This window comes from Larimichthys crocea, chromosome XV (genome assembly GCF_000972845.2).
Source record: "Larimichthys crocea isolate SSNF chromosome XV, L_crocea_2.0, whole genome shotgun sequence".
Lineage (NCBI taxonomy): Eukaryota > Metazoa > Chordata > Actinopteri > Sciaenidae > Larimichthys > Larimichthys crocea.
In genome coordinates this window covers 16,413,684-16,549,370 of record NC_040025.1, presented here as the reverse complement: position 1 = coordinate 16,549,370, position 135,687 = coordinate 16,413,684, and the positions used below count along the sequence as shown (strand labels likewise).

Sequence of the window (135,687 nt, the reverse complement as noted above, 5' to 3'; positions counted from 1 at the left end):
TATATCTTTCAGTAAAACACAGTTCTTATGTCAGATCCTGTCTCCCTGCTGGAATTCCAATGTAAGCTCTGGCTTCTTGACCCAATCAATACCTCTATTTCCTGGTAATCCTGCTTTCATATCTCTCTGTATAGTAAGATACTCATATCTTTAATAAGCCATAGAAATCAATGGTTCACCGATTCAGCTGGAACCACTTGAGCTTGTGGTCACAGAGATCAATTGAGACCATGGTTATTTCTCTAATGAGCTATGATATCAGTGTGAACAACAGAACCTATCCTCTGTGTAACCCCAATCATTTATATGACCCTTGATTCAAACATTTAAAACATCTGCAATGCTGCCTACAACTTATTTACTGTATATATAATTCAGAGGTTTGGGGGTTTCAAGGCTGCACAGGATGTGAAGAGATTCACTTTAGGTCTATAAGATATTTGTGGTGGAACTGAAACACTGCTGGGCTGTTCGCAGTGAGTATGAATGATGGGAGAATACATAGGAGGCTACTCATGTGAAACACAAACACAGTAAGAGACTTTGGGCAGAATATATTTACAGTTTATATAAAAAAAACAGGCTTTGAATCAGTGTGAATCTTGAAAGAAAAAAATCAATATTGGCATAATTAAAGATTTGGTCTTTCAGTTGTTTACTGCAAAAGAAAAATAGTCTGTTCGTGCCAAGTTTACATGAAACATTTTGCTGTTACCTCTGTGCATCTGTAAATTAGATGCATTTTGTTAGTTTAAAACAAACAGACAACGCCTGAAGAACAAGTGACACACCCAAAATAAAATGTTTACTGTTCTTTAAGGGGTTTAAATCTAGTAAGAAAATCACATTTTTAGTTACAATCTGAATTTTACTTTTCTCTTTTGTATGCACTCCTCTTGCAAGTAATTCTTGTTTTCATAAGATTAAGGAAAAAAAGATGGTGATTATTTAATTGCTTGTAGATTTTTGAACAAAGAAATATGAATTTGCATTCAGATTATTTAGTGAAAATAGGGATAGGAATAATATGTTGTATAGGTTGTTTTTTATGTTGTCAGGCTGTATGCTGTCAGTTTTTCTGTGTATGGTATACTGTGATTATGTGTGAGTTATTTATTTTCTTTCTTTTGATTGTGAGTGCTGAATGCTGAAAGTATGTTTGGATGTGAGTGTGTTCCTTCTGGAATATAACTTTGGTGGTATGACATTCATTCAATCATGCATGCATTTATTCATCTGTGTATTAATCATGTATTTTCGCAGATATAATACATGTTGTATCATAAACTCTCTCATGTTTGTGACTTATACTCTCTACTTGTATTTCGTCCTCTCAGTCCTGTCATCGTAAGCCACTTAGTTTTCTGTCTTCTCTGATGCATGGCTGCCCTTTACACCCTTAGGCCAATTACAGCATAAATGACACTGGCCAGAGCTCAGCGCCAGGTCTCATTATCGGTTCAGAGCTCTCATGAAGAAGAAAAAGGTGATTCAGTTCCTTTTCAGGTAGACGTAACAAAAATTATTCATTTGAGAAAGAAAAGAAATCGAGTTACCTTATGTAAAATAGTTTATTAGCTATAAACAAAACTGTAATTGATGCAGACAGATACAAATGTTTTGACAGAGTCTGTGGGAAGTGGACGGCGCACACACTCTGACTATAAAATAGCACAGGAAAATGATCCATAACAGAAACACTGCAGAGAAATCCACCTTATAAACAAGCTCAGAAGATGTGAAATTCTCTAGTTGTCGAGGTACCTGGACGAACTGACCGAATCACATTATTCAAAGCATTAATTTTCATGGGAATGAAAACAGCGGGCAGTTTGCCCACTAGGAGATGCTATAAGGCCCAAGGCAAAGCAAAGTGAATCCGGACCAGCAGATTTAAGTCAGGGCAGAATTTTGAGTGGTCAGCAGGGATGCAGAAAAGATGTAGGAGGACATGTAATGCTAAACAAGATTGAATATGTTGTGAAATCCACAGGTGAAGCTACACAGAGAGCACAGAACAACAACCTTGATGTTATTGTTAGTTATTTGCTAAATTACATTCATGGCAGGTCTGTAGCATTACAGAAAAAGACTGAACGTGTGAATGTTCGTGCATATAAACTAAATCTAAAATCTTATGTGGTCTATAGCATCCAAATGAAGTCATACATGTCCTACTGACAGAAGATAGCTGTGTCTGTCCTTATTCTCCCACTTTCAATACACACCTCAACCTTTCAGCATTGTTCTTTTTGACCTTTATCACATCATCTGCGGTGTATTTTTTGCTTTCCACTATGCTTGTGTATCATGCTTTTGTAGAGAACACTGTTTGAATAGCAAGACCATCTCTGGAAAGTGTTAACTCTCCTCTCGGCTGAGGTGATGCATTGTGGGCAGCAGGACTATTCTAATAGACACACGTGGTAATTACAGTAGTGGGAGGCAGCAGACAGTGGTGGTCCAGGGACAGCACAAAACTATAAATCACAACTCCTGGTTCCGCCCTCCTGAGCGTAGCCGATCACGCTCAACCAAAAAGCAATTCTGCCAACATGTGTTTACACATTTGTCTTCATCAGCCACTGGCTTGTTTTGGGCCCCTGCAACTGAATTTTCCTTCCCGTGGTAATCAAGTGTTTGAGTCAAAGTCTGCTATATTAGACTCAACAATTAGCCACACTTGAGATGTAGTGAACATAATTATTCTACGTTAGCAAAAAGCAGCAAGATAAAAGGGTGAGGAGGGTATTTTGTGTTTAGTTTGAACATTATGAGCTGCTGAAGTAAAAAAAGAGAAAAAAATGAAACAACAAAATATATAAAGTATAACTTGTCAAACAAGCAATATCAGACCTCAAACCTGATGTCACTTTAGGTACAGATAGAAGTGTCTAAATCAAAGAGGTGGCAATAACAAAGGAGGCAGTGACGGTGACTGCCTACTACAGTGTGTGTGTCCCTCTCTCTGCTTTATCCGTACAGACAGCTGCCTGTCAGCCAGCTGAGCCCGTGCAGGGAAGAGGTGTCTGTTGAGGAGCTGGTGTCAGCAAGGTGAGAGCAGAGCCCAGCTACGCTGAGCTGAGCTGAAATGGATGCAGAGGAGAGAGTGTCTCCTGCCTCTGAGGGACACAGATTTTCAGCGAGGAAACAGAGACTGCTGGAGCAGGAGACTCAGCCAGACAGAACATGAAAGCCAAGAGCGGCCATGACACATGATGGACACAAACGCAGAAAGAGAAGCTGCCTCCTCCTCCTCCTCCTCCTCCTCTTCCCCCCTGCTTTCTATCCTTCCCCTTCAGAAGTGCAGTGCAGAAACAAGAGCCCTGAAGAAAAGGGAGAAAGGGAAAAGAAGGGATGATGCTTGGATTGCAGTGTCTCCAAGTTGAACTCTGGCCCCCTGTAATGTGTGATCTTTGATGTTGCCCGAGATGTTTAGAGGGATGCAGGGAGGCTTCAAAGAGACCTTCATAGGCCAATCATACAATTGTGGCATGTTGGTAGAGAAAAAAAAACAGCAAGCTGCCAGAAATCCACATGCTTATTTCAAGAGAGACCAAGGGTCAGGCAAGAAGACAGCTGAAAACAATAGCGAGAAATGAAAGGTGACATCAATTGAAAGGTAGATAAATAGCTGCAGGGGAGGCAGGAAGTTTGTTGTTGGTATAAAAGGATGCAATGTAGGCTTTGGTTTCGGGAAAGCTGCCAGTGGGTTTAACAAAGACTGGCAGGCCAGTCAATAGACTGTCAGCCATTAATGTCTAAATTTCAGTGACACTGGCGCCCGTTGTAAGACTGATTTATACATCCAGTGACACATAGAATCCTTAATGATAAATATGCTACACACCTGGCTGTGAACAAAAGGAAACTGAGGCACCAACACGGACCCATGTAGACGTCATAATGTATGTGACATGTGTATCTTTCTGTGTCAGCTGCCTGAAAGAATAAGGGGAAACAAGCAAAGCAGTCAAAGGTCACACAGAGTCCGGGATTTGTCTGAGAAAACGATGACAGATCTGAAAACATTGTCAAGTCTAATTCTTCTGAGAGGGACCTCTGCCATAGTTTGTCTTGTCTGTAGTGGTGGGTGGAGGTCTTTATGTGGTCGAGGGGCTTTCTCTTAATGGGATGGTGTTGAGCCTCAGTCAATGCCACCCCCTTACTCTCATCTCCACCAATTCCCTTGTTTTGGCAGTTTGTGATCCACCTGCACCTGCTGCGGGCCACATCTGCAGGCATGATGGATTTTATCTGCAGGGACCTCCTACTCCAATTGCCACTGTGGCTCACTGTCCTCTGTTTCGGCATTTACTACAATCTGACCTGGCAGCTCAGTGGTGTGCCACAGTGGGCTAGCCTCAGGCACTTTCACAAACACAACCTAAATAACAGTATACTTAAGACATAGATGATATAGAATAAAAATGCCTGTACATGCAGAATGGGAATATTGGTGTTTTTTCCCCCACTCTTATTCCCTATTGTCTCTCTTTCTCTGAGACTACAAGCAGCTTGCAGTGTATCAGATGTAAACAGGAAGATCTGAGACCAAACTTGTCATCTCACAGCTACAGAAATCAATAGAGCCCCACGTTCTCCCTCTAATCTTGGCACATGTGTGGAGAGAGCTTGAACTGACTAGAGCAGGGAAGCAGAAAGAAGAGTTAAAGGAGGCAGGCAGAGAAGAAAGAGAGGGAGAGAGCTGAGAACGGAGGAAGAGAATATCTGTCTGGGAGAAAATGAGGGCTGATCAATTCAGCTTGGGTAACGAGGGGCTGAAGTTAACGGGCTGTTAAAATGTTTTCTCACTTTCCTCCATTTGTCCAGGATTTCATATCTATTCCTGATATTACTGATTTCTGCAGTGGAAGTGAAATACATGTTGTTTTTGGTGCTTACAGCAGTGAAAAATTATATTAATAAAACTCATCAGTGATGTGTCTTTCCAAAACACTTTCTTTGGAATAAATTAATTTGCACTGAAGAAATAGTACTTTTGAAAGCTGTTGACAGTCAGGTGGCTAATCCAGAGTAACATGTACACTGTGTCTGGTCAAGAAATATTGCTATAATTTTTCACTGCTGAGAGCACTACAAACAACATTACACTCACCTGCATTGTCTTGGGGTAGCAGCAGAAATCATATGAAATATGAAACCAAAGTATCTGAATGGCAAGATACCACCAAGGAATAAATAAGATTTGTTTTTTTTTCATACACCTCAGATATAATGTAATATTCATGATGGACAGGTACAAATAATCACAATTGTTGCAGTAGAACTAGAGTTGTGCTCTTTTTTTAAATTTCACTGCATTACCCACAATGCAACATGACTTTACCACCAATAGTTTGGTTGGCAGTTTGGCCATGTTATGCTTAGTAGCAGCTAGACTCAAGTTGCGAGTCTAAAGCAAAGCTGAGGTAGAGGTCTTCAGCCTCAACCGACAGTGACTTAAGTGATGTCTTTTGAAGCTATTAGATTTCACGCAGCTCCCTCTGGAGCCACAAAAGGCTTTATACAACATGCAGTAGTACTTCCCAAGACATGTAAACAGACTTTGAAAATGTAAATTCATATGTAGCCTGTTCACTACAAGGCTACACAGGGACACACCTGGAATGCATTACAGTGCAATATATTTGTCTATTTAAAATGATACGTTTGCAAAGGCAGACCTTACTTTGCACAATTGGCCAGTCACTCTCACTTTCCCTCATTTACCGACACACAATCAGTGTTTCAGTGTATTTTTTTCTCAACGTTATTGGAAGATTGTTTAAAAATCAAATGAATTTCCACAATCTCTCCCACTGCGTACTTGCTTGTTACTTGCCGCTTACTTGCAAATAAAACAATAAACAATAAACTGCTTTGGACCTAGATAGAGCAAAGCTACCCTCCCTACCATTGAACACTCTGTATCATATCGCTCTCTGTATCTGGATTTGAGTGACTTTTTCAATAGGCTCTCCTTTAAAGGAGGCTGTTTAACAGACCTGAGGAAAGCAGAAAACAGAGATTGTGAAAAGACAAGGAAAGCAGAGCAAAAGAGAGGTGGAGGTTTAGAGACAGAGAAACCGAGAAAGAAAAGGAAAAAGACAGAGAACCAGGAGGAGGGAGACGCTCCACTGCCTGGCTGACAAACAGAGGGTCCCTCCAGAGCCAGGCAGATGAGAAGGAGAGGAGGAGAAAGGGAGAGGGGTGAGAGAAAAGGAGGGGAGTTTGATGTGGGCAGTCAACCCCACCACCCTCCAACAGCCTTACCTCTCTTCCCCCCCCCCAGCAGAAAATCTATGCCTGCTCTCTTAGTATTCCTCCCATCTCTTGTGAAGGCTCTGCGGAGGGGAGAGCAGACAAGTGGACTGCTAGTGAGGCCCTGGCCAGCCGTGTGTGATGCTAGCTGGGAGTTTTTTTCCCTTCTTCCTTTTTAGGATGGGGTGTTTGCTCAGGGCTGACAGGACAGACAGAGCGCCAAGCCACTTGAAAATCTCCACCAGGGACCTGAACTGGACACATCATCCCAGTACACCTCCTTTTCCTTTGCCCTCCCTTTTTTAAAAAAAAAAAAAAAGAGAGAAAAAAAACCCAAAATAGATCAATGGGTCTACAGTGTGGACCGCCTATTTTCAGACCGGACCTGAGAGTACTGATGAACACTGAGGATGCTGTCATGAAACAACCAGTGCAATTAAGACGTCCTCATGGTGCTGAAGCATTATTTTTTGTATTTATACTCAATAGTCATGTAAACGTAAATGTGACCTAGACCTGCTGATGCGAATCCTCCTTGACTCACAAACTGGCTGAATACACCATGTGCGTGTGTTTCAGCCCATCAGCTACAAAATGCATTGACATGTCGTACAATGTACGTCAATGCAGACCATTTTCTAAAGTGTACCATACAGTGATTTTCTACCTAACAGGTTACCATTGGATTTTCATTCATTTCAGTACAGTAAGGACTTTGTGTAAAGGACAATGTAAATGTTTACAAAAACAAACAAACCTTCAAAATGTCCTTCAGCTTCAACTGTACTTTGTGTTTAGTGCTAAACAGCAACACTCTAAACTCAGCTGAGGAACTTGATAAACTCTACCCCTGCTTTGCAAGTCATTAGATATAGATATTATGACACTGTCATTGTGAGCCTGCTCACATGCTGAAGTTCAAAGCACAGTATAGTCTCAAAGCAGTCTTCTTGCATGCAAATATATTTCTACACAACAATACCCCCGATAGAAAGAAAAGTGACAAATGGTCCACTGTAATAGATTTCCTATCCCATGTAAATCTCAGGCTTTGCCACGTTGATATTTTCATGTACATAATAATGATATTTATAGAAAACAATTGCTGCCTGAAAGGTAGGAGATCAATTCAAAATATCTAATGGTGAGCAATATTGTAAACTAGGCTATATACAATTGTCAGGTTTTGACAAACACCGCTGGTACAGTGTTTAGAAAAGGTTTTCAGAAATGTTTTCAGAAATGTCGGATTTCTGCAATATTTCTGATTTGAACCCCCAGATGTTATTGAAAAAAGAAAATGACTTAAATGAATGACAAACCTGTTCAGTGTACCTTTTACTAAGGCACACACTTTCAAAGCAGCTCATTGGCATAAATATTTTGTGTGAATAGCAAAACATGTGTGCATCTGGATAAATAAAGTAAATTATATTAATGCTATCCCACACAGTCAACCTCTCTGAGTGAGCATATTATCTTTGGCAGCATTTACACACCATTGTTCTCTGACAAAAAAATACAGTGTTATTGATCACCTGTGTACCTATAATCTCCATTACCACTGCTGCACCATGACTGCTAAATGACAGACACACAAAGCTTTATTGTCCTTAACATCTTCTCCCAAAGTACCCTGCTTTTCTGTCACCTTGAGCCTGGTTCGTCATGCTTGTGTGATCACTCTAAAGGTCACAGCTTGTAGCTACTGTCATTAGCTGTCACTCTCCCACACTTCCACCCGCTCCCTTCCTCTCTCTTCCTTCAAGTCGCTCTCTGTCACACTTTTCTTTCTTCGGCTCTGGAATCAGATCTAAGTGCCATTCTTAGTTGGACTTTGAAGGTTAAGAGAAGTGAGAAGTGAGCCCAGTGAAGAATGAGCCTGCTATGTGTCTGTGTGCATGCATGTTATATGATGTGCAAATGGGCAGTGAGTGAAGACAAGTTGCTCAAGGTAACTCTGCCGGGAGCACAGTATCTTTAAGTATTACAGCGTATCAGACAGTATGCCGTTTGCAATTACAGTTGTGCTTGAGACAGACTCAATTTGAGGATCCACTGCCTGAGGTGAAAGGAGAAGTTGTTTTCAGCACTTCAACTGTAGCCAATCAAGGTCTAATATTTGGAATAGCAGTTAGAGTATAAATGAACTGTGTTTTTCATCAGGGAAATGACAAACCGTGGCACAATGATGTTTTCTGAATACAAATGCACATGAAAGAGAGTAAATTCAGCTTGTTGCTAGAAATCCAACTGACGAAGTAAAACAGAAACAATGCTGAAGTGTCTTACATTCCTCCACACACTGTGTGACAGCATGCGGTTAATTGAAACATGTTTGAATGAAGAAGGAAGAAGAGAAAGGGGAGAATAAGTAAAGGGACAGCAAACAGAGGTGTGGCGCTTTATCTGTTGGGGAGGTGAGGGGTAATCACGGCAAATTTTAATCAGTTCAGATCAATTATTCATGGTCAGGGGCCTAGCAAGCTGATTTCTAAAATGCCCCTTCTCTCTCTCGCTCTCTGACAGCCCTATATGAATTATTCAGACTGCATTTACACAAAGAACTCCATCTCTGATACCTGATCAGTCAGTTAGAAACATTATGCAACAGGGAATGTCAATTAGAAATGGGGAAAGGGGTCTCCTGATATGCGCACGAGAAAAATGAAAACAAAACCACACACGAGAAGCGAGAGAATAACACACTATGAAAAGTCTTGAAGTCTTGAAGAGCCATAAACTTCATGGTCATGGGAGTTTATTATTCATTGAGAGAGGAGTTCTAAGCTTTAATGGGCTCAACCAAAGTCAAGATTGTCCCTGCGCTGTGTCCACTCATCATCCATCAGTTTATCTATTCGCTAAGTGAACTCCACCTACAATGTGCACTGCATCGGAGTGAGGCCTCAACTCAGCTCTATGTTCGAACTTTAATAATTTCCCTTGCAACTCCCTCCTCCTACTCCCTCCAAAACACTTCTTCCAGACCCTGCTGCTCATTAAGAATGATGCTGCTGCCTTATTTTCATCCTCATCAAATTACCCATGTCCACTTCCTCTTACAGCAGTCTCATTGTGGCTTCAGGCTGTTTGTAGTTTGATTAAAAACTTGGTGCTGGCCTGAGAGCCCGTGCTCCCAGCCATACCTCAAGGCCAGGGCTATTTAGCACTGCTTTCCTTGGTCATCTTTCCACATGGTCACCACTTTTGTTCCTGCTGGATCCCTGAAGGTGGAATGACCTTCCCTCTCTGGTCTGAAAAGCAGAGTCATCCCCCCACAGTCATCCATCATTTACTGAAAACCCATGTTTTCAAGCATTTCTTTATTTCTACTGAATCATTTTTTTTCTTCTGATTGCTCAAAAAAAAAAAAAAAAGAAGCTCTTATCTCATGAATTAGTTCTCAACAGTCTCTTGTATGCTATCTTCTATGGTATCACCTTCAAGTTAGACAGTATTGTCAGGGTACATTGGTCCTGATTCTTCCTTTCCTTGTAATGATAGTGATGAGGGAATTTTTTGAGAGTGTCGGCCAATTGAATAAAATGAAAAGAACACTAAGAATATGTGAAGGAATAGGCTGTAAGCTAAATGCTAATGTCATTGTGGCAGATGCCCAAAAAGACAATGCAAAGGTGCTAGAGGGTCATCATTAATCATGACAAAAATTATGACAAATCATCCCAAGGAGGACATAAAACTCTGAGCCAAATTTATAAGCAAGCAATAGTTGTTAAATCATTTCACTCAAAATCACAATTGTCAATTTGATGGATGTAGTTGAGAAAAGGTGAAGGGATCACCATTGGATGCATCTCTGGAAACCATGAAATTTTGTGCCAATCCACCAAGTAGATGTCAAGCTATTTCAGAAGATAAATGGACACTTTAATCTGTTGGTGCTAGAAAAGTCATAGGATTAATAAGGTCATTGTGATTAAAAGTTTAAGTATATATCAGAATATATATTTGTACCAAATTCCATGGTAATCATTTCATTGTTGTCAAGAAATTTCACTAAAAATTTCACTAAAAACAAAAACAGGGGTGCTTGATCACCACAATCATTAGGATTTCTTCTCTGGAGACTGTGCATTTGTACTAAATTTCCTGGCAACCCATCCAAAAGTTGTTGAGATTTCAGTCAGGCCCAAAGTGTTGAACTCACCAACCATCAGATCAACATTGCCATGGTTCTAGCATGGCTAAAAAAGCATGACAAAATGACAAAACCTGAAGTGAACACCACGGTTTATCACACATGCTGCTTAATTACAGGACGTTTGAGGACAGGCCGCCCCAAAAGTTACTCTGAGAACTTACTACTACAAGGACATAGAAGGTAGAGGGATACGTGTACGTGGAGAAGGGGTGGTCAGGTGGAGAAAGGCAGATAAATAGACAGCAGAGAAATGAGAAAGTGTAATTCTTGCTTGGCACAATTTGTCATGCCGTACCTGACAGCCACCAACCATAAGTCACCAAATAATCACTCTCAATAATTCAGAGGGATCTCTTGTGTCCTCCCTTCCCCTCTGCCTGCCCTTGTAACGCATTCCTGTGACATGAGGTCAAACCACAAGCACACTGACACTCCTCATAAATGCAGTTTGACCAGATCAGGTTTGACTTAGCTAACTGTATTGCTGCTGTGCATGACAAGAGGTTAGAGGGATGGGTTGAGAGAAAAGCAGGATGTGTCATTCATTCCTCCAAGTGTTTCTTAGTGATCCTGCATCTCACTGGCTGGACTAATAGACTATCAGAATTGACATCTCCATGGGAACGTCCCACTGAATCGCTAATACACAATCCACTGCTGTTTCCTTGCATTCCAATAATATCCTCGTGTACTATGCAGATGCTCAGAGACAGCCAATGCCGTTTCATATCTGTGTTTTGGATTTCCACCTGTAAGATTTAATAAAGACTACAGAATTAATAGCTACTGTAGATCTAAAGTCTCTAGGATAAAAAGATGCCACAAAACGAGGGTTGACATTAGAAATGTTTGATTGCTTGATGTCTGACAAAAAAAAAACGCATGTGTGAAGGAAGTGAAGGATAATTGAGCACAGGAACTGAGGGAGTTGATCATGACTGAAAGAAATTATGAGGCAGATAAATGTATCATTTCTCCAGCAGCATGGATCTTAGTTGGGATAGCTGGCCAGTCCATTCATCCCCGTCATGTTGCTGTCAAAGCCACACTGCAGACGAGTGATGACCACCCTTGTCAGACCAAGCGCTGTCTGTCTCCCTCTGAATGATAGAAATGTAGAGTGTGTCTGTACGCAAGGACGGATCAATTTCTTTCACTCTGTCCTCTATGTCTCTATGCTTTTCCTTGTCATACCTCACAGTAATCTCTTCTCCTCTCAAATAGAAGATTTGGATGTTTTCTCATCACTATCTGAATCTTAATCAACACCTTTCATACATCGGTAGGGTTTTCGCTCTGACATCAGTCCCTGCTGTGTGTCACTTCTCGACCTTTCTTCTGTGTGTGTGTGTCCATCATCTCTTTTGTCTGTGACTGCTGGCTTGGGTGATCATGTGTGTGCTGTGTGTTTATTTCACAGCATGGGACAGGAGGGGATCGCCACCGACTTGGGGATGCTGTGAAAATGTCATTGTTTGGCTGTGCTCTGCTTTATGACACAGCTTATACAGCAGCGATGATTTTTCTTCCCCAGTGTGGCCTTCTGCTTTGTCTGCCTGGAATCAGGAACGGTAAATAAGTGGTAATGGGAGTGAATGGGAGGGGAAGTCAGCCAACGTCTTTCTGTCATCACTTTAGAAGGTTGCGACCCTAAAGCACGGTGGCACAGAGCTGCTAAATTATTCAGGCTGTGTCTCAAGCCCCTATCTCTGGAGAAGACAGGCCTGTGATTGCTGGGAGCGGACTGACTGACATTTGCACATGAAAATCGCCTCTGTTTTCCCCAAACACCCGTTCTGCTCAAAGAAAACAGCAGAGGGACCCTAGTTCTATGTGGTGGGGGCTGTGGGTTGTGGTGGGAAGCGCTGGGTTGTGGGAGGGTTGGTAGCAGAGGAAACATTAGTTTTTAGATGTGCCGTTGAGCAATGAACAATCAGACACACTCAGTTTGTAACTTCTGGAGATCTAAACTATCAGAAAGGTTCTGCTGTGAGGTGAAACTGCAGTTCAGGGTAAATGAATATCCTAAAAGTGTCAATATAATAAGCATAAACGCAGCTTGAAAATTGGAGTGGCAGAGCAGGACCTAGGGGACTGGCTGACTCATAAATCATCTTTCTGAGTAGGGTTAAGGGCCATTTAACTGAGACATGAGCAGAAATGTGATTTTAGTTATGGGAATATTTTCTCACCGATAATGCAATAATACAGTGTGCATATCCCAGCATACATATTGATTAAATGACAGCATTTTGTCTACATAGAAATTCCAGATAGCTTGGATTAATGGAAAAAAGAAAAAAAAAAGAATCAATGAGATCCAAAAGGCCACTTCATACTATCCCACTGAATTGTTGAATATCTCGTGTGTATGTATGTATGCATATGTGTTAGAGCATAACTATTCTGTAATTGCAAATTTAGGTTTGTTTTGTTTCTTGTAATTTATTATAATAAAACTTCAGTGGATTGTTACCAAAACAGTCCACACAATCCAAGTTGTTAACTGTTATTTGGCCAATTAAAGCTGAAGAGGTTCTGATTAATCAGACTCCTTCCAGAGTGCAGTTAAAGTGTGTGGAGTGTGTGTGTGTGTGTGTGTGTGTGTGTGTATGTGTGTGTGTGTGTGTGTGTGTGTGTGAAGGAGGGAGGAGAGCGAGAACATCCCTCTGTATGCTGGACCATGTCTCTGAGCTGAAGGCGAACGGAGCTGGGGTGAGGGATGGGGAAGAGGTGGGGGTGCGGAGGTGCAGAGGATAACTGGCCCTGCTGGGAGGGAGGAAGGTGGAGAACACAGCTAAAAAGAGGGAGGGTGAGGGAAAGAGAGAAGGAGAGGGTGGAGCATCGGACAGATGACAAATTGTGATTAATAAACGTGGTTCAGGACAGGAGTGTGGAGGGTTGTTATTAATAGAGAGAATTAGACTGGCTGTGCAACTCAATCTGCACACTGTCACTCTGCATCAGGCCCCATAATCAGAGCCTAATGAAACAGCACAGCACCAGGATGTAGACACATCCACACCCGTGCACTCTGCTTACAAATCTACACTGTACAGTAAACACACATGCTCAGGTAAGTCAGGGAGAAAATAATACAATTCATGTCAGAGTGCAAGAATAATGTGATGCACAGACTAGTGAGCCTGAATAAACAAACTTCATATTCATCTTTGAATTATATTGCCAGAAATGTGACATGTTTTCTGCAATGCAAGACCTCCATTTCTTTTCTTTTACTCCATGAGATATCCCACAGCAGTCTTATTTTCAAGGGTCAAACCAAACACAAGCATCTCATGCTTCAGTGATTTACATTTACATGTCACTTTTCATGCACAGTACATGACTGTATGTTTTTTTGCAGCATCTTTTTCCTCAGCTGTATAGTTCTCTACAGTCAATTCTCTGGTTTTAGACTTTCCCCAAATCCCCTTTTTACAACCCTAATGACCTCTAAATTGATTTACGCAGGACTAATCTACATGGTAAAAGATGGGAGCTTGATAGCTGAATTCTTGTCAGTGTTAACTGCGGAAGACACAAGCAGTGTTCCCTGGGGATTGACGGCCCTCTGGCATCTATACGTGCCTCTTGGGGACGATATGTCATCATCCCTTAGAGCTGATGCTCAGTATGTGTTGGTCACACTCCCTGCGCTGGTGTGGATTGTGTGACAATACCATTATCTCTAAACAAAACGCAATATGTCACATATCCCTGTCTGGTGCACAGTATTTTTGTGACAGTGACAGTGATAACTGAGATTGTTTTATCAATTACTACTCTGCTTGTAAGAAACAATTGGTTTTGTTTGTGCTATGCATTTAATAAAGCAAAAATAAATAAGTATAGAGTTATTTAAATGTTGCTGTGAATGGCTGAATTAAAGAATTAGTATGTCTTTAAGAAACTGTGCAGACAAAGCAGCCATAGCAGAAGAGAAATATAACTTGAGTAATGTAGCCATAAATAAGTTCCTGCTCCTTTCTTACTTGTTTACACAGAACAGACGAGAGAAAATCTAGAGCTCGAATTATGCAGGCGTGTGCAGAAAAGACAGAAATTTATTCTCGGTGTATCATAATATATGAAATCAATTATTAAACAAACTAATAACTCAAACAGCTCAGTACTGATTCTTCTATAGCCCTTCTTCTAATGGTGACAGTGGAGACTGTGTGAGTCACAGTGAAGTCAGAGCAAGTGATGTGATGAAGCAATGCACCGAACAACAATAATAATAAAAAAAGGACACTTTCCATCAACATAATGCATAATGTTGAAATTTTAGGTGAGTGTGAATACTAAGGGGAACAAATCAAGAAGAGAATAGGGAGAGAGGGAGACAGACAGCTGAAAGACATGCGCATATTTCAATATTAATCACCTCAGTAATATTTTAACAGGCTTTAAAAATCCAATCCTGAGCATATTGCCTCTGACTGTTGGCAATGATTATCTGCCCCATGCTGTCCAGGACCTCTGAGCACTGTTCTAGCAGGCCAGACTAACTGACCTGCAAACTGGGACTGACACAGCATTTAACTCGTCCCTGCCGCTGCTCAGCTATACCAACACTCCCAAATGGAAATATCACAGGCCATTGCTCCCCAGAACCCTCCACACCCTCAATTTCCCACTAAATCCAACCTATCCTTGGAAAACCACCTTTAAACTCTGTGATTATACGTCTCCCCATGTCTGGTGGGATCAGGTCAGATGATCCGTACATTGCCAGACAGTGGTCATCATATCTGAGGAGAGAAAGGTCGAAGGGGTGGTGGTTGATGAAAAGAGAGTCATCAATACTGTATGCAGACCTCTTCCCCTTGCTCCCACTGCTTCGACCATTAAACTTTAAACACGCCGATCTGCGATTGTGCCTGTCAGACAGGTGACACAGGACTCTAAGGAAATTATGATATGAGCTGAAGATGTTTCTGAAATGGGAGGTGTTAACCAGTGAATGTGACTTGGTGGTAACAAAAAATGTAAAACTGTAGAATAATTGGGGCACAATTTAGCCCCCATGGCTTCACATTTTTCCCTACTGTCATTGCAACAGTGTGAAAATGTTTATATAAGAATGAAGAACGTGGCTTCCCATTACTAATGGTGCAAAAACTCTTTGTGTATGTACACCTGCATATGTCTATGTGTGTGCACATGTGTTTGTGTGTGAAGGAAAAAGAGCAGCACAATGTGTGGGGCAGGGTGTCTCACTAATGAGGCTTTATAGCTGTGGGATGCGAGTCACACACACAGACAATGGTCAGGGGAACATTTAGTGTCTCCTCTCCATTCCTCACACATCATGCTGAGGCAGCTTTTACTTAGTCACCCTCCTCTGTCCTCCCTTTGCCAACACAGAAGATGAAAACATCTGCCTTCGTTCTGCAACGCTTTATCAAACATTTTGCTTGCACAGAGTTTGCCTCTAACAACAGGTGAATGTCAGACTAACAAGACACAGATGGGAGGCATCAGTGCAGTCTAGCCCTCATTTGTATCAGCTGTATTTGAAAGGTATTTATTATGCCATCTCATTTAAAAAAATAAAATATAAAAGAGAAATGAATGTTGGCACTCAATACATGTTCCCAATAATTAAATATCAATACATTTGGCTTTAAATTAGACTACAAATAAAAATACTGGTATGATTTAAAATGGTGAGAGAGAAAAAAGGGAGGGAGAGATAGATAGAGATAGATAGATAGAGAGAGAGAGGGGAGAGAGAGAGAGAGAGAGAGAGAGAGAGAGAGAGAGCTCTAACAGGTGTCGACTAGGACTACCCATGGACGAAACACTGCGATAAGCGATACAGTGGACAGCCACTCTGGATGGAAGCATCGGATTGCCGTGCGTCCCTCATTTGGAATTGCGTCAAAAAGTGTCCACGCAGGTATTTTCTGGGCATCGTTTCCTCTCAAGTTAGCGGCATTTAATCTCCATTTTCTACCTGGAAAAGAAAAGAGGGGATTAAGCGCTGATTAAGAAACTCTCATCACTTTCCTGGCATCTCCTGCGCACCCGTCGGCTTTTCGGCTCTCCATTTGGCACTCCAGCAGTCCAAAGTCCTTCAGTCATTGTAGTGGGACGCGGACTGAGCTGATGCACTGAGAATTTTACCCTCCGAATAAATAATTTCGGATTATAAAGAGCAGACGGTGAGTTTTTCTTTGTCTTTTTCTTTGAACAGTTTTAAATTTAACCAGAAACATGACGCATAGTGGGTAATCATGTTTTATGTAATTTATCAATCACCTATGAAAAAAAATGCTGTGTTAAATTCTTATCATTATTATTGTTGTTAATTATTGTATTTAGAATTTTATAAAATCTTATTGTGATATTTGTCTTTATAATTTCATTTTGAACTAAAAATAATGCAATTATATTACACTTAAATATAATGTAGAATTATAATATTTATAATATATAACAGTGGTAAATAATCTCTTTTTTCTTTTTTGCTAATATTTCTAGATCCAGATATAAAGAGGAGGACTCTTTCAAAAGCACACCCAGGCACACCCAGACAAAAGTGTTATTGGTTTTCTGTAAACCACACCTTTTTATTGTGGACAGTGGAAACAAGATAAAAGTGTGGGGGTCATAAGATGATTGTGTCAGGAAAAGATCTCTGATGAACTTTTGTCACTTACAGTCATGGAATTAAGTGAGACATCTACATGAAGTGAACTCCTTTGCTCTGTAAGGGGGGGCTTGAAAGAAGATTTTTCTTTAAAAAAACAAACAAAAGAAAAACTGTAAATCACACTTTACCCAAGAAAACAAACAACACCTCCACTCCTTCCTCAATGAGCTGAATTTGGCATCAGCCCTCATTTCAGTATACTTTTAATAACCATGGATTCTGTTTGATGCTGAAAATTTCAGCTGGAGGACAACGGCCAAAGTCAAAAAAGGTGAACCAGACTTCATCAGATAAATTATGTTTTTTGTAATGTGTCACCATAAATCTGAGACATCCAGATTTTTGTGTTTATATTCTTAAACACTGTGGTGTGTAAAGGTCTTTTCAACCATAGGCTTCCAAATATCTTCTTCCTGGTCCATCGGACATCTTTATTGTTTCTGTAGGATTCTTGCATCTGGTTGTTTTTTCCCCCTGGCTGTCTGCCATTTTGCGTTCTCTCCCATACTTAGCCCAGTGGTGCACTTTTTCCTCCAGTCCTTTACACATCCTTCTTCACCTTTTCATACCATACTGGTTCTCTGAGAGGCTTCATCCTGGCCGGCACCATTCCAGCCAAGGGGGAAGAGGACTTCCTGACGCTGGCCGCCTCGCGGCTCAGCCGCAGGAAACGTGTTATTGGGGCTGCTGTAGGTGTTGCCATGGTTCTAATACTGTTGGTGGCCATTCCCCTGTTGGTCCACACAACCAAAGGGAGGAACACCGGAAATGCAGGGAGCCATTATGAAATGCTTGGAAGCTGCAGGATGGTATGTGACCCCTACGCTACGTCTCAGCCTGGTCAGGAGCTGACAGCTGTATCTCCACCGCCCCAGGATTACTCTGGGAAGAAGATAAAGTCTGGGCTTCGTGGGCCCCCAGGTGTTGCTGGCCCACCAGGAGCACGTGGACCCCCTGGAGAGCCAGGCAAACCAGGACCACAGGGCCCCCCAGGTCCTGGTCCTGGTGGCTATTCTCCCTCACTCTACACTCCCAAAATCGCTTTTTACGCAGGGCTACGCAAGCAGCATGAGGGGAATGAAATACTGAAATTTGATGATGTGGTGACCAATGTCGGTAACTACTACGAGCCCAGCACCGGCAAGTTTACCTGTCCTCTGCCTGGCATCTACTTCTTCACCTACCATGTTCTAATGAGAGGTGGTGATGGGACCAGCATGTGGGCAGACCTGAAGAAGAACGGACTGGTTAGTAAAAGTGTGTGTGTGTGTGTTTGCGTGTGTGTGCGTGTGTGTGTGTGCGTGTGCGTGTGCATGTGTGTGTGTGTGTGTGTGTGTGTGTATGACAGAGGGTCTGTATGTATGTGTTTGTATGTATGCACACACACGACCATGCGACAGATTTTTCTTTTTTTCACTGTTGACCATCCTGTGTTACCATTGACTCACATTCACCTCTGTAACATTGAGCTCTTCAGATTCAGAGCACATTCCACTTAGCAGGTGGCAACATGACAGCCAAAGAATGAAATAGAAATCTTTCTCCTCATTAAGGGGAATTCATGCTATACACTCTAAAATCACAGCTACAGATATTTGCATTCCCACATGTACTGTAGCTAAATGACAAGTGGCAGAATGCAGACACCGCCACCAAAAGGAACAGTCTAATTAGTAAGTATCATACACAGAGCTTGATTATTGCCTAAACAGAAGTGCAAAAGAGCACCAGAGAAATGTCTGTCAGTACGTGGACTAGTCAGTTTACACCTCGGCTAAATAAATAATGAATATAAAATTGACAGTCCACTCATCCACTCCCTCATTCCCCAGACGCTAATTAAAGACAGAGGGGCTGATGGGGGGGGGGGGGGGGGGGGGGGGGGGTTGGGAGAGGAGAGGAGAGGTGGGATAAATCACAGGGATTTCATCAGAGGACTCCAAATTCAGGAAACATTCTTCAAGTTGCTTTTTACATTCATTCATTCATCAGGAACTGCAAATGCAAATGCTCGCTTCTCAGACCTCACTCTTCAGACATGTAGTGTGCCAAGGACTGTTTAAATAAGTGCACACAGGCGCATGTATGCTCATACATACTGTGTGGTCCATCACAGCTTGTAAATAAGGTTTATTTAGACTTCATATGGTGAGATGTAAAACTAAATGTTTAAAATCATTCTTCATTACCATTGCATTATTCTTTGATGATATAGGCTGGAGACCACAAAAGTGAATATGTGTTTAAGGCTGCCTACCAAATGTCCTATATTGTCATTCAAGTCATCTTAGCCTGCTTAATAATTTACACACCTTAGATTAGATCTCTGAATACCCAGTATACTTTCCTCTCCTAACCCCACCCTAGCTTGTTCATTGATTTCCCATTAATTATCTTTTCACTCAGCTCAATCATTTAACTTTCGCCCAGGTCCATCTGACGCCCGTCAGGTGGCCTCCTTAAAAAGTTCTGTTATAGAGAGCACTCACCTAACAGGGATCTACCCAAACAGAGCTGCTGCTAGATGAAAGTGGAGTGTAAATGAAGTGCTACAGAATGCCTGATCATGTTTGGAGTTATTGAAGCCCTGAGGCAGGTGGGTATTCTGTCTGTCAGTCAGTGGCTAGGGTTTACTAAATGGGCGCTATGTCTGACAAGTTGTAATCCTGTCTATAGAATCAAACGGCCTGTTTTACCATTGCCGTAGGTGCTGAGGCTTTATTGGATATTTTGTCTACCCATTGGGTTTTTTAACCCAAAAAAGCCATAGCCACAAATGTGTACCCCTGAGTTGTAACTTTTACACCTTACAACAGATAAGGCAATTTGTAACCTTGGCTTTGTTAGGCAGCTAGTCCAAAAAGATTCAGGACTCAGACAGTTTCAGTGAGAATGAATGAAACACAAGAGACTCGACATGACAGGGGCATACTGAGACGTCCACTTGGAGAGAGTGAAATGGGAGGAGAAAAACAAGACAAGTGAGTTGATGGGAAGATCAGGGGTGGAGCAGAGGAAGATAGATGACTTAATGGACGTGTGGAGACAGTGGACTGGTAGACGAGGCATCAGGGAGGCTGGTGGTGAAGGCCAGGATGAGATCAGGCACGATGACCAATGGACACCCACTCAACGCGTCTCGGCTTGACAAGTGATCAAGGACAGCCAGAAAGAGGGACAAAACAGGTTTACAAATGGCTTCAATTCCAGACAGAGACGTTTTGAAAGCAGTAGATGAATTAATTTGGCGGACCAGTATATTTCCTCTGGGATTTTCTTTTTGATGTATAACTCATGTATCTTTGCTAATGATCTTTAAATAGGCACATGGTATTGGCTGTTGGACTGTGACTTGTGTCATGTGACATGAGTGTGGAGTAATGCGATGCCAGGATCTCAGGAGGATGTGCTGACTGTGGCAGGGTTTCCATGGGATTCCTATAGATCCAATACCTATTACCTTCACTAAATCCCCGCTCTGTAAAGCCTACCTGCTCACACCTCAATCTAACTTTCACAAATCATTGCAGCATGACAGGGCTTCAGAGTCAGGGGATTTGTGATTGAAAGTGGGGTCACACTTCAGTTGCTTCCATGTTTGGAATGCGACTGTAATTGACCTACAGTACAATTACAATTTACAGTGCTCAACACTGTTACACCTTATTTTTGATCAGCTGATTGTTCCCAGTTGTAATATTCACACAGTTAGGAAATAAACAGCACACATTCCCAAATTTGATAACTCAGTTTAGGAAGATGATCCATATTATATTTTTATGATACTTAATAATTGAATATTGTTTTTTTCCCCCCAGACAAATAGTTATGAACACACTTTTCATCAGTGTCACTGCTATTATAATTTAATCACTCTACCTGTAATTCCTTGTCAATGCTACATGAGATGTGTGCCACTTAATATTCCAGCTTGGTAGCAAATATTATTAACACAGTCTTTGCTAATATTTCCATGCTTTATGCTGTGATCTATATTATTCTATTACATTGCACACATGGTGCACCAGTGTATATGTTTATTAAATATTAAATATAATGTGCAGTGTAGATGAATAGATACTGTCTCAGCTCCCAGTTAATCTCACCCTTGTTTTTTCACCTGTCATAGACTCTTTTAATAGCTCAGTTAAAGGTCAAGTTATTTCACACTATAGTGTTAAAATGTCATCACTCACTGTAATGACTGGTACCTGTATTAACTTCCAGAGTACAGAGACATAGATAGGCTACAGGTGAAATATAATTACCCTCAGAGCGAGAGGCAAAAAAGAGTTAGATACATAGCAGGATTTATTCAAGTCAAATGTTGTCTTTTTAGTCTGTAAGATAACTAAATACAATATCATACTTTGCCTCTGATGAAACACAGAAATTAAAACAAGTTGTTCCCTTTCATACTGTGTGCAGGTTTGACCATTATAATGCAGCAGTCTACAGACTGTAATACTGACTGGCAGGTAATAGCAATCTAAGGTATGGTTCAGTGCTACAGTCGCTTGTCACCATGTAATCCCTGGGCTCCCAGAGGAGAGGGAAAACCTATTCAATAAATATTCTATTTCCACAACACCCCCTCTCACCCGTCCCAAACCCTCCTGCCATGTGTTGGAGTCCCTTAGGTAAGTTTAACAGCTACTTTTCTATTGTCTCCGCTCTAAGAGGTCAGTATATCACAGTGAATGAATCCTGTCAGTTTTATTACCAGTGGAGCACAGCACCACAGATAAAAACAAGACTTCATATACCACCACCACATCTCCCTGGTCTCACAAAACAGCCTCGCTTGATCAGTCTGTTACTCTAGGCACCCCCCCTCCCCTTTCCTCCACCCTCTGGCCCTTGTTTTTGTTTTTTCCTCCCTCTCCCTTCTTTTTGTCTATCCATGTCTGTCTTCTGCGCTGTGGCTCCACTTGTACAGAAAATGACAATGCAGTTGCTCCCCCACCGCCACCACCACCACCCCTCCCTTCTCCTTGCCTGTGGCCCCCTCTGCTCCCAGGCGTGTTTATTGGAGGCCCTATAATGAAAGGGCTAGGCGGAGACAGAGACAGCCACAGGCAAGCCCTGGGGGCCCCTGCCTCACGGCTCACAACCCTTCCAGCTCCAGGATCAGCGCAGAGTGCTGCCTGGTTCACACGGATCAGTCTGTGTCCTCCAGCCGTATCCATCTCCTCTGTCGGCTTCCTGTCCTAATCCCACCATGGCTCCCTTATGCCTCTCTGTCTGGTATCTGCATTAATCTTGCATTATTTCTTCACACACAGAAACATCAACTGAAGCACCAATGCATGTATCACACATATTGGAAAAATGATCTCCACACTGAGTGATGAATATTATTCTGTCGTACAAAATTCAACTGCACTTCAATGCATTAAGTCATGAGTATCCAAAAAAGGCCTGTGTGCAGGGGGGGGGTTACACTGTTTGGCCAAAATAATGAGCAAGATGACATATGCCGGGTGTCGATAGGAAGTCACAACAGCATCTCTGTCAGCTGCAGCCAAAGATGCAAATGTGATATTGGCTGTCACTACACATGTCAAGCAGAACAACAATATAACCTTTACAGATGACAATGGATTGGTATCGTGTTTTGACAGATGGTCTTATGAGGGCCTAAAAAGGGTAGATTATAGTTTAATTACACTAATTGGGTAGCAAGGGTACTGATCTTTTTTTTTTTTTTTTAATATGCGTCTCACAAAGGGAGATTAGATCTTTCTAAATGCTAATTAGACATTTTATACACAAATGAAATTTCTTACATATGTATCGGTAGATATCTATATAAGTGCCTAATACATAGCATAACAGATACAACTATAAAGAATGTCAGATTAGAATATTTTAAGATTTTAATAATAATTAGTTTAATCATTTTAAATGATTTTAAAATAATAGTTTATTCAGTTAGTTATTAGTTTATTTGTCAACCAGTCGTTTTTGCCACTCAGTATTCCGATTTTTTTTCTAAAACAACTAATGATGTTTTGGTTTTAATCAAACAAATTAGCAGTATAGAAACATCACTTTTAGGGGACAGTAATGCAATGAGCACACCTATATACACACCATATATGAGTCACATACTGTACTAGTTTTACTCAGTACATGATGTTTCCATGAAACACAAATTAAACTGACTTAATAGGACTTTATTGATGCCTTGGGAAGAAATGCACCTTACCACTATACAGACAGGCAAAGAGGTTATGAAAACAGATAAAGAACAGAAAGAAATTAAAGAGGTGACATAAAAAACCTATATGCAATATATGTTTTACAATACCTTGTAGTTTTATAATAACCAGGTCTCTGGTTGTTTGTGCAGGCATGTCTTTCACTTCTTCATGTCCCTGACAGTCTTTGTCATGTCTAGACAGACTGAAACATACTTTCACTTCAGCCCTTGCTGAACCAGTGTTTTTTTTTCTTTTGTATTTTTTGTTTAACTTTCCCTGCATAATGTGACTTACAGTGCACACTTATCCTATGTTTAAGAGAAAAGCTGTGCTGTGAGAAATTTAGCCATTTTAAAAACACCCCTGCGGGCGACAGAATTTAATATCTAATGAAACAAGACATGTCATAGTAGTGTAGCAATAGCTGTGGTCGGATTTACTGTGTGGTTGTTGAGCTGTGAGGCCTCTGGAGAACTACTTCTCTGCTCGCTTAATCAATCTAGTTTAGACTGGACAGGGACATGTATTTCACTGGCTACCAACATGCTGCATGTTAGATGGGGCATCCATGAGCTGCATCTCATTCAAGAAGAACTACAGACAGTGTCCAGAAAATTGACCACAACTTCAGGGTTGATAGATGGTGGACAGTGTGCTCAGACGAGGACAAAATGGATTGGTGCAGGGGGAGAAGAGCTTTTTTTTTAGTTACAGTAATTCAGGCTCTGCTGCTCAGCGATTGACTGTTTTCAAATTGATGCATACTCGTTGGGGAGATAGGGGCCCCAGTGATGGGAATGACATGATGGTAGTTGGGTTGCAGATCATATTCTGTGGCTGTCATGGAGATGTGCGTGGCTTGTCTGGCTGCTGACACAGATTGAGTGCTCCAACCATAGATGGACACTGAGCCAGACACAAGGCCACTGATGGCTGACATATGCCTGATGATTGGAACGGCTACTCCAGAATTATTGATACATCCTACTTAGGAGGTTTTTAGACATCCAATCATCCATCTATCTATCAATCTATCAATCTCATCTATGATAGGGCTTGTGAGCCAGATGTGGCTCTTTTGATGACTACATCTGGTTAGCAGACAGGGGTGAAAGTAAGCTGGTGCGGTCTGGTACTGAGTAAAACAAACAGTAGAGGTACGCAGTACCAGGAAGATGAGAGAGCGGCTGCCTGCTATAAAGCTCTCATCAGAACAAGTCACAGCCGCACTCTGGGTCAGAAAATAGATCCAACATCTAGCAATATGCAGTCTTGAAAACTACTTTGTCCGTTTTAAAAATTCCTTTTATGTGTTTCAGTCCATGCTGGACGGAGCCTTGGCCGGGCATCTCCCTCTCCCCCTCCCATGGGAGAGAGCCCGGTGGTCTCCTCTGCACCCAGCCTTCGACACGTATACCACACGTTTAATGTCTTTACGTTTGTTGCTAAATGTCCCAATTAAAATCAGTAGAAGAGTAAGCAGTTGTGTTTCGTAACAGCTCGGAAAAGAAACTGCTGATGAGCTAACGAAGCTTCACTCAGCTACACAGCGGTTGCTTTGGGGATCGGTGCATGATCGGGACCATGCAACCATTATTATTGGTTAGCTTCAGTATAACAACGTTATTAAAATGAATAAATTCAGAGACCTATTATACTCTGTATACTTATTAACCTATATATGGTTGGTCTTAATGAAAAATGCACGCATTCATTTGTATTCAGTGTTAAAAAATATTATAAGGCTCTCACGGAAATACATTTTAAATATGTGGCTTTCATGGCTCTCTCAGCCAAGAAGGTTCCCAACCCCTGATCTATTAGATATTTTAATAAAATTTATACTGGAATTTGAAATGGCTGTGCAGCAAAATTACATAGCATTACAGAATTACATTTGATTACATGGTGGGCACTAACTTAAACAACATATACTTGGTATGTTGCTCATAGAATTAAAAGTACAAATCCTGTTTTCCCTACAACTGTAAGTCAATCTAGGTATGTGTATTTAAATGTCTACAATGAGTAAACCCAATTAAATGTGTTAACAAATAAGTAAAGATCCACTGCTGCTGGATCAATAAGACCAAACTCACACAGCATGCAAATGTGAAACTGTCTGACTTCGGCATAGCCACTCAATATCATGCATATTGAACTGGCCTGGGATCATAAGCAACAGGTCAATAGCTGGTGTGGATAGTGATGCTGTTTCTCAGCTGAGCTTCCCTATAGACTACCTGTTGTCCCCAGTGAGTCCGCTTATCTCCACAACCCAATCAGATCTCCATCCATGGTCCTTTGGCTTGAGCTCCAGCCACAGCTGATCAATAAGAAGCAGAGTGGCTGTGTTCTCAGTCCACCTCTTGGGTCACAGGTCACATCCCCATCCATCTGTTTATGCAGCATGAATGTAGAGGTGATGTCATGCTCATGAGTATCTCATTTGAAGGCTGTTAATAATTGATCATGACCGAACATGCAGAAAGAGCAGAATGAGACATTAGTTTTAGTTTAAAAGTGTGGTAGAGTTTCTGGAGCTGATGACTAAGTGGCAGTGACATTTGCTTGTTCACTTTCGCCTATGTTCTAATTGTCAATGCATATGTCCTCTGTGGGTGACAGGTAAGAGCCAGCGCCATCGCTCAGGATGCTGATCAGAATTACGACTACGCCTCCAACAGTGTGATCCTGCATTTGGACGTGGGCGATGAGGTGTGCGTGCAGCTGGACGGAGGGAAGGTCCACGGAGGGAACACAAACAAGTACAGCACCTTCTCCGGCTTCCTCATCTACCCAGACTGAACCTGAACCTCTGATCCAACACACACATAGACATATTCACACTCACACAGACATGTATGTATGCAAATTAATGCAAACACACACACACACACACACACACACACACACACACACACGCACACACACACACACACACACACACACACACACATACAGACATGCACATGAATAATGACTGCATGTGCACAAAAAATATACACACACAAATTCAAGCAAACACACACACACACATACATACATACACTCACACACACACAGACACAAACAACGGACTACAGAGGTGTGGATGGAGTGAAAATCTGAGATAAGTGGAATTAAGTGGAGTCGTGTGATTTTGAGCCAATCATCATGAGCAACTGCATTTATTGGCGCCCTTTGTGTGCAAATATGAATTTCAGAAGATGTACAGTATAGGTGCACATAATAATTGCACGTTGTGACTCTGAAATATCTAAAATACATAAATGTGTTCCATATTAACTGACATTGTGAGAACTAGAATATAACAAAAATCAGTCTAATTGTTTTTTACTGCAATAATGGTGTTGAGGGTGCCATTAACTAACATGACTAAGCTGAGGCAAATGCACCTACTGTATTCCAGTCCATACCTTATATCTCTCTGCTCTCCATTCCAGTGACCTCTGACTGAATTGCCTGCCTATATTTTGCAGCTCATCATTGTACAAATATTTTATTTCCCTCAAGTGAATTATGCCAGCTGAAATGAATTAAATCCCTGTTGTGATTCACCCTGCACTGGGGCAGTACTGATTAAAATGTGGACATCTGCATAGACACAGATGTTTGACCTTTGTTTCCTGTTTCCATTATGATGCAGGATATCACACAGTGAGACAAAACAAAACATATTCATATTACAAGGCAATGCATTTTATGGATGGCACTTGTGTATGATGAAGTTTTAATTGCCAAGTGCATTACCGAACAAAATCTGTGCGCGTGTGTTGTGGGTATGTTACTATGTATGAATGGATGTATAGATGCTGTAAGATAACGAGGCAGTGAAAGTAACAGCTGCAGTGTTTTATTTACATTAAATGTTGTATAATATATTACAGACACGTTGCTGTAATTACACTGCCATACCTACTTAGTACTTTATTTTTGAGCAACCCTGTCAAAGTATCATCATATATATATAAACACAGTAATCCTGGGTTGGGCTATCTGGTATGTTGAATAGGTTGAGTAGATAATTGCTATTAAAATATATATCCCTACCTTGTCTGTGTACTTGCACGTTGTTTTTGGCGTGGTGGAGGTCGGGGCTGAATAAAGGCATGTATGTTCAACAGTCATAAACACACACAGACCCTTGTTCACTTTTAATTTGGAGATGTACTGACTGTGAGGAATTGGATGTATGACATGGCAGCGTGGACTCAGAGCTGAGATCGAAGCAACAGTGGCTGACCACAGCCACTGCCTGCTACAACATGGATTTCCAATATGTCTTAAGACTCTGTCTAAGACACAAACATTAATACCGCTATATTGATCTCAGCTTATAATACACAGAGGATCTACAAAATCCAGCCATTTTAAATGTAACAATATACTGGTCAATTGTACAAACAAACCAAATTGGTTCAGTGTTCAATATGGTTTGACATTGTTTTATCAGGGTTTTGAACCAAGATAATTTGTTGGTGATCCCACCAATAACAAGAAACACAACCAGGGAAGTGGAGAAATTTTCCTCAAATAATATTTGTAAATTTCTCTCAATTGATTGATAATCCTACTGTGATATTTATTTTATAAATCCTGCATTTATGAGTGAATTTATATTTCAGAATACATCTAGTATATTTGCTCTACGGGAAATAGAATACCCAACTTACTTAGCTCTTAAATTGAATCTTAAATTTGATTATGATCAAACTAAGTTAGCCACTAACAACTATTTTCTTGATTAATCAACTGTTTATTTGGGTCTATTATGTGTCATTTAAAACTAGAATCAGTATATGTATATTTCCAGCTCCTAAACTAGGGTGAGAGAGACATCACCATGTTAAAGAGCATGAATGTTAGATTATTGGCAAAAAAGTAAAGTGTCTAATTAGAGCAGAGAACGGATGGCATTCTAGACTTAAAGGATTTGGTGAATCTGTTGCTCCTGAACGGAGAAAGAGGGATGTGGCCGTGCTATGCCTCGGCCCAGCCCCCGGCTCTCTCTCCTGGCAGATTCCAGTTGAAAGTTAATTGGACGGGGAGAGGTCTGAGACAGGCTGCGCTGAGGCCCATTAGTGATTCCCCTGTCGAATGCAGAGCCACGAGGATCACAGACTCACAAATAGGAGGATTAAAATAATCAATAGCCTTGACTTCCATCGACCACACACATACATACATACACACACACACACCGAGTAATTAGTGGACAACCTATTCAGCAGTGGACTATGACACCCTCCTGAACCTAACCCCACACACATAAGCTCCACACTCCACTAGCTGTGGCGCCTAATGAGGGGAAATAGTTGTGGCTGCTTGTGAAGAAAATGAAGAAAAGGTCAGGAAGCCACTAAATAGCCGTCTACCACTCATATCCTGGTTCTTTGTCACCAAATCATTTCTTGGATAATTTACAGCATGGCTATGAAATATCAAAAATCAATTTTATTTAGGCTGAAATATGAGTTTGCAATGTCCCTAAACAATTGCAACCAACAAGAGAAACCCTAAATTGTCTCAGACAGCCAATTATGGTTTATATTGACTTGAGCACCAAAGCCTACACTCATGATCAAACTCTTCATTTGCCTCAAAAAGAAAATAGCAGATCAGATATTTCTCTTGTATTAGACAGTTTATTTTGACAGTAAATTGGTAATTTCAACATATCGGATTTCAGAAGCAACACTGCCCTCTTGTGTCAATGGAAAAGCATAGATGCACCTAACAAGACAGCAAGAAATCCACTCAAAACAACCAAGATAAGTTTTCAGGAAAAAACATTTATTTAAACGCAGCAACAGAATTTGGGTGAATTAAAAACATGGGAACCCATATGAAATGTCTCTTTCTACCTCATGATACTATGGCTTTGAAGATACCGGTTTAACTGCAGAATCGGAGGAACATGATCCTCAGACAAAGCAAGTCTCAGCCAAAAATACAGTAGGTCGCTGACAGTTATTACGTATATATATATAGATATATATTAATGTCCCATCCAACACTGACACACTAGTATCAATAGTTACAGTATATCATTATCAATTTATGTTGTCTTTAAATGCTGCATCTTGGAATGTTATTGCAAACAATGCAAGCACAAAGACTCCTGAATGCATACAAAGTTGGTCAGATATGTGAATGGACCTGGCAGCAATACGCCAGGGTCATTTGTGGTCTTCTGTAGGGAATGTAAAGGCACTTCTTAAATTAAATGTGGAAAACTAATCCATGGAAAAGACTCGGGTAGAAGCTAACTGCAAAAAGGGGGTACATGTGACAGGGTAAAAAAAAAAAAAAAACACAAGTGTGATGCTCTTCATCTTCACCCGTTCATGACCATCCTGACCAGTTCTGTAAAGAAAGATGAGAAGAACAAATGTGAGACTTATGATCTAGATCTTGACAGAGACCCCCTCCAAAAACAGCATGTGGCGCTAAGGCCCCTTTCCTCATCCAGCTTTGGTCAGCCTGGGTGGGAGGTGCTGCATTTGGAGACAGGTCTCCCATATTCTGCTCACCCAGAGAAAAAGGAAGGGTTGAAAGGGGTACTGAGAGAAAGAGGTGAGGTTATCATCTCTATCTCCTATTCAGCCAAAGCATTTGGCCATGTCTATGATCCAAGAAGAGATGGTTAGACAAGCCATCCTCGCTGTTTGCTTTCCTCTAGTTGAGAAGCAGAAGAAGGGGAAAAGATCGAGGGAACTACAGTCCAGTCAGAGAGCGGCCAGCTAAAATTCAGCTTCCATCAGTACAGAGGAGAAAACAATCAGCACAGGAGCAACTCTTTGCAATTTTTTGGTTAGTAGAAAAAGGGACTGGTCCACTCTCCCAAAGCTGGTGGCTGTACTGGAATGTAACACCTGTCTACAGTAATTACCTAACTATTGTATCTGTCTATGGAAAGACCAGCACCTCGAACACCCACAGAGGAAAAAAGTATTATTTATCTAATAGCACCAATGACATGCAAATGATATGAGAAGGGCTGGTCTTTGACCTCCACACCCATCAGCTCAAATAAGTCGACAGTGGCCACCAGACTTTCCCTGAATGAGACCAGTCACTTCCCTATGTGTCCACTTTATATCCCCTTATAAACTGAGGGGCTTCCCAGACACATGCAGAGGGGCATGCTGCAGCCAGGGGCCAAGGCAGAGGGCTGCAGGAGAGAGAGACAGAACAGCAGGAGGCTACATATGGGTCAAAGCCTCAGGACTAAAGATGAGAGGGACCACCAGGCTTTCCCACAGGTACCTACGAGTCAAATCTACTGATCCTGTATGCTGATAGAAAAGAACTACAGCTGATTAGTCTTAGGATTCCTAATTGGAATGGATCATTATCATCATCATTAACTAAGGCAGGAAAGCTTGGAGGTGCCGTCTCATGGTATACCCAATGACCGTACCGGCCCTCAGCCTGACATGATGTGGCGGACAAATGCTGTGGAGGAAGAACAGTTACCACAATGTCAGCAGTTGACATTTATACATGGCCTCTTAAAGCAGTCACAATTAAACACAAGTGTACAGAACACGTAACATGAACAGACACCTACCTCATCACAAGACTAACATTAGCAGGCATTTACAGAAACCTCAAACTACATTTTCTCTGCAAATTACTTTTCTTGGTAATTAAACATTATTTCGCATAAACACCACACACAATTCATAATTCATTCAGTGTAAGTCATGGCCAAGGTCTCATTATCACATTGCCAAGACTGGGTATGATGGTTACATTGAAGTTTTTGGCAACTGCATTGTCAAATGCCATCAGCCTAATTATAGCAAGTATCCCATCTTGTTCATTTCTTTCACTCTCACCTTCATAATTGATGCAGCCATTTGCATCCTCGTGTCCCGCCAAGAGCGTCTCCACTTCCTCTTCTGACATTTTCTCACCTGAAATGAGTCATTTTCATATTAAGTGATATTTCCACGACTTTCTTAACATGATAACATCAGATTGTGTATATCAACATATTCCAATACGGAGATTTCAGTATTATGTAGCAATGAAATGAAGCATGTAATACAAAATCAAAAACAGTCCAGATCCATCCAGATATCCATTCAAGGCAGAGACAAAACTGTAACTTGCCTAACGTGGTGAGGACGTGACGAAGCTCTGCCCCCATTACTGTGCCGTTGCCCTCCTTGTCAAAGACACGCAGTCCCTCCACAAAATCCTCCATGGAGCCCTGATCTTTATTCTTAGCGATGGCCTGGAACATGGGCAGGAACTGCTCGAAGTCTAGCATCTTAGAGTTCATCTCTGCACAAAGACAAGAAAAAGAGGATATACAAGGAAAGTCAGAACACTCACTACACACTGTTACTTCATGAGAATTTTTTTTCCAGCATAGTGAGAATCTATTTAAATCCCAAAAGTTTATTTTTTTCCTCTCACCCTCAGCCTTGGGGTTGCCCAGGACCTTGAGCACCTCAGCGTTGACAGGATTCTGTCCCAGGGCACGCATGACATCCCCACACTGGCTGTAACTGATCTTCCCATCCCCTGTCTTGTCGAACAGCAGGAATGCCTCCTTGAACTCTGCAGGATACACAGACACATAGCAAATTAGAGAAGGAATGTAAATTATTGTAGAAATGAGATAAGCAGACATGTATGAAGGAATTATGGAGATAGGACGTAAACTGGGAAGAGATGAAAACAGAAAAGCCAGACAGATTGTGAGGAAAACAGGCAGACTAGAGAAAGCACAGATCATGAGAAGTGATTAAGCTGGTATTTAGTTTTCTGCTGGTAGACCTAAAGCTAAAACCACCACACTGACAAACCTGCATAGGTTTGAAATGCCACTCTGGGAGAGGTAACTAGTCGGTCTATCCGGGATAATAGATCTGTTGTACACCTTTGAGGGCAATCCCAAACTCATACTGTGTGGACAAGCTTTGTCCAAATGCTCAAAACTTCAAAGTTGAAACTATTTCTATTTTTATGCCATTACCATCTGCAGTCAGATTGAGGTGTAACCACGAACAAACAGCTTACTCTCTTTGTTCAGCTGGAAACAGCCCTCCAACTTCACCCAATTCAACAAATACATTACATTTGTATTAGTCATTATCAGTCATCTTGTCAAGTCTTAGACTCTTTACATCGCAGACCAACAAAAACAAGATTGACTTCACCAATGCAACACTACATGCACAGTCATCTTTGTTTTAGTGTGAACATGCAAACACTTGTGGGATACGTTTCCAAAGCTTATCAAAAGATATCTGAATTACTGGGAAATAACAACAACTGGGAAAGTAGCAGTAAATATGTTCTAGCTTAATTAAAGCACCACTACAAATCAGATATGGATAGGTTAGAAAAAATGTTTATATGACTCTGAAGATAAGGGTAAAAGTAAACTATTTAAAAGCAAACTGTTGCTCTGGCCCAAATGTTTATAGAGGTTTATTATCTCAAAGAAAATGAGACATAGCAAAGACCACCCTAAATGCTGCACAACTAAACTGAACACATTACAGATGAAAGCTTCAAACTGTCCTCAAAAGTACAAACAGTGGATAGATACATCTACTACACTCAACACTTTTATTTTACATTTTTAAGATTACATCCAGGGGTGTATATATCCTTAAAGTTAAAATAAAACAAAAAGTTATTGTTAAAAAAAACACAAGTCAAAATGTTTTGTAGTTTCACTTAAACAACACAGATGCAATGAAACAACTACTTGTTTTAGCTATGTTAGGCTTTAAAGAGTGCATCATTTAACAAATTCTGTCAATAACCTGCAAAACAACCAAACTGTTCAGGTTCATGCCAACCCTGAATTTTCTTTCAAAAAACTGTCATCTGACACCTGTACTCTTTGTCAACTTTACTTTGACATCAATATTTTAGAAGTGTTGTGTGATGACGATAATGATGTACTGTTTAAAAATCAATGAGGCTGTAAGCTAATAAGTCTTCTAAAGCCTCTACATTACCATGTATTGAGTATTTTGGTTGGTGTTTAAGTGGAATTATCTGTGGCTTTATTAACTGTCAGCAGTGACGCAATCTTGTCATTGATCACAGGTTTGATTAATGTAGCTTTGATCTAACATTACAACACTCTTTAACTAGGCTCCACAGCCAAACAAAAAGAGAACTCCGATCTAGCAATCAACAAGTCATAGGGGTTGGATTACACAACATCCGGGCAGCAGTCCGTTCCTAATGTTATGGGACGGGACAGGCCATTCCCCAAAAAAAGCTCGGGCAGTGTTGTGGAGTTTTTCCTGTTCTGAGGAATGCGCCTCTTCCCTTCTGGTGTGTGAGTACTTTTCCCAACACCATATTTGGTATTAGAGGAGTGGAGGAAAGTAGGAGGAGAGTGAGAACAGCTATAGCCTATTATGTCAACGGTGATTAAACAAACCAGCCCTAGGACACAAAAAAAAAAAAAAACATCCACCGCTGTATCTAGCACCAAAAAAGGGCACGCTCATGGAGATGAGCCTCTTGGAAGATAACAGGCAAAGTTTATGAGCAAACTGACACAACCAGGAATGAACTACTGTCTGACAGAACAAGACGGATATGAGCTTTGTCTATGTTTGACTTTATAAAATACTAATGCATGATTGATCACATGCAAAAAAACAACACACTGCAACACATAAAGCTGGTAAGTATTATAACGTTATATGCAAAAGTTGACGGACCAAACAAGGGCGCAAAGCGACTCTCATTCACATTTAAAAAAAACAGATCGGCTTTATCCATAAAACCAACATGCAGCTCACACCCTAATCACCCCGAAGGTAGCCATCAGTTTTTAAAGTCCCCTCTTTCACTGACTTACCATGAATCTGATCCAGGTTAAATTCAATCTGGAAAAGGACAAGCAAGTTGCAAGTGGAAAGTGGTGAAACGGTACGGAAATAAGAGAGGAAGGGAGGAAAACGTAGTCTTACTCTATTATGACAGGCGGGCAGAGAGCAGGGTGATAGTGGAGATACAGGGCAAAGTGTCACCTGAAGAAAGCAAGAATGAAAGCATGCAAAAAACAAAAAAACAAGCCAGGTCTGGAAAGCAGCACGACACAAAACGCAAAACTCACCAAGGACTTGATCTTCCGACATGTCAGACTGTTCAAAGAGAAATTACACTACATGAAAATGGTTCCGTTTGCAGCGCAAAGCTAGCTCGGCTTGACTTCAAATGCTTTTTTGAACATATTTATCGGTTAGTTAGATTCACCCAAACAAGACGCTTCGTCGCTATAGCACACTCGGTAATGATCGGTGTACTCACAGGCACTTTAGCGACATTAACCAGCCTGCCGTGTGAGTGTTAACTTTAATCTACCGCGTAGGCTAACGTTAGCTTATCAAAAAAGTTGCACTTCCGCTAGCGCCCCAGCGGAGCCACATCTGACATTCAAATGTGAACATCGTTAAACATGGTTACAAAGCCAAAGAAACATTCCCTTCAAACAAGAAGATAATTTCCAAATATTCATGGCAATGCTAGTTAAGTGGAGTGGAACAAAAAAACCCACCATGGTTGTGTTGGCTGAGGTGTGTCCGAGGCGTCGACAAGCCGAAGAATGTGAGGCGGCTCTTACAGGAGAAAACCCTAGTGCTGCGTCATGACGTCAGCACGCACGATATCCTGGCAGGCAGCTACGCTCCATATATAGGTATACAGATGTAGGGTATGTGTGTTTACACTACATGAACTGTATGCTCTAAAAAACCCTAAAACTATTCAGTTTATGATCGGGGGGTGACAGGTACATAGAATAAATAACCTAAAGCTGCATCTAAGAGCTTGTTCTCATCACCCTGACCTTACATTAATGATTAATGAGTTTAAATACTTAAAGCTGCCCTTCAGATGCCTCTCTTCTCGTGGTCACCATACAAGGATGGTTTTGTAGTATCACAGCTAGTGTCGATGGGACATTTAAAGGCTCCAATGCACATAGAGAATGGACTCAGTGACGTGTAAGGCATCTTGTGTCAAAGTAGCTACACTTTGGAAATTACAATGTTTGCATTTACAATTTAACACAGTGATTGAATCCTTTTTTTTTCCCTGACAAATTATTATTCCAAACATGCACTGTATTTTGTCTTAAAACATATTTGGAGGTGGATCTTAATGTATTAAACATAAGGATTCTATTGTATCCTTCCAAAAGGGTTAAATTTGGGGCACATGGTCTCGGTTGTAGATCCTATTCCGTGAAAATGTTTCACCTCTCATCCAAGATGCTTCTTTAGTTATGGACCAAGGTAAAATGATAAAAGATAGAATCTTTGTTGATCTACAACCAAGTCCAGTTGCCCCAAATTTAACCCTTGTTGGAGTAAAATGAACTGGATGACTGAGAATCTTCACAGACTGTCCTGACTTGATTTTTAAGATGTTTTAAAGACTATTTGTGTTTTCCTTTGGTGATCTTGGCCCCACTTGGGTAAATTAATGCATGATAGCAATGAGGTTTTGCATTAAGGATGGACGTGTCTGGCCATGCAGGAATGATGGATTATTTTAGGCTTGTGAAATCATGGGCTGATGCCACATCTCAGCCTGGCAAAAGTGCTGTCTTTGCTCAGCAGGAGCTCTGGCCTTCAGTCACTGTGGTTCCACTGTGAGCAGAGACACGAGTCTTAACATGGCCCACATATCTTCACAGGATAAATAGGACAGTCTCGCTCTATAAAATCATGCAGGGCAAACAGTTGACACTTAAAGCACATGAGGATGGCAGCAAAGCTAAAGCACATTAGTACAAAGTCTAATGTGGGCACAGTCTGAGATATTGAGTTTCTTCAATATTAAGAACACTGTAATGGTTTAGACTTATGTAATGTTAACATGTTTTCATTGGTCAAGGTACCTATTCCTATATTTACTGATATTTTATATTTACTAATTGAATACAGTGATTAAAGTTACTTATTTTCCAGTCATTCAGCGGGTTGAAGAAATAGGACTATTAGAAATCCAGTAGCACTGTTTGTTCTTTTTAATCCTGCAGTATACATATTAAGAAAAGATCCCTCCAAATCTATTACCTGAGAGCTGTGTCAAACATATGTAGTGGAGGCAGGGTATTTTACTGCTGAAAAACTGATTCTGCACCACTATCTACTCAGCTGTGATATGCTACTCTCCATAAATAGTTGATGCAGAGTGTTGTTAATAATGAAGTACAGGATTTTCAGCTGGACAAACTGTGTCATAATGCTCCTTACATGTTGAGATTTGTATAAGATTTGCCACTGCCAAGATATGAGATATAAGACGTACCTCAGGTTGGTCATGTTCTAACTGTGACTTATCTCACAAGTTGTGCAGTCAGATTTTGGTTTTGAAAAATGGGTCAAGTAAAAGCTCCATAATTTTTTAATTTATAGTGGAAAATAGCAATTTCCTTAAGTTTTGAATTCGATTTTGTTATTTTGCTTCTTAATCACATGGTCTGTGAGTAGGTCAGAAGGAGATGACTATTAATATGTGGGACCTTCCTGATGAAATAAATAGCACATACTGTGGCAGGAAACAGCCTCTTTCTCCCTAAGGGGGCCACTAACTAAGCTTCACTTTTCAGTGCCCCATTTCTTTGCTTAGATTAGATTCTGTAGCAATACCGGTTGATGCTGACAGCGTTTTAGCATCAAAATCACAGAGAGCTACTTGGCAAATATTTAGTATGTCATGTTTTTAAAGAATTAACTGAGATCTGACAGCTAATTGCTTAAGATTGCTAAAAGTATACGTGAAATAATATTTATTAATAGAGAATTCATTTCCTTATAAATGCCCCACATTAGCTTTGTCATAAAAAGGAGTTACTCGACTCACCTCTAAAGTACTGGGGTCAAATGGTGAATCAGATGGCCGCAGCATCCTAGGTTTCTGCTCTGGTGCCGGTTTTGGAGCTGCAGGAGCCGCAGGGAGGCAGGGGTAAGGGGGACCAAGTCTGGGCTGGGTCACTGGTGAAGGAGATTTCTTAATGGAGGGTTCTCTTTTAGGAGCCATTCCTAATGTCCTGGACAATCAAAATTTAGTGTTAGGTCTCAGCACCAGATGCCGCTATGGCTGCTGAGAGAAGATATCAAGCTATGAGGTAAAGTGTGTCACTTGTGCGTATCCTGTGGAGGGGTGGGGGTGAGGAGAGAAGCAGGCTGGTGATGCTGATGATGCTCAGGGACTGGCAGGTGGATAAGGCAGAGGTGGATGTATGGAAAAGCATGTGAGTGAATCTGTGAAGCAAAGCGTAGGAGGAGATAAAAGCTTGTAGAATAAAGAGGGAGACAGAAATGGAAAAAAACAGGCTCCTCTGTATGACTCCAAGCACATTTTATTTGGGTCAAAAATGTGTGTGTGTGTGTGTGTGTGTGTGGGAGTGAAACAGCACTGTGGAGGGTTTTTCTGTATCAAGCTCAGTACACAGATTTCAGCCTATAACTTATGTTTGTGAATAGGTATTATAAGGGGTATCATAAATACTGTGTCTCATTAAAAATCTGCGCACACACCTTGCAGCTAATAATAGGCTGTTCTAAAATACAGACGCCTTCTCTTTGTGTCTGCTCCACAGATATACTCTCTCTTTCCTGTTTCCTGCAGAGGTGCTGACACTGAGGCTACATCCTCAGAAACAAAGGATTTTAGGACATTAGGTGTGAAACAGTTCATTGCAATAAGAGCCAGCTTTAAACACTAAAATATGGTATGTTGTTTGAAGTTTAAAGATAAGTGATTCGTACAGAATATATTGACTGAGGAGTGACTGCACAAGTGCAAGTAGCCTGTCATATTAAATGTGCATACCTAGGTACATCTGTGCAGTTTTTATTTCTGACATATGTTTTCCCACACAGCATTATCTGTTTGGACCAAAACAATCTTCCTCCTCTTCTTTTCCTCTATTTAAACATGTGCATATTGTTTATGAATCAAACCATATGTACCCATATGTAGTTTATCTACACAAATGGAACATAATTTACTTATTTGTATCTGTTTGTATATCTCTTATACTAGTCTTATACTACTTCACTGCATTTTAGAGGTAGATTACACTTTTTCCTTCACTGTATTTAGTCAGCTGTTGTTGTTTTTTTGTATTATTTTGTATTAATTACTCTGTAGATTAAAACTTAAAACACAAAAGCTATGATCATCTAAAGCACAAGTTATAGTTAAACGAAACACAATGGAGAAGTATTATTAATCCAAAACATCACTTATAATTATAAAACACTGACAAGAGATATTTTTATGCATAATGAGTACTTTAACTTTTGATACTATGAGTAATTTTTGATGATAATACTCACAGATTTTATTTAAGTAAGATTTTGAAGGAAGGACTTTGTACTTTTTTTGTAGTGGAGTTTTTCACGGTGTGATATTGCTACTTTTATTCAAGTAAAGGATCTGAACACTCCTCTCACCACTGTTTATAGAAACATCGTACAGTGCGTGGTCAAGCCACTAGATGTCACCATTACACAACATGAAGACACACGACCACATAGCACTCTGGGCTTCAACTCAATAAACTTAAACTGTTGTTAGAATCTATGAGATATTTTAATACAATTTATACTAGAATTTGAAATGGCTATGCAGCAAAACATCCATCTATCTATCTATCTATCTATCTATCTATCTATCTATCTATCTATGAGATGTTTTAAATTTATTTTTACTAGAATTTAAAATGCTTGTCTATCTAAAGATTGTTGGTTGAATTTAACGTCACTGTCAGGATCGAAAACAGATTTACAACTTCTGGCGTCACTCTAGCCGCTCCTCCAATAATCAATGCTCTCCACTAGTCAGCGGATTCTGGGCCACAATCCATCGCGCGCTCAATGGGCCTTGAAATCACCGTTTATGTGGCTCGAGCCTCAAAACAATAGCGACATAAGACCCTTGCTGCGAGACCAACGGCACTTCTGGCGCTTTAATAGCGGATCGAACATGCAAAATGAGGAAAAAAAGACCCCCCAACAAAGTCGGTCCGACAATCCTGAAATTAAACACAACAAAGGTTTGATATATAGAAAAGCTTTTTATGATTAGATGTTTGAAATGTTAATAGATTCTGTCAGCCTATTCACTTGGCAGCTGATTGCTGATGAGTCTGCCGAGCAGACAGCTCAGTTTAAGAAGATTAGCGTTGCCTCACGTTTTTCTCATCATTTGCAACAATAATCCACCACAAGAGGCTAATAACAACAGTAATATCCCCTATATGTCTGCTTTCAAATAGATTAGCCTATCTATAATATATGTCGTAATTAGGAAATTGAAATAATATCTTATGATTTATTATGGTTTCCAGGTGTCTGCATAGCTCTTAACATGCCTGAAATTAATTTTCAAAATTATTAGACATTTAATTGGTAAAATTACGGTGATCATTTTCCCTTTCTTTCATTCTGTGCACAGTGTTGTGAAAGCAAATTCAATTACTCCAACTTGAAGGAAATGTTTCAACAGATCCTCATGAGGTGCCCCAACTGACTAATGAAATTATGGCAGTTCTCCCACCTAATGCCATTCAAAGTCCCCCCTGCTACAGCAAATCTCCAAACCACCTGATTTATTTTTAATGATATTACACCCCTCAGTTGGCTGTGTCATGGTAATAATCGGGGCTGCTCCAGCTGCCTCTAGATCACATTAGCCAGGCTTAATATTGACAGTGCCGGGCCCACTAAACAATGAGGCTGTGGGGATAGGGAGCTTAGAGGCTGCCTAGCCAATGGGCATACTGCAGGAGGTAGAGGAGATGCAGGCCAGGATGCTCCAGTTCCCTATGCCCCGGAGGACTGGCACCATCATTAGGCAGCTTCTTCTATAGTCCTGTGGAGCTTTAAACCCACCACTACCAGATCCAGACCCCACCCAGGACCCAGACATCAAAACCATACTGACAAGTGACCATGAAACTAGTGGCAACTTGATTCCCTGCTATTCTTTCACCGGATGGAGAGACCTGCCAGGACAACAGCTCAGCAGCTGCACCTTGTGAGGGTTCCTGCTGTGACAAAGTCTTTGTAAGGCTCAGGGAAAACTCTGCAGGGCTCACCTTGTGACAGCATGTTAAAATTTATCTTCAAGACTAAAGACAAATGAAAGCAATTTCTGATATCTGTCTACAGAAATAAAAGTGAACAATATTTTTGTTATTTTGGGTCGCATACAACAAAATACAAGAAAAAACCTTTTGCAATCTGATTTGATTAGAGAAGTGCTTTTATCCGTTAGACTAATTTATGTTGCAGGCTTGTCTAGTTGCTGTATTTGCATAATGGTCACACTGGGAATCAGACTAGGCCACTTGTGGGACACTTGCACCTGATCACAGAGAGACCATGGCTCTTTGCCAATCACACCTCCACAGTTGATTCTCCCAATTAAAAATCACCTGTATTTGTCCTTGGATTTGTCAGGTTGTTCAACATCAGTTATACGTCCCTGTACACCAAGGTTTTATCTTCTGTCCCAAATTGTTGTTTGGATCGGAGTGGATTTTGTATGGGGGCCCGCAGATTACCGTCGTTGATTAGTGGTTGGGTGTAATCCTTTCAGCCCCTCTCTCTCCAAAAAACCCCTGGGATATGCCCGTCTCCCAGAGGACCGGCAGCATGGCAGATGGATCCTCCTCCCCCTCTTCCTCCCCTTCTAACAGCACACCCAAAAACACTGTTGATGTCCTGGGACGGAGGTTGTAAAGTATCCTGAATATGAAACCACGGGCACCTTTGTTTAATGGCTCTCTCCCCACTTAGTGAGAATTGCCCTCAGGCCTGATTCCCATTCTGTAGCTACATTTCTGCCCGATCGGAATGTCTTCCAAATCCATTAGCCTAAAGGAAAAGGAATAAGCTGCAAACAATCTGCTCATATTGCCAGAATGAAATGCTGCTAGATCTTATCAAAACTCACTTTGTGAACAAGAAGACTCTAAGTTGTTGACATCATAGTTTTATGGATATGGCAAACCATCAGCCAAAAAAAATATGTGCAGGTGTAAAGTCAAACATAAGATTAAATTTCTACATAAGGAGATAAAGGTACTTCTCCACAGACAGTGGAGCATTAATTCACACACTTTGAATTTTGAATCTACAGCTCTCGTGTGTTGTGTGTTCATGTGCAAAGATTTAATGTATGTTGGCTGCAAGTGGCACAGTGAAAACTCTGCAGTTGTATATGCATCATTAATACAGTTTGATTTACTCCTATAAAGAAAATAGTTTCAAATTTAAAATGAATCAAAATTTAGATTTATCTAAAAATATCTTCGTTCAATATGTTTCATAATGAACGATAAACCAACAGCTAAAGGATTTGTTATCACTAAGAGATTTAACTGAAGTTAAAAATCCATGATTCATGACTGTGTGTGTTTGATGTTCCCCTGTGTGCAGCAGAGTCAGTAGGCCTGTCAGTCTCTCCCTCAGGAAGTCTGCTATGTAGCCATATTCAGCCTCAGTGATCATGAAATGGAGAGCTCTGAGCCTTGGGACCTTTTAACACAGGTCTACAAAATATAGTAATAAAGTGGAAATTACTTGAAAACAGTCAGGATACTCTCACTCAAGAAACTTTCTGAACTCTTAAAAGTGCTACAAATAAAACTTGCTTAAATTCAAATGGTTGACTTCTACAATACAATTTCTGTGCCACATCACCCCCACCCACTTATCACGCCAGCCCCTCTCGCAAATCCACGCTCCTTCCATCTTTTATGATAACTACAAGGGGCTCAGCTTTCAGGAGCAGTCCAGGGAGCATGTGTGTAGAGCTTTAATTCCTATTGTATTCGTGCAGTCTTGGTGTGTGTGAGTGTGTCTGTGTTTTAGCGAAGGAGGGGAGAGGGAGATAGAGATGAAGAAAAAGACAGGAACAAGGACCCATCTGTCAGCACAGCGCATGAATCCCTCCCATTCCACTCTGAGTCCCAGGGGACAAGAGCGAGAGACAACTCACTTGTGGCAGTGTTTTTTTGTAGGAAGGGGGTTACCCCCAATGATAATAACAACAGCACTTAAATAGCTAATGCAGGACTGGTACTCTTTTGGTCAAAAAATGTTTTGGAGAACTAATGCCTAAATGGATTTTAGCCAATTTTAGCCACAAAAACTAAATAAAACAAAATACCCACAACATTTTCTTCAATTTTTTTTTCTATAAACACTTTGGAACATACTTAACTCATTAATGGACCGCATAGCTCAAAATAAAATAGTAATAGAGTACCAAGGTTTAAATCATGCAAACTCATCAAAAGTTGTCACATCTGAAGTCAGATCAGATGTGTCCACCGTGACCTCTTCCAGAAGGCTGGCTATCTATGTTACTGCTTAAATGGGAGCAGGATACAATTCCCTCTCCGTTAGTCAGTCAGTCATTTGGGAAACCGATGGGGATTGTGGGAAACTGCCAGGATCCAATTCCCCATTGCTGGCTGCAGGTGTGGTGGAGGCCATGCTTACACTCATGGGACAGAAAAGTAGTGTGTTTGGGGGGTAGGGGTGCAAGTACCTGGGGAGCCCGGGGCACTTCACATTAGTCTAGAGTTTTTGCTGTACACACACATGCAATGTGTGGTTCACATGGAGCAACACACACACACACACGCACGCACACACACACACAAAGGACATGACTTGTGTTTCTCTCTGTCCACATGCCTTTATGGCCAGTGCACTGACCAGGAGTGATTAGGGCCGTTAGCGAGGCGGATAAATGCTGTTTCAGCACGAGACATCATCTTGGCCAAGCGGTGACGCGTGAGCACCCAAGCAACAGATGCCCCCACCCCCTCAACGCTTCCTATATCCAGCCATCTGTTAGGGTCTGTTCAATAAATCGTTGGATAAGTGCCTGTTTTTACGCGATGTTGCCGATTAGCCACGTGACCATATCTTATTTCCAAGACTGGGAAACATACTGCACACTCAGAAACACGGAGAGCCCACGGTGTAGTTGGCAAAGTTCAGTCTCTTTCCCTCAGTCTCGAGCACAGCTGTGCGCAATCGCGCGCACAATGGGATCAATGCGGGGGCACGTGCGGCTCGCGAGACCCCGGCTGTCAATGGCCAGTGATGACAATAGACCCCCACTGCGCTGCGGCTCGCCACGCACGAGGACTGGCGGGCGTTTATTATGCCGAGGCATTTGTTGTCAAAACTGGGGCAAATGCTCAATATTGAGATACGATTAGTGTAACAACAATAAAGGCCATATAGTCGTTTAAGACATTTAGGGGATGCGATGAGAAGTCAAGTCTTCACTGTGTTGATGAAACTACATCATACAAAAACAAACATAAAAATTATAATTAAAATAAAAATTTAAAATAGCACACAGTCTGTCTTAATATTTAATATATCACTGATTGGCTAATAGCTTTATAAATTGTGCCTCTCTTGGCTTGTCTTTAAGCGCACCAGCAAGTACCTGTTTGCTCGTCATTGCACAAATCGATTCGATAATCAGATAGCCCGTGGGGACAGAATATGACGCTAAAAATAAAAGAAAACAATTGAATAACTGGGTGAACAACGCACACACCTGCTCTCTGCACACGAAGCTGTCAAAATCACTTAAATACGCACACATGGAAGAGCGTCTCTTTACGCAGCGAAGACCAAAGCCTACACTGTGTTTAATTAAGTGGAAAATTCCTAATCCAACCGACTAATGAAGAGAGTCGATTAATAAAGTTAACACACGGTATTAAAACACAACTGTCTCTGAGACTTTTTGTGGTTAGTCCCACATTTCAAAGTAAAGAAGAGGATGGTGTATAATGTTCGCTTTTAGGATATTATGCAGGACTTAATTTCGGTCGGATGTGGCCGCAACATGATCCTACATTGGGCGTTAAAACGAAATCTGTGACCGTTAGATTCTGACATATATAAAAGGTCACAGGTGAAGAGGACAAAAATACGAACACTGTCTGCTGTTATCTCAAATAAATATTCAGTTGTTAAGCCTAAATATTGGCAGATTATCAGAATGAGATGTAGTTTAAAAAAAAAGTTAGCCTTTGTGTGGTGTAGGGAAAATTGGATGTGCGTCTGTGCCTAAAGGTCAAATGTAACATCAGATATTCTCCTTCAAGAGTCCTCATTTATGCTTCCATATTTAGGATCATAGTCATCTTAGTGTGTCTAATGTGCGCACTTTTTTTTCACCCTCTTAGTTTTTCAGGAACTGTGCACGTGTTAGTGCTCCTCATTAATTTGTAAATGAGCACTCCTTACACGTGCACAGGGGCGCGCGCACTCTCTGGCCCTCACTCATTCACTGGGTGAAACTTTTGGCCACGAGCCCGCCACGCGCGTTTGGTTGAGTTGATGGTGGGTGGGGCACACGTGGGAGGGGCTTACCCGGCTAAAGGCAAAAAAAGCAGCCCGGTCGTGCCATTTGGGGATGAAAGTTCCATGAGCACTGATGGCTATCTGAGGGAGCACAAGAGTTTGGGACATTGGTGGATGCACGAAGAGAGAAAAGCAGCGACTCTGGACTAATTTCTTAGTTGCTGAAATTTTTTTTCTTAAATTAGCCAGATTTTTTTCTGTGAGGCTATTTTGCGCAGAGCAAGCGGTGAATCCAAACAGGTGAGGTTACACATTTGTTTATTTTCAGTCCAGAATAATCCAAAGATTATCTTATTCGTAAACCAAATTTTCTCTTCAATTCAGCACATATCGGTGCACTTGTATTCTTTTTCTTTATTTCATAGTCGTTTTTTTGATAAACTGAAAAGAAATTATATTTGCAGTTGCTAATTATGTTCATTTATAGGCTATAAAGCCCAGACACAGTTGCGTGCAAGTTCTGAATTCATAAATTACAATAATCTGTTCCACTTTTACGCATTAGTGCACAATAATTAACTGTGACAGTTTTTTCCCAAAACAATGGGAGATTCTCTTCCAGGTCTGTTTCACAAAAAGTGGTTCTTATAACGTTTGTGCTATATGGCTGCATTTTTTCTGCAACAAAATGTACTATTGTAGTTTAAAACATTTTTATAAACTTTTAAAAAAACTGAGAAGTACGTTATAAACAGTATGTGGGTGGCTCGCCCACTTGTGTGTTGCCTATTTAATCTTTGAGCTTTATATGCTGAGTAAATCCCGTCGTGTCCCAGATTGACTGCGTCTCTGTAGAGACATCACCACATTTAGCCAGCTTATCCCCAAATTGTGATATTCTGAATTTTTTCATATGAAAATATAAAACATTTTAAATAGTTACAGGGTTTCTTCCAAATAGCTTTAGTATGTTAGAGCCAAGTGAGCTGTCCACACTGCAGTGCTGAAATGAGAGGACTGACTCTCCATAGGACAAGACTTCTAGTTCCTGTCCCCAATCAACCATACTATAAAATACCTATTAGGAGTATAGGAGCATATTAGCATCATGAATTAAATTTACAAATATTAAACAACTAAGGCTGTATCTGTTGACTCACTCATTTTTTTCTGTCATATCTTCAGATCAAAATGATGACCAAACCATTTGGAAAGAGTGGGGATGTCAGTGAGCTGGTGAGTTCCCTCAGCTGGCTGGAGGATGAAGATGGCAGCTCTCAGGATGGAGAGGAAAGCCCAGAGATGAGGGGGCACCATGGCCTGACTGTAGGGAGCCGAATCCACTCCTGCACAGAAATGGGCAGTGAGGATATGGAGGAAGAAGAGGAGGATGAGGAGGAGGAGATTGGACCAAATGGAGAAAACGCTCCCAAAAGGAGAGGCCCTAAGAAGAAGAAGATGACCAAAGCTAGACAAGAGCGGTTTCGCGCCCGGCGAGTTAAAGCCAATGCCAGAGAACGCTCACGTATGCACGGGCTGAACGATGCCCTGGATAGTCTGCGCAGAGTGATGCCCTGCTACTCCAAAACACAGAAGCTGTCAAAGATTGAGACTCTACGGTTGGCCCGCAACTACATCTGGGCTCTGTCAGAAGTGCTTGAGAGTGGCCAGTCCACAGAGAGCCATGGCTTTGTGGAGATGCTGTGTAAAGGTCTGTCTCAGCCCACCAGTAACCTTGTGGCTGGCTGCTTGCAGCTGGAACAAAGTCCGATGATTCTCAACAAGCTGGAAGACAAGTGTGGAGGCCCAGGGGTCGGTGGTGTGGGGGGTCAGGCTGGCCATACCCTCAGCTACCCATCTCCAGGCCTTCCCAGCCCCCCCTATGGCTCCCTGGAGGCTTCCCACCTTCTCCACATGAAGGGATTCAAGGGGCCTGTATATGACAACCCCTCCCCTAACGAATGCAGCAGTGGCACCCCACCATACGATGGGCCTCTCACTCCCCCTCTGAGCATCAGTGGCAACTTTGCCTTGAAGCAAGAGACTTCTCCCCATGAGTCAGAGAGAAACTACACACCCCACCCAGGACATCATGCCCACTACCTCTCATCCCACCATTACCCCACTTCCACATCTGCTGGCCTGCCAGTGGGGCCACAGGGCCACCCACTTTTTCAGGCTTCACGCTATGAGCTGCCCCTAGATGTGGCCTTTGACTCCTTCACTCCATCTCACCTGATCACCTCTCAGATGGGCACTATCTGAAGTGTGACCATGAACAGTTGAGAGGACCAGTGATTGAGTCTGCTATGGAACTGGCTGCCCTTGAATAAACTGTTGTAAAAATGATGGCCATTGTACTAACTGTATAGAGAAAATGGTTTGAATTAAGTTGTCTAGTACTCTGGGAGAGCACTGAATGCTCAGAGACTCAACACCTCAACTCAATCTACCTGATACAAACACGCACCCATAACTTTTAATGTTTTATTTATTATTTTTTGTCATGATTATATGTTGGTATTTGGATTGTATTTTTTCTGAAAAAGTTGCCCCCTCAGTTGTTACAAATGACTAAAGATGATTTTACCAAATCAGATATCCATGCCTAAGCATTACAAAGATGTTTCTGTGCAAGTGTAAGGATTGAACAAAAACATATCTGCATATCAAAAGAAACTGATAAAAAAAAGTAACCTAAACCTAAATTGTGTGCTGAGGCCTACAACCAATGTTCCCCTCACCATAAGAAAAAGCAATGCATTTATTTATATCTGTATTTAATATTTATTTTGTTAACGTCTTGTTTTTTATATTTTTCTCAGCAGTTTTTGTTTTACTGTTTCTCGGTCTGTTGTCAGTCACTGGCAGCTGTACTGTATTTAAATTATTTATTTGAGGTCTTTCAGGTACTTGTTCATTTGGTGTCACCATATTTTGTCACTGTACTGTTATTACTGTAAATATTTTACTGTTTCGCACTTAATTGAATAAATATTCTTATATTATATGCTATTTCCATAGTAACAATATTTGTTTGTGGCTTTTTTCTGCCATGCTGCCATCCTGTACTTAACTTTTAGTTTAACAAAACATTCATGTCACTCAATGCAGAGCCAATATTTTACAACAGCTGAATATTGATTATGTAGTGAGGTTTCCATTAAAATACTTCTTTTTGAATTGTACTACTAACTAACTTAACAACTGTGGTGAAAACCTGGTTCGGCACCACAAACAAGATTATTTTCTGTAATTTCACAACAAAAGCCAAATTAGGTAAATTAATGATTGTAGTTATTTTGAACATAGGAATCAATGGCCAGCTCACACATCACACTCACTATGAAAGTTCCCTTTGCACACATTAAGCCTCAGATGTTTTAATGAATTGGTATGATCACTATCATACCAATTCATTAAAACGCTTGCGTGTGCAGATCTAAAACAAGTAAAACAACCATCACAACCATCAATCATCACAATTTTGATATGAAGGCATATACAAACAACAATAGGAAACTAAAAATGTATATTAAAGAAAATGTATCCAAGTTTTTTAATAACTAACATGAACACACAAATTAAAACGAATAAAAATGTTCAAGACTAACTTGCTGGAATAAAGCAGTACTTTGTAGCCAGGCAACAGAGGTCTGTTGCTAGATGTGTGTGTGTGTGTGTGTGTGTGTGTGTGTGTGTGCGTGTGCGTGTGTGTGCGTGTGTGCGTGTGTGTGTGTGTGTGTGTGTGTGTGTGTGTGTGTGTGTGTGTGTGTGCGCGCGCGCGCACATATGTGTATGATGTCAGAGGCTTGCTCTGGAGTGTCTGTCAGGTCAGGCAGGAGGCTGTTGTAGGCCATGGGAAAACAGCTCTAGGGAACAGGTGAATGTGTCACAGAAGCCTTTCTGAGTCTCTGCCGTTCACTCTCACTCTCCCACATGTCCCATTTTCCCATGTAGCTCATGCCAAAACACTGTGGGGCAAGAGTTCTTTTTTTATTCTTTCAATTCATTCACATTCACATTAACTCAAAGAGAGAAAAGCACCAGGTTTCTGTTCAGAGACACGGCATATGGATGTTATAAATTAACTGATCTGACACTTTTTTTTTATATATATAATTTTGACTAACCTCAACACACAGTATGTGTAAGTTGACAGTTCAGCATAGAGTGAATAAAAGATACACTATTCTGATCCCTAATTCCTGACCAACTCAAACTGGCATGGTTCCTAACATTTATATCACTGGGAAAAAGTCAATCTTGACTTTAATAATTATGTTGAAGAGCATGATGGCTCTTGAAATAGACAAAGAAAGGGGTGGCAGGGTGTAAAGAGGGAGAGGTGAGAGCAAGTGCTGGTGTGTTCAAGTGTGTTTATCACTGTGGTCCTTAAGGCAATTGTAAAAAAGGGAAGGTGCCTCAGAGGCTGTTGTCCAAAGAGGACTTCCCCCTCTTCAGCTCTCTCTCCAAAGGTTTGTCTTTTCCAGTCCTGGCAACACAGTGGAAAAATGGTGGAAGAGAAAAAGGGAATTATTGTTTTACTGGGCGCCACTGGTCCATTGTAAACGCAGCCTGTTCTTTCTCTTGACCTGTGACCTGTATTGTTGTAGGGCTTCTCGTTCGGGGAGGGCAGACAGCTGGGGGAACTGCGGGAGGGCTGATGGACAGCTGGGCCAATTTGGGCATATAGAGACAGAGGGAGAGAAGAGAGTGAGGGCATGAGAGAGGGATGAGAGAGGGAAAGGGTGTGTTGGGGGAAAGATGAGAAGAGGAAAAAGAAGGAGAGGGCAGGAGAGGTGACTGGGGTCCTTGCTCCTCATTCACAAGTTTGTCCTCTCTGCTCCCCTGTGTCAGCCCTGGTATAGGAATGACACATTGCTTTACACACAGGCAGACATTTGGCCTATGAGAAAGTACTGGCAGAGTTCGCTGGCGCACACCCTCTTTGTGTCTTTGCCGTTTTGTTATGGCAAAAATGGTGGTGATGTGGGGGGGCAGGGTATGTGGATTATCCTCCTGAGTCCAAAAACATGAGTGGATGGATATGGAAATAATCCACGTAAATTAACTTTGGATACAAGATTACAAAAAAGAGAGATGCAGGACAGTCTCGGGAGATTGGGGCATGATGGTGGAGAAGTAATTTTATAGATACATGGAACAATTTATCAAGATATAGAAAAGATATATGCATGTTATTAGATTAAAACATGTTTTGGCTTTAGTATTGTTTTAAACTTGTATTCTTTTCTACAAAATACTGCAAAAAAATCCTGACTTTACAGCAAATGCAGACTGAGAGTATTAAGTGGCTCTTATTTATGATAAGGGAAAGAGGGTCTCTTAACAGGAAGGGAGCTCATGCTCTGCAATGCCTTCTTGGCCGAGACGGCAGATTGCAGAGTGCGACCTGTAGCTAAATCCCCTGGGAGAGTGAGGTCATGTCAGATATCAACCCACAGAGAATTAATAGTTGTTAACAGTAGTTGATACTACACTATACATCTTGCTCTTGATTCCTAAACTTTTGTAGTCTTTGTAGTTTTTGCCAATAAACATGAGGGTATCTAATCAATTTAAAATGATTCAACATAAAATTAATTTTGGCAGAAAAAACTGGCACCATTGACAAAAAACAAAACAAAACCAACAAACAAAAAAACATCTGAGCTAAGAGTTAGCTTGCTTGCTTTCCTTCTCGCTCTCTTGTACATACAAGTTTCTGTGTGCAGCACACTTAATCCACTGGCCAAACAAGAGTGGCTCCCACTAAAATGAAAAGGTCCTGATCCATAGGAGCTAGATAGAGAGATAAAGCATTGTGATTAAGATTGTATTAATGGGGCCATAGGAGGCTGGAAGGCTTTAATCAGTGTCTGTGTGCCGGTAATCCCTCTGCCTTTAAGCTGGGGCGAACACAGTGATTCCCCCCCCTCCTCCTCTTGGGCCACAGTGCACAAGCATAACACATGCACACACACGCTTCTGTGGGGAGCATGGGGATATGAGTGCCCAGGTTGAGAGGTGGAGCACCCCGAAAGAGAGACTCCCTAGACTTAGAAGAGCAGCTGGTAGAAGAAAGACTGAGGAGATGGATGGAGAAAGAGATGTGGGAAAGACAGAGGAAAACAATGAAAGATGGCAAGGGTGGCGTTATGAGAAAATGTAGGGAATGGAGGGGGGTGGGTTAAAATGATGACGGGGTTGGTCATGGTCAGCATGGTGGAAGCAATTAAATATAAATGAACAAAACTTTAACTTTTCCTGACCCTGCTTACAGCATAACACCAGACTAGACCATCATTTATGAATTGAACAGTGAGACATTAATAAAATGAAATCCAACAATATCCAAGGATGGTTCTCTACCACCATCTAATAACAGCACTGTTCCCTTTTGTAAAATATGTATAATAATAAATACGGATATTTCAAATAAATAGTTATTCAAATAACTATGTTGATATGTTCAGAAAGAATAATGCTAAAGAAAATTTGAGTTGAGCTTATTCTACTGATGCAAGAGAAAAAAGGAGATGGGAGGGGAGGAAAGAGGGCAGCTCGTGGACTCATTACCTATTGGAGTGGATGTAAAAGGTGACATTGTGTGCATGAGAATAAGGGGTGGGCCTTCTCCTCCCAGAGTTCTCTGAGAGTATTAGGGTGTAGGAGTTAAAGAGCTTCTAATGGGATCTGGATGCTGTCGTGTTTACCCTGCCTCCCCCCCTTGCACGCCCATTGCATTGTGAAAGTTGCTGGGCTTTGGGACACCACAATGGGCTGAGTGTAGGGACAGATGGAGGTCCCTTTCGGAGAGGGCACAAAAAAACAGCCAAGGTAGGAGGGCCACGGTGTCTGAGAGCGCAAGCAGCCAGCATGCCCTACTGCCAGAGACGTGAGAGAACATTAGAGGTGGAGGAGGGAGAGAAAAAAACTGAAAAGGGCTTTAAGATTCTTCCTAATTATAATGCAAGGAAGAGTGTATCTTGGAGAGTCCCTATGCTGTGGTAATCTGTCTCTAAATTCAGCGTGATCTAGACACATTCACATGGCTTTGGTTCAGAATCACTGTGCAGTGTAGGCCTCTCTGTCAGCTGGTCCGTATACATGCCATATAATCATTTATCGTGCTTTGTGTATTCTCAAGTACGTCTCAGAGTGAAACAAACCAGCAAAGCTTTAAAAAAAAAAGAAAAAGAAAGAAAACTTACAGTGAGAAATATGTAAGATGTTTAAATCCCTAGTGCTCAGTTATGATATATCGTTCATTTAGTATTAGGGTTGTTTATTATGGGTTAAAGCAGGTCATGCAAGAGGGTAAATGCTGTTGTCATTCATTTAGGGTGGTGCAGTGTTTGGAGCATCAGGGGAGAGGGGTTTGGTGATAGATGCTGATGAGGAGAGAAGCGAAGCATTGGAGGAGGGTAGAGGGGAGGTACCGGGCGCAGGAGCAACAGATGGGGCTTGATGGAAAGCTCAGGTTGTAAACTTTCTGTTAGTAACATCTGTCCGTTTATCCATCTGCTACACTCACTGTTTACAGTTTGTTTAGCAGAAACTCATTAATTAGAAAACTGCAGTGGAGGCCACTGGTGCATCCTTTGTCACAGTATTAATTATATCAGAGAAGTGCTGTAGTGCAATGCAGACTTCTATTAACGTAATGACTCAATTTAAATAGTCTATTTCTAAATAAAATTATAATTGCTATAAAACTGAGGCGGGGGAAAACATATACAGCCAAACCCCCCACACCTTAGTTATTATCCAATCAAATCAGTTTTGCACCATTCCCACAGATAAGCCCATCTATCACATCTGTGCCCCTCAGGGACAGAAGTCACGCCATGCCTTTTTCTTTGTTCATTTTTCTGGAGCACACATAAATAAGTGGATTTACACGAGATGGGGATATAAACCCTGATTAGAGTTACATTAGCAATTACTGTAAAGTCTTTTTATAATCAGTGTACTTATGCAAATACCATACCACTTACCTAACTAAATTTCAATACCAATGTCTCATTAGTAAACTGTATTTTATTGGGTACAGTGGAGGTTTGTCTAAGGCAGCTACATCTAGTGAATACAAAATTAATACTTTTATCCATGACAGCAAAGCATGAATGACTGAGGAAAAAAACTCCAAACAGCATCAATTTTAGAGCATTAAAAATAACCTGAATTTGAAGCATAACAGTTATATTCGAAAGGTTACATCACCTATGGGTATTTTACTTTTTGGGCTAAAAATATTCCCTCTTCAATTTGCTCTACAGCAGCGGATAAAGGAGAATTAAAGGAGCTGATCTGAGCTCAGTGGCCAGAGTGTTAGACATTAATCCAGAACAGTGGAAGGGATAGCATCTTTTAATCCTGCTCTCCATCCGTACAGCCCTCCCAACAGACACAGGGTAAGACTCACACAAACTGAGACCAACATCCCTTGTTTCTGCTACATTAAAAACTCTAAAGACTTTACACCAAATAATGTTATTGTTTGTTCCTGAAATGCTAGTGAAGAGCAGTGAAGTATTACGATGTGACAGTGTTTGCTGCATGAGCATGTTTTCCACAATTTCCATTGTTAGCTGCAGCATCTTTCCCAAATCTCAGTCCTCCTTACAAGGTTACGCAAGTGTCCTGGTGAGCCCTCTCAGTGCACACTGTCCCTCTATATGTAACAGATGTTACTGGGGCAACAGTTGGTATGGAATGGGAGGGGCTTCAGGCCATCTGTCCAGGGTCAAGGTTTGAAAAGAGGTGGTAGGGATGGTGGCACGTTCAGGAAAATGGTAAGTATTTGGTTGAAAAGAGGGAATATAGCCCACATTGTTATCCTGCTCAATGTGAGCTTTCATTTCAGATCGCCTTTGTGAAGATTTTGAGCTTGGGATTGGAAACTCCAGAAAGTGTGCCTGAGACATGGGGAGACTGTAGCTTTAGTGCAAAAGCACCATCTTGTGGTTAAAGATAACACTACAAATAAAGTGTAATATTCCTCAAAACTTTATTGATATTTTAAACTGTCATTACAACAAACTAGTAAATCAAGACTTCAGGCTCTTCATACACCCACAGTGTGGCAATAAAATCTGGAATTTTGATTTCACTATATGGAGTCCAACTGAGATTTAAGGCTCTCAAGCGTATGGTCAATGTCATCCCGCAAATATGCCATCTTCTTATGATAAACCTTTCTCTAGAGGAAAGAAAACCTCTGCATGAGTATTTAAGCAAAAATCTCTCTTCACTGCACACAATGTACACAGACAGTAGGGACCACTTACATGGTAGACTTTTAGCCTCTCCTTTTCCATATGATAGAATTCAGCCACAGTTAGTTCGGTGAAGTCTTTCTTCATGGTTAAGAATCCACAGTTAGGTGAGCGTTTTGTGTGCTCAGACCTGGGCAGAGAAAATGTTATGAAGGACACAATATCTTAATGCAGCAGAGAGGGGAGACACTGCAGGTGAATAAAGTAAACATTTAAAGTAACAGATAACCATAAAACGTTTTTTTTTTAATTGTATGTTTAAATATGCAAATGAGATAATATCTAATTAAAATGTGCTGGATACATTTCTTGAGCAGAAATCTGAACATTGAATCAAGTCCTCTACAAGAAAAATTAATACATTTTTCCATGTTTTTATGAAAAAAAAAGTTAAATAAATCAGCCTATAATAGAGGAAACAAACCCCTATGTAAGAAACTACTGAAGTAGAGATGTATGGCCCATGGTATGAGGAAAAAAAAAAGAAACATATTGTAAAATACTTTGCAAGACACTACAGTGAACAGGCTAAAAAAACCTGCTAACTTTTGGTGGATTTAGAAGAAATACTCAGATACAAATAGCAAAGTTTAGTATAATAAACTAAATATTTTGGGCATTTTTTTTTTGGTCCTTCTCTTTGTAAGAAACATGTTATAGAAGCAAAACAGCCCAAAATCATAAAACGATCCAGTGCATTCAAAAGTGCCTTGAGTAAATTCAGTTCAATCAATATTCCGTGAAAGCAAAAACACAATATAACAAAAAGATCCTATTTTGTTTTGCAGCTATACTATTTGCATCTGAGTGGGGATTGGTAATAGGATCAACTTTACGTGGCAGCCATGTTTTCTTTTTATTCTTGATTGGTGCACTGCAGGCTATATCAAATAGAATCGTGTTATGGATATGGGCTGTGACCATATATTTATACATGTGTACATATTGCACACATTGCACAGGACACATTTCTATGTATTATTATTATTATTATTATTATATTCTTATTATTATTATTATTATTACTATACTTACTACATAGTAGTATAATCAGAGGTGTCAAGTAACGAAAAACAAATACTGCGTTACCTTACTTGAGTAGAATTTTTTGGTATCTATACGTCACTGGAGTAATTATTTTTCAGCCGACTTTTTACTTCCACTCCACTTACATTTACTCGATTTCCGCCATTCAGAGTTCACAGAGGCGACTAATGAGATCTATGTAGATCGGAGGAGAACAAAAAAGTGCTGGCTGATTTTTATTGGCAGATTGTCACACACGACAGCCAATGGTATCGTTTACAGCGCGCGCCTGACCAGTAACAGTGTAGAGACCCACACAGGGCGGGATCTGAACACGGAGCATCAGCGCTAAAGTTTAACTGCTTAGCTCATTTTGAGACTCAAAAGTTTTGTCAACACGTGAGAACTGACAGAGTCTCCTGCAGTATATCTGTGTGAACGGCTTCAGCGGCTCTCCTCTGGCACCGTGAGTCACCATAGTTAGGGGAACGCCATGAAACTTTATAATCAATAAGAAGTTGTTTTTTTTTGGTTACTTTAAGATTAATATTTTTGTGACCCTTTTCAAGCTTTATTTTGATAAAACAGCTGAAGTGAAGAGTGAAATGTGGGGAGAGAGATGGGGAACGACATGAACCCTGGGCTTCCGCAGCAGGGACTGAGCCTTCGCACATGGGCCGGCTGCTCCACCTGAGCTAAACACCGCCCATTTTATGATTAGTTTGACGGTACAAAGTCATGAATGTAACCTGATTGTAGCTCAATGCTGAAATCTTGTATTACAACATATGTAACAGATGTAAAGCCTCAGAGCTTCTTTTATTATTAACAGTATGTAGTGATGGCAGAAAGGAGAGAGCTCACCATCACACTGAAACTGTCACAAGCTGCAAAAGTTGCTCTTATTGTTATTTAATCCTGGTGCTGTTTGTTTGATGTATTTTTCTGTTAAATGGTCAGAGGCTCACTTGAAACAATATTAATGATAATAATAATAGAAAAATAACGTAGTGATAAGTTCTGTAGCTGGTTGATTATTTAAAGAGTAAAACTTGAGACAAGTTTGGGGGGAAAAGTATCAGTTTGATTTCATATATTAAAAATTACACTGAAATGACAAAAGAGAAGTGTGAACAGAACAGCTCTTTAAAGCAGCAACCTGTAAAACTGTGTCGGTCAAGTATTTAAACTTGATGTCTGCAGTTTCTAGCCTCTAAAGTTTATTAACACATATAACGTGCAGCGAATGATAGCATTATTATAATGATGCAGTTTAAATTACGTTAATTGCATTAATTATCTGATCCGTTTGTTTTTTTGTGGAGCTGCCAACATATCCACATTTCTCTCTGACAGTGCGACACCTGCTGGTCGTATTCTGTAACTACTGTTGTCGTGTTTGCTGTGGATTGTGTCACTGCTCCACAGTGTTGAACACTGAGGCCCCTGTGTGGACCTGTATGACCAGAAGACCTGCGTCATGTCATTAAATGTCTGAAGTTCATCCTCACAATGTGTGAAGCCAAAGAAAAGAATGTCTTCAATGTAGCGCCTAAAAACAACAAGTTATCTGTTGTTGAATATATGTCTGTCTGTCTCCATTGAACTTATTTCAGTTTGAGATTCATTCACTCAACTCATCAAGACCAGGCAGGAGGAGTATATACTAATGCATGTAAGACTTTAGCCTACATACTTTCTGTCTTGCAGTGGAATGAATGACCCATTTATTATGCTGTCATTTCTTGCTGCCCATATTGAATTAAATATTGATTTTAACGATCAAACATATTTCAGTAACTGAAGAGTTTACTGTTTAGTTTCTGATTTTTTTTTTCCCCCATTTTGTTTTGCACTGCAGCAACACATTTTTTTTTATTATATTTTATTCTTTAAAATCAGAATAAATTGTGTAAAATGTCCATCACAAGTCCCCAGAGTCCAGGGCAACATATGTTTGTTTGTGTGGAGTGAGTGGCAAAACCCAAATATATTCAATTTATGTTGAAAAAACATAAATTAGAACATTTTCAAATACAGATTGTTCTTTTAATCAGCCGAACTTCAGCCTGAGTTACACAGCTAAATCTATGCTACAAATACTGAGAAAAAGATTTGAAAAACAGATTTTTTTTTTTTAAATGATTTATAACCGAACCCTGACCCGTGCATACCTATGGGTAGAACTGCTGCATCATCTGCTGGTTGAACACTCAGGCTGGTAGTACAGTGTGCTCAACTAATTTTTTTTTTTGAATGAATAATTCAAAAGTGGAGAAACCGAAGGAGGAAACCACAGCAACACCATGAACACTGTAAACTCCTCACAGCAAGCTGGAAAGGCACAGTGAACCCAAAGAGCCTGCAGATCTATGGGGCCCAGAGTCCTGAGTCAAGTCCAGGTTGGTTATTTTGATGATTTTTTTTAAAAATTAATAATTAAAAAGTGGAGAAACCAAAGCACTCGGAGGAAACTACAGCAACAATGTGAACACCTCATCGCTGGGAACATGTTACTTTGAAGTGGAGAAACCGAAGCACTTGAAGAAAACACAGTGACCTTACAGTTGCAAGAGCCAACGTGTTGAACACGAAGGCGGACTTGCAACTGTTTTTTAGTCACATATGCTGCATGGGCAGCATTGGAATGGCTCAATGTGTGGAAAAGTGAGATGAAGAACCTCTCGATGTCGGTCTTTTTGGGCTTTACCAATTGTCTTTTCAGAGTCTCAGTTACACATTCATAATATATTATGAGTTCTCTGACTGCAGGCTAAGCTCCACCACACTTTTGCCGCCTATGATTGCACACAGATCCTTGTGCACGGCCCTGGCTGTCTTCTTTATCTGGTGTCCTGCTGGCTGGATAGATTTAAAGTCTACACCGCCTGTGCACAGCATGTCTTTCAGAGTTGAAATTATCTTCTTCCTTTCATCATTAGACACTGAAATCTCGGTCTTCTTCAGGCACTGGTGTACCACTGCCATCGGTACATATTTGCAGTTGGTTGGGTGCTGACACAGAGTTGGCTGATCAGTGACTTTGGGTGTTATGGACTCAAACTTGGGTGAGTAGTCATCATCGCCTTCATCAGCGATGGATGGCAATCACACACAGGTGTGACAGTTACCTTTATCGCCGACACCTGGCTCATTGGTAATGGATGGTGGTCTTGGCTCAGTTACAGGTGTGGTAGAGACGCCTTCGTCACCATTGACACCTGACTCAGCAGTGGTGAAAGGTGCTGATTCCACAGGTGTCACGGTGTCCTCTGGGAGCTCCGGCAGATCCAGCGCTCCCTGAATCCTCTTCAGACTATTGTCCACATCATCTTCATGAACTTCTCCATCTCCATTTGGATCATGACCAGATTTACCTTCCTGGCTCGGAGGACACGTTGAAGATTCTCAAATATGATGTGCCCCAGCTGCTGAGAATGCACTTCATGTTGGCCGTTGTTGATGCAAATGGTCATGGTTTTGTAGGTACACTTATCAGGGTTTTCTGGGATTGTGTCCTGCACCACTTTGTCTGCTGCTGGAATCAGGACATCCAGTGGTTCCTTCTTGCAGTTCAGTTTTGTCCTCAGCTTCACTATGAAGCTGGCGATGGCCTCCTTGGCAAATTTGTTTTCCACGACATTCTAGTAGTTCAACCTGCTGGACTGGGCCTCTGGTCTTGGTGTGCCATCATTATTTAGTCCAAACTCTTCTCTGTTGTTCCAAATATAGTGAGCAATTTTGCACGCTGCTTCATCTGTGTCTTCATTAATGCTGTTGACAATCTGCAGATGTTCTTCTGAAATGTCAGCATTAAATTTCACTTCAGGGTCACTCACATGTTCCAATAGGACCTCTTTTACAGCTTCAGTGGTTGTATCAATAAAGCTTCCTACTGAACAACGGTCTTCCAGTCCTATCAGAGAGACTGGAGTCTGCTCCTGAAGACTCTCCCGCTCTTCCGGACTTGTGAGCTCAGTTGCTGTATCTGGACTCTGAATCAACAGTACGTGACCTGGACACACACGACATTTTGACTTTGCAGTTTTTAAGCATGCTGATCACGTGTTTGACAATGATCTGCAGTCTGCGGGTGATTTTGAACTCGCTGCCACTTACCTTTGCCGGTGAGTTGAGTTGATTTTATTTATATATAAATACAAATGTTTTGAGAGATACTGATCACTGAGTGAAGAAGGGCTTCCCCTCCTTACAAAAGCCAATTTAACCACTGGTAACACACAGTTCAGAGTAAGAGAAACCAGAACAATTTCATATCTGAAGTTACTGTACTCCCAAGCTGAGGAAGTTGACATGTTTTTCTTACCACGGATCGTCATCTGGTTCCCAGCCCTCGAGCTCAATCAGACAGAAGAAACAGCAGGCAACATCAGGCTCATTCAGACTGGGACAGTGAACAAACCCAGCCTTGGCCATCTGCAAATACAAAACAAAACAACATATTCTTTAATTTATGTAGCAGGGGTCTTTCTGATGACTGTAAAAAAACAAAATAAAAACATTAAGCTCTAACTTTTATTAGTTGACAACTCAGTGACTAAGTGCAAATCAAGAACAAAAGACCCTCACTCAGGGGGATTAATGTGACTGAAACCAGAGGATGATCTAATTTTGGCTCTTGGGGCAGAGGGCTGGGGGTTAAGAGTTGCCAACATGGCATAGAGTGTTGCTCATCAAGTGAGTTGTCAGCAGCCCATCTATCATGACAAGACTAAGGGGGGCTGATGCAATGCAACTGAATCTGGCACCTGCTTAACAGCGTCACAAGCTGTCACGGCCTGTGATGTTACAGGATAAAAGGCGGTGGTATAAAATTGCTGTGTAAACAAGGTTGGGCTACACCAATAATTATTTTCATCAGCCGCAGGCACGTAATGTGTATATAAATTAGACTGTCTTTCAAAGAGCATAAAAGCTGTTTGACACATCCCACACATGTGCACAGTATGAGTACCTGCCGGCCCAAATAAATCACCTGTAAAGTAGTTAGTACCTTTGCTGCAGACAAATTCCCTTCTTTAATTATCTATCAGTCAGTCAGTCTGTCAGTCAGTGTCCTGAAGGACAGCAGCTTGCTTACCTTTTCAGGTGTGCAGTTGCATTCCTCTCTAAACGGCCAGTCTACAAAGCTTTGTTCACGTAAATCCTGACTGTACATTTTGTCATAGGAGTAAAACCTTGTTTTCAGTACATCTATGCTGGCCATATCTTCAGTAAAAAAACAGCCTCAATCCACTTCTTGGTGTGGTTGATGTGGACATGCACACTTCCACAGGTGTTTTCAGTTTTGGCTGATTAAAGTCAGACTTGAGGTGGGTGGGGCTGTCATGGGTCTCTATGCTGCATGTTTTTCATGTATCACATCTCTACATGCAGTACAAACTGAACCTTTCTTGCTCAAGGCCCTCATCTATTTAGATGATCTCCAGTGTTCTCTCTTCACCATTTTTACAACTGACTTTAAAATGCTGACACAAAAATTCAAAGCACACTATACTTTTTGATTATATCAGTTTCCTTGAAGCTTTTTTGTTTGTCTGTTTGTTTTTGTTCTAATGCAGATTGAGAGGAACGATGGAAAAAAAAATTCATTACACAACCCATCCACTCACCAGGCTCATATACTCTATGTTTCCTGTATATTTATTTATATTTATTTTCCTAATTATTCATCATTAACCTCAAGAATGCCATCCACCCTGAATTTCATGGCTCATAGTATGATAATAAAACCAATGTTTGTTAATAAAACTTGAAAACCTGAAGTTCAGCTGAAGATAATTTAAGGTCATGAGACAGTATATTATAAAGCTACAGTCTTTAGTAAGTAAGAAATTCCCTCTTTTAGCTGCTGATTGCAACCCTAACTACAGTTTCTGTAAAATGCATGAAACTACTTATGCTTATGTACATTAAATTCCATTTCTTCCATATTCTGCATATTCTATTTAGAGCCCACTAAGTCTTACAGACTGGACCTTTAAAGCACCGTAACCCATCCATAGCCATTTATTAATCACCTTATTTGATTGCCTGAAGCACTGAGATAACTTTACTTAATATAAGGTACTTTAACTGATGTATGACACATTGGAAAATTAATGTACATAACTCCCTCTGGTGGCAATTAAGGGAAATGGTATGGCTGGTATGGCTCCCATCAAAAGCCCAAAAAGTTCATGCCCTCACAACACAATTTTTTATCAATCATTAATATTGATAGGCCATATCTCCTGGTCATCCACTGCTCCCAGTGGCTGTGCAGTGACACCTTGCCCAATGTGAAAGGGCCCCGCTCCCTGGTCGCTGTAGTAATGAATAGTTCTACATGACTCATTATGCGATGAACTATCCAGGAGAGGCTGAGTTTAAGTCTGTGGTGGCTTTTTCATTTCTTCTACTCTGTTTTTGGTACTAATGTCAGACTTAAATTTAAATACTGCGCATCGCGCGTGTTTTCCTTCCAGTCACAGATGTGTTTTTAAGAACTTTAAAAGTAAACACAGACATAATACCCAGAAAGTGAACTGTCCAATTTAATGGTTTGTGGTGTAAACTTTACTAGCTTGTTTATTACTGTAAGAGACAGGCACAGTCCTGGTGTGCAGTGCGTCCCTGTAACACTACCCCTCAGGCCCCTGGGTGCTGAAATGTGCTTACAACTGTGAACTGCTGTCCTTTTTGCCTTCTAACCTTATCTTCCAGCAGAGTGCCTGGGGGGGGCGCTGAGACGCAGTGTGCTTGCTTATGAGGCTTAGAGTCTATGATTTTTATATTGTGAGTGTATCACACTTGAATAGCTGGCAGCCCTTTAAAAGGTGATGCTGTGTAAGGGCTTATTGAGCAGTGGGCCCGGAGTAAACTGGACATCTACTGTATATTTGATGTCATGTTACTGTAGCTCCGATTCGTGGGTGGCTGCCTGCTGCAAGCAGTGCAGAATAACATCTACCTCTGAATTTACGCATGTGTGTGTCATTCAACATTTTTCCATACGTTCAGATCTTTCGCTATTTTTCTCAACTTTCGCTGTTTTTCTCAACATGGCTGTAGCATAGGTGTAAGATTTATTAGTTTGACCTCCTTCATTCCCAAGTTTTGTGCTGAAAGTGGTTGTTGGCAGTAGACAAAAATGTTTGTGTAGCAATAAAGGCCTATACTGGTTACTGTCAGAGGTTTAAAAATGTATTTGTCACTTCGCTCTTCTAAAGGGAGGTTGTTAATGAGAGACAATTTAGAGTTTGTGCCATGTGTTGTACCACAAATTAATTTTCCCTCTGCGTGCTGTATTTCACTTTTACTCCTCATGCCTTCATTGACATTTGATTCTTTCACACCTCGTAGCCTCCCTCCCTCCAACCTTCTGCTCACTCCTTCTTCTTATACAACTGCCTTCACTTATTAAGGCCTGCCACGATTAGCTGCTGGAATCTCCTGCTCTTGCTTTGTTTTCACACGGAGCTGAGAAAGAGAGACAGAGAGAGAGAGCGAGAGAGAGAGAGCGAGAGAGAGAGAGAGAGGGACAGCGAGAGAGAGGGAGGAGATAGGATGTAGGGAGGTGGAAGGGAGGTGATAGAGTCAATGTGTTTGTTGTCTTTATTTCCATATGTCCTTCACATTGCCATCGTGGGTGTAAGGCTGCGTTGTTTTCAAAGCTTTTGGAATTTTCAAATTACAGTTGAGGATCGTTCCAGTTATTTTTCTTCCACCTGAAGAGCTCTGATGTTGGGAAGGATTTCACAGAGCAAATAGTTGTTTCTCAGTGTGCCTGCATAGGTTTGGATTCACTCAGTAAGAGCAGCAGGAGGACCAGAGGTGCAATCAATGTGGAGTACAGGTAAGAAAGGAGCCTATTGCCCATCTATTGCTACTGTAGCCGTCCAATTCCTTTTAAAATGATGCGGTGCCGGGTCTGTGGGGAGCATGAAATACACCTTTTCCTGCTCCTGCGTATCAGGTCAGCTTTTTATTGTGTGAGATTTTGGTGGTATAAATATCTATTGAACATCATAAAAATCTTCAGACCAGACTGAGTCTTGATTCTTAGCTCAAATATACACATGTCCCCACGGAGCTGACACATGTCCTGACAGCTCCACCTGTCCTCTGCTGCCCTCACACCCAGAAAGAACATTGCACATTTGGGTGAAGCTGAGCTCATCTAGTGTGTGTGTGTGTGTGTGTGTGTGTGTGTGTGTGTGTGTGTGTGTGTGTGTGTGGTCTTGCGTACAGTGTTTGTATTCAGGATTAAGGATTTTTTTTTTTTACATGAGATGTGTTCATGTTATTGTGTGCACCATTTGTAGTTTGCTGTCAAAACAAAATAAGAAATAAGAAAAGAAAAGAAAAACAAGATGTGTGTCTGATGAGTGTGGAGTCTAAATTCTGTAGCTGGGATGTGGTTGACCCTTGACTCCCAGTTTCTTCATCTGCCACATCACTCTCAACTGAGGAATGTCTGAGTTTTAGAAATAGACTACGATCTGTGGAGAAGATAATTACTTTAAATTGCTGTCTTCCAAAATACACACCACATTGCGTAAGAACGTCTTGAAACGTGTCAGCCTGAAGTACTTTGTCTATTAAGGGCAGCATAACAAAAATGACTGTAGTGAAGTTTGAACAAGTATGAACTGCAAGACATTCTAGGGTGAATGTGTGATCTGAATGTGGTTGGAAAGAAAGATGTACTGTCCTCTGGCGTTGGTGTAAAAATGTCATGAGTGTGTGAGAGTGACAGTCAACATCAACATTCTCCATCTCTGTAGGCAGGTGCAGTGTCACAGGACAGGCACACCCACCTGTGTACACATATTCATGAATCTTCAAAAAGCCACAGTCTTTTCATGACTTTTCTTCTCCCTGAAGCTCTATTAGCAAAGCAATTTGATCCAAAAGCATGTTACCAAAACCTACACATGAACATAAAGTAAATAAGAATTTCTTGTTTGTCCAACCAACAATCTTAAATCCAAACCTCAACAAACTCGTGAGACCAACAAAAGCAGGATATTCCTTTGGCATTTTTTACTTAAAAAACACTTAAAGGAATTATGATGATTATAAAAATGAATATGTATTCTATCAATTAATGGAGTAATCATTGTAGCTCTAATACAATTAATATTCAAAAGAATTGTCAAACACAATAAAAGAAATTAAACAATTAGTATCTGACAACACTTTTAAAGAAACGAAAGAGGGAAATTTCTTTGTTTTAACATGATGAAAGTAAAAAGGTCTTACATGAAGGCATGTAATATGTTCCTCTGTATATATGAGGAATGTATTTTTTTATGAACTACTCACTAAACTGTGTAAATAGCCAGTTAATCATTATCAGTAAAGTATTTAGTTAAGTTGAAAGTCTTTTTGAAGTACCGGATAGCTTTTAATTCTCTCTCTGTCACTCAAAAACGTCAGTGAGGCTTTAGTACCTAAAGGCTTAAAATGTCATCAGTTATTATATGAGGCAACAAAAAATTGCAATTCATTTGTAACAATCAAAACATGTGTTTCTTGATTTATTAAAGTCTAACCCAAATGGGAAATGAATACACAGGAAAAACATGCTGTACAGCTGGCCACATTTCCTGCACATATCCACACCTGATCAATAGTCTAAATTTAGTGAGATGATTATCCCTCACAGTTGAAAACTGATATGCGTAGCTGTCAGACTTGCAGGCTCAGGCCAGTTCAAGGGGAATGCAGAGGTCTTTTCATTCATACTGAACTGGCTTGCTTTTAATGTGCTACATGTGCTTAATGAAGCCATTAAAGTGTGGGCCATGACAGCTCAATTTTTGGAGAGAGAGAAAACATTTTACAAACTAATAATCTGTGATTTATTGTCTGGTAGCTTTAGCAGATGTTTTGCCATATTAAGAGGGGAAGTGCAAGTATGTTGTTGCCTGGTGATTGCCTGGCCCCCCTCACCTTTGACCTTCATAGGGAGTCTCTAAATTCACCACCACAGTGCCAGAAGACACCCGAAGCATGATATATGACCTAGGTGTGGACTCTGTATCAACAAAAATCTTTTTCATTAAACCATGCAAGCAAACACTGGAAGAAAAAAAGGAGCAAACTAACATTTCTGGAAAGTCACACAGCCCCTGCAGGCCTGTGCTCATGAAATATGACTACAATTTATGATCAACAGCAGTTGCTGCGTTTGAGCTGTTGAAATGTAAGGAAGTGAGTTACAGTCTCTCAGCGAGGATTTACTGTTTTTTTTTCCCACAGGAAAAAATAAGGAAGACACATAATAGTATTGTATGATTGGAGTATTTGAAGTTCTCTCCATCAGGTTTTATATACTGTGACTATCACAGGCTGCTGCTGCACATCAACTAGCTAAGTTCTTAAGTATTAGAAGTTGTTCCTCTCACATTTGACCTCCGTGCACTTTGCCTAATTCACCATTCTACCGATAAAAACTTTTCCAGTAAGGACACTGACCTCAGCAGCTTTATCAAGACTGTTGAATAGATAGTTTTCTGCTAAGTAAGGTATTTCTGATACAGTCTGACAGGCCATCAATACGATACCAACTGTGCCTGGTGTCTGTTTGGTTCCCTTATTTACCCCTGTCTGTTGACATGCCTCTGGGAACATACACCTCTCAGGTTTACATGGGATCGTTTTTCATTATGGAACTTCTCCAGACAGATGTCTAATACCAGAGTTGCTAAAGCTGGAATACTTTGACAGTCCCAGGGTCTGTTTACAGGGAACCTGTGTTAACATGCTTACACCAGTAGAGAGCAGCATAGGTTAACCACTAATCACCATCCAGGCTTGTCAGTGAATACTGAGTTCCCTCTCCCTCTAATGGCTTTTACACTGTGTGTGTGTGTGTGTGTGTGTGTGTGTGTGTGTGTGTGTGTGTGTGTGTGTGTGTGTGTGTGTGTGTGTGTACACTTATTATTAATTGCATTGTGGGAACTCATCTTTGATCTCAAGACAAAAGGTGGTCCTCACAGGGTTAACCTTATTTTCAGGTTAAGACTTTCAGCATGTTTCAATGTTAATATTAGTCTCAGGTTAAAGTAAGGGTAAATGTTGGGTACATAAGGTCAAGGCTGCCTCCTGGGGATGTGTGTGAGTCAATACAAAGTCCTCACAAGTAAGAAAAACAAGTATGTGTGTTTGTGTGTGTGCGTTTGTGGGAAAGTGGCTGATGGGTAATGTAATACTCATGCAGCAGAGCAAAAAAAAGTCAGGTACGGTGTGTTATTTAAATTTACGCATCCTCGTCATCTTCTCGAACATCTGGCCAAACATAAAATGAATCACATAAGACAACCCATTACAGAAAACACAAAGAAAAACAGAAAACACAACAGTATTTTAGAAGACATTTTAAAAAACACAAGAAGGAATTTAAAGTGCTGTATTGCTTTCCTATAGACAATGTTACATGACTCACTGCTGAAGCTCTCCTAAGCCTTTGATCAGCATGAATCGTCAGTACATTCAGTTTTGTTATTGTGGTCTGTCTGGTGTTTTTGTGTTTTTCATCTCACCAATTTATCAGCATATTGATATGAACACAACACACAGGGGCTATTTTCTTTCCTGTCGATCAACAAAAAACTAATTCAGGAGTTAGCCTGGAAGGCTAAGTTTAATCTGTGCTCCCTGGTAAAAAAAAAAGAAAAGAAAAAAAGAAAAGGCATCATCAAAAAAGTAAAACAAACAAAAAAACACTATGAACTGGTCTTATAACTTTACAAAGTTCTTTATTTTACATTAACATAATGTCTCAATAACATCCTAATAATTAAGTCTGCTGAAACTTCTTTAAGTTGGTACTTTTACATGGAAAGTAGAAGGTTCATTTGGTACATGTCCAATTAATTGCTTGTGTAACCAACATTTTCTTTTTCTTTTCTTTTGTTCAGAACAGAGCAGGACAGCTAAAAAATTCAAGATTTTTCTCATCAAATATACAGTTAAACCTTTATGAATGATAATAAATGAAGGGTTTGTTCTATCATAGGAAAGATTTTTCTTTTATCTAGTACCAAATTAAATTACAAAGCTCAGAACTTTTCCTGGGAAATGATTTGTTAATTTTGAACTTGTAACCTGTAAAATAAAGCATTAGTGTATACTCTTTTTCTCATCGCTTTTAGAGACGCATTTGTGAGTGAAGTATCTCAGCTCAAACTCTCAACAACTCAAGTGAAAAATGTTTGGTCATTAGTCATATTCCCCTAATGGCCATGTAACGTGTGTCCCATGATGACGTCCATCGAAAGGTGATAGAGGTCATCATCTTTAAAATGATTGATCTGTAGCCAATGGCAAATGAAGCGACCTAATAGCACAATTTCCAGCCCTCTTTCCTCCCTCCTCTTCCTGTTTCTTTCCATCACCCCTCTGCTCACATACCTGTCCGATAAAGCCATCTGTCCTCCCCTCAGTGGCCTTCACCCCACCCCTGTCTCTCACTCCTCTCCTTTGCCCTGTCCTCCCTCCCTCTTCTTACCTATGGATGATACAGGATCTCCATGCTCCGATTTCACCCTCTCATCATGACATCCATTAAAGTTGCGTTGGGCCCTGGGCCCCCGTTGGCCCGACAGCACATTAGCACTCGGCCCATTGAACGCCAACAAGGACCGCTCTGAATTATTGATACCAACACAACTAATGAGGAAACCCTATCTCAGCTATTTTGCTGACACACAAACACAAACACATACACACACTCTCACACACACACATGCTCATGGAGGGACTTGCACGCATAGCTGTATTGATGATAACTATTGTTCCAGCTGCTAGTGTCCCATTTTCAAAAACTAATACACTCGGTGCTCAGTCCATTTCCTGCTGACATAATGTGTGTTTATGTGTTTGATCCAGGGACCCACAGGCTCAAAATCCCTTTTTTTAATCGTGGTTTGTACTTTTGCGTCATAAATGTTTGTTCCATATCTGTAAGCTCATTATTCTGTGTGTATAACTGCTTATTTTTTATTGCTGTTGCAGGTGTTAGATCTTAGTGGCAGTTGTGAAAGTGGGATTTTTGTGCACCTCTGCACAGAGCTACCATATGTTCCATAATACTATCAGCTTTTAGTCAGTGGATTTTAGCCAAACTAACAATCTATAAGAATTTGTGTGGATGTTTGTGGTCCTTCAGTCTGCCAATGTTTACATACAATGGCTTTAAATGTGTGCAGTGGAGCTGCTGTGTGGGGAGGTATAGGAGGTGTCAGCCATCCTCCTTAGTATTCACTCCAACACCCTGTGACTCACAGCCTCAGCCTGAGAGCGTGAGAAGGGTGGGGGTAGAGATAAAAAAAACAAAAAAAACAGAGAAAGTGAAAGCAGGACAAGAGGAGGCACTATGAACATCAGGCAGAATTTTCTGTAGCCCTCGGCTCACGTGTTTGAATCTGTGTGTTTGCAAGCATGCCCGCCCAAGGGGATTAATTTTTTGACAGCTTTGTTAAGCCTTCTCTTAAGCGCTGAGCTTCTCAATAACATCGTGGCTGTGTGATTTTCAAAAGTCTCTCTAGGTATCATGGAAGAGACAGAGGGTAGCGCTCTGATGTGACACCAGACGTTGTTTGAGTGCCTTCTTGGTGTGGAGGAATTGGACCATAAGAAGCTGGCTGTGAAGCGCCTCTTCAATTAGTGACTGCATTGCTATGGTCCACCGTTTAATTCTCTGCATCTCTTCTTCTGTGTCCGACTCTGTCTGTCTGTCTCCCTGTCTGTATTCCATCCTCCCGGTCGTCTCTCTTCTTGTCGCTCCACATCTCTTCATCTCTCTGTCAGTTTGCATTTAGTTTAATCTCTTCCCCTCCTTCTTCTGCTTCCTCCGCTCTGTCGCTTTCCATTTCATCTCTCGTTTTTGCTTGCCACCATCACCCACCCCCCAACCCCCTCGCCACACACACACACACTCCCAGTCTAAATTCCATCCCTTTGACGAAAACACAGTGGTTGTTAAATGTGTAACCTTGCCCGGGCAGGAGAAAGAGAAAAATAAGAATGACAGAGCCAGAGAGATAAAAGGTTAATCCTTTCACAAGTCCACAGACACGTGAAGTCAAAGGACAGAGGGGGTTGGGGAGGTGATAAACAAGAAACAAAATAAAGAGATCTGACAATTTAAGCTCTCCGTAAGGGGGAGATGGGTGAGAAGAATTTGAGAAATCAAAGGGGGGAAACAGTAGTTGGAGGAGACTGCATTTTCAGTCAAGCTCTGTCTCTCCTTCATGACTTCCACTCTGCATGATGACAGGCGTCTGCCGCTGTTCCTATTGGTCGAGGCTGCCACCAATCAGAGCAGAGGCATGTAAGGTGCCTGTAGGTTATACCCAACCCCAAAAACAAGAAGGAGAGAGAGGGAGAGAAAGCCAGAGTGAGACAGTGACAGACAGTGTGTGTTTTACAGGGAGAGACCAAAGCAGACACCGACTTCACGTTGCATTGAAGACCTTATCTCTGAAGCTCCCTGTGAAATGACACAGTTAAGAAGAAATTGCTTGTCAGCTGTTTGTTGGAGACCACTGCAATTCCTCCAGGCTGCTGTGGAGAAGAAGATCTTGGCTCTGTAGCCTCCTACTGTGATTGGCTGTCACACTTTAGGCTCCCCCTCCTCTCTCTGACTCCCCTCTTCTCTCTCTCTCTATCTTTCTGCTGCTAAGCCCCTCCACACTGTCCTCAGGCTTACCTGAGCCACAACTGCAGAAGCGCTGGACCCCCTTCTCCACACACACACGCACTCTCTCTCTCTCTCTGTCTCTCTCTCTCTCTCACACACACACACACACACACACACACACACACACACACACACACACACACACACACACACTCAGCTTTTCACCTGGAGAGGGCAGGCGCAAGGGACGGCATGTGCAGCAGCAGCAGGCTCTCCTCACATTTAGCGCTGCCTCTCTGAGTTGCCTCTTTCTGGAGAGTGGCGAGGAACTCTGAAAAGAGATTTTGGAGCCATTGTCCCTTGGCAAAAGCAGGAGAGACGGGGGCAGTGAGGAAGCACTTGTCAAGCCAGGGACACCAAAGGCAACACACAGCATGATTTTGGGTGAGTTGTCGCTTTTTGGTGCATGGGATTTTGGTGAGGTCAATCATGTTGTTGGATCACTAATCCCTACTTAAACTTGGCCACCAGCAGCTCTTCATTAATAGCGTGTTCTGCTCGGTTTCCATTCCACACAGACATCTGTCAATAGTGAGCACTGAGATGAACCTTTAAATCACAGTTAGTGCTTGTAATTACGATAATAGTGTGCCATTAATATGGCAGGTGTGAGTGATGACAGGGAAGGTCAAAGTGTTTGGAGCTGGACTGTATCATTATAGGCTGTTTGGTCACATGACCGGGCTCCACCATTCTTGTGTCCTGCCAGAGAGAGGTGAAGTGACAAAGACAGGTTCATACTGACCTACTGATAACTGATGAAATGCAAATTTATACAAGTAGTCGATCCAGAATTCATTATGTACATATGTAATTCACAAGGCTATTTGTTACACTACCACCTAGTTTCTTTCTAATCTTTCCATATATTTCTGCTTACCATTGATGAGCACACGTGTCATCTAATGTGTGACATTTCCTTTAAAGAAAAACATAAAAAATTCAGTCCTTAGTTTGCAGCACAGTACTGTATAGCTTTTAGTTTTTATACAGGGTTGTTCTGTTCTGAGTCAGCCAGTGCTTTCTTCTTTAGTATTCTGGTCTCATAGTGGCCATGTCTGAGAGAGGGGGTTCTCTGGTCTATGCGCTCTATATAGTCAGTTTGTACAGTGATATAGAGGATGCAAGCTCACCACTGTAAGTCCAGTGATCCCGGGTGTGCTGCTGTGTGGATAGTATAGGAAGAACATGTGTGTGTGTGTGTGTGTGTGTGTGTGCGCAGTGCGTGTCAGCTCATGAAAGTGTTCGAGAGTCTTCTAATTTGTGTATGGTCTCGTCTGTGAGACTGTGTGAGGTCATTGTGTGTGCAATTGTTTTATATGTGTGTGTGTGTGTGTGTGTGTGTGTGTGTGTTTGTGTGTTGCTATGTTCTCTGTCGGAGAGGCCACTTTGTTTTAACGCATGCCTGGGCTGATTCAGGCGCAGCTCTGCTCCTCTGCTCTCCCGGCAGGCATGTTTTTCAAACAGACATCTCTAATGATTATAAGGAGTCATGTAGTCTGAGGTGTGCGTATGAAGAGTGTATTCCCGCAAACTTAAGGCTCTACAGCAAAATAAATAAAAAGTAAATTTCATGTTTATGAGGATGAATGTTAAATGGTTTACTGTTAAACTTTCTCAAGTTTTTCTTTTGTTTGTTTACATGGAGATTTTTGTCATTTCTTTGGTCTTGTTTTTGCATGGGCTAGATTTTCAGTAACTGCCGCTGGTCTAAAGTGAACAATTACCTGACTTCAGACTCTTTTAACAATTAGACAAGCACTGTCTTGATCAGGTTGCAGGTGGTAGCAGCTCCTGTAAATGATATTTGGCCAGGACGTGTCAAGAGCAGCATTAACCCTCAACCACAGCTGTTTCACTATAACAAACAGTATGTTAACTCGCTCACCAGAGCAATGGTTGGAGCTTAGGGTAGTTATTACACTGCGTCTATTTTAACTGTTTAGCACTAGCGGTTGTGGTAGGAGTAATAAAATGTGGAATGTTGTTGTGCAGTACCATGAATTTTGCCTTTGCAGGAAAGACTGAATCCTGTCAGTATTTGTTCACTGCAGAATTAAATGTGTTTAAACAGTAATGGTGTACTGTAGCTTATTTTTCATTTCATGTACTAATGGTATGTAAACTATTTCCCTTTCACACCTGCCAAAACAGCTGACCTAGACTTCTCCAAATTAAGTTGTCAGTCAGATAGGTATCTTCCATTATTTCTGTCTGAACATTAAGATTTTCCAGTGCCTAACATCCTGCTCTATTTGCGTGATGATGTGGTTGCTGAGCAATTTGACATTTCTGGCTTTCCTCCCGTGAAAAGGGTAATGTCATTGTAATGACCTTTACAATTCTGATGCTGGCTGATCTGGACCTCCTATCAGCAAATTCCCTGATTCAGCTCACTGATATAAAACTGCGAGGTTGTGATAACATATTTCTGACAAACGACAATATATATCTTTAAAAAGAAAATCTGATTTTAAAAAAAGGTCTGTGTGATACGTGTATCGCATGTGCACGCCTTTGTTAACTACATGCATCACCAGCTGTGTCTGTATGGCTATGAGTCTATTTCTGTCCTTTGCTTTTGTATGACCTTGAGCAAACAACCTTTTCCAGTGCTGCTCTGTCCTTGACGTTGTATTCACCAGCCCATGATTTCTATCGTCATAGGCAATCCGGGGCCCTGGCAGAGGTCTCTGGCTGCTGTGATAGCGATGACAGTCCTGATGCTGATAATGGCAATGGATGTGTGGTTGTGCTGCACAGTATGCTCTGTACAAAGCCAGCTTAGCTCTCTGCCTGACATGGGCTCTGCACCAAGTTAGGGGTATGGGGCTGCTGCTGATGCTGTGTGTGTTTGCGTATTAAAATGTGTTTGTATTATCTTGGCAGACAACTGAGCGAATCAGTAAGAGAACAATGCCAAGCTAATAGAGAACATGATCACCGGGCTACTGTTGACGTAGAGCCTCTCAATTGACTGTGGTGTCATTGTGATCAGCCGCCATGTTAATAAAAATAAAAAAAAACTCCTATGCTTTCAGTTTGCTGATGCCTGGAGGGAGCTCCTGCTATGGAATATGCTTCATATAAGATGTGTCTATTACATCCTCTCACCGTCACCCTAAATGCAGCATGAAGACTGTGTGACAAGCATTCCCAGAACATTGTTAGCTTAAGCTCAAAGTTTTTTGGGGGAGCCACAGTCGCAATCAGTTAATGTTTGGATGTTGTTTTAATGTCTCATCTATCTTGACTCTTTGAATCAGAGCTGACCCTCATGAGCTCAGGGCCATGAAGTCTATCTGTCTCTTTGTCTTTGTGTTTGTGTGCCCACTCCACCCTCATCTGTCTTCATAAAGCCCATCTCTCTCTGTTGACCTGTCCGCATACATAGCTATTGCTCATTCCGTTCAACCCCCCCTCCCTTTCTGTAAACAGCATGCACGCACTCACCTGCTGCCAGAGGTCAACTCAAAGAGAAAATATGTCTTTGAGCAGATCAGCAGTTTCCCCCCCCCATTTTCTCCATGACTGCTCTGCTCTCTTTGTTTATGTCAAAGTGACACAGTAATTATAACTCCTTAATGAGCCAGATATTTGGTATGCATGGCACAGTTTGTCCCTTTAGGCTTCTTTACATATCCTAGATATATATGGAACGCTTTAGTGCAGTTGAAACTTGAGATTTCTGCAGTGAAACAAATTATTTATGGATTCTTATTAATGCTTTGGCAATCGAGATATAAACTTTCATAAGTGATTAGCACCTGCACATACTAAAATCCTCACTAAATCACTCTGCAAACATTTTAGCTAAAACTCAATATGCACTCTTTACATTTTTCTAGCAGGTTGGCCTCTGGCTTCAGATTTCACCATGTTTTGCAGAATATCCCATTTCCTTTTGGGTGGGAATATTTTTTGTGGCAAGTAGGGGGATAGCTATGACATAGTGCTGTGTGATGAGACAGTCCACTGCACTTGACCCAGTTCACCTTTCCACATAACTCACTCATTGACAAGTATTATACCCATAATTGTAATGAGAGTAGGCCACATATCTCAGTAGTGACCTAGGATGCAAGATTAATGTGACACTCATCGGAAGGGAGACTGTGTTGTGTGTGAGAGATGATGTGGGTCTATGTACGTGGACGGGCAGAAGTGGCAGCGCTCCTTCTCTTCTCTCGTCTTCCTCGAAGTCTGGCTCTCTCCTGGTTTGCGGAGAGTACTCCTCAGTCAAAAAGTCACTACAGGTTTCTTCCCTTCTTCCCCTCCCTCCCTTCCTCTTCTCTGTTGCTCCATTTGTTTATGCTGGAGTGACTGTGTGTCAGCAGGTTGTCAATACTGTCTGTAAGAGACTCTAATGAATAGGCCTGTTATTGGACTGGTGGGAAGGCAACCCATTGTGTCTGTGAGTGCATCTGTGTGTGTGTGTGTGTGTGTGTGTGTGTGTATGTGTGACCCATCAGTGTGTGTAGCACTGCAGAGCAGAGGGAGGTGGAGGTATCTGTTCTTCTGACTCCCCACTGCTTCATTGGCCTCACTGCAGTGCCTTCTGTCAAAGACCATTCACCAAAAGTAAGGGCCAGAACAGTGTAAGAGCATGCATGGTTACACTTTGTGAATTGGGTTGACGAGGTCTTTTTTTCTTCTTCTTCTTTCTTTTACTCAAAACAAACACTGAATGTAAACATGATGCAGCTTTCCACCGCTTGCATACACTTGAACAAATTGTACAGTTTACAGCGACACACACCAGTGCTGGCACCTGCACCCACTAGCAACCCGGTGCTGCTGCTCTGTGAAGCACAAAAATGCACCTGTGCGTGATTATGGTGTCACATTAGTGCATTCACCAAGGCAGTCTGGCTGACTACTTACTGGGAATCCTGGGGCTACAAGACACCTGGGAGTTGAAGCCTGGAAAAATGTTCTGTATGCTTCAGCAGTCACTCTGATCATAAAGTGGAAAGAGGCACAGATGATTCTTCACATTCGCAGCTTTCTAGTGTTTGCAAAGAGGCACTGTTGCCTTTGTCATGTTGAACATTTGTTGCCATCTACTTTTTTCCAGTACTTACAAAATATCCTACACTTTCAATCTGTTATTTTTAAGCGATATCTTGATTGATTTGATTAATGTTCATGTACTGTGACATGTTGTTATTTAGGACTTGCTATGTATTGGGCGCTTGGGAACTACAAATAAGATTAACTATATTTCCCAGGTGTGCCTGCTTGACATGGCACAGGTGCATTCTTTTACCAACACAGATACTGGATTACCTCGTGTTAAACATTTTCCCTGATGAGTGTTTTTCATTAAATAATTTTGTTGTGTGTACAACCTCCTTTTTCTTTATTCTCACAATAAAGAGTCAAGGTTGAATTTATTTATTTACTCTCTGCATGATGCGTTGCTGACTTTATTATAGACCAACAATGTATACCGACATAAACAGGTTTAGTATTCTATATGTCATAAAAGTGTGAAGAAAATATGAAAAAAACATATCACCTAGCTTCAAAACATCCATGCATAACTACTTTTAAAAGTTTCAGATTGTGATTTTTTTTTAAACAAATGCAACAATCTGCCACTGCAGTGCTTGAAATAGCAAACTGTTATGCAATGCTACATCTCAGATTTATGAAGATAGAAGAGGTGCATGTTAGATCAACATCTAACCCAGCCCATGTGTTTTCTTTCAAACGAACCCGTTCATCAAACGTAAGAAGTCAAACTCTTTTATTGATCTACCATTGTGATAATTCAGTAACGGTGTTAGAAGGCGCATGCATAACAATTTCCCAAACAGCAGCCAAGCATAAAAAGGTTGAGCAAAGCTAACGTTTGGCGGCGATAGATGTTGCATTAATCATGCCTGCTCTATTTCTGTGTGCTCTGAAGTGAAGAGGGATAGAAGAGGAGGGGGAGAGAGAGAGAGAGGGAGAGAAAGAGAGAGACAGAGAATGGAGTGAAAAGTGTCCTCATGAAAGAGAATTAGCTCCATCCAGTTCTTGGGGAGGGGAGAAGAAATTCCTCTGAGTGCTGTTGAGATACGGTTTCACCAAAAGAGAAATCAATTCTCCTTGAGATGCAGCAAGGTCAATTCATAAGGGCATGGCTAGAGAGAAGGAAGCTCAATGGGAGGAGGACGAGGAGGAGGAAGTTGATGAAGCAACCAAAGAATGGGAGAGCGGGATTGAGCGAATAGTGTAGGAGGAGAGAGACTTAAGAGAGCATTGGAGGGATAAAGACAGAGCGGAAATGAGTAAACAGTGAAATGAGCAAGACTATATTTGGGGTGGTGTGATCATTTTTTTTAGTTAAAGCTGGCCTACAGGGAGAAATAGATGCTGCCTTCCAACAGCATGCATTGAGCTGTATCTTAATGTATCATCTGACTCATGCAAAGAGGAAATGTGAGCAGCATATCTGACACACTGCTGGGAATGTCATCCTTACAGTCCTACATGAACTTTACTTGTTGCCACAAGGACATCTCCTTACTCTGACCTCATTCATCCAAACGGCTCTCACTTTACTAGCACTGGCTTAGCCAAGCAAATGCACTAAATGAATAGTACTAGTTTGAGCTTCCAAGAAGCCTTGGGCTAGAATTTAATCCTTAATGTTACATGAACAGCTCAAAATAGTCTAAATCTCCACCCCTAACACCTTCCCCTTGCCAAGTAAGTCTGTTCAAATGTGTTTTAATGGTGTGTATAATGGCTGATGGGATGCAGAGAGGCTTGATAATAAAAATGTGGCAATGGTTCAAGCTTAGACCTGCCCTCTGTGGCTTCTTGCCCACTGACATCGACCGTAGCCACAGCTAGCAGAAGGGTTCTTTGGAAAGGGTTTAGTTCAACGTTGGATGACAGTCGGGGAAGCCTCGATAGCAGGTAGTTATGGGATCTGTGTAGTGCAGGGCTTAGTGCTGGCGTCTGGTATGCACACCTGTCTCCACACAAGTTCTTCCTCGAACAAGCAGCCCTACCCCTCAGATAGAGAGGGAGAGAGAGAGAGAGAGAGAGAGAGAGAGAGAGCCATGCCAGGACCTGCACCACTGCTCCCTGCCCCTGCCTGGAGGGAGTGGGGGAGGAGAGGAGGAGGATCAGGAGTGAGGTGAGGTGCCAGAGGTGTGGATTAGAAGGCTATAAGGGACACACAGGTAAATTGGTATCTGAGGTCATTCATTTACGCTGTGTTACTCAGTTTGTTTATCTTGTTGTCGGCATTTGTCACACACTACGTTTCTTGCAGGAGTTTGGTGTTTGAAGATCCAAGTGCAGATCTTTGCAGTAAGCGCAGACACTGGACTGAATCCCCACATTGCCTGTTTCCACTAATGCAGCAGCAGTCTCTATTATAGGATACACGGATGGATGAACTCTCCTGCTAATATGTTCGACACAGCTCTCAGCTAACACTGAAACTCAAACAGTGGCTGTTATCATGGTTCAAAAGAGCACTGATGAAATGTAACAAATGGGAGGCAGAGAGGAAGGATGGAAACAAGCATTTCCATAAAATTAGCATAGTTAGGATCAGTGCAATTGGCCCGATGAGACAGGAACAACATTATAAACATAAGCGACTTCACATTCAATTCTTCACATCTGAATAATGTTGTTTAATGTTTGGGCTTGTAATGCTTATTAATTCAGCATCAGGGGTTTGACAGTGTGTCAGAGCACAGCAGCAGCCAGCTCATATACATTGTAAAAGCAGTGTTCCTGCCTCCCTTTTAAATTTTCTCATTTGAGCCTGTGATGGCTTGTGTAAATGTGAAAGATTGTATTTACAGTAGCACCAAAGATGTCTTTTGTCTCTGTGCTGGGCTAATAATCACCAGCTAGCCACTGCCACAAATCTTCATTAGAGGATTAGCCGGCAGGGAGACAGCTTGTGTTCTTTTTCTTTTATTGGTGGCCCAGCGTCCAGTGCATTCAGGCGTCTCCCCTTCCTGTCTCCTCTACTTAAACCTGCGAACATGGCCGCAGTTCACCTGGGAATCACACACGCACACACCTATACATACGCTCTTTCTTTTATACTGAATTTTTGTCTCAATCCTTACCCTCCTCTCTCTATCTCACTCCGTCTTTGTCTTTCTCCCACATATGCTCAAACCCACATATACATAATGCTCACACATCCTGTCAGCTAGTACCCTTGAGGTGCATCAGCTGCCCAGTGGGCACTCATACTCAAGACAGAACAAATTAAGGTCACAGTGGGGAGAGCCGAGCCAGCAAAGGACAACACGATCTGCCAAGTGTACCTGTGTGTATGTGCGTGCGTATATCTTTTGTCTCCTTCTGACCTCTAAACAGTGGCATGACTCCAGAGAGAGCCGTTGTTAAATGGCTGCTGTCCCACTCAAAGGAAAACTGACCCTCATTGCACCATTTTTGCAGGATAAAAGGTGCCATTCCCTCCCTTTGAATTCAGGCTAGAAAACAGAGTGATGAATGTTCTTTTGAAGGCTCTTTGATATCTCTTGGTGAAGACTACAGGATTCGATTCCCTCTTGTGCCTTCTGGGAGTGTTGTGACTCATCTAGGGCTGTTGATAGGTCATCAATGCTGTTCTGATACCTGACGGTTTTTTTTTCACACGCTTTGGTTGTGAGCATACTGCAGCCATGGACACTTGGAGTACACTGATTTTTACTAGATGTATGGATGTATGGATGTATGGATGTATAGATAGATAGATAGATAGATAGATAGATAGATAGATAGATAACCCGTTTACATACATCAGCTCTTGACTAGAGGTAGCTACGTTATCATACCGGCTTGTCCCGGTGGGGGCCAGAAGTTCCAGAGGCCCTGTCTCTGCCAGCCCGAGCCTCAGACCTCCCCTCAAGGGCAATATCGTATTCTGCCTGACTGTGCGTGCCTGTGTAATCCATAGCTGCAGGGAGGGTGACCTTCACAGCAGGCAGCCTCACAGCAAGCTGTGACACAGGCACTCAGGGAAGAGGACAGGCTGGGCAAAAAGGGTGCTGGGGGCAGGACACGGTAGTTCTTAGATAATTACCCTTTCATATTACACTCTCTACATGTGGTTGCTCTCCCTTTCTCTCTTTCATGCAACAGCTATGATGAATATGAAAGCGTTCTTTGGCGAGAGGCTATGTTTTAATTTCAAAAAGAAAAGAAAAACCCACGCAATCTGCATCCATTTAAGGCGGCTAATAGCGGAGTGCACATAAAAAGCTATGCTGTTACATGTGTTCTTTCCTTTGAAATGTCCTCCATATCAATCGTTTTGTTAGTGCTATGACTCCCAACGGAGTATAGCTCAATCTAGTCTAGTCACCAGCCAATCAAATGTAAAAGCAGCTTCATGCAGGTTGCTCTGTGTCTTAGAGAAGGAAAAAGCTATTTATCATTTAACATGTTCTGTGCATACAATGCACGCCACTGCCTGAGTAAAGGTTGAAGCCAGAGCCAGAAAAAGTTATTGACAGTTATGTGAGGAGATGACGCAGCCAAATAAGTCCCTGCTCATGAATGATGCATGTCCCCACCGGCCCTGATGGAGAAAGAGAGCGAAGCTGGATGACAGCTGGGGTGCTGTGTGTGCATGGTGCAGAACAAGGTGAGAGCCTTTGTGGTACAGCAGAGCTCTCTCTCTCTCTCTCTCTCTGTCTCTCTGTCTCTCTCTCTCTAATCACACTCCGCCTCTCCCTTTTTTCCTCTGTCCCTCCTTTCCTTTCCTTTACCCACTCACTCACAGATATACACAAAATCAGGAGTTCTCAGTGGAGCTGTTACTCTTTACAAGTCTGCCCTGAGTCTGTGTAGACACACAGTGACCTTAAAAATGGTCCGCCTTAATGCTATGTCTCTCTCTTTCTCCCTCCCTCCCTCTCTCTCTCTACCTTTTCTCTCTGTCATCCTTTGATTCCTATCCCTGCCTTTCTCCTGCTCTCTTTTAGTGTCTCCCTCTCACCAAGGCTCTCTATTTTCGTCAGAAACAAACAATCACTGTATTTTCCGTCTCACTGCCTTGCCCTGCCGCAGTCTGAGACTCTGATAGGAGGACGGAGAGAGATGAGAGTAAAGGGGGTGGGCGTGGGATGTGTGCAGCATGCAGGGCAGAAACAGGAAAGGCTACATAATGGTTTCTTGTCGTCACCAATGTAGCGTCACATCTGTCTATCGGATAGATAGAAGGATAGACTCTATCCTTTTAACAGCAGTGGAGCAACAAGCCAGCACACAGACCCGCACCGTCTGCATCACCAAGGCTTTCCACCACAGCGTCAGTGGCCTCACATATATACAAGAACATGTGACATGTACAAAATGCATATGCATACTGCATCACTGCTATTGAGCGGTGATGCTTAAAGTTGCTGCCACAGTGCCTTTAGTTATTTGGCTACCCGTGCCACACATGCCCAATATGCGACATGTAAGGACAAAGATATATATATATATATTATATATTATATATATTTCTATCCAAGCATGAGCATATATTTAACTCTGAATGCATATCTGTATAAAGCTGTGGTCAAATCTAGAATCCCTCCAAGAACTATAATTGTAGGCTTTGATATGCGCACCACATTTTAGCACAGTATTTTTTTAAAATAGCAGCAACTGGCCAAAAGCCGGGGGAGTGAAATGCAAATGATGACAGTACTCTGCTTGTTTCCTGTAGCTGTTTATAATGTTGCAGATACAAACCAGTCTACTAGTCTGTCCTCTTCTTTGGAAACATTCACAAACATACACAGACACATATACATATGTCAGGTTTAGCCTGAGGGGCTACATCAATATTCATTGAGTATGAAGTTCTGACATGTCCCATTTGCTTGGTCTGAGACAGACAGGAGAGGGGTATTACTTGGAGGATAATTGCCGGTGATAAACTACCTCTTCAGACGTGGCTACATTGATTTGGACAGAGCATTTGTGTAAGGGAAAGTAACAGTGATAGATCTCAACACTTTACCAACAGACCCAGCAAGCATTTGAATAAAACATTGTGCACGAGAACAACATTGTTGGGGAAAGCCATTAAGTCTCAGATTAGTAGTGGCTAATGCAGTCAGTCAGTGTGTAAAGCTGTGTAGCACCGCACCACTCAAACAAACACATCAATCTGCCTAACCGTGTGTGTCAACATGCTCCATGATTACCATGCTAATCCCAGAGCAACACACAGGAGACCACAGGAGATCATTACAATCAGACAAATGGTCTCAACTCAAATGGAGAATTCACATTCATACAAACACACACACACACACACACACACACACACACACACACACACACACACACACATATTCTCCATTTTACAGGTCATTGGTAAAATAATGTTTTTGACAACCAGCATAATGTAAATTTGTGTAAGCTGCTGTGCTTCGCTATCACACGTACACACACATACAAACAATAAATCTCTGCAGTTGTTATTCAGGCACCAAAATGTTATAGCACTTCAGCAGTAATGTCATGCAAATGTGTTGTGAGTGTTACAGATTTCATGGTGTGTTGGTGGAGGAGGGAGTGCCTGCAGGGTAGACAGGAGGACGATGGTGTGTGTGTGTGTGTGTGTGTGTGTGTGTGTGTGTGTGTGCTGCAGAGATAGTGTATTCTAAAATGTTATCATAATAGATTATGGTTATAGTAGATGCAAATATGAATGTGGGGAAAAAAGAGAAAGGAGAGATGCCTGATGGTTATCGCAGAGATATCTGCATGAATATAATGGACCTGATTTAAACGAGTGCCTAATGTGAAATGGCAGTGTGCCCATGAAATAATGTGTGGCTACCTGACTTTCACACCTGATGTGACAAGAGCAATGGTCATTTTTTTAATAAAAGATGCTCTTGCGTTACTCTCAGTTTCAAAATCATATGACAAGAATGATGAAAATAAGCACACAAACAAACATGGCATTGACATGTCGGCTAAAAAAATAAATAAAGCAAAGGTGTGTTGCATAAAACTGAAGCATGACACAGGATAAAAAAACACTAAAAGTCAAAATTATTTCCATGGTAGACGCAAATTGTCTGTATACTGTACTGTTTTCATTGTAGCATGATGAAGGAAGGTTTCCTGGGATTATTACATGCGAAATTACATGAGCACTCTGCACTTAAATTAAACGTCCATATTTAAAATCTATATTTACTTTTACAATGCATGTCTGATGGCACTCTGGCTCTGAAAGCAAACAGACATTTTTAACTCCAAAGAAGAGAGAAGGGCAAGTTACAGTAAGTTTTAGTTTCTCTGTAAGTGTGTCAGAAAACCCAAAATTACATAATTCTACATACGCAAAGCAGGACTTGGCAAAAAACAACAACTAACAAACTAAAATATAGCAGAAAATGTGTGAGAAAGGTCGATGGTGAAGCTGTATTAATTTACATAAACCACGTTCTGTTTCAAATAAATCTCTGATAACAGCCTGGAGTTGATGGATTAAGCTGCTTTGTGTGTCAGTCAGACCTGAAAGCAGTAACCTAGCACATTAATTATGTCATTAGCAAATATGTTCAGTCATAGTATTTGAAACAGACTATGTGGCATAATGTGCTTTGTGCATTGTTGTTTCTGATGTGGAAGCCCAATGATGCCTGCCTCCATATTTTATTCTGCTGTATGAAACTACACTTCATTCAATCATTAATCCTGATGAAGCATCAAAATATATAAACAACTTCATACAGCAGCTATATCAGGACAGATGATGCAGCACGATGAGTTATCACAAAATTACGTTCACAATGTTGTGCATATGAGTACTTATACGTATTTGACATCTTTCATTGTCACCTGATTGGAAATGTACTGATGCTGCACACACACACACACACACACACACACACACACACACACACACACACTAACACGGTACCACTGGGCTGTCTTCCAATATTAATACACAAGGCTGACGATGCTTTGGGACTGCATGCATGTCACACTGTCACACCAGAGCAGAGGAGAGCAGAGCGAGGGAGAGGAGGAAGTGGGGGGCTAATTTTGGATGCATGGCATGTGGAGTTAGGATAACCATCTTTTCTGCAGCTCTCCTCCAACACACTGTTTGTTCAATTACCATTTACTGCAGAGAGAGAGAGGAAGAGGGAGAGCGAGAAAGGGAACAGAGGAAGAGCAAGGGCGACAGAGTGAGAGGAGGAGGAGGAGGAGGAAGAGGAGGAGGAGGTGCTCAGTAATGCAGAGGATGAGGAAGTAGATGTGAAAGAGTTGGAGAGAATAGAGTGAGTACGAAGGCAGGAGGAAAAACATCCTGTATACAGAGACAGGGTGAGAGAGGACATGGGGTGAGATGTGGTGCAGAGCTCACAAGAAGAAGAGCGAACACACACTGTCACGTAAAGGTGTCAGGTACGGTGTCATGTCCTTACAGTACGTGACAAGCTCCTCTAAAAAATGTCAACAGAAACTCGTGTTTTACTTAGGCTTCAACCTTAATAAACAAAATAACCAGTGTGACATAATTTTCTTGTATAACAGCTCCGTACATGCAGGGTTACGAAACACTGCCACTGTTTCTGCTTTGATGAGTGTCAAGGATCATGTGTGTAGCTTTAAAAAAAAAAAAAAACTTATTCAAACAGACTATTCCCAGCTCTCTGCATGGGGTCCCTACCATACCAAATTGAGATATACAGAGATGTAGCTCGATCCACCAGCTCCTCTCATCAGTTCTCCCCCTCTTTCTAGCATCCCCCCTTTTTAAATCCTAATCCCTCCCTCTCTATCTTTCCTCAACTCTCCCCTTCCTCTACAGTTTCTCCCTCTCTCTGTCTCTCTCTCTGGCTCCAGTATACAGAGCAATTACAGAGATGATATCCACTGTCAGTCAGCGGCTCACAGATGAAGCTGGGCCTCTTTAACATGCTAATGGAACGCCAGATTCAATCAGGCCTTTGTATGGCAGAGGGGAGGGCAGTGCTGCTCATTAAAAAATAAATCATAATAACAATGAGGCCCGGGCTGGTAAGGCAAGCAGCACCTAAGCCGCGGCGTTGAGCTCCCTCTTCCTCTCTGCTCTCTCAGGAAATACTCCTGGTCTGTTTTCCCTCTCTTCTACCCGTCCTCCCTTTTTCCTCCAATGCGATACCAGATAGAGGTGCTGGTGGTGTGATGGGTGTGAGGAGGAGACTCCCTGAATTATCCGACAATCAAAAAGAGATTATGCCAAGTCAGCACTCTCTTTTCAATCTCTGTCGCTCTCTTGCCCCAACCCTCCTCTGTAAATGCACACAAACCAGTTAGAACACTCCTGCATAAGAATTTTAGAATTTAATAGTAGGAACTATTATTTATTCCCCTGCTGGGACACACTTACTATAAATACTGTATTTACTGTGAGTCTGTAAACACTTAAACACTTAAAAGTGCATTTTCTAAAATGCCAAACTACTGCTTTAAGTTCAGTATCTTGAAGTTTTATTGATAGTATGAGTCCAACAACATATTTTTCCCATAATGCATCACAATCATCCTTTCATTTGACCCTACCAGTCTTCTATACACCAAGGTATTTCAAAGTCCATGGTCCAGACTCTAATAATGATTAAAAATGTCTCCAACCCCAAAAAGACTCCTACCAGAAGACTGTTTTCACAGTCACAGACAGGAGTAGTACTCGCTGTGACAAGTCAACTGATTTGCCCTTTAAGTCTCTTTGAAGATATGTGAACCCATGACCCTTCAGTTGGGGACCGGTGTTGCCCATCACCATTACCCTTGTTGTAGGTTTTGATGTGACCATGTGCTCTGAAATGTGTGAACTGAGGTAATGCCCAGCCAGATGACAGAATATTTGTTTCAGTAGTGTTTTGCTTCACAGGGTTGATACCTGTGATGTAATTCAGATGTCACATTTAACAAGCATACTGCACCACATTCAGTGTATGATATCCTCATTACTTTCATTACCATGCTGCTTCAGATAGCTTTTCAAAAGCGCAGCACTCCTTTCATCCATACTCCTCTTTGTTTACGGTCTCTCCACTGGGGGGATGATTCATAGATGCTCACTTCCTCTTTATTCATCATGCACTGGAACACACAACACTGGAAAATGCAAGTTTGCGTGCAGGTTTATGTCCACATGTCTATAGACCAGAGATTTATTACAGCCAAGATCAACCAGAGCTCACTGAATAATGCATCACCTACTATCATGTAAAAATATGCTGAATACGCCTCAGTTGAACTTGAAGGTGTGGGAGGTGGCATGAAAAAGCATAAAGCTTGCTCTCGACTTAGCTTCTAGGTATGAGACAAGAGAGGGAAAACATTGCTCTCTAGTTTGACAAATGAGCTCAGGTCTGGTTCAAGGAGGTTTCCCATTTTCATATAATGAGCTATGCCAAGGGAATTAGCATCCATGGGGGGACTTTTGTGTGGGTTTTACTTACAAAGTCTCAATTACAATATGTTGGTGAACAATTTCAGCTCAGCGTTTAAAATTTCAGATGCTGTTTTAACCTTTAAAGATTTTCGCTGGCTTGGCCTGATTCTCAGAGCGTGCACACCTCCCCAGCTGCCTGCAATTCTTAATAGGGGGGAGGTGATGGATGCTGATTTAAACAAAAGTGTCATTTGTGGTCACACCAATGACAAGTGACATTACAGACGAGCCCCCCCCCCCAGCACTTAAAGAGATTGGGCTGTGGCTGTATTGCCCAGAGATGAACAGAGAGCATGGTGTTAAAGGACACGCTCGTTTGTTGGGCTACTCCATATTCATAGACAATACACTGCAGGGCTGAAATGAAAGCAGTGGCCGTCGACCACATAAAGTCTCCTCCCCCACTCTATTAGTCTGATAGCATATTGCCCTCTACCCTCCTTGGGGAGTGGAAGTCAATGAAATGGACTGGCAAACACTGGGCAGGGGTACATTATGGCTCTTGCTCTTCAAAGAGCACAGGCATATATATATATATATATATTTTTTTTTTTTACACCCCCACATCTCATCCCTTTCAACAGCCCCATCATGCCTCCACCTTTTCTTTTTCCTTAGAGCTGGGGGTCTAATCTCAGAGAGAATCTGCTGCCTTTTGTTGTTGTCCTCCGAAGTGTATTTGGGTTGATCCACCTGTTTGTGGCTAAGTGATAGAATTCCTTACCTGAGGGCACTGGTTTCTGGGAGGTGCATGGGAATAAAGTCACTGACTATTGTTCCACCTGGGTGTGTGACCACCGTCATGAACAAGGGAAGAAGGGGAGGAGATGAGAAAGAAATGTGGGTTTAGGTGGGGGCTGGGTGGTAGGGAACAAGTGGGAGCAGATCTGAACAGGCTGCAGGGAGGAAAACAACGGACAACAGAGGACAGGTGGAGAGAGGGGGAGAGGCAGAGTGGGTACATGTTCCGGTGTGCCGGCTTCTCAGACTCAGAATGTCACCTTGTCCTCTTTCTTTTCCTCTCTCCTTCTTTTTCTAGGGTTCTCTCCATCTTTTGTATCCCTCTGTTCCTGTTGCAGTGCACTGATATACAGATAGCACTTCCCTCCCCCTTTTTACCTGTGCCATAAGTCTAATCTCTCTTCTCTGCAGTGGATCGCTGTCTTTCAATAGACACAACAAAGCGATGCTCCGGTTCCACCTCCACAGCATTCCAACAGTCCATCCATCACTGACTCAGACATTGCCTACAGCAGGCGACATTCAGACACATCTCCACTGGACAACTCTGTGATCATCTTACAAACCTGACTGGCCCCCGGCCAAGGGAGGAGCATTCATCACAAAAGGAAAATACATAAAAAGATAGAAACCTGAGAACGAAAGACAGAGACAGCAGGGAATTTAAAAGAGGACAAGGGAGATAAAGGGGAGGAATATGGAATCTGCGGTGAAGCTGTTTGTCTGTTCGCTGTAGTCACTGGATGATAAAGTGAGTCAGTTTATTCTCTATTAAGGTGTGGTCATTGAAACAAGTTGCTAGGCTTAACATAATTAGGATGGTTATGGTAGACCAAAACACACTTACATGTAACATTATACACATGATGAACAGTGTTTTTCTGTTGTTCATTTGTCTGTGTGTAGCCCTTTTTTAACCTCTGCTGTCTCCGTTGTCATGAAGACATCTTTGGAGCCTCAAATACTTTGCTCCTGTCACTTGCTCCTTCTCTGAAGGTGGCAGCTTATATTGTCGGCTTAAATTCACAGTTGCAATGTTACAGTGAGTCACAACAGAAAGCATCAAAGGTCCACAGAAACTTCTCATACCACTCAACACTACAGCAACCATCCACTTTCCTGCCTTGTACAGCTGATGTATGTGCTACTCAAATTATTGGTTAGAATATTTTTTTAAAGGGTCCAGACCAAGATTAGATAGATTATAGGTAGATATGTAATCATTTGGGTCAGGGTAAGTGCTAAGATATGGTATGATATATGAATGTAAGCCAGTGTCTTGACAAGGGTAACAACACAGGGGTGTGTGTTTGTTTGGTGCTCTCATTGTGACCCTCGCTCTGTGTGAACACTGTACCAGCGCTACATGCCTTGTCTCCACAGTCGGACTGTGTTGAGCTGCGCTGCACTGTTCTCTCTGTGTTCCCATCATCCCTGGCTGTCCCCTCCCATTAGGCCTGACAGCTATTTGTCTGTCATTACTGACCTCAAAACAGCACAAACACTCCCCGTCACCACACACACACACACACATAGACTGCACACAAGCTGAGCCTTGCACTGCAAAATCATTTTGTGCCTACGCTGTAGTTCAAACTTAATTATATGCTTTCATCACGAGAGGTGGTACATAGAGATAAATATCACTTGGGAATGTAATGTGACTGAGGCCAATTCAGACACATTTTCATTACGTTCATTAATCCTGTCCTGAATGGGTTGGTGCAAGTTGCAACATGAAGCCCAACATGGGGCTACTCTCCCCAAGTATCATCATTATCAGAGCTGTCATTGATTTAAGGTGGAACCAGAGACAAACAGGATATCAGTCATGTGGGAAGGAATAGAGCTATATCATTTTACCAGACCACCTTTACTGCCCTTGGATGGATAGATAGATATAGAGTGTCAAAAAAAAAAATGAAATTACTGAGTCACAGGATTTGGCTTTGCAGAACTGATCGCAGCGTTACAACATATCTACAGTATGAACCAGGAAGGTCGCAGCCTACTCTAGAGAGATCAGCCCACTAGATTTGTGTGCATGTATGTGCATGCCAGCGTGCAGGCGCGTCTCTGTGTTTGTGTGTCATACCAGCACACAATCCCTCAACCCTACAAGTAACAAAAGCCAACAGGATCCAAAAGTTCAGTTGCTGCCGGACGAGGAGCCAGCAGGAGATTTATCTGAAGGATTAAAGGGGTGTGCATCTGCTTATGTGGCTCAAGCACATGTGCTGGTGTGTATTCTAGACGCTGTGAATTGTGGAGCTGAGGGTTGACAGGTAAGGTAGGCAGGGGTATCACAGAGGCAGGCTGTCTTTACCCTCATTTCATCTCATTATTTTTGCATCATACCTCCTCCCTTAGCTTGCATCTTTCTTCTCTCCGTCTCTCTTGGAATCCCCAGTGAACTCCTCTGTGTCTACCAAAGAGACAGACTGGCAATTAAATCCTCCCAGTCTTGATTCAGCTACTTAGGAGAGTTCAAGGTAGGATCTTTTGGGGGGCTTTTTTAGGGCCTTCCACTGTCATATTATCTCACTAAGGTGTCATTACCACACCATCCACTCTGTCATTATCCACAATACTCCCCTTTTGGAGAGGCTGGAGGGTTTACTCTGCCTTATCTTTCTGTAGTGTGTATGTTTTATTTGAAGGGCTGGTGTGTGTCTGATGTTATTTCTTATATGTGATAATATTTTGGAAGGGAAGCTGCTCTTGGACCTGTGTAGAATTAAGTTGTCTGATCAGATTGCAAAGGGCAACAGATTGAGTTTCTGCTGTGTATGTGTGTGTGTGTGTGTTGTAGAAGGACAGGAGGGGGAAGACAAACTCACACTTGGTAGTCCTTTCACCTAAAAATGTAAAATATGCGGGTAAGACTTGCCGTTTCGGAAGCTTTGATCGCTTATTGGAAGCTCTTTTAACTTTGTTGGACCTTCATGTTGTTGCTGCTCGTTCGTCTTTTAGAGCATAACACCACACACAGTCCGTACTTGACTTGTACCTTACAGTACAATGAAATTAGCTAAATTGCTGTTCTCTAAATTGGTAGGTTGGGTAAAAATCTGAAAGACCTACAATTAGAGGGGAAAGTTTAACACCCTCCTACTGATGCAGAAAAATGTACATAGACACAAACATGTTGCAGTTAGGCTATACTGACGCAAACTAAAAAAAAAAAAAAAAAACTGAAACAAAGCCTGTATTCATTTGTAAGCCATTTATATAACCCATCATATTTGGCGCTGCATAGGGTCATTTGAAGTTTTGTGAGTGCGTGTGTGTGTGTTTTCATGACTGCAGTGCGTATCTTTGGATTAAGACATGTTCTGACTAATACTTAGCACTGTGCTGAAGTCATGCATCATTTCACAGTAACTGAGCTCTCTTAACCCGTTTACACTACGTGACTTACGCACACACACAAATACCTTACATGCAACACGAATGGACACAGAGGCCAACTCGCATTTGAGGCATGAAACAAGTTTCTGCTTTCCCAGCTTTCCCCTGCATAATCCCCCCTTTAAAGCATGGCATAACACCAGCAGTTCCAGGCAGCAAATCAAACAGATCTTTATCTGCATCCACCCATCCTGTGTGCATGTATTAACCTTCATAGGGAGATAGAAATTAGCATACCATGATTAGAAAAGATTGGGAAGATAAAGTTTGATTTGAACATGTGGGATTTTTTTTTTTTTTTTTTTTTACATTTCCTCATCATTTGCAAGCTCTAAAATAGGAACTTGATGTGGTTGCTTTGATGTTTACAGAGGGGCTCACCAGCACACTCTTGTGGTTGTTTACAGTCATACCTGCTCAGGTTTTAGGGGGGGTGGAGGGGGTTTGCATGCTTGGCATGAAGGTGGAAAGCTTTACGGTGTGTCTCCCAGCACTGAGCCTTGTTGCACTCAGTGCTTCCTCAGATGAAGCGTATCACTACCTGTGAGTCAGGGGCTGTGAGTCCATAATTCATTCGAAGGAGAGGCTGAGACGGCTATCTGGAGGAAGGGTGCTGTTGCTGCCACAGCTGTCTGTGAAGGGAGCATCCAGGAGGGTAAGCAGCACAGGATACAGCCGGCAGACAAATACTCAAAGCTAATGACCTGCGCAGCGTAGTGTGCTGCAGATTCCCGAGGTGACAGGTGAGGCATCAGGCTGATCCTGTGCTTAAAATGAATGTGTGTGTACATGGATGTGTGAAGGCAAACTTAAAACAGAGTTAGCTGCTTTAATGATGGACACGGTTATAAAGGCAGCGAGACATGTGAGTCAGAGGAATTTTGTCTTTCATGGGTCTAGCCAGATAATCCTCTACAGTATATGTGGAAAAGTTGGCGCATTGAGGTGGAAGTGTGTGTTAGAGAAAAAGTGAATTAATTCACGTGCATATATGTCTTTGGTGTGTGTTCATGCATTTGTATGTAACCTGAGTATATTTTATTCTTTGCACACTTAAGTGCGGCTTTTGGCCAAACCTGTGATTCTTTTGTGCCAAAAGGCACACTGTCCTGCTGGTCCTGAGACTGGATGGGAATACTGAATGGAACAGGGTCGAATTTTCATTCTGTTTCTCCTTTTTGTACCCTGTGTGTCTGCACTCTATCTTGCTCCCTCCATTGCTGAAATGAATTGGCTATTCCTGTAGGCCTGGGCACAGCTGTGTACAGCACAGAAAACACACTGAGCTGATCATAGGGGAGGGAAGGGGTTAATGAGAGTTAGGGATGAGAGAGAGATGGTAAGAGAAACAGGTACAGACAGACAGATGGCCAGCCATCCATCAAACACTGCAACCTATATGAAACAGTGGACCAGCAGGGACCTAAATGAAAAATCTTTGCCTGACCATAAACACGGAAATAATAATATGCCAGTCATATTTAGGTCATGAGAATTTTCATCCCCAGTGATTATGAAATAGTCTGGCAACCCCAGTTCATATCTTTTCCATGAGTTAGTCAATGTGCAGACAGCCACTATCCTCTGAACTGTCAGACTGGGTCTGAAGAGCTGCTAATGGTGTTTTTACACTAGGAGTCTGGTGTAGTGTACGCATGGGTGAGAGAGAGGGAGATAGAGAGAGAAAAAAAGAGGTTTGATGAGGGAGACTATGTTGGGGGTTATGTTGAGAAAGCTCCCAGTGCAGCCCCCGGTCTCTTTAAATCATTTTACTGACTCAGAGTTCTCTCAATAATGCATACATAAGCCAAGGGCAGGTTTTCCCAAGATTTAGAGCCAGCAGTTAGTCTCAATGCGCCACACACACTAGGTCGATAAAGTAAAGTATGAATGCTGCATAGAGAGATGCCAAAAAAAATTCTGATCTGTCACTTTATTATGTTAATCCCTGTCAGATCTTGTGTTATCAGAAGCTATCTGAATCCTATTAACGCTCCGATTTGTAATATATTCCAACATCAAACATATCAACAGTACTGATTATAAACTGAGTTTATAGTCCTAATCTTTCCCTCTCCTCTGCGCCATGTGGAGGACAGGTGCCCGCTTCACGGCTCGGCAGAAAGGCAAGTTGGCAGCCTGACTGTTACCACCTCCTTCTCTCTGCCTCTGCTGCCAAGGACCCTGGCACATCTGTGCCTGTCCAGCATGCCTGGTGCCAATTACCCGCTCCCATTGTTCTCTCCTGAATGCATCCAACGCCCATGGGAAAGAAGGCTGAACACAGTGTGACACAACATACACAGCCTGTTAGATAATCTCAAGACATGAAAAGATTCTTTTAGCCTAGATTCTGGAAACAGCTTTTTGTCTTGCAGCATAGATGAGGGAAAACACCCAATGGTGATTTTCTTTTTTTAAGATTCTTCCTCTATCAGCTTCAGTTTCTAGACATTGAAGTGTGTGAACTGTGAACATTATCGTGCATGAGCATACTAACTGTACATAAAAGAATATTTTATGATACAAAACACTCTCATTTGATTTATTGATTTAGTTTTATTTATTATCTGGTTGTCTCAGTTTGGAATAGCTTCTGAGCTTTTGTTTTCACCATCATCACTGCATCAAATCATAATTATTGCATGAGGTGGGAAACAGACACAGGAAACACAAAACACAGGCAGTAACCATATGAAAATGCTACGAGCCTCTATCTGTTATTTGTACTCCACTTGTTCAAACCAGAACACACACACACACATAAAGTTATGAAATAAAATGAGTCACATAGAAATAGTATTGGGAAGCACTGATTTATGTGTATATGTATTTCCCCAGTGGAGGCGGGGATGTGGCCAATAGCAGATTTATCAGGGCCATGCAGGCTGGCAAATTATTCCAAATAGGAGAATCATCTGCTCTCGCCTTTGATCTGTCTTCTGCCTGCTCTCTAATTCTTAACCTCCTTCTCATTCCCCCTACTCCCTATTTATCTATACTGCACCAGTTTCCATCTTTAACTCTTTCTCCTCTGCCTCCACCTGCAGATAGTCTTAGTCTGTCTCAGTGTGGGCTTCTTGGACACACACACATATATAAATACTTGGGAGGACCTTCATTAATATGCATTCCCTGGCCCTCAGTACAGCTCATTACAACTAACCCAAACCCTAACTCTAACCAAAATCCAAACCTATATTACAGTTCTTACCAAAACTGTCCCATAGGTCCATAACTCAAAATGGTCCTCACAAAGATAGAACCATAAAAGCCACTGGCTGCAGCTCCAAGCCCTGCGGCGTTATCCCGCAGGCTGTTTAAGAGCTCTGATTATGGCCCCTGCAAGCCTAGTAGGATTCCAGGCATGTCAGAGAGTTTAACAACATCCAAATCACTGTCCGAGTCCTTTCAGCTCTTCCAGACTGGCCTGTCAGTCACTCTGCCTCACACAGACATTCACACAGACTGGGAGAGCAGAGAGAAGGAATATGGTAATACACAGAGTAAAGACACTGTTTTATCCTTCTTCTACTTCTACATACGGTAATTAACTGTTTTCTGCACATAAAGGTTTTGATTTTCTCAGTTAATCAGTAATCAGTTAGTCCATAAAATGCCATAAAATAATGCAGCATCATAAATTTCCAAAAGCCAAAGGTTATGTCTCCAAATAATTTTGAATGTTTGGCATTTTTCCCTATAGTCAATTATTTAAATTGCTGTTGAATAATTAAATTACCCGTTGAAGAATCAATGAATCCATTTAGCGGTACTGTTACAGTTGTACACATAGTTTAAGTATATTAGCGATGTAGTATGAACACTGGCTGTGGTATTATTGTGTCATGTTCTGTTGTTACAAAAGACTTTTTTTTTTTTCAAACAAGAAACACTTTATTTGATTTATCATTTAATTTGCTCTGGCTCTAATGCAAGATTGCATCAACGTGCACAGCAGAGCCTGGTGAGACCACATACAAACACTGACTTATCTTCACACATACAATACAAACATATATACTGTATGCACAAAAACATGCGCAGGTCACACAGGCACACTCCTGCACCACACAGTGATTTGGTTGATTTACCCTGTAAGGAGGGGAGAGGTTTAAATTAATGGGGTAATTATACAGGGGGAGAAGAAAGCAACCACAGTCTGATTTATGCACACCGACAAACACACACACCTACACACACAGCGTCCCCAATGGCTCAAGCTCTGTCTTTGCTCCAAGGACGACTGCTCCTCTCTCTGCTTTCTGGTCCTCGGCTCCATTCACTTTGTTGGATTTCAGCTCCTCCTGCTGCTGCAGACACGTTCTGTTCCCAGGTCAGCCAATCTCTGTGTTTGTCTGCCTGCCAGAAGCTGGCTGACCCACTGCCAGTAACAGTCTTCATGTTCAAGTGCAGACTCACTAGGGAGCCGCAAACATTACTACTGTGCAACTTCAGCTAACAGTGCCGCTCCTTCCAACTAAAACACACACGCACAGATGCTTACACAAAGAGTCACAGACACGAACACAGGCCATGTATCAACATGCTGTGTAGTGTCATGATAAATGTAGTCAAGAGACAGCGTTTTAGTCAGATTGTTACTGGTGCAGGCCCAGAGGAGGAGCTGACTTCATCAGTCATCGAGATAGAGGTGGAAGAGAGAGCAGCCACAGGACCTTCCTATCCTCTCTCATCACAACAAACAGCATCTAGGAGGAGCTCAGCTTAACACACTGGATGCTTGTACTTGAGAAATTTGTGACTGTGCATACTTATAAATAATTTCTAATTTGGATAAACACACATTACTTTTTTATAGTTTTTATCCTGAAATGTAGCAAAACCGTTTTTGCATGATAGTGAAGAGTTTAAACGTGCGGAGTCAGCCTGTCATGATGAGACATTCCACCAGCTGTAACAGACACAAGACCAAAGACTTGTTTCCTGTGCTGTAAGAATGTGTTGCGTGTGTGAGTATGGATTTGTGCATTCATACTTGTGTGTGTGTGGATGAGTATATTTGTGGTTTGTTCAGCAGAAGAAACTTACATGCCCAACTAGATATAACGATGCAGTCATCTCCACCTCGAGGCCCACAGATGTGCAGGAGAAGGCAGCTGAGCTTCAGCTGAGACAGCACTTTCACTCAGTCTAACAAAGTCTCCCTCTCTTTCTCCTGCTCTCTCTAATCCAAACTATAGAGAGTGCATCTGCTAACACCATAGTCCTCCAATGCGGCAGCCATAGTATTTCCTCTGATATTCAGTTGACATAAAGCTTGATGAAAATGCAGAGGTGTCAAATAATGCACAAATTACCATGTGAAAGTGGGGAGGCAGGTAAAAACGAACAGCAGAAGGAAGTAGAGTGAGGGACAGCGAGTAACGTAGCGAGAGAGTAGCTTAAAGCAATCCCAAAGAGGAGAGCAGCAGAGCTTTAAGTCTTGGGAGGGGGGGGGGATTTGAAAGCCACAGAAATCTAGTTGCAGATATTAAGAGGCTTAATCTAAGAGCTTGCTGAGGCTGAGTTTTGCTGTGTGGGCCACATCACTATCATCCTTGACAGAGGTTAAAGAGGAGACGACGGGGGATAAGGAGGAGAGGAAGAGAAGGCAGATGGGAGCAATGACGAGAATGAGGAGCTGTGTATCACTATGACAGCCTCACATGCTTTTATAAGACAGTTAAACACTGACATAGTGTGTGTGTGCATATGTGTGTATACATGGAGGGTACCCTTGCAGTCGGTTTCAAGTGTTTTTTAACTCCTGTGAAAATATACTCAAACAGCATGTTGGATTCAGTCAAAGCCAGGGAGCATGTGTCAGACGTGAGCAGAGGAGTCTCTGATTCAGTTATTCCATAATTAGACACAATCAAGTGATCCAACTCTAGTGCACGAGTCAGGATGACACAAAGCAACGCATGCTGAGATGAAACTCATTATCATCAAGGTGCAGATTTCTCCCAGGAGAAGAGAGGAGAACACTGGCTGGCAGGTGGATAAGAGGAATCCCCCACCGACGCTGTGGCATATTACTTTCTTCTCCATGGCATTCCTGCTTCATTTGATGTGAATGTTTTAAGTATAATGAAATGCTTTCGCTGATGTGAATTCTACAAAGCCCACAAAATTCTCAGTATCACAGCATTTGTGTGCATCAGTGCTGCTGCACTCTGGCGCTTCGGTCTTGTCAACTTGTCAGGAGAACCAGAACGCCTGTCCACAGCAATCATTCAAGCGTCCTTCACAGCTCAAATGCTGCTTTTTCTCACTTTCAAGATTGTGTGTTCCACTGGGGTGCCACATAGTTTTGCTTTGTCTGCAGAGAAATAATTGCTTTGCAGTGCAATTATGGTTCTTTGTGCTTTCTGGATAGCACATAGCAGGAAACAACAGCGTGCAATCTTTTTTCTCAGTCTCTATTCTTATTTTAGACTTTTATTGAAGTTTATTACCAGAAACATGTATTGCCAGTAATTATCTTCAAGTGTTATAAGAATATTGAATGTATATTTATCTATCTATGTCTTTTTCTGTCTGTAGGAGGCATAAACCGGGCCGGGGCAGCGGTGCCGACATTCTTGCGGACCCCAACTATGATCCAGCCACATCTGGACATGAAACCCTTCCTCCAGTTCCCCATGGAGACTCCCCCTCCTCCGCACAGCATGAGCCTCTTCCACAACTTCAATACGGTGAGAGTTGGTATAGACTCAAACAAACGCACACATGCTGCAATCTGCAGTCTTCTGATTCACAATAAGGAAAACACACAAGAGGGGCCTATTTCTCCAAAATACAAAACAAAATGTTACCATCTTTAACTTTAACTTTAACTAACTAAGTTTGTCTACTTTACCCACATCAGTGCATTAAATAGGCCTTACTGTAGTAGAAGCAGGTCATTCATAACACTCTATTTCTTGTACACACACTCTGTCTCATTCCTTAACTCAAAGGGCTACATTAAAGAGCAGCTCTAAGGCCATCTTTATAGCTGTGCACTTCAAACACCACAGTTTGTTTGATGTGGTGTTTATTTTAACGGAGAGGGATCTTCCTGTTTCCCCAGGCCCACTAACATCTTATCATTTAGATTAGACCGTAGAGACATTTAGCATTTCACCAACTCAGCATAATGTGCCGCCCGCTCCTCCAGACTCCATTAGGGAATGTCAACACATTTCTCGTCAGCAATATGTAAAATAAGTGAACTTTGTCTGTACTGTATGTGGGACAATGCTATTCTTGTACCATGTCTGCAAACAGAGTTATTCTCTGCATGTGTCAGCCTGGTATATTTGGCTGTAGTTTTTAAGAAGGGGCGACACGGCAATCTCCTGTCACTAATTGGATATTATCTGGCACGTGCTTTGACCACATATGGTACTGCAGGGATAGTAACATGAGGCCAGACGCTGTTAAACACATTTTAATGATACAGTCATTTTAATAGCCCTCCATGGGCCATGTCATAAGTGGAAGCGGTCTCACTGACGTTAAAGCTGCAGTGCACGCAGCAGACATGGATTAATGGAGATACTGAAATGATGCAGGCACTCAGTTTCCACTCTGCTAGCACAGGCTTGAAATCACTCTTGCTTGCTCTTTCTTCATTCTGTCTCGCTGCTCCCCTCTGAATCTTCTCTTCTTCAGAACGTTAACTGCTTCTGAAGGTCCAGAGGGATGCTGTGAATGTTAATAGCTGTTGCTGCTGATGACGGCGAGCCAGCCCAGTGGTGTTTTACAGCTTTGTGGCCAGGAGATGGGGCCATAGGAGAAGCTTGGAGGACATTTTGACCTTATAGCTCCACTGCATACTGGCACATACACATGGGCAGTAAATGCTTTTACTGCATTGCATTAAACGGAGAAACAATTGGTTGACACGGTCACCCTGATACACTTGATATTTAACTGAAAGGTCTAAAAGAAGAGCTTTGGGAATGCATTTTTCATGTGTAAAAATGCATGAATAAAAAATAGAACTTTGGTTGCAGCTAATGAAGGTTCTGTCCTGATGTTTCCTGAAGTCCTGGCCCTTAGCTTGCCTAGGGATGGTTTTATGTTTAATTTAGTGTTTATGCAGTTGAGCAAATTTATACAGGACAACCTAGAGTAGATAGTTGAGTGTTTGTAGCTCTGTTTATATGACTTTATGGCTTGTTGGGCTTTCAGACAGCAGGATATTTACACATTCAGACAGTGATTCTGCTTGGGTCTCATGCCTTTCATATAACTGTATGAATAGAGGGTGAACTGGGATTATTTCACATTAAAGTTACCGTTCCGAGTGTTTTAAATGGTATACGTCTGCACCAACACACTGATGAATATGATATGCCTAATACGTCAATGAAGACACAGCATTATAGGAGCAATAACACTGAGAAATGTCCCTGCACTTGGCTGCCAGCTAGTTATTCTATCGTTCTCCCTTAATAAGTGATCTGTGCTCAGTTTGTACAATCCTAATGAGACTCACATTGAGGGTTATTAGCCCCATAGTAGAAGAATGGTTTCTCCTTAAGCCATATACAGCTTTAATGGTGCTCTAATGTGATTTGTCCTCTACCTGCCTGCCTGGCCCAATGTGCTTCTAGACAGTGACGAGGCTGAATTATTTAGCTGCAGCAGCTGGCCCTGATATAGATGGACGCTCACACACACACACCTCCGAGCCGAGCTGCCTGCCCTGGTGTGGACTTGCACAGAGTGCAAAGTCAGGACTTTTTGATGAAGGTGTCTAATCATGCAAAGCTGTGTGCAGACTTGTTGAATCTCACCTGCTGTCCGTCCTCCTTTCATCTCTCTTTTTCTTTTCTTTTTTGCACTCTCTTCGCAAACAACTCTCCAACTGCATTAGTCCTCCATTACAACACTTTTATTCCAGCACTAGATACCTGTTGCCTGAAGTTTTCAGACTGAATGAGACTGATCGATCAAAATAGTAGCCATTTAGAGGATGTTTTATCCAGTTCCTCGTGGGGCTTTATCAGATATGAGTAGTAGTATATGTACTATGTCAGGCTGAAAGGCATCACAAGAAGAGTATTGTGTGGGTGTGTGTATTCATGTGTGGTTTCGTTGGTGGGTCGGGGAAAAAAGCTCCAGTGGCTGATGATGACATTTGATAGATGGTGTGAACTTGGGGAGGAGGGACGGGGGGGTAGAGCAGGAGGAGAGTGGGACACACAATCCTGGCTGCATCTGGACAGATCGGGTATGCATGAAGACAGAGAGAGCGAGAGACAGAGAGAGAGAAAGAGCGAGAAGGGGAGGGGAAAACTGGAAGCAGAGTGAAGGAAACGCACTACAGGGTAGCGTGAGGCAGAGAGAGAGAAAGCAGATGAGAGTAGAGGAGAGGTAGGCTGAACAAAAGGGACAGGCACTTGTAAGGTGATGTGTCAGTGAAAAAAAAAGAGACAGTAAGGCAAACAGGAGATTTTTTTTTTTTGAAAAATCCTCACAGTATACAGTTACTTATTCTCTTACAGAATTTCAAAGAGAACCGTGCCAAAAGAAGAAAAACAAAGAACTCTTTGCTGGCAATGCATCACTAGGCACAAGCCCTATTTTTTGTGAGTTAGTTTGTATTCAGCATTGACAACCAACTAGGAGGCTGAATGAGCGAGGAAGGTGCACCACACTCTTTCAGTCTCACACATGCTGAGACCCAAACACACACTGCGGCCAGCAGCACACACAAAGGAGGACAAATGCAGCTCCAAGCTTCTACAGACGCAGAGGAGAAGAAGGTGAGTACCTTGCTTGGAGCTTCTTGCTGTATTTTTGTTTTTCACCCAGCCGTACTTTAATCTGGGCTCAACTGGGCACAGTTGAACTTGCTTCAAAGGCTGTTTCTATCTGGCACAGTGCACACTACTGTGACTGCCAGAGTGGTCCCACCGAGTCACAGAGCATTGCATTCCTCATTGCTGGAATTGAAACCTTCCAAACATTTTGTTGCAGGGAACTGATCAAACACACTCGAAGAAGGGAACAGAACCAAAGAAGGATGAAAGACTGAAAAATAAAGAGTGGGGATAAGGGAGTGAAAGAAAAAGAAAGTCAAATAAAGACCACAAACGAGGATGTTAGTGGGTTTAGATGCATGCCAATGTGAAGTGCCAGGGAGATGCTCGGTTGCTCTTTGGGCTTGTTTCTCCACAGAAGAAGCTCTGTGTTAACAAAAGGCATTAGAGTGTGTGGATCTTAAGGCCCCGTGGAGCTGTTGACATGACCGCTGAGTGACGCTAAAGTCAATGGTCTCTGTGGTTTACTTACATCTACCACAGCTGTCACCACATTCAAACAGCTCTGGACTAAAACTGACGTGAAAGTTTCCAAAACTCACTGATTATTTTCTAATTAGATTTTGGAGTTCAAATGGATCTAATCATAAACTACTTATTATGGCAACACAGAGAGTTAAAAATAAAATAGCTGATTTTCCCAGAATTAGTCAAAGTGACCAACTAAGTTTTGGAAAATCCGTCTTTAGTTACATCACAAAGCTCTGCTCTGATTTCATGAGGACATGTTTTGGAGAGAATATGAGTAAGAGGCCATGTGAGCTGCTTTCCAAAAAGGCTTGTTGGCAGCCGGATCGTGTTTTTAACAGCTGAATCAACTGGATGGATCGTAGCTGACCCACACCCAGAGTACTGAACTGGCTGGCTGGGGAGAAACCCATGATTCATGTGTACAGTGACTCCACCAAGCCTGCTCAGCTCTTGTTAAACTTTCCTGATAGGGGTGGTAAAGGGTCACAGCATGGACACCCACATTTAATGTTTAACACCCAACTCTTCTGTTTTCTTGTAATGTGGAAGTTGGGGTAACATCTGGAGGACGGAAGATTTGATAAAGAAGCTGGTTTCTTTGTCGTCTTCAGCTGGCTAATGCAGTCACTACTGAGCTATTTGTGCAGTTGCTCAGACACCCACCAACGTCTACGCTCAGTATAGAGTACTGAGTACTACTTCTATCCATTTGAATTCACAGAAGCAGCCGCAGTACTTTAGGCTGTTTGGAGTCATAGAACATGAAGCATGGGAAAGAGAGCCAAGTGAGATAAGAATGTGCTATGTGAGGATGTCCGGCATGGGCCTCTTTCTGGGCTCTTTCCCATTTCTCTCCCTCCTTTCTTTCTATCTGTCCCAATTCATCTTTCTCTCCCACTCACTCACTCCTCCAAATGCTGTGTTTCTCCACTGTTCTCTCACCCAGCTAAATGTCTTGGGCCTCCTCCCCATTTCTTTGTTTCTTTCTGTGTTTATCCTGTTTCTTTGGAGTTGCCAAGTAACAAGCACAGTGCAGAAATTCAAATTGTCTGCGTTTGACTTATGAGAAGAATTCATTTTAGCTGCTCTTTTCTTTCTCTGTCACTCCATAGGCCAGGCCCTTGAGCCATGTGTGTATCACATGAGACTGTGCAAGCTGAAGGCAAACTTCTGTGATTAGCCAAATTAAAAGTGGTGATGAGCCAAATTGAGTAATTTAGTGTCTGGCGGGCTCTCCAAACCAACAGGCTTGCATCAGACTTGGAGGACTCTCTGGAACATTCCCTCACTGCCGTACAAATTCAAAGCGCACAGCATCATATCCATTTTTATTCTTCAGGCCTGGACTTTTGTTTCTTTTCATTCCTTTTGCGTACCCATACAGTGCCACATCATCCTATGAAATTTGCCTGCTTCAGCTGTGGACATAGTGCCAGACAATTGTCTGTTGTGGAAATCCACACCAGCCACTGACTCCAGACTAATGATGAGGTCAATGCACAATGATAGCTAGATAAATTCAACTTCAAACATAGATAAATAATTGGAATGGAGCCCTTTTATATCCATACAGGCAGGGTCTTTTGTGTCTGGGACAGAGTTTAAGTGGACGGCTTAGCCACTGACACATCGAGAGCTGCTAAAGTGAACCAGTTAAATTTATATGAGGTGCTTAACACCACATAGATGATGGACATCCCAGCTGAAACAATTAGCACAGGGACAATATGAAGCTACAACTTGGTCTGTATAAGAAGCCCAATCTTGGGTAGGATGCAACAGTGTCTCCGTTGTAGCAACACACTGTCAACACTGACCACTGTTTGCTGAACACAAACACAGACATACAGTAAACACTAGACAGAGGCTGCAAAAACTTTCTGTGTTCTTTATCCACTCATTCATGTCGTCATTTAGCCTCTCTACTCCAGACTGGCCTGTACTATCCAAGGTATAGCACTCCTTACATCATGATGATGGACTGGCCTGTCGACTTGTAGCACTGGGACATCTGGAGCACAGAACTCTAGTAGTAGTAGTAGATGAGTATGAATTATAGCTCACAGATTTTTCTCTCTCCCTCTTTCCCCCCCTGTCATTTTCTCTGTCAGATGGACCCGGTGCAGAAGGCTGTGATCAACCACACCTTTGGAGTTCCACTGATTAAAACCAAGCGGCCAGTCATCTCCTGTAATGTCTGCCAGATCCGATTCAACTCAGAGGTACTGGAAGAAAAACCAACAGCAAACGCACACACAATATTTCATCCATTGTTTTCCCATGTGGCATTAAATATGCTGTATTTTGCTGTTTATACACCTTTCAGCTTATTTTTTTTATGTGTTGGAGGGGCTTTCTATCCTGTTTTCTTTCCCAGGAGCGGGTATTGACACGGAAGATGTGGTACATTTGTTTGGGCTGTGTTTTGGCAGTTGTGACCCCGTTGGAATTTAATTTGTCTCGGTTACAGTGTGGAGTTAGTAGAAGCAATAATCACTACAGCAAAGTCTCAGGAGCTGTCAGGAAGACAGATAGAGAGAAATAGTATTTTATACCAATATTTTTTCAGATTTGTTCTTGCCCATTACAACTGACAGAGCTTGATTAAGCTCTTGAACATGTTAATTCCACATTTCACATCTCACAAAGGAAGAATCTCTTTCCAGTTAACTGCAGAAAGTCATTTTTTCATGCATTTGCATTATTCTATCAATTATTTTTAACAGCAGTTTCATCTGTTTGTCCATATGGTGTAGTTTATATCTAAGCTCATAATGGGAGTTTAATAGCACGTTATACCCATGGGCAACTTGCATACATGACTGATGACAAATGAACAAAAACAAAATTAAAAAGTATTTTATAGTGGTGACAGCCAATTCTTAGTCTTTTCTTCCTGCTGTAGATGAATAGGATAGACACATGATAACATCAGTGCCACATGTCATGTGTGCAGTGTATAATTTGGCTGTGATTCTCCTTATTCAGTGGTGCCGACTTCAGGGCCAGGGCGTATATCCATCCACAATACACAACATTAAGGAGTGGACCGGTGCTATATATACTCTTCAGGTCTACAATCATGGTTTCCTTGTGGTCAGGGAGATGCAGGGCTGTAATCTTGAGCCTACTCTTTGCAGAGTTCCCTGCTGTATGTCTTCATAGGCACAGGAAACGGTTAGACAGAGTTGTTTATAATATGAAATACTTGAGCCCCACAGCTAGCGATCAAATAGAGACTTCTTTAGTAAAGACATGTCCTGTTATACAGTAAATGTTAAGAATCTAAAGAATTTAAACATTTAGCTTAATGTTTAAAACGTTGCTTTAGTGATGACAGTTAACAGGAAAAGGCATTACACAAAGTTACAAAAGAAGCCTCTAATGTGGGCGGAATCTGTATTTTTGCCATCAGATCTGGCCTAAAATATAACAAAAACACTACATGTACTCATGCAAGGCAGAACCTTCCTGACTATAAAGCATGCAGAGTGGGGTAATACATACTGCTTAGAGGCTACACTTTAAGAAACCTTTCTGATATTTGCCATTTTCTGACTGATGGATATATCTAATCTGATCTGGTCTGCAACCATCCTGGGCTGATCCTTCCTCATCAATGTGCCATTAATACTATGAATCACTGAGTGACTTGAGATATGAATGGCTTAATTTCCTTTTCACTTTTGTTTATTTAAGAGGAGGAAATCTTGTTAAGGATTAAAACCTCTTTTGTCAGAAGAGACCTGGCCAAGAGGGCACAATCAAAACCTTGTTACAAGAATAAACACAAACAATACAACAGACTGAGAAAATATCCAGTTAACATGTTAACTGTAAAATGCATAATTTTCTAAAACTATCTGAGAGAAAGTAAGAAGCATTTATGAGTAGGCATGGGTTTTGGTCAAAGCTCATGTCATGTTTATTTGTGCACATGTGTGAGAGGTAAAAATAGGTGACACCTACAGCAGCCCTGGCTTATGTCCTGGCTCCTGATAGATGAAAGACATACACATACACCCTCTGCTGTCATTGTCAATTTCACTTGCAGTGTGCACATAAAAAAGAAAAAAGAAAAAGCACACACTGCAGTACATCAGCAATGTCAAACTGTGTGTAGTTTGTGCTGTCCTACTAAACTCGGCTGGGCAAAAACTGTCCTCCATATTGCCATAGAATGACTCCTCACCTACGCGGTTCTCTTTTACATAATGTCAAGTCAGGATGAATATTTCACAGATGAAAATAATACACTTCATAGAATCCTGTGCTGCATTCCTAGCCTCATTTTTTCAGTCTGGGTTTCTGTCTTAAAAAAGATAATTCTGCCCTTGATGTTGACATTTCTCTGTCTTTATCTGCCATCTGTGAGTTGATTGGGTTGCTTAGGTCAAAGAAAGCGATTGGGGCTCACCATGTAATGTCGTGATCAATGTATTTGTCTTCAAAGGATCCAGTCCTGCCTCCCTGCTCCCATCCCGTGCTCCCCTCATTTCACGCATCATTTTACCATCTTTCATTCGTCCCATTTGATCTTTCTCTCAGTGCCTCTTTCTCTGCATGTCTCTCTCAGCAACCCCCTCCCCTTCTTACTATCTGTCTCCCCCTCTCATTCTGCATTATTTACATTGTAGAAATGCCTAAAATTGCCTGCCACTACTTATTATAAGATGCATTCGTCAAGGGCATGGATTAGTGTCTGGCGCTGCCCCAATGTATCTTAGGAAAGTGGGACAGAGGAGACTTGGAGGGGAAGGACAGGGGGGGAGGAAAGGATTAGGGGAGGGTTTGTACCCTACTGTCCCTGCATCGTGTGGTGGTGTGGGGTGTTAAACGGTGGTTTATGGAGAATAACCTTGGTGACGTGCTGCATTAGTGACATCATAGGCTCAGCCGCGCTGCATTGACCAACGTCACAGCTGCTGCAGCAAGACCAGGCTGATATGCATCACTTACTCTGTTCCTCTCTACCCCCTTTTTTTTTTCACCACCCCATCTCTCGGTTTCCTGCTTGTTTTTTGTCCCAGTCTATCTGTTATCTCCCTTTTTTTCATCTTTGTCTCATCTGGGGCTGCAGCTGTAGCTATGCTGTAACATCAGTTTTCCCCTCATGATAGTCATGCTGAAAAGCACTTGTTCAGTTTGAAACCCCTGCATAATGAAACACAGACATCACAGTCTGTTGTGTGCAGCTTTCCCTCTCTCTGAGATTTTTGCCTTTTTTCAGTCCAGTCCAGTTTACATCACCTTTCTCTTGTTACGGTGCATTGTTGCTCCTTCTCCTTCTCCATCTCCATCTTCCCTTTATTCTCGTTCCCTTCTCTCCATTCTGGACCTCACCCTGATACTCATCTGCTTGGCAGTTGATCCCCTTGGCTCGGTGAGAGAGGTTACACGAGCCTCTGTAGCTTCTTCACCATGCACCACCATATAACTTTCTACCTCCCGTCATTCTTTTTTCATCTGAGAGATCGCTTCTCTCTCAGCAGCCCCCCACACCTCCCGTTTGCTCCTTGATCTGCAGGCTTTGCTAAAGCAGCTCCTTAAGACCCCTTTTGACAGGTTACAGTTACACAGGGTCAGCTATATCTAGAGCACAGTTTGTCATCATGATTTACAAGAAACATATGATCTTCTAAATCACTACAGCCACTGCCCCTGGTTTACCGTACCAGCTCTTGTCCTGGCTGGCATCCAGAAAACACGTACAGAGAACATACAAAACCAGGTTGACAAACATTACTCATCAACCCCTGCCTTCTTTGCCAATCCAGTCTATCCCCACTCCTGAGCCTGTGGTCAGTGTGATGTCCTAAGTGTCAGTCAAATTCTCCAAGCCTTTCAGCACCTAGGCAGCTGTCAGACACTCTTCAAGGCCATGTCTCGCCCTGGCAGCTATCTATAAGCCAGTCACTTAATAATCATCTTCATCATTGGCCCCTTGATAGAAACATTATTTCACCACATGGCGTGAAACATCTGCTCAGCCGGCATACTTGTGGAGATAGCAGGGAGCTATCTGATTCAAGTGCAGTACTGACATAATGTGTGTGTATAAGCAAAGAACCTATTTGTGTTTTTAATTGGGAGACACTTGATAGAAAGGCGATATAGAACAGGCAAACAGATGGCAAACTGGATTACATGAATACACCCTGCCCACATATGTGCGTGTGTGTGTGTGTGTTTGTTTTGTTTCTACAGTCACCATACTGTGAAGCTAGACTGCTGGCGACAGCTCAGTATAGCAACCCTGCACCTCATCCACCGTGTTGTCTCTGACTCAAATACCTCTGTGCAGACACACAAACAGATGCGGACTAGGGACAGACTCCCCTGATTTCCCGGTAGTCTCCTGATGAATGACTCACCTCTGGTTTTTACTCTCTGAACAAACACATATAGCTGATAGCTAGTCTTTCAACAAGAGATTAGCCATACTAGTTTCGGTATTAGATCTCTGCATCTTTCTTTTTTTTTTTGGCGTAATGCAGGATGATCTCCAGGCCCTGAAAACCTCCAGAGTCAGAGTCCGCATCCCTATTTTATCTTTTTATGAGATACTACAGACGTGGGCTTTACTACATGTATATTTAGATCATGAACATTCCACAAGTGAGCAATTAAGTCAGGGATTGTACAAGAGCCTGACCCTTTTCAGTGAGCAGCTGTAGGCGATCACAGTATTTATGTTATAGGAACCAATGTATGCCAGCCTCCTGTTGATAATGTGTACTTAAATAATGTGTATGTTGTAGCTGGGAGGGTAGTCACAGTGCAGGCTCTTATGGCTCTTAAATCCCATTAGGCAGATAGTGTGGCATCCGACTGCCTGTGAATTCAACTCCCTTTGGCACGCCTGTAAGCGTGGCTGTAGTAATAAAAGCTGGAAAAGCTGGAGTAGTCATTAAACCACTGCTGGGGAGGTATGTCAAAACTCTGAGCAGTTTACAGATATATATTATGAATATACTGCATGATAATGTATTCCTAATTTGATAACCTGACAATATGATGACTAGGGGGGGGGGGGTCAGACAGGTCTTGAATGTATCCATCACTGCATCATTGCATCTTTTGGTTCCAATGCTTGTAATCCATCTGTCTATCCACTGTATACTCACCTGCTGTCTCTGGATCTAGTCCCCAGAGTATATTAAATAACATGCTATCATAATCACATGCATGCATAAGTGTATGCATGTCACAGTGGGTCTAATCCAGCCTGCAATGTTTTATTCACCTATTGGCATTGGATGCACATTGTATGGAACATTAACACATTTTTTTCCCCCTCTTGTTCTCCTACAGAGCCAGGCAGAAGCCCATTACAAAGGAAATCGCCATGCCAGGAGAGTCAAAGGCATCGAGACCTCTAAGAGTCGTCCTCAGGAAGGGGACAAGACTCAAACTGTACCCCCCACTTCCTCCCCATCTCCACCCGGAGCCCCTGGCTCTACCCCAGACAGCGAGCCCAGCAAAGCGGGTGAGAGAGATCAGAAAATAGTAAATAGCAATAGTAGAAACAGAAAAGGTGCACGTGTGAGTTTTGTTGTAAAATAATCATTTCAATCCACAAAGGGTGTTCAGAGGGTTATCATTTTGTTGGATAATGAAATGGAAAATATACAAGAATAAGAGAGGCATCTAATCGCAGCAGCTTTGCAATGTATTGTTCTTCTTGTGAGCATCTCAGCCCTTTGTGTGGTCTGATACGGTTGCAGCAGAGTTCATTGCCAACAAGACAGCCCCACAAAACTCAGAAACTATTTGCACTGACAGTTGTGTATTCACTCACATTCAGAGAGGTTTCTTTCATGAAAGAGCGGAATTAAAAATTTATGTGCAGGACTTTTATTTCTGCTTCATTTTGAGATAACTATTGCGGACGATAGATAGGTGTGTTTGAATTTAGAAAAACACATTTCTGTGGCTCTGGACACTTTAAACTATATTAAGAAATTCAATTGAGCTTTTACTTCGAAGCAGCAGGTTAAAGTCTGACTGAATGCAGCCACGGTTAAAAGTTCTGGCAAATTCCTGATGAAAATAGCTGATGATCAGATGACTTATGGCAAGCAGGTTGACAGGAAAATTAAACTAAAAGCAGAAGGAGTCCGACCCAATTTTCCAGGAAGGGTTGAAAAATCCTAAATTGAAATCATAGCACACATTTAACTGAATATATAAAATTCAATATGCATTGTTTGCATCTGCTGGTGACTGAACAAATGTCATAAGAGAAACTCTTGCTACAGCACATCACAGGCCTTTTTATTTTAATCAGAGACGATAGTTATTGAGTAGCACGGAAAGGATTAGATTAACCAACATGAAAACCAGATGTCAGGTGTCCTGTTTGAGTGACAAGGGCTGATTAAAGTAGAAGCATCACTACTGTACCACAGACGATCCTCTATTAGTCCAGTCTAACCACAGCGATGCTTTGTACAGCTGAGCCATGTGAATCTGGTTTGATGTCCATCCCGCTGGACTGTGAGAAGATGAGCTGGCTTACACACGGCATGCCAACATGGCAGTTTCTTGGCATCCTTTCAAGGAACCCCACCGTGACGTGCATATGTGTTTGTTTGTGTGTTTGCACACTCCTGAGTGAGTTACTGAGAAGTGCAACACCATTTGCTACAGAGTCAAAATAGACCATGCTGTCTGAGCCCAGAGTGGTGGCAATAAGTGCTAAGACTGATTGAGAAAAAATAAAGATGACACCATTGTAGAAGACCAGAATATACCAGCACCTGCAGGACAGAGAGAACAGCTGATCTGACCTTAATGAAAAGTAATTTACTGTTGGCAGAATGATTTTAAAAGTTAGGGATGCAAGGTATGGTAAAGACATTGCAAGCTTTTGCTTTAGCAATATCTGTCTTGCTCTGTCTGTGTTGTCGCAGTCTTATTTTCTCTCTCTGTCTTGGTCACTTCCTATTTCAAGCTATAATTCAGAGGCTGGGTACTGTGTGCTTCCGCCCTTCTTCTTTCTCCACCCAGAATGTTCCATTCCCTCAGTGTCACCACTCTGTCCTTGGATCACATACGAGGCAATGAATAAACCAGCCATGTTTTGTTGACATTTACAAATGTTTCTGTAGCTGTTTACCAGTCATTTCAACCTTATTGACAGGAGGGCACAGAGCAAACATGATGAATGAAAATATGAAACTCAGCTCACATCTTCTCTGTCTTTGACTTATATTTTAAAATATATTATAAATAACAGTAAAACTAAACTTCTTTTAGCTGATTCCAGAGTAATATGAGGGCCAGTCCTTTTCACTCTGCTCCCCTCATGGGGGATCTGAGATCAGCTTCAGGCCAGTTGCCATTAGTGAGACTTCCCGGGGTGAACTCCAAGAGCATGAGGAGCCAAAACAAGCCTGCCATGATCGAGATCTGAAAGTAGCAACATGTGAAAGAATGCCTTTTTCCATCCAAGCCTCTGTCTCGTGACCCAAGAACCTAGTCTCTTCCTGGCTTGCCTGTGTGCTTGCTTGCTTGTGAATGTGTGATTGTGTGTGTGTATGCATGCCCTCAGTGTGATCCTGTCCCTCCACTCCATGGTCTCATGGGACAGTTCTCTGGGAGCAGGCAGCTGTGCATGGCCTCAACTGGGAAAGCAGCATCTAAAGGACGGACACTGTGGTTTGGCCTGTGGAGACTAAAACGGGTCACTCTGGGGCAGTTACTCTGAAACTTACAAAGATGCATAGACTATACACAAAATGCATGTGCACACACGTGAATAAACAATGTGGTCAGGTCCATGCAAGCACAGCACACAGATGGAAAGATGTGAAGGAGATTTCCCACAGTGCTTACAACACAGAGCAGCATTTGTTGTTGATGATAAGTGTTTTTTCCTGTCAGTGGTCTGTTTGTTGATCCAGGATTTCACACAATATCACATATCACATTCTTCTGAGACATTCAAGTATGATGCAGTATCACCACTTTAGAGTCTATCATTGTTATGACCTTCTTTTTTTATACTGCATCATGTCTCATTAGCACATCAAATGCAGTGATGTCCATAAACAGAACACATCAAGCCCTTGCTAAAGGCTAAAACAGCAAAAGGTCAGTTACAGCATACTATTTAAATGCTGTTGGTTCCTTACTCTTACGGCTATCAGAACAGGTTGCATATTTTGTAGCCCTCAAAGGGTTTGTGGTCATAGTTGCCCCCAAAGAAAAGGCCCTTAGCTTTAAGGGATTTGGCCCGGTGAGCTGAGGGTTTGGCTGGGCCTGTGGGTGATGGAGAGGCAGCTGTTTACTTGGAGAGAAGCTCTGCTCTTCCCTCCCTCCTTCCCATCCTCTTTATCCCTCTGCTGTCTGACACTCCCACTCTAATGAAGGGCCTTGTTAAAACCACGCTGATATTATAGCACTCTTTAGCCCACACAAACACTCACACACTCGCACACACACACACACAAGGTCAATTAAATAGTTGACTTTCATGTGAGGGCTAGGGTTGCATGGCTATGAGGTGGCTGTAGTATCAAGTTACACAGAGCATGGTGCTTTTCATGCTCTGTCTATATTTGTTGTTGAACTTGGGGTTAAATTTCCAAGGAATTTACCTTTTTTTGTCTCGGAAGTGGGCTATTTGATCAAATCTAACTGGAACAATCAACATATGTATCTAATAAACATAAATTACACATCTGTGAGCTTGTGCGTGTGTGACTTAGAGTTCGGATGCAGGCCAGACTGTGTAAAAGGCACCCAACTGCATTATGAATGAGGTTCAGCTCTCGTAGGGCCAGCATTGGGTTTCGTAGCTCATTAATCATTAAGAATGGGCATAGGCAGAGGGGCACTGGTGGTAGACGGAGTCATCCTGCCTAAGTAACCCCTACCCCTGATCCACCACATATGCACACACACATAGAAAAGCATACCCACCTACAAGCCATCACACCCACACAGTCGATACACCAGACCTGTGTTAAACCTCCTGGTACTTTTACTAAAGCAGTTTTGTGGATGGCTTGTAATTCACAGTAATGCAAGCCTCTGTAATCTGTTTGCCCTGGTTTAAATTGCACCGTTTTCATTCGGCATGCAAAATAAACAAAGCGTACCCATCACAGTGTAATGTTCCACCTACACACAGGATTGATTACAGCAATGATTCTGTTGTTCTGCTTTCAACTTTACATTTTATATAGTGGCAAAAACCTCACTCCTTGTGTGGTTCCCGACCCAGTGGGATCACTTAGATTCTTCGTACAATGAGGATCATTACTTACATAGGCACTCCTTAATATAACACTTTCCGCAATAATTTCACAATCATTTTCCACATTTCTAAATGGCTATCACAACTTAAGGAATCAGGATGAAGTCTGCTGTGGCAAACAATGTTCTTTTGGTCTCAGTTTGAAATAGTCTGTATTAAATCCTACAGCTTTATCAACCAAGCCTGCCCCAATGGACTGCATACTGTACATAGCTTTAATTTCCTGAAGTGGATTACTGCAGTGAAGACACAACAGGCTATAGTGTAAAGCATCTGGACTGAGTTTTCTGCTGACCTCTCCCAGTGAGTAATGCCTTCTCTTTCTTTGACTCTGAGGCCGGCTAGTAGGGGAGAAGGTCCGTTAAGTGCCTTATCAATGTTTAATTAGACTTGCAGCGTATCTCTAGTTTTTGGAGAATCAAGTAACTCTGAAAATGGAATCAGTTAGTGCAAGTTACTCCTCGACTCTGGAAGAATGCTGTAGCAAATCTTTGACACTTTTCATTTTAGTCAGTAAATATAACAAAACGGAACATTTTAGCAGCTCAGTGAGATTCATGATTTTGGGTTGCTGAGACAGAGTGAAATACTGTGGCTACGAAGGCCCCAAGATTTTAGCCTCAAGTTGAACTTGTTTTAAGGGGGATGAGTATAGGAGGCATCCACTGTGGTATGAGGTGAAACAGTGACTGGATGTGATGGTTTGGTGTGGCAGACCTCCAGGCCATCATGGATCATGAAATCCCTCATTACTATTTGGCCAACCTCCTCTGTTCCTCCACACTTGATTCTAACTCAAACCACATGTTATAGACACTGTGGATTCTGGGTTTGTTTCTCAGCATTTAAAAGAAGTCATGTGCATGTGTACATGCCTGCCTGTGTGTGGGCAAAATTCAACAACAGTACTGGAGATAACAACTTCTCTCATTCGTCCTTCCTACACTTGCAGGTACAAGCTCTGAAATTAACTTAACCAGCTCAATCAGTGATGTGGCGACATAAACCTCTCAAAAAAGCATTCACCCTCACAGTGCGGTTTGATCCACGCTGGGTTTATTGATTCCTCAATGCCACATACAGTAGGGTCAGAGTAAGAAATATTCTTTTTTTTTTCTCAACAAAACATCTGTTTGACAAACGCTTAGTGCAGCCAGTGGCTTTGCAGCTGGAAACTTCCAATATGGAAAAAGAGAGGATTTTGATCTTCTACCAGCAGTGGAATGGAAAGCACTCACAATGGCATCTTCATCAGAGATGATGCAATGGAGTAACCAGAGCAACTCTACAGTCATATATATCACAGAATTTATAATATAGTCAAATAAAGGTTGAAACAAAAACATGAATATATCACAACCCCTATGGACTCATGTGACATAATGACAAAGCATGTGGGAATCCTGAGCAGTTAAAGTCAGTATTTGTTTTCTTCCTAGAAATACTCCATGTTATCCCCTTAATACCATAATCCATTGGGGCTTTTTCATTGCCTGCACACGGCACTACATCCTGTGGAGTTTGGAGTAAGGCCTGCTAATGGGGGGAGTTCTGAATACCCCACCCAAATTTAGGGGGTCTTTTTTCAGCCAACACCCATTGCTTAGTGAATACCAGAGTCATTGCGTATGGGAGTGACTGACCAGAAACATGTGTCTGGAAATGTATGTATAAACATTTCCTGTGATGAAAAAAGAAAAACTAACTGTTATATGATCAAACACACGCAACAACACGAAATTAAAACTACTGAGCGAGCTAGCAGAGGGAAGAGTGAGAACTCATTTAATGATATTTTCTTTGGACTTCATGTCTTGCCCTGTGACAGCGCAAGTGCCATGTTGCTTCAACTCTAGCCAGAAACAACAGGTGTGTGGGAAAGAATCAAAACATGCACAGACAACGGTATCTGTTACTCATTCCCCCCTTCGTAAAATTTCATTAAGATGAGACCACATCAATGAAAGATTGGCATGAAAGCTTCAAAAAGCCTAGAAACATTAAACGCGTCCATCCTTTTACACACATGGGACATAGGTTTTCCTCCTGTGAACCACTTTATATGTAACTTAAATTAAAAGGAACTCTTTTTTTTACCAATTATAGTTTACACCATAGGAAATAAAAAACACTTCCGTCTGTAAGTGCTTTATGTTGGTTTGTCTGATCTATGCAGCAGACCGCGCCGTCCACATTCAACTGGGAGTGGTTAAGCATTGTGGTTTGTTTTTTGCTTCACCGCAGAGTTTAAACACAATGAAGTCAACAGTAAAACACTTTATTGTTTGAGTTATGTACTTTTTGGATTCCAAAATAAGTTCTTTGACCTTTCTCTGCATTGCATTTGACATTTATTCGATTTCTTTCTTTGTGTCTCTCTTTGTTTTTGTAGATGAACCACGGTCTCTGTCGCAGTTAAACGGGCCACTGCTGGCCCCCGGGCCCCTTCCCCCTCTTACCACCCCACCTACCCCGCCCATGGACTCCCCCGTGCCCTCAGTATGCCCCCTCCTGCCCACCCCGACTCCTCCCCTGATCCCCCCTTCCTCCTCCTCCCCAGGCTGCAGCACTAGCAGCACTAGCTCAGAGCAGCCTGGATCTGGACCCCCAGTTTCAGGAGCCGTCGGCACCTCGGCCTCAAGCAGCCCGTCCAATCCAGAGACAGAGGAGGACAAGGCCAAGAAGCTGTTGTACTGCTCATTGTGCAAGGTGGCTGTCAATTCCTTGTCACAGCTGGAAGCCCACAACAAAGGTGGGTTCATCTGTGAGGTCTGATACACTAAAACTGCTGCAGTGCTTCTGCACTTTGCAGCAAATAGCTGGCAATTAAACCATGTGGGAGTATACATGACGTCGTTCTTCTGTTGATGAAGTAAGATTCACTGCAGGGGGAAACTTTTCCCTTGTACATACAGCTACGATTGGATTCTTCTCTGTTTACTGAAACCACACAGCTGTTGTTGCTGGAAACAACATTTATCACATCCTGTGTGTCAGAGGAATTTTACCAAATAAAGCCCATGCATCAATTTGTGAATGTTGTTAGGACTAAGAAAACTGTTTGCTCATGTTACAAACAGATAATGAAGACAATTTGTGTGCTCAGAAAAAAGTTTATTTTACAACTTTGAAAGTTTACCAGCGCTGCTTTGAAATGCTGTTGCATATTTACATTTTTACAATGAATATAACACATTTACTTTATAAATAATGCTTACTGTAACTGAAGATTAAGTAACATTATGTATTCATGTTATTTGTGTATCTTTTATGTCAGTATCATTTTAACACAGCTCCCCACAGTTGCACAAACATGCAATGTATCACCTGACTGCCCTTACTGTCAGTGCCATCATCTCAGTTGATGACTTGACTGTGACCCAGCAGCAGAGGATAGTGAGAAGAACACTGATCAGCAGATAACTGATCTGTTTGACACTGACAGGGTCGCCCTACAGTATGTAACCGAGCACTGATCTCCAGGAGCTCTGTCATGGTGCCTCACCTGAGTCTGGCCGCCCTCATATAAAGCTCTCTGCTAATGCACTCCAGTTTCTTCACTCACACAAGACATAATTATTTAAAAGAAAACTCTCCCCCACTCAAACATTTATGATTTGTCTTGTCATTTGCAGCACGCAGCATAAAAACAGTTCCTCATAGCCCGAAGCCTTCCACTTGATAAAGTTGCAGAGGAGGATGGTTAAAGCGGGTAACCGCTGCATGAGGGATTTCGGCGAGGGAATAAAAGAAAAATTGATTGTTATGTGGGCAAGCTCACCGCAGTACCAGCTTCAACATTTTGTCAGACCGCTTTCACACATGACATTTTTTAAGGGCTACAATAACCCCTCAGGTGTCTGCTGCCTACTTTCATTCTTCATGCCCTACCAATTTAGCACTCTCTTTGACCTTGTGTCCCTCTGGGGGATATTTCCTATGTGTTGACCTCCACTCTTTATTCTGGCAAGTTATACACTCTCCTGCACATAAAGAAAAACTACAGAGACACAACACACAACAAGCCACTGACTCAGTGTAAATGTATCCCACATTGAGTAATGTCTGGTGCGACAGCTTGGCCATGAAAGCAGCCAACAAATACCTCCTAATGTTGGATAAAGTATTAATCAATAAAAGTGCAATTACCGCCACCATTATGGTTGGTGCCCTGATTAAGTGTTTATCAGTCTAATGACTACACCCCACACTTGTGGTACATCAGCGTGTTTACGATGTGCATACAAGTGTAAAAGAAATCACGCATGGACACACACGCAGAGGTCACAACCTGCTGTCAGCTAGTTGGCTTCAAAGTTCAACCCCTTGATGACTAATAGTTGAAACAGTTGAAACTCTAGGAGGGGAAATGATCTGGAAGCAATCACTCTCAAAATCAAAACTGTGCATGTTAGAGGGGAGCAAAAATAAAAGCATGTGTTATGCAGACATTGAGACATGAGCCGCGTGCGTGGCACACAATGAACAGTAAAAAGGAGGGGAAAAAAGAGAAAATATGTTACATATGTAATGTTATTGCAGCATTTATGCAACAACAACATTCCTGTCAACCCAGTGCCTATTTTTGTGTTTTCAAATGTGCCTTGTCTGCTTGTGTGTTGAGTATGAGTCAACCTTACAAAGACAAAAAAACAATCCACTGGGCCATCCATTGTCAGACCAAAATAGAACAAAGCAAAAACAGACACCCCAAGAGCACATTTCTGGCCATGAGCAAAATCCGTGATTCCAGCCCCTTTCCTCCCTGGTGGAGCTCACAGCCCCCGCGTTCCCCACCAGCCACCCCATCCCAACAATTTCTCTCTCTTCTGTAACCTTAACTATGTTCAAAGGGATTTAAGAGAGTAACTCAAATTCAAAGTCAGAACCAATGACAGTAGTATGCTTTACTTAGAGAACAGAGAGGCATAGCAGCAAGGGGGTGGATGTGTGTGTGTGTGTATGTGTGTGTGTATCAAGTACACATGAATAATAACAACAACAACAACAACAACAACAACAATAATAATAATAATAATAATAATAATAATAATATTTTAAAGCGCTTTTTTAGATACTCAAAGACACTACATAAAAAGAACGTCAAATCCGCAAAAGGTTAAAAAGGTGTGTTTTTGTCAGAGATTTGAAAGTGGGCAAGTCAGCCTGGGCAAGAATGTGCTTAATAGTAATTAGAGCAATGGAAACAGGACAGTAGACTGTCCTACAATGTGTGAAACATTCATCGCCACAGTTTAGAATCTCTTGAAAACTATTTTTAGTGGGTGGACACTTTTATTGACAACATGTGACAGAATATTATTTTTGAATTGCAGAATATTTCTAGGGTTTTATTCTGGCTGGAATCATGGTTAAAAGCAAGGCGTTGGATGGACTCTGGGGGATCAGCCCATTTAGAGGTCCGAGTTCACATGTAACTATTTATTACTTGGTACTGCCAAGAAACACATCTATTGAGCCGTTTTATTTATTTAGGGAGCGAAACAAGTCCCATGTTTTGATTTCTCAGCAGTTATTATTATTGACGGAAACACTGATTAACCAGAAACAGAATGAGAGTTTAGATGTCTTCATTTGACAAAACAATGAACTGCAGTCTTGAAACTGTACTATTTACATAAATATGTAGTGAAACAGTAAAAAGTACAGGAGTCATCATCAGCAAAGCAGTCAAAATGGAAATCCATCCTCAGACCAGACAAACCTGCTTCTTATAATAACTGCCATAAATTTTAAGACTTTGACATTTACAGTCAAAATTATTGATCTCGATAGTGAGGGCTCAGTGGTCCAGCACTATCATCGGCACATGTGGTAATAAAATTTTTGTGGTGATATAATTCACTACAGTGCAAACTGTATGACCTTATCTTACCCATTCCCCTGAATAATAATAAAAAAAAGATCAACTAGTTATGATAATATGAACATTAGAGAGGGCTTTCCAGAGGATCTTTCAGATCATGAGCTGCACAGCTGTCTGACTGCAGCCCCCTAGTGGTAGATACTTAGCACTACATTATTATTATTATTTTTACTGCTTTTATTTCTCTGTATGTTACACATATAAGGTCATTCATTGGAGAACCATGCCAGTAGTACATCTTCTTTTCTTCAATACTCTGTTATTTGTCACTGTCAGTGTTTCTCCATTGTTGCTTTCAGTTGCACAGAATTGTCATCCAGACTCATTTTACTTGAGACGGATTGAAGCAGCGTGACTCATACGTTATAAATAGAGATTCATCTCTTCTGCATTTTTTCATTCATTTCTATTAGCTTCTAAATATGTAATTTTATCTTGGGTAATAGCATTACTTCTGTCTACATGCAGGTACCAAACACAAAACTATCCTGGAGGCACGGAGCGGGCTGGGCCCCATCAAGGCGTATCCTCGTCTGGGCCCGAAGCCCAGTGGAGAGCAGGGAGGGGGGCCAGTGGACCCCAACACTCAGGAACGAACCTTCCACTGTGAGATCTGCAACGTGCGGGTCAACTCTGAACTGCAACTCAAACAGGTAGGAGGAGGAACTCATGCAGTATATGTACTTTTATCCAAAATATTATGAATCATGAATGAATTGGTTTTGATCTGTAAAAATGCCTCACATTTCTCTCTCTTTGAAAATACGTCTTTTCATGTTAGCAAGTATTTTGTGAGCATTTTTGTAACTGTAGTTACAGAGCAGATTCACTCATTCATTACAGCACATTATAAAGAAAACTCAAAAATGGTTTCAAGATATAATCCAAAAACTGTAAATGAACTCTGCTTCTTCACATGGCTGGATTCGTTTTAATATGGAAACTATTACCACTTAGGGAAAGTAGGAATAGTGGAAATTGAGATCTTGTGTTCTTTCCTTTCAGCACATATCAAGTCGAAGGCACCGAGACGGCATGGCGGGCAAGCCTAATCCCCTCCTTAGCCGACACAAGAAGCACAGGGGAGCTGATCTGACGGTAACCTTTCAAGTTTCACTGTTGAATTCTGACTCCTCCTGTGACACAGTCAGCACACCTGAGAGCCACAGATCAGATAGACAGTGATAATTGAGAACATGAGGTCTGCAAGGCTTTGTGGTGGTTAGAGCAGTTGATCTGATCCCTATAGAAGCCAGCAAGTTGTTCCGTTTGTGTCTCTTTTGTGTCCTCCTGAATATATTTATTTAATTCAACTGAAACATTAAGGTCTGTTTCCTCTCAATGCTGCCCTTCTGGAACTAATCATTTTATCCCCTCTGCCTCTCCCTTTCTGCTCTCTTTCACTTGTCTTGTGGATCTTTCTGCACCCCTCTTTCTGTTTATAGTCTTCTTTGACCTTCTCCAAGGATCTCACCAAAGCTTTGGGTGCAGGGCTCTTGCCCAGCCCCTTGGCTGTTGCTGCAGCAATGGCCGCTGCGGCATCCTCGAACCCGCTGGCTCTCCGCGCAGCAGCTCCTGCGCCTCACCCGCACCATCACCTATTGCAAGGCCCACCTCTCAGTCATGCCATCCTGAGACCCGCCCCCGGGCCCATCCGCACTACCCACGGGCCAATCCTCTTCTCTCCGTACTGACACATCACCCACTGACTTCGGCCAGTCAGGAACAGCCACTCCAAAAGCACACTGTGAAGATACAAACACGATCAACAAACAGCAATTGATAGGGGGAAAAAAAAATCCAACCATTTAAATATCAAACTGAGAGAAAATCAAGGGAAAGGAGCAGCGGAAAGGAGTAGAAGTATGTCTCTCTTTCTTCCCTTTACCTGAAACTCTCCCTTCATTTCAAAGACTTCTGAGTGAACCGCGGATGGAATGACCAGAGGAGAGATTTTCATTATGCATTGAACTCCCTTGTACATCTCTCACCTCCCCTGGTCCCTCTCCCTTGCACTGTGGCCCTGTCATGGCCGCCTTGATAGCTACAGAAGAAACACATGCAGACCTTTCTAGAAACATTAAACCACATGTAGTGTTACATAATCATTCTGGGCCAGGTTGGTTTTTCTCCCGTCATCGTGGCTCAACGTGTTCTTCTCATCCTATGCACCTCAAAAACCAAGACAATAATGTTATGTCAGTAGGGTAGCTGCTTCCATCGGTATTTGCTGTATGCGCCACATGTAGCTGTGGCGGCCTCCATGGTACTGTATATGTCCCCTTCCGCACCGGAGGCCAGCAACTCTTCAGTTTGTGACAATAGGTCCTTGCTAGAAACAACATGACTTTGGCTGACAGGCAGGTGATAGCCGCATGTGAACATGTCTGATGGTCGGGGGGGGTTAAGAGAGCAGGAAAGTGACTGTGAGGGATTGCACTTCCCTGTCATTTCCTCAGAGGGTGAGGTGAGAGGAGGGCTAGCACGGGTCAGTGAATGGATTGACCCCCGGCAGCATGTAGACACACACAGGCCGAAACGAATTTGTTTTAAAATAGATTGTACCGACAAAAATCGCTACAGGGCACATCTGCCAACCTCCATAAAGGTCAGAGAATGGCCTCACTAAAGAGGAAAGAGGATGGGAGAAACAAGCAGTGCTCACATATTGGTACATACTGTACTGCTGTATTCAATACATTAAGATCCCCATCTTAAGCTTCAAATGTGTTTGATATTAAGAATCTGCTCTCTTACTGACATAAATGACAAATACTGTACTGGAGAGAGCATAGTTCATCTATTCCTGGTGACCTTTTGGTTCACATTAAGCCATCAGAAAGAAGTTTATGGACATCGTCACATACCTGCTCTTCATTTGGAGGCTGATTCACTGTGTAGGTATGGAGGTGTGACTTAAGTGGTGGCCCTGTGTACTGATGTATTTATGTCATTTCTGCATGCAGCCTTGCAATAAGAACCTGCAGGGTCAGGCTTCGGCATCACTGAGTTGAACTCTTACGTTCCTGCCCTATCCTCCTCCTCTTCACCTCCCCCATCTCTAAAGGTTCATATGAGTCTTTAATAGAGGGCACTGGCAACCATAATGCTTAGAGTGAACAAATTATAGTAAGGAAGATGAAAGCCAAATACATTCTCGGAGAAATGATCTTGAGCTGGAGTGACAACCGAGCCAGAAGCCCAGCGAGGTTGCCCGGAGCGAGAGCCGAGGTGCCCAGCTCAAGGCATCTATCGATACTTCCTGTCTTATAACTGAAAGCCATGAAATGCACCATGATTTGTTTTCTTTTACAAAGACTGGTGAGCACTTTGTTTTGTTTGGTTTGGACTGTTGGGTTTGCATTTATATCATACAAAAAAAAGAGCAAAATAGAAATCCTAATAAAAATATTTTTGTAGGTAGGAAATGTTAATAACTGCATCAAAAAAGGAAAAAAGTAAAGGGTTGGAATTATTGGTTAGAGGTATTATATAAGTGTTGACTTAGACAGACTGACAGGCCGATCAACTGATTAAGCGGGGAGACACAAAAGCTAGCTAAGGAGCAGCAGACCTATCTTGCTCAACAGCTTGAAACTATCACCCTTTTCTGAACGAGATGTACACTGTGCCCTTTCATTGAGAAGCAATGAGCTCTAATGTCTTACCTTTGTCTGAATATTGCAATGCAATGAGCAATTTTTATCAGAGTGACTTGTTATCATTGTGACATGATGTGACATGTTGTCTGGACTCATGTGTAAACTGGGAGCACGCCAGCTGACAGACTTTTCTGTTCTTCCATGTGGAGTACAAGCCCTTGAAGGGATTAAGAGGGGGACAGGAAGCGACAGAGGTGTAGCTGGGCTTAGGGACCGACCCTTCATATTAAAGGGCCTTTTTACTACGGTAATCTCTGCTTGGGGAACAGGGTACAACGCCAGGTATCAAGGGATTAAAGGTAGATTTGTTCAACAGGCTTATTTTTTCGTTGGACTTAACTGAGTTGCATTATTTTATTTTTTTCTGTGTGTGAGAAATGTGTTTAAGTGAAAATCCCGAGGAACATTATCAATGCCATTACTTAAAGAAGAAGCTGGCTTGGTGTCAGCTTCCACCGTTGTGCTCTTTTTGTTGCTGAACGAAACCTTTTTTGCAGAGTTAATTTTGTGGTTGAGATACTATTCCAGGATCCGTGCTCTTCTTCCTGTTGGTGTGTGTACCATATGTATTCTAGTGTGTGTTGGGACCTGCTCTCTCCCCACTTCCCACCAATCAGAGACAGAGACAACCTGGAGCTATAAAGTGGCTTAAGTCAATAATGGAGACAAAAACATGCACATGTTTAGCTTGGGAAGGTTGATCAGCCGTCCTGGATTCTATCAGAGACGTGATCAAAAACCCAGGCTAATCAAAGTACTGTAATATTGTCCCTGATAGGTCAGCCAAGTAGCAGCACCACAGATATGTTCATATTGTCTTAGATATGTTCATACTGTGGTCATTCCCACATCATTCATCCATCCTCATTACTCACATAGGGAAAATAAATGTTAGATTCCTATTTTCTGGGCAGGTATTTCATGTTAGCTGTGTTTAGGCTACTAGCCTTAGCCTTATTCTGCCCTCAGCCTCTCCCAGAGCAGAGAGATGGAGAGGCTATGGTGTAATTTTGTCTTGCCAATAAAGTTATTTTTGAATTTCATTGTCTGAGGGGACAGAGTTTGTATGGCGAATTGTAGCAATACCTGACTCATTCTGGCTACTCTTGTTTATTGCAATAAGAAAATGAAACAATAAATGTGTATGTGAGTAAAACATTATAAATGTAATTTAAATGAAAAAGAAACTTTATGGTAAATACTACTGGTATCAAGAGAAACCATGGTGGGGAAAAAAAGTCAATGTCAATAAATCATTAAATGAATCAAATGTCTCCGGAGTGTTTTTGAATCCATCAGCATTTTTGTCTAACACGTTACATCAAATGTCATAATAAATACTAGAAATATCTCATACATGTGCAGACAGGATGTCTCAGTACATATGTATGTCATTAATACATTGTGTTTCCAGAGAAACTGCAGCCAGACAAACAAACACACAAACTGCTAAATAACAAAGACTTGATGTTATTAGATAAGAATAATTGCAGTCCATTGACAGAGAATTGGTAACCAACTCGTAGATTCTTTTCCATCAGATATGATTAAAATACTGTGAGAGATGGGCTTTCAGCTGTAAATCACAAGATAGTCCTGCCAGTAAAATTGTCATACTGTCATAAATTAGGAGACACTTAAATTTTAACTAGCCGTGAAAAATCTCCAAGATTTGTGAATGACATCACTGCTACAATCTGGTCTCTGTGCCGTCAAACAAAGGGAAGGCTTGTTTGCATTCGATCAAAAGACACACAACTTACCATTGCAACATCACTCCATTTAGAAAATCACTTTATGTCCACCAACAAAGTTCTTTTTGCTTGTTTCCATTAGAGTTTTCTTGAAAGCAGTTGTTTTCAACTTTGGGGTCCGGACATCTTCAAGCGGTCACAAGATAAATTGAAGGGATCGTAAGATCAGTAATGGGAAAGTTTTACTTCTCAGGCCTCTGAAAGTTATTTATAAAGCTCAACCTGAGAAAGAGTCACAAGCAAACACAAGTTCATATAAAGGGGTCACCAACCTGGAAAGGTTGGGAATCACTTAAAGTATAACATAAAGGTAAAAACTAATTTTCTCCCCACATTCTCTCAAAGTACTGTCTGCTTGTTCCGAATGTAAATAGCTGTAATACACTGTAATACTTTGGTATGTATGGAAGCTTTGGGATCTTTACTACAATTTAAAACCATTTTAATGCATTTGATCATGCAACTGGCTTTGTAATGGGTCCAACAGAAGCAAGGGCATAAACACCAGCTTTTCTAATGAGTCACTCTCATCTCTGCTGCTATCAGACATCTGACTGGTGCTGCATTGTACTGTCTAATGAAGAGCGCCATTGTTTCTGTCTGGAGAGCATAACTGATTTCCCGTAATAGACAGCCCTCATGACGTTTTCCTGAGACTTTTTTCCCCCCAAGTGTCTGAAAAGAGTTTTCCTGCATCCTGTAACAATACACAACTCAGCCACTAGATGGTCCTACTGCCATGACTACCTGGGTAGCAGATCCACTCGATACAATGCAGTACAGCTATAAAGTGCTGCTCATTTTGCATTTCATAATCAGTAAAAAAGATTCAGATATTAAATGTGTGTAACACCACAGTGCGTTGGGTGTAATAATGAAGATAGATGATCAAGGACATTCAGTACTTGTATCAACAGTATGCTAAAGCACCTATTGTGCTGAATATAGACAGACCATTATTTAGAGCTGTCCTTTCAGCGGTGAAAAGGCTGTGAGCTGATTGGACAGAAGGTTGCTACATTATACTTTCTTTATGGTCACTCACAGTCATCAAAGACGTTGTAAAAATAAATGACCCGTAGGAATCTGCAGCACCTTCAAAGAAAAAAAATAAAATGTCACTACACAGATTTTCAGATAGTGCTGCAGTCTCAGGTATATAAAGTTTAACTCTGTTGAGAGTTCAGAGGCAGGTCTTTGCCTACATATTTGCATACTTGCTTGGAAATTTGGGAAAATGGCAATGTTGTTAAAGAATGATTTTTTTTTTTTTTTTTTTGAGAATTACATGACAATGTATGCTGATTATTGTTCAGACATGAGAACTTTTATTTGATTTTAAGTTGTATTTCATTAAAAATATACACACACACAATTACAGTTTGATAAATATCACACTGCCTTTTGTGTAGTGTTAATCATCCTAATGTACAAATAATCATGGTGACATCAAGACAGAAAGAGTGCTCACACTGTTTTTTTTTTCTTTTTTCATTTCTACAGATCACGATTCCTGAAAGTGAAAGCATAATAGCTTAGACCTAATTTTGCACTAGACAGGTGTAAGAGGCAGACCCAGCAGCTCTTGAGAGCTACATGCACTGAGATGTGCCAATAACACAGTGAGACGGCCAGACAGGGAACTTCAAATGGAATCTGAAGAGGTAGCTGAGGTACCTGTACTTTTCTCTAAATGGAAGTCTGCACCTGAGAGGAGAGGGCATGTTCTTTGGTCTCTTTTTTGGTTTCTTTCTTCCCCACTGGCTCCTTCTCCCTTGAGTATTTGTTACATCACACATGTTGTATGCAACAGAAGGACATGAACCTGATCTTAGGTATTGATGTGAAGGCAAGAAATGTATTTTTCTGTTTGTCAAAATATTATATGTTTCCTACAAGTTGTTTGCAAAATGGATCCATACAAATTCATTTTGGCATTTGTGTAACCACATGGAAAATAATGAAAGAAACAACCCATGACAGTAATGTTCTAACTGCATGCTCTGCACACATGTCTAATTTAATTTAGATAACACATTCTTTTAAGAATGGAACAACATCAGAAAATTGGAGATTTGAGACAGTTTGCAAACTGTCGAAATCCTACAATGAGAAATCAAAAGCTTTTCATATTTACCACATTTTCACATTGTTGACTCATTAATAAAATATCTGAGTATTGAGCGTCTAACTAAACCGCTGTGCAGAATATTGCACTGTTGGGGTTTAGAGATTGACACAGACAATGCAAAATCTTGTCTCCAAGAGGAATGAATCATGTACAGGATATTAAACAATAATCTGAATCCAGATAATAACACAATGGCCAATGTTCAAATGGAAAAGGTGAGCTGTACTCATCAAACCACATTAATTTAAAAAAAAAAAAAAATTAAAAGCTTTTATGCATTAGGAAAAAAGTCATAACAGCCATTAATTTTTATGAGATGTCTACTGAGCAAATAGATGTCACTGAGTAAAAGCGCGTACAGACTCTGCATTTCAACTACAGAGTGAACAAGTTCAAGCATGTGATTGCAATGCAAATTGTTAATGATACCACATCGGATGCAGAGTGAGATAGACCGAGACATCACCAGCATCTCTCTCAGTGTTACAGCTAGGGCTAATCCAGGCGTGTGCTCTGTCTCCACAAACATGAGATGCCAGGTTCAGGTGCATCGGTGAGGAGATAATTAGTCCAGTCTCCACAGACAGTCTGGGAGGAAAGAGGGAAGACACAGTGGCGGAAACGAGTCTGTAATCTTATTTGCCTAACTATTTAAAAAATTGTGTTGAGACCAACTGTAGCACTTGGTCTTTTCAGTTCCGCTCTGTTGTTCTTTTCGAATGTTAGCTGCCATTATTAGTGTTTGTGCAGCTACTTGGTGTGTTTCACCTGCTTATGTTTTCCAGTTTCACAACAGTGTACACTTATCATCAGAAGAAAACAGCTGCTTCTTATTAACATCTCAGACTTGACTTTGCCTCCCTCATTCCGTCCAGCTGAAACACACCTGTTGAACCTATCACAGTTTTAGTCATGTTCTGTGATAAACATTCATCAGTCCTCCCTTGGCTGTAACATCTCTGCAGAAACCTCAAGACACAGGACAGGCTTCTGAAGAAGGTGAGAGATGGCAGGATCAGTCGTCCGACTAATATCTCGCCCTCTTCAGGGAAATTAAGTCAATTCTCAACCATCCACACAATAACTCCCACTCAGGGTCATTCAAAATAGCCACATTGCCTCTGGTAATCTCTGGATATATGGGAGCAATGTCATACAACATTCATTTAATAAACCTTGAGAGTGTTAAGTTTGTCATTAAGGGCTCCAAAGTGACACTTGCTCAATATGTTCCTCTCACAAGACATCTTACTAATGTCTCAGTAGTTTGAGGGCTGAGCTGACCGGAGCTGGGGGCTCAGTTGTGTTGGCATGGCAGCAGCTCGAGACAAAAAACACAGTTGTGTGAGAATGGTCTACAATTCTTCATGCTGGAGTAGGCGGTCAAGGAAGATTGCCCTTCTGCACTGAGGCAGCACAGGCCATGGCAGGAGAGAATCTAATTAACTGTTTTTGAGCAATGAATGAAGACCTTTCAATAAAATGAAAGGTCTTCGGATGAAAAACAGTGTTCTTCTGGATTCATGTCCTTGAGTGACGAAAACAGGATGTACTGTAAATTTGTGTTTGTCACTTACTACATACGGGTGCCAGAAAAATCAGATGCAAACACTTCACAGAAGAGTAACAGGCATGTATTTACAGTAATGCCATTTTAACGAACACTTAAAGTGAAATACAAAGGCATTTGATTACACTCACTTTGCCTGAACCTCTCCAATAGTGGTTATGTGTTAAACAGAGCACCGGCACACTAAAGTGGAGTGGATCCGGTGTTTAGCTGTGTTAGGATCCACTGAGTCTGCAACTCTATGTCCAACACAGATTTATGTTCACAATGTAGCATTATCATCTCTGGTGTTTCTACATTGGATGTATAACAGTAACCAACATGTGTTGGGCCCTTAAGGCTCAGAATTGCGTGACTATGGCTGATGTCCTCTCACATGTGAACTTAGGATGACACCAGTATGGCTGTCATCTTAAGGAAGAGGGTGTTACATGTCAATCTGTGTCCTTTTATTGGTTTGATTGTGTCTGCTCTATGTTATTATGCTCTCGGTGCAGATCACGGATGGAGGTTGTTTCCCATCATATGTTGCGGCTTATGACTAAAGTGGGACACTACGACAACAGTCTGGTGCATCCATCCGTCCATGAGACTGGATGATCCTGAGTCTCTGGTTTAAATCGAATGCTATGTAAACCATATAGTAAATCATAACAGAGGACCAGATTATACTTGTACAGTTTGATATTGTTAATTATTTTCATTTTGTCATTTATTATTTATTCTTACAAAAACATTAGGACAAGGTATCCTTTCTACATGCTTCCCCTCTGGCATTCAAGCTGCTGTCCAGCTGATCTACTACTATGTGGCCATTATTGTAGCAAAACTATACAAGTGTCCATACTGTACAGCCCCTTGCTGTTTGTGGTTACCCAAAAGGCACAATGAGTCACAGATGTTAGATCCTAGAGTGTTATATTTAAATCTCCTGCGATACATGCAATGTAAACCCTGGAGCATTTCAGGAAATTATGGTGACAAAAACGATGGTGACGAAAACAATGGTGCGGCAAGTGGGTGACGGAGGAAACATTATCACTGAAGCTTGATGGTCAGACACTGGATGTAATTTGAAAGATAGGGTGCCACCTTTAATTAGATGATGAGTTACTGGCGGAAGGAAACAAATAATGTTGTCATTCAACAGTATCCTGTTTTGACAGCCACTCACTAATTATCTTTTTGTCCTCTGATGCCTGTGTGTCCCTTTCCTAAGGTCCAAAGCAATACCTCAGTTTCACACTCGGTTCACATCAAATATCAAACTACATGTTATAATTGAATCATAATTCAAAATTGACATTTATGAACAAGTGTTTATCTTTGAGATAAGAGACAGGAAGGTTAGTAGGAAGACGAAACAGAATGTGAGAGAAGATGATGATAAATATTTAGTCATAATAACCTCAGCCTTAAGGATGATTTCCTCAAAGTTACAATCCTACATTCAGCTGAAAGTAACTCTACATAATCAGTGTTCTACCTTAAAGCATTATGTAGCATGCAGGAAACATATGCCATATTAACAAAAGATACAATAATCATCATCAATTATCATTCATCGCTTTCTGTTCTGTTCAACTAACCCACTCACAAAGGTGTTTTAAGTTATTCTGGCTGATCGGACCTCTGCTCAAGCTAATGTTGGGCAAAGCTACACTGGGAATTGACCTTTTTTCACAGCAATTTTGTTTTTTCGTAAAGGAAAATGACACTTAATGGAACTAACCTTTCATTATTAATGATGAATATTCCATTAAATGCAGTAGTACGCCAACATGCAGATTAACAATTAATGTTATTAACTGCGCCTGTGCTTTTTCTGCAATGACATTATGTGTCTGCAAAGGTAGTTGTGTCCAATTACACTACAACACCCTTAAGGAGGTTTTGAGTATGCAATGTTCACACTGAAAAAGGGACCAAATTAAGTACTCAAAATAATCAGTATGCATACTAAAAGCTTCGATTTCTGTGTGTGCTCTTGAATTTGTACACTGCTGTCCCACAGTTCAGCGCACAAAGGAAATGAAGAAGCTACTTGCAGTTGCAAAACATTAATAATAGGGAGTTAGTTTATGCACACCTGAGGTCAAGGCTAGGATGTAGTGAGCAAAGATGGATGATGATAATATTAAATAGCTATGACCTAAACAAACCTAACTGACATCACTTTTGCAAGCACAACAAAAACAAAGAACAGTTTTGACTCTTCAAATGTTCTTGAAGTACATCCAAAAAGTAAAGTGAACACATTTAAACATTGAAGAAGAATAACCAATAATTTATCAGCTGTAACTTAATGATTGGAATAATACATAATATAAATTTCTCATTATTGACCAATATTTTTTCAGACCTAATAAATATGGTGCATTTCTATTTCTTGGAAGACAAAAAAAGTACAAAATCTTTGGACAAAGATTTTACTTGTAAAATGTGAAATAAAGTCACAGTTTGACTGCTGTCTGTTGGCTGATGCTACATTTAATGGACTGGTTGCTCAGCTTTGACATGTTAAAAATAGAAAAGACACACGTTGATTTAACAACATTAAAAAGGCTTAGTTCCATTAAGTCCTGGTAACAGTACCAGTAAACCAGCACACACAGAAGTAGGACCTCCATTAAGTGTAATGCAACTATCATTAATACACCTGTTAGTTTTTCCTGTTATGACATGTCAAAATGTCTGCTGTGCTGCCAATGCACTGTGTATACTAACAGCAATATAGTATGGCCATTATTTAGAGAGCATATAATTCAATGTAGTATTAAACAAAGACACAACCTGAGAAGAGGTCTACTTAAGCAAAGATTTGCCTGGCTGCGTAGAGGATTTAAATATTATAGACAAAGGGCCTTTTTCACCGCAGACATTTTGACTTTTGATCACAGAAAAAGCTCCGATGTAGCTAATAATATTATTTATATTTCTGCTTTTCCTTTTGTGATGATCCAAACTATATATTTTGCTACCCACACAAATGGATTCAACAGTTTCAACCAGACAGTCTAGTCCCCTTTTTCCTCTGTATTTCTAGATGCTGAATTATCATAAGCAAATCACAGCACATTCGTTATAATTAGGACATGGCACCGTCAGATAAAAATCTCATTATACAGTCGTGCCAGATTTCTAATGAATTATAATGCATGGTATTATCAGATAGTGATGTACAACGGGTTTATAATGTGCTCTCTGTGCTCACAATAGACCTTAAGTGTCCTCCTGCTGGTATCTTATCAGTTTTTATCATACTTGGCCATCGCTGACATCCTCTGGCAACGACAGTCACAGCTTCTACAGTAAGTGAGGTGGAATAAAGGTGTAGTCCATCCATCTGTCAGGTCGATGACAACCCTCTGTGAAGACAAACCTAAAACACAATCCATAATTTTGCATGGACTGAGCAATTTGCCCTCATGTCTAGCGTGACAGACTTGGTGCCAGCTGTGTTTACCAGGACACCGCGTGTTATGAACGTAATAACTTTACCAGCCCCTGCCTGCCTGTTATGGATGGCACTTGTCATTTACAGAGGAGGGCCCAGGGCCATCAGTCATCCGTATGTGTAAGTGTGTTTCTATTGAGTGTGTGTGTGTGTGTGTGTGTGTGTGTGTGTGTGTGTGTGTGTGTATGTAAGGGAGTGGGGTTGGTGTGGCTCTTATTTGTCCGTCTGTGGCTCCATGGGAGATAGCACAGTAAAAGCTCCTCACACACAATCACTGAGCAGAAAAAAATGTAATGTGAGCACGCACAATTACCCAGACAAGCACATGTGAATGATCAATTAGATACAAAACACACACAACAGTTGGCAGTATGGCTGTGGCACATTCAGACCTATTAAAAAGACCTACGAAAAACACAACACAACTATGTGACTTATTGCTGTTCAAATATGAATGCAAAGCTGAAAATCACCACTCACACATGTGTTGTGATGAGTGATCCCATGTAAAAAAAATCACCAATAGCTGATTTAATCATCCAATAACCCTAACCGGTAGACACATTATCAATCCGTAACGTTGCTTGCAAACATGTTTAATTCAGCAAACATTAGCATTTATTTGTATAAACATAAGTCTGCTAAAAGCTTCACTGTGCTCACCAGCTAGTCTTCAACTTCTAGATCATCAGCAACACTTTTTTTTGGATTTGTCTCTACAAGTGACCACTTTGACATAACAAATAGTCGTTTGATCCACCGTAAATATAAAGATATTTATTCGTTTTTAAGTTGTTTTGCAATTTCAAAATCAAACCCCACAAAACCTGAAGCCTCTGGCTACACTCCAGTGAAGAAACCTCTGTGTTTTCTTGACAGCATGAGCTGGTGCTGTCAATAGGTGTTGTAGCTTTGCCTTCAAGAGAAACTGTTTTGATGTGTCAGAATTGATCAATAGCCGGCTCCTCATACCATGAAAGTAATAAAAGTTGTTTCTTGAAGGTAATGCAACCAGCAAATTAGGTGAGTGCTCCATGAATAATGTGTTTCATTGACTTGGTCTCCTGTGAAAAGAGACAAAGTGGAGCACAAAAATGCCAGCGGCCATTCACAGCTACGTTTTTTATTATCTCTGAAATTACCTTCATGCAGGACTCACCCTTGGTCCAGTCTTATTATTTCTGCAATATATAAATATATATACATGTATTATGTTTTGAAATTTTGCAACCACGAGCAATAACCAGTGGTGGTTCATACACTCAAACCTCTTAAAGCTCTTTATATTGCTAACATTAAACGTACTGACCATATCGGTAAAGAAAGAATAAAATACTAATTCAACTCTCTATTGATATATATATATATATAACAAAGCTCAGATCAATGTGGCCTATTCTATTTCCAGTACTGTCCTGGGAAATTTTCCACGTTGTCTCTTGGGCATCTGTCACATGACAGTTGAAAAAATATGTGCAGTTTGATGTTGGGCTATGTCTAAGTGTGTGTGTGTCCGTGCACTCTCTTTAAATTTTCATGTGGTCATTACTGTGTGCTCACAATGGATACACATATAGGAACAGAAATAGAAGAACACACACATAGACAGGCAGCAGGAAGTGACAAATCACAAATATCAAATGTATAACCTTAACCCTAAACCAAATTCAATCAGAAGGACTGAATAACACAACCATGAAGCATTTTATGATTTCCAATTTCTGTCTCAGTCACTATGTTACATACATTAATCTCATGATTCCATAATTTCCCTTGGCACAGTTTTATGAGCAGGCAGGACAGAATAATGAAATAAGCAGCAGGGAGAGGTCATGTCTGGGCACAGCCAGTCAGTGTAATATCCAGGTATGATAGAAGTTCACTTGCAATATTGCCAACACTCATTCACACCACAGTAACAATCCATCATCCGCCCAGGACTCCGGAACCAGACACTTCCAATGTGGATTCAACTAAGAGCCTGGCCTCCTGCTCTCGAGATGATTATAACTTCTTAAGAAACTCAAAGTGTGTCTCCTTTTCATTGACTTTAACTGCAAGTCTCTGACAGACAGGCTTAACTTAACACTGTAGGTATATGAACACACAGACGCCTGCAGCTTTGGATCAACAGACCAACAAATTACAAATCACTTTTGATTCAAATTGTTTTGTTCAGTTCAGCTCAAAGACCTGTAGTCATTGACTAATATAAATCGTTCACTTTGTTTCCTCCAAGTGAAACATCATCACTTTTCAAATGCACTTCAGGACATACATCAATAAGCAAACACATTCATTACACAGTGATGTCCTATGTGGATTCTAAATACCTTCACTTCTGTAGTGAGTTAGGCTCGTTACTGGTTCGAGCTGCTCAGCACAACAGGCCTGCTATATACAAGCGTTGTTCCTGAGGTTGGTAGCTAAGGGGCTATAATTATGTACAGATCTGTTCGTACATGTACTGAGCAGCCCTACAGCAATGAAACACAACTAAGTAGCAGAAATGAATATGAAGCATGGGTTGTTAGCTTACTGTTTTAGAGTTCAAGAAGGAAACCTAAAGTTCAGTATGTAAGATGTAGGGAGATCCATTGGACTGCGGGCCTCCCTTCAGACACATAGAAAGTAGTTAACCCAGATTGGCAGATTAACAATCAAAACACATGAGCAGCACATTATACTACTTGATGAGAGAGAGGCCACACAAAACGCTATAACGTCAGCACAGTTTCCAAATCGGCCCTATTATTATATAAAATATAAAATATTAAACTCACCATTTGAGCTCAACGCGCCGGTTGTTGTTGAAGAAGAAGTTGTTATTCAACATGCCCGGGACAAATGCACCAATAAATCAGTTTCCCAGCTCATTAGATTTAGTAGTTTCAAACTGAAAAAAAAGCAGACAGCAGATAGATAGTCAAGGTGTGATGTAATGCGCGATCTGCGTCAAAATGCAGCTCAAGTCCTAAAATGTGCGTGAACGTGATATCCCAGCCATCCCACCTCAAGTCCTTAGTTTTGTGTTTTCAGCTTAAACAGTGATGTCACCTATAGGTTTCTGAAGAGGCATTGTGGTAGCTTTGGCCAACGCCATTTTGGCAGTCCTGTCTCTGCCTGGCTAATCCAACATGTGGGTGGCGCTCAGGTGGGCTGAATGCAGCCTGGTTGCTTAAAGTTACCTGTAAGGAAACCCACCTGTCAATCAGAGTTATATAGAAATTTAGATACAATGCAGTTGTCATGAATGGGAAAATTAGCTATAGAGACCAAAACCTTTTTTTGTACCTGGCTGTAAACATGTTTATTTTTGCTGTGAAGTTGTTTAATAGTGAAGTTTAACATGGGGTATTATGGAGGTTGACTTGTTCTGTAGCCAGCCTCAACTGGCCATTCAAGAAACTGCATTTTTTTGTGCTTGTTCATTGACTTGATTTCCCAGTGCTTGCTGCTTGGTTTTCGTCACCTTAGAATGAGCTTTTATATCTACAGAGGGAGCAGGGCATCCTACACTGAACACTGAAAACTGAACACTGGCTCTAGATAAGGCCTTTCATGTTTTTCAAGTTTTTGTGGTCACCATAGATTCTCCTTCATGGTTGGAAGGGAAGGATGGTGAGAGGGGTGTTCATTTGGTTGCAATCTGCAACCTCAGGGCTTTTCTTTCAGCCATTGATCAACTCTCTTACCTTTAAGTTGACAGACATGACAAAAATGTAACAATCTTTTATTAATTTAAATTACTACACCTGCATTTTGAACAATAAAAACAACAACAACAACAAAACATAAACAATATGTACATGACTGCAGATATTACAAATCTAGTGAGTTTCAGCAGGAATACAGGGGGTTAAATACCAACTGGCAGTATTAAAACTGAATGCAAAAACAAAGTTGTGGCAGCAGAGTTATGGCCAAATAGCAGAGATAAATAAATTCAGCATGAAGGGCCCATAGCAACTCAATATAGCAGACAAATGTCAGCATTCAACACTCCTCTGCAAATAATCTTCATATCACAGATATGAACATATTTAATAATAAATTGTTAAATTAAAAAGCAGAACCCTTTGGCATTGTTACAAAGCCCCAGGTTTATGTGATATATAATACTGCACTTCTGCAGGACAGAAAACACATTTCTAGGGTTGAAAACACAACTCTTTTGATTGCACCCATTTGATCAACTACAGTCAAAATGGAACAAATAAATGGATGTAGGCAGGAGACACTGATTGCCTCTTTGATGAACAGGATGCCAATATTTAGAGTCTAAACAGCATCAATGAGTCTCATTTTCTCCCAAATGCCTCAGTGCCAACCACTGAGAGAAGATTAAAGAGGACAACAACCTCTTGACAGAGAAGAGAGAACAGAGCAGAAAAACACCTCTAGGAGCTCTTTGGAGAACAGAATGTTTTGGTTTGGTGATTCTACACACACATTCACATACCCAACGTGGTCTACTGCAAAGCATCCATCAGCATCTATGCCCGTCTTAAAGAAACAGCCTTCAAATTAACATTTAGATAGAAGTGACACTTCAGGAAAAAAAAATCAAAAATCAGGGAAGAGTGGGTGGAATAAAAAAACTGGAACCATCAAAGTCATTTTGCATGCCCCAAGGAGAAGTATAAACTGAACTCCAAGTTAAATTTACCCCATTACATTAAAGCCCATTAACTCAATTATTGACAGGTGTGTCTTACAATCCACCGTGGAGAGGCCTGGAATCATCTAGATCTGCTTATTTTAGTCTCCATGTCGCCAAAAGCAAGAGCGAACAGCAGGGATGACCACTCTATGTGTGAAGGACTGATTTACTAATATCGTGTTCACACATGCAGAATCCCCTTTGGACTCATTAGCCAGAGATTCCAGTTTATATACAAATATAGCTTAACCTACACCCTATAATTTCTCACACGTATTTTCAGTCTCACCCTCTTTTCCCAGTTTCACATGCTCTCTTTGTGGTTGCTCATTATAAGGTCTCTCCTATATAAAGGCTGTGGCATCACTGTCCCCTCTAAACTCCAGTGAGGAACTTTCTTTATCTTCTCCCTCTAGGGCTATGAAAGCCTGCACACATGGATGATTGGCAGCTCCATTAGAGAGACAGGAGAAGAATAACAGTGTGACTGTACTCCAGGCTCTATCTGCTGCTTCCCTCCACAGGATGCACTGGGACTACACAGAGAAATGAATCTGCATTTTTATGTCCTTACATGGACCTTCAAATAAACTGAACTGCCATACTGTGTTTTCAGGCTTACGCAGTCATTTTTCTGAGACCTTCCACAGTTATATGATTTGTCCGCAAAGATACACAGAAAACAGAAAAATATGTATTCTTCTGTCTCGGTCATTTAAAATGATTCTCTTTCACTTTATTTATGTGTTCCAAAGCAAGGTTATCTCAATCTATTCATTCTGTTATTTCAATAAGTGAATACAGGAAAAGCAGGACCAATGGGAAAGTTATTGAATTAAACTGTTGAAGTAGGGTGAAACCAGGAGAGATTTTGTGCTTACAGATAATCAGGTCTATACAAAACATGTTCATTAAAGTTGAAAAACATCTGAATAGGAGAATGATAAAGACAAAGTTAATTAACTTTTTGCGATATTTAACCATTGCAAAGGAAGGCTGATGGTCACACTTTGAAGTATTAGTCATCATCAACTCTTTCATGCATAGAAAACACACTCTTTCATATGGATTCATATTGAATGAATGCATGACATTAAGCCTGAAGCTGAGACGTGTATTTTACTTGTGTCTTCCACTAAACTATCTTTAGCCACCATAGGCTACCTGCTGATAGTGAGCCAACCATGAATGTCCCGCTGACCTGTCAGAGCGAGACATTTTCCAATCGTCATCATGGCTGTCCACGACTCTGAGGGAAGCTTGTGAGAGTGCAGCAGTCTTCTTTGTGCGTCAGGTGCCGGAAATGAATGACATCCAAATGCAATACAAAGGGTACATGTCATATTGTTCAGCAGAGCACAGGGCATGTAACTACCTGTGATGTATAGCAGGGCGTCCATCTAGCCCTGCAGCACATCTAATCCAATTACAGTTTGCTTTTCAACTGGATGAGAAACTTCCCTTGCCGTGGTATGTTGTGGATAAACAGCCCCTGGCACTCTTTCCCTGTGCCCTCTGTTAGTCAAAAAACAGGGTGGCTTTGATTACCAAGGGGGATAAAAAAAACACTCATCAATAATGTAAAAATTCAATTAATGACTTCCCCACTTCTGTTAGATCTCCCATCCCGAACCCCTGCACTGCTGCAACACCCTCACCTCACCCCCATGCTACTACATACAGAAACAGGACTAATATGGAAATGGGAAGTCATTACTAAAACATAGCAG

General features: G+C 41.5%; 5 protein-coding genes across 8 annotated transcripts; 3 read left to right on the top strand and 2 right to left on the bottom strand.

Moving 5' to 3' along the window:
• The first annotated feature begins 17,609 nt into the window (after positions 1–17,609).
• c1ql4a (complement component 1, q subcomponent-like 4) lies at positions 17,610–26,187 on the top strand. Its single transcript, XM_027288696.1, has 2 exons — positions 17,610–18,340; positions 25,928–26,187. The coding sequence occupies exons 1-2, from the start codon at positions 17,795–17,797 to the stop codon at positions 26,105–26,107; spliced, it is 726 nt and encodes a 241-aa protein (XP_027144497.1). The 5' UTR covers positions 17,610–17,794; the 3' UTR covers positions 26,108–26,187.
• Positions 26,188–29,074: 2,887 nt separating this feature from the next.
• Positions 29,075–34,962, bottom strand: zgc:153867 (myosin light polypeptide 6). 2 transcript variants are annotated; one of them, XM_010747931.3, is made up of 7 exons: positions 34,851–34,962; positions 34,410–34,437; positions 31,733–31,876; positions 31,424–31,597; positions 31,147–31,224; positions 30,726–30,760; positions 29,075–29,668 (listed from the first exon to the last, which is right to left on the bottom strand). In XM_010747931.3, the coding sequence occupies exons 1-6, from the start codon at positions 34,851–34,853 to the stop codon at positions 30,732–30,734; spliced, it is 456 nt and encodes a 151-aa protein (XP_010746233.1). In that variant the 5' UTR covers positions 34,854–34,962; the 3' UTR covers positions 29,075–29,668; positions 30,726–30,731. The 2 variants fall into 2 exon arrangements, with proteins under 2 accessions (XP_010746233.1, XP_019114834.1); XM_019259289.2 differs by lacking the exon at positions 30,726–30,760.
• Positions 34,963–44,782: 9,820 nt separating this feature from the next.
• On the top strand, positions 44,783–47,634 carry neurod4 (neuronal differentiation 4). The gene is made up of 2 exons (XM_019259242.2): positions 44,783–44,958; positions 45,844–47,634. The coding sequence occupies exon 2, from the start codon at positions 45,850–45,852 to the stop codon at positions 46,921–46,923; it is 1,074 nt and encodes a 357-aa protein (XP_019114787.2). The 5' UTR covers positions 44,783–44,958; positions 45,844–45,849; the 3' UTR covers positions 46,924–47,634.
• Positions 47,635–53,657: 6,023 nt separating this feature from the next.
• Positions 53,658–60,288, bottom strand: birc5b (baculoviral IAP repeat containing 5b). Its single transcript, XM_010747892.3, has 4 exons — positions 60,070–60,288; positions 59,296–59,405; positions 53,955–54,072; positions 53,658–53,866 (listed from the first exon to the last, which is right to left on the bottom strand). Exons 1-4 carry the CDS (start codon positions 60,193–60,195, stop codon positions 53,777–53,779), a joined length of 444 nt encoding a protein of 147 aa, XP_010746194.2. The 5' UTR covers positions 60,196–60,288; the 3' UTR covers positions 53,658–53,776.
• Positions 60,289–62,610: 2,322 nt separating this feature from the next.
• znf385a (zinc finger protein 385A) lies at positions 62,611–121,637 on the top strand. Of its 3 annotated transcripts, none has more exons than XM_027288785.1 (8): positions 62,611–62,826; positions 95,825–95,976; positions 101,679–101,789; positions 106,882–107,056; positions 113,226–113,585; positions 117,189–117,373; positions 117,726–117,818; positions 118,166–121,637. In XM_027288785.1, the coding sequence occupies exons 1-8, from the start codon at positions 62,814–62,816 to the stop codon at positions 118,412–118,414; spliced, it is 1,338 nt and encodes a 445-aa protein (XP_027144586.1). In that variant the 5' UTR covers positions 62,611–62,813; the 3' UTR covers positions 118,415–121,637. The 3 variants fall into 3 exon arrangements, with proteins under 3 accessions (XP_027144586.1, XP_027144587.1, XP_027144588.1); XM_027288786.1 differs by lacking the exon at positions 62,611–62,826 and adding an exon at positions 69,788–70,065; XM_027288787.1 differs by lacking the exons at positions 62,611–62,826; positions 95,825–95,976 and adding an exon at positions 98,463–99,039.
• Positions 121,638–135,687: the final 14,050 nt, after the last annotated feature.

Bases quoted from the DNA above. Each gene is read 5' to 3' on its own strand.
- c1ql4a (XM_027288696.1), top strand. From the start codon at position 17,795: ATGGTTCTAATACTGTTGGTGGCCATTCCCCTGTTGGTCCACACAACC. The intron at 18,341-25,927 runs GTTAGTAAAAGT...TGTGGGTGACAG, and splicing joins ACCTGAAGAAGAACGGACTG to GTAAGAGCCAGCGCCATCGC.
- zgc:153867 (XM_010747931.3), bottom strand. The intron at 31,598-31,732 runs GTGAGAGGAAAA...GTCTTTGTGCAG, and splicing joins GGGCAACCCCAAGGCTGAGG to AGATGAACTCTAAGATGCTA. The intron at 31,225-31,423 runs GCAAGTTACAGT...GACTCATTTCAG, and splicing joins TCACGTCCTCACCACGTTAG to GTGAGAAAATGTCAGAAGAG.
- neurod4 (XM_019259242.2), top strand. From the start codon at position 45,850: ATGATGACCAAACCATTTGGAAAGAGTGGGGATGTCAGTGAGCTGGTG.
- birc5b (XM_010747892.3), bottom strand. From the start codon at position 60,195: ATGGCCAGCATAGATGTACTGAAAACAAGGTTTTACTCCTATGACAAA. The intron at 59,406-60,069 runs GTAAGCAAGCTG...TTGTATTTGCAG, and splicing joins GCAACTGCACACCTGAAAAG to ATGGCCAAGGCTGGGTTTGT. The intron at 53,867-53,954 runs GTAAGTGGTCCC...TCTTTCCTCTAG, and splicing joins AGAGGCTAAAAGTCTACCAT to AGAAAGGTTTATCATAAGAA.
- znf385a (XM_027288785.1), top strand. The intron at 95,977-101,678 runs GTGAGAGTTGGT...TTTCTCTGTCAG, and splicing joins TCTTCCACAACTTCAATACG to ATGGACCCGGTGCAGAAGGC. The intron at 101,790-106,881 runs GTACTGGAAGAA...GTTCTCCTACAG, and splicing joins AGATCCGATTCAACTCAGAG to AGCCAGGCAGAAGCCCATTA.